Below are 121896 nucleotides of genomic sequence, written 5' to 3'. Positions count from 1 at the left end.
ATGCAAATGTATTTCTTTTGGTGTAGGATATATCATTACCTTGCAGAAGATTTTGCAGAAATTCAAGCACATCATGGGGCAAGGTTAATGAGCTCATTCACCTAGAGTTATTGATTCATTCATCCATGTGGAAGACAGTATGGTGTCATGAGCAAGCAGGGAATGATGTCATGACAAAATCCTCTGAAATCGGTACTCTGTAGTATATTTCTAATTACCTTGCTGTCTAGGTATATCCCCAAAGTGAACCCTGTCCCAGACTCTCACAGACCGTATGATCTTTAAGGTGTTTTGTAGTATGGCACTTCGCAAATATTTTAATTTTATTGTATCTTTGCAACATTTTTTGGAAACAGCGTCCTCTCTTGTAGAAACTCGAATAAGACATTAAAGTAAAATCCTGTTATTCTTTCCCACAAATTGGATACATTTTTTCTTACAAATCGACGGTCCCTTGCTGTTTCTAAACAGAGCATTTGCCGACACTCCCTAATATTTTGCTGGGAGTCATCAATTATGCAGGGTAACCGCACGCACTGAGAAGGAAGATAGCAGCAACAATATGGCGACAACCGCAGTTTCTCCCGAATCCGTTCGACATCTGCAGTCCAGCGACGCCTTTCTGGATTTCTGATAACGCGGAAAAAGTAAGTAGTTCTTCTCTTTTCTGCAGCGGTTTAGAATTTTTCTTAAATAGAACCCGTTTTTATGCTGCCAACAACGTATACAAAAATGTCGCAGAGTGGTTTTCTGCCCAGCATCTTTTTTTTTGCGTGTATTTGTGAATCGGCGGATTGCCAGAGCTATCATGCATGTATATGCCCTTCAATATCAAAAATCAAAAACTTATTAGAGAGTCTTACTGTCGTCATTCTGATGGATTTTTTTCTGGATACAAGTTTAAAGAAAATAACAATGGGTGTTGGCCTTACGTTGGACGGTATTGAAATTGAATTTAAATGTGATATAAAATATGTCATATGGATGATCAAACTTTTGTAATTAAAAAAACAAACGAACAAACAAACAAAAAAAAAGAAAATCGGAGGGGGTTATTTTTTCTCGCAGAGAATGGATACCTGTTATACTTGTTAGACCTGATACAAGGAAGCAGCATAAAACCAATAACGTGATAATTCTGCCCCAGCCCCCCCGCTCCCCCTCCCAAAATTCTCCCATCTCCATACTAATTATGGCTGTATTGAATGAAATCAGTATATTGTAGGCTAAAATGAAACGGCTACCCCTCTCAACTTACCTTCATTTCACAACAAAAATTGATTTTTACTGGTGGTGTGCTCTTATCACGGGCTTTTGCTTTCATACATATTGATGTTGGAGGCGACGTAGGCTTCACGGGTGTGGTACATTTCCTTCACGTATTTTGGCCAGGAAGAAAAAAACATTAGCGGAAAAACACCCGGTTAAATGACGTGGCGGATGTACACGATGTAGTTTTTATTCGAAAGTTGGTATTTATTTTGTTGCAGTCACATTCGGTCGATACTCACGTTCTGACAGAATACCGTAACATTCAGAAACCACCCACTGCAGTGTTTGCAGTATTTCTTGGAGGCTGTGGCCCGCACGCTGGAGTAGACGTGTGTATGTGAATGCAATGTATACGCATACTCTTTAATGTGCAGGTCCATGCTTGCTGTTTCTACATGAATAGTGTTGTTGACAATCAGTTTCAGATGATCCTTTGGAAGAAAGTAATATTCGGGGATATGCTCAGGTGGTAATTAATGGAATGGCTTTGAGAAAGAATTTTCTCTGTGGAAAGGGGGTGAAATGAAAAGGGGCTGCTGGTGGTGGTGTATGGGGGGGGGGGGGGGGGGGGTGTTTAATGGAATAAGGGCGTTGTGTCAAGTGTGGAAAAGTAGTAAACAACACCCCCCCCCCCCACACACACTGCAAATACAGATTGAAACCAATAATTGTATGATAACGTACGTTGAAAAGAAGCTAAATTTCCATTGCTTATTTAGGCATGTAGATGTAGCTCACTAATGATCCCAGGACAAAAAAATGTATATAGCCATCTGTTCCATAAACTATAGCAAATGGTTAAATTAATTAATGAAAATATTGCAGACAATTAATTCCTGATATATGGATTGGTCATAACCGGTTGCTGTGGTGGGGTTGTGTCGTGTAGGTGAATGAGAGCTCGCCGCGTGTTCTTGTATGTGGCTGTTATATAACCAATTCCCGGTGTACTGAAGAGAGGCTGAGATTCGGGTGTATGCGAAAACGTAACGCATGGTTTTCAAAATGATTAAAAGCCCGAATCTATTATTTTGTACTAATTCTACTTGAGGCAGCATCGATCTGAATGGACTTGTCGTGCAACAACCAGGCGTCCTTAAATATGTTTTTTACCTGTGGCAAAATAACGGGGAATGAATTGCTGAATTCAGGAATGGGATGTTTTGTGTTGCTCATGTGCGTTTTGGTTAATCCTGCAATCTAGACTAATTACCGTGCGATCTACAAATTAACATATGCCCAAAATTATTTGCAATTGGGAAAGCAATGCTCACGGCCTATGTGATGTAGCTGTCCATTTGTATGGGTCGTCTGTATATGTATTTGATACGCTTCTACATTGTCTGTGCGCCTTCTCTCCAGACTAATGCCTGAAGTTAAACAGTGCTGTTCTCATCCTAAGATTTTTCTGTGTTGTTTGGTGTATAGGGCTAACTCAGTCTCAACAGATATTGTATTCTGCACTTATAATGACGACAGGTTTGCTCTTTCTTAAACGGATGTCTGTGATGTTCGCATCTTTCCCTTTGCGGTTCTGCACTACTTTGTGGTGCTGAAACGGACAGCGCCAGTGCACTGAAGGATTCCATCACACCGCCAAGCTTTAGTTTTTCGCAGTCAAATCCAGTGCCACTACCCTATGGTCCGATGTTGCCTGCATAATTTGCAGCGCGATGAGGTGTGTGTTTGCAAGTATTTGGAGAGGATTTAAATATTAACATGGATTATTACGAGTCCTCCAGAAAATATTTCTAATTGCAAAATGCTCAAGCGGAACATGATCTACAATTGACGGCGTTTAACGTGAGTATGTTGTTTTTTTTTCAATGGATTTATTCTTGGCAAGCTCGCTTACGTTTTTTCGGGACGGTGTCAAATTAAGGCTCTGGCAAAACATTTACTATGACCTGTCAGTTTGTTGTGCTGTTGGGGTGGTGTTTTTTCCAGTGGTATTTCTTGCATTGTCATTGCGTCGTAAACGTAAAAAGCGTGTCTTTTACACGCAATAAAATTAAATAAAGCTACTTTATGTGCTTAGTGCTTTCATCACATGTGTTGGTAATGGCGATGTTTTTCCTTTCACGATCACGTTTTTATCTTTGATGCATTCTGAGCGGTTGTGTTATTTGGCCTTCGATTATAACAATTCACCTTGAACAGTCTCACCACCAAGAACATCTCATTCATGAACACGTCATCATCGGGAAACCGAGTTTAATTATATTTTCGGTTTGTTGTAGATATTTTCTCATGTAAGTATTTTGCAGATTTATCCAGATTTTCAGTAAAACGCCATACAGTGTTTTAATGGAAGCTGTTATTTCATGGGCCCTGACTGTAGCCGACATTTCTGATTTAGCGATCAAAACAAGGTAAATAAGAGCAATATCGATGTTTTATGAATTGGCTAATTGTTTTATACCGTGTAAACAGAAATGCGTGTGAGACTTTTTTTATTAAAACGATTTGGAAACGTGTTTAAAGTTTTTTGGATACACGAATTATGAAAGCGTTGTGTCCGACGTTGCTTATCTGGACACGGATTTTTCTAGGGGCCGCAAGCCGTAAAACAACCCGTCCGTTTCGTAGAGATTCTACAGTTTACATCTTATCTTATTGTCCATTGCTAATGATGCGTATAGCATATGTATATCTATTTAAATAAAGCTGGAATATCCATATGTTTATACCCATTTGCAAAGATTTTTCAATTTAGTCAGGCATGTCAGACATGTCAGATGTTTGTTAATAATTTATTATTTAATGCTACAATGGGTAAACGCAGTACACGCTTGCATTTGCATTACGGTGTAGACTGAAGCAGTTTTGTTTCGAAAAGTTAGATCCTTTCCACCTATTTGAATAGAAGCATCTAATGCCCTGACATAACTTGAATACATAAGCCTCATAACTTTTTGGCCACATTTTAGTCTTTTCCCATGGATGGAAAAGGTTGTGGTATCTGAAAGTTTACAATGTGATAATGGTTGTGTAATTTACATGGAAGGGGTTGGAGAAGTTGAGCTGTAACATTAGGCCATACAGTATCCAGAACATTGGTGGGTTAAGGCAAGGAGTATTATTTTTTCACTGTGATGTTTAGAGAAGTATATTTGAAAATAGACTGTTGGAGGTTTGAGTCATGAGTGGGTAGTGCGATTTTAAAATGCGAAGTACCTTTGTTAGTTGCCTAGTACAGGGGTTCCTGCTAATTAAATAAATGCTGTCATGAAACAGTGCAGTGTCCTGATAGAAAAAAGAAAAGACAAAGGATTGAATTTTTAAAATAGGTTAAAAAGGCACCCACAGTAACAGCCATCATTTCTGGCTCTAAAAGTAACTTTTTTAAAAGACCATGGAGTGAGATAGAAATGTGTAGCAGGGAAAAAACCTGATCCTAACTCTCTTTGCTATGGGAGAGAGGTTTCATGAATCACATAATGGGTTCGGCAATGACTTGTATGAAAAGACTGTACTCTCCCTGGCAAAAGTCAGCAAGTCACTGAGAACATATGATGGCCTCACCTAGTTTGATATTCATGAAGCCTCACTTACTCATCACCCACTCTGCTGTCATTGTGTAAACAGGCTTTGGGCACAGGCTCAACTTCTGTCACACCAAAATGACTGGGGTGGCTGGCAGGCTGGTTGTGGAGTGGTGGAGAATTCTAAAGGTTTGGACATTCTGGCATAATTGAAGGGACCTATGGTACACACTAGGATGGGAATCACAGAGTAACTCATGATATGATACTATCACGATACGTTGCCCACGATAACGATGGTATCACGATACAGCAATTCTGCGATACTTGATACATTGCAAGACAATCATCTACGATACATCACAATATTTGTGTAACCCAAGAAGAAAAAATACCCCTAAAAAGGCAAAAAGAAGGAATTATGTATTTATTCACTGCACTGTGGTGTCAGTTTCACAGAATTTGACAATTAATTATCTAAACTTCGCAAATGAAACTCAGGAAGGTGTCAGAAAATGCAACCATTGTGTTACATATTTTGTGGCAATTAAAGTCATTCAATTCAAGTCATGAGTTCATTCTATATTTTACATTAGATGTTTTCTGTATGGCTTCCATGTGTATTGAAATACAGTGGTTAGGCTAGGTGACAAGTTAGATCATGTATTTCCCATTGTCAGCTGACTCTGTTATTTCTTGTAGGGACACGTTGATGACAAGCTCCTGTGTGTCATGAATTACCTGGATTGGCTTGTAATGGTTACATCGTTTGGTCTAGTTTCCATATTAGAGCGCTACACAACCCCACACCATCAGTATGAAACTGTTTTTACTGAATACACCCCTTCTCCGGTCTACGCTGATGTGGTGATGGTGTGTGTGGACGATCGTGAGTGTGAAGAGGTGTTTCCAAGGCCAAACCAGTTCAAATTAGTTTTGAGGAGCTGGGAGGTTGGCTAACCGTAAGGGAAGAAACACAAACCACGGAAAGCTCTAAGCATTGCTGCTCATCCTTATATAGTGAAAAGTTAACAGCAAAATTCATCGTGGCAATCACCATATACAACAACCAATGTGTGTGGATACATTCTCAACTTCATTCTGGGAAATAGTACCAAGACATTGGATAGCTGGCTAGCTAATTGATCCCACAGTTGTTACATCTTTATGGCGGTCAGTTGTCTGATAATAACATAACTAAGTAAGTCATCAAATTAACCATAAAACAAGTTATTAAAATGAACGTCTGCAAGTTTAAGGATTATGCAACATAATGGTGTAAATTCGCAAGCTAGCCATTAGCTAGCTAGTACCACCGGGGTGTAGGTCTGGAGCTACGTTCATGGTGGTCAGTGAAAAGACTTGGTAACTTAAGTTAAATAATTGCTAATGGGAACCAATGACAAATTCGAGCTGAGACTGTGATGGTTTAAACGATTTCTGCTTTTTGGATAATGTTAGGTAGATAAGCTTTTGTTTAAATGCCTAATCATGCAGAATACTAGCGATATAATTGTAAAGTACCTTCCAATTTAGACAATTTTGTAAGTAGGAGCTACCTAGCTAAGTTGGCTAACTACTCAACTGAAGCTAGCTACTTATATAAAACAACAGTCTCTGCCATCCAAACCATTTAGTCAGTGTTACTTACTGAAATTGAGCTGGACAGGTCTCATTTCCAGGGAGGACTGAGAAATTGTGCACATTTCTTCACCGCAAGTTTACCCTCATTCATTTGATAAGCGCCACCACGAGGAGTCATGAAGTAGTGACTCTGGTAAGTCAGATTGGAGGGGGAATCCGTTTAGATCGCCTGCATGTTTTAATAAAAATATTGTTATTTGGCGCCAGTGTATTGATAACGTATCGCAAGAGGAAGTAATACAATATATTCCTGTATCGATATTTTATCCCACCCCTAGTGCATACGGGTGGGGTATGCACTCTGTCACTGTCTCACGTTGCCATGCAGCGCTGTTTTGCCTTATTTGTGAAGTTTGTGTTTTGACCACACTCATAAATGTACAACACTCAACAGACTTTGCTGAGCAAGCCTTGCTGGAGGCATACAGACTGTTCAGGTGGTGTAGCCGGGTATAGGACAGCACTGCTGGATGAACGGTGGAGGGCTGAAGGAATAACATGTGCCTGTGTGAGGGCAGATGTCAGAGCCTGTGTATGTCAGCAGCATCAGGCAGCCCTGTGTGTGTGTGTGTACGTGTGTGTGTGTCAGCAAGTCCAGTTTCAGACTGGGAGCATCTTCACAATCATATGGTCAGCAGACCTGCACTAGAATGCACCTTAAAATGACCATTTGTTTAATGTTTTCCTCCAGATTTGTGATACATTATGACATATATAGGTGGAGAACCTTTGCTCAGGGGCATTACACCTGTGTCCTGTCCAGGCTTCACCACAACACACTGCTACTATTGTATTCCACAGTATAATGATTAGATTTTTCTGAAGATAATAATTAAAAACAAGAAAGACAAGAAAAGACAAGAAAGTCAGACCAGCTTTATACGAGCAAGTAATAGCACCATTCTGAATGGATTCAAAAGCAATTGCTTCATTAAGGAGCTTTATAGGAGACTTCCAACAGTGCAAACGTGGAGTTTAAGGAAAGTAATGTGTAGCCATAGCAGTCAAGATTATCTCAGGGAGAGTTTGACCTCCTGTGTAGCTCAGCCCTTGGGTGTGCTGCTCTTTTCCCTGTGTCTGTCAGTGTTTAAAATGGATGATATCTGTTGCTCAGAACTCCGTGAGCCCTTCACTGACATCCAAGAGTCCCCACATCCACCAGCTTTCTTTGGATCCTGTTCTGACCAGAGCTTTTTCTTTTTTAATTTGATTTTGGAGGTTAAAATGCTTTGTTTTAGAGTGTGTCAGGGTGAAAATTTTCTCTTCAAATTTTCAGTCAGTGTAGCTGGTTCACATCCTGTTTCATGCTTTCTGGGGTGAGATGGGAAAGCACACTACATAAAACTGTGTAGAATTCGAGGTCTGCATGTGTGTATGTGTGTGTGTGTGTGTGTGTGTGTGTGTGTGTGCGTGCGTGCGAGTGCATGCATGAGAATGAGTGCTGCACTCTAGCATGTCTGAACACCATGGCAGCAGGATCTCGGACAGCTGACTTGTGGTCAGTTCCAAACAGAAGGAGATGATTTCCCTCGAGACAGATCATGTCTCTTATTTCCATAAATACCATATTTTACATCAGGAGTGAAAATTGCCAATAGTAAATTGACATCCCTGGAACATTGTGTAAGCGAAACATAGTAGGACTGACCCTCCTCCAGCATTGCCTGGTGGAGGTCTACCTGACTTGAAGTTACATATGTTTTTAATTTTTGCCTTTTAAATTACTTTATTATTTTATTACTTTTTGTGTTTGCACTAATATAGTCAGCAAAAGTGCAGGTTACTGGTTTGGTCCATGGCTGATCCATTGCATTCAGATAAATGCCCAATGTGGTCCGATTTGTCTTTTTGGAACAATATTGACTAATGACTACACTGTTTCCTGCTCTGGATCCAAGACTATTTAGAGCAATTATGGAATAAATGATTCAGTCTCAGCTGTGGGTGAGGCTTTTTTTTTGTTGTTGAGTAAATGCCAGGTTTATGAGTCTCTGCTTGCAGTCAGACCAAAGAATTAATCGTGTTTGGAAGGCTTTGGGATCAGAGATAGAACCTTTAAAAAGGAAGTTTGATACCTGTTCTTTATTCAGTATGGTAGTGATGACGGTTTTGATTGCATGTTACTCTAGATAATTTTGTAATTCATACAGTCTGATAGTTACTTTTTGGTGGACAAAGTTAACCCTTTTATTAAGCCTTTATATTGGAATGGACACCACATGTGTCCTGGGTCTAAGAAATAGATAAATCAGAAAAGAATCTCATGAATGTTGTGAAGTTGTTTTTACTGACACCTGTGTAGTGTTCTGAGGAAAATGTTTTAATTCTGGTCTCCATGAAAGAAATAAAAGATCTTTTCTGCTGATGAAAAACACATCCTTCTTTAGGAGAATATATAAATAACCAGAGCCTATGTATATTACATATAAAGCAGCACTTTAGAGATACCAATTTTCTATGCATTTTTCTGTGTCCATTATTTTACATGAAACTTGAAAGATCTGAAATGAATCAAACTGCTGTTCTTTTGCTGTGTAGTTTTTTTGTGCTTGCAGCATTCTGGGCTAATTAACTGTACTGTAATATAGCAAGTGATGGATTATTAAGATTATTCCATCAAAGCTTTGATCAGTGATTAATGATTAAAATTAGTTTTTAAAAATTAAGCTTCACATTATATTCTTAGTCACATGCTGTACATATCATTGATATAAAATTAATATATTTGAATGGGTGGTGAGAGGGCAAACACAGTGCACATCCAGCAAAAATGTACTGAATATGACATAGCATTGAAAATAACATAATTTGAGGCAGTGTACTACTATACAATACTGCTAACACAATAACTGTTCTCCATAGCATTATAAAAGTCATGGACTTCATAGACTGTGTAACAATCCTTCTGCAGCTGCTGTATTGGATTAATAATGTTTGTGAGTGCATGAGAGGATCTAGATATTGGAATTGTTTTTTTCCCCAAGATGGTGCTTCAGTGGATCATATGCTTGTTAATTTATGAATTATTAAGCATGGTGTAGCGCACAGCTGGACTGTAACAAATCAAATTACAGGTATTTTGAAGAACAGTGCTGTGACTAACCTAAGGCCATCAGCACATGTGTCTCAGGCAGTCACACTGTCTGTCCATGGCAGCCAGTGTGAAAAGAGCTGTTGATTCTGATTAAGAAAGTACTCAAGTACTCACTACGTGTGCAGCTATCACTTTGTGTGCAGCTATTGCAAGCGGATTAGTACTTTTAATGGACAATGTAAGCCAGTCCCTGCTTAAAATAACAGTCTGAGTAGGCATAAGTTATTTCATTCATTAATAGCTATGCATGGAATCTGTTTTAGTGGAATTATTAAATATGTGTAGTCAATATGTAGCCCAAGAAAAGTAAAGAGTTGGCAGAAAGTTATGGGTTATTTTCTATAGTAAAATATTGGACTTAATTTTTCATTAAATAATTACTATGGTTAGTATTTCTATATGCCAGTTATCTTTTTAAACCTAAATGCCCAGCTTAGAATCTTTTTGAATCAGGCTTGTGGTGAAGGACAGTTGACAATATAGATGTATGTAGAACCATAAACGAATTTCAGTGCTTATGTAAAACAGTAGTTTTGGTGGAAATGTTTTTGTGGAAATGACAAACAAAAAAATTTAATACTTGGATAAGTTTTGTTTGCCTGAAGTTAAGGACAAATCTGAAAGCAGTAAAGTTGAGCAGCCTCCATTATAGTGAGTGAGTGAACAGTCAGCCATGTTGTCCCATCTAATGACTGTTTTTTCTCTCTCCCCTCTGATGTTTTGCCCCCTCTTAGAGCTGGCTGGCCTGGATGGTAACTAACTAAAGAAGAACTTGCTGCAGGATGAAAACATGGCTGCACCCCTTCTTGCACCACCAGGACCTGACAGCTTCAAGAGGTTTACCCCAGAGTCTCTGGCCAACATCGAGAGGCGAATCGCCGAGGAGAAGGCCAAGAAGCCTCCCAAGCCCGACAGCAGTCATCGCGACGATGACGATGAGAACAAACCCAAACCCAACAGTGACCTGGAGGCGGGCCGCAGTCTGCCGTTCATCTACGGTGACATCCCTCCAGGCATGGTAGCAGTGCCCCTGGAGGATATAGACCCTTTCTATATGAATGAGAAAGTGAGTGCCCTGACCCTGATCCAAACTGCGCGGCCCCATAGGCCAGCTGCCATGCATACAAGCCTTGTCCACCCCAACTGACAGAAATTTCCCTCACTAACAGCAATGGCAGCAATAACAACAAAAATGAAGATGAATGGGGGGTGTAGAGAGGGGTGAATGGAGGTGGAGGATGATGAGAGGAGATGATAAGGTACGAGGGGTAAGAGTAGGGAGGGAGGTCTGATAGTGGTGATGGAGAAACCAGGATAGAGTTTCCTACTACAACCATGTAGTAAAAAAAGGGGGAGGGGTATTATTCCATTAACACATATCCTATTTCCAAAATCAGGATGATATATTTCATGAATAGCATTTTTTAGAGCGCATCAGCTTCACAGTGATTCTTTTGATTTCCTCTTCATCTTCCTCTTCCTCTGCTGACAAAGAGCAATGGCAGTGGCTCTTCAGCCTGCTCCTTGAGATAAATGCCATTCAGTGGCTTGTTGGTTTACCTGGAGGGTGTCAGTGGTGGGCGACAAATTACGCTTGTTGGCAGTGAATTGATTGTGATCAGTTGTTGGGGCTGGGTATCTGGTCATTGGAGCTGAAATCCTACAGGCTGGAACTGCTACCTCTCCTCATCTGAATCTGATTACATCTCTATGTCATTCTTCTGATAAAAACCTTACTGCCACTGACTAGAATTCCAGTGAGAAATACAGAATTAAACATGAGAAATAGGGTCATCTGTCTTTCAAAGTGCAGCAAATCCAGGGAAAATGTAGCATGTTCATAAAAGAGATCAGAAATTTCATTCTTTAGACTGAAATGTGGGCTGGATGCGTACTTTAAGGGGCTGAGGTAAGTTGAATCAAACTGGTAAGCTGTTTGTGTACATTTAAAGCATTTAAAGCATATGACAATCTTTGAGGATTTTTAGATGTGTTGTTTTGTTTTTTTAAGACCTTTTCATGAGTTTAAATGTCAGATATTTTTAAAAATTGCTTTTGTTATTCAAGCCTGAATTTACATCTATGTTTGTAGGATATGCATAGTGATGACAACATTGTGGCCAACATTTAGCAGTCAGAGGGACGGAAATGTCTTCTGTTTGTTCACACCACCCACTTTGTTTGTCCCTGCACTGAGTCCAGCGATAGCCCCACCCTGGCGGACTGTGAATTATTTGTTGAGAAAAACTGCCTGTGATAGACTTAGATTTACTTTTTTCGAATGGTTGTCTTTTCCATGCTGTAGTGAGACATGAACTGTGGCCACTAATGTAACATAATTGTGATTGGCCCCGGTGCAAATATTTTTCTTGCCCCCCCCCCCCCCCCAAAACACAAGCGCACGCTCGTGCGCACACACACACAGTTTCTTCCTGTATTGTTTTCCCTTTAGTCATACTTGATGCGGGAGCACACCTCCAGTATTCCGAGGCCATGTGGAATGCGGAAAAAAACGCCGCTCATATCTATTTAATGTTGATATCACAGCAACAGCACTATGCTGCTTCCATGCGGTACATAGAAATGTAATGTACATAGAAATGTAATGTACATAAAGATTGAAAACATATGCTATGTGTTTTTCAAAGTTAATAAGTAAGTTAACCAACATGTAGATACATGCATTCCACTTAACTTTGGAGGTGTACTCCCGCATCAGGTATAACTAAAGGGAAAAAATAAAGGAAGAAACCTAATGCTACATACCGGGGATAGCTGTTATTGCCCTAAAAATAGCTATTCGATATATCGCCTGCCCTGGACTCAAACCGTCACAGCCTAATTTCTCCAATTATCAAACATCCGAAATAGCTTTAGCCAGCCTACACTAACAAATCAACACAAAGGTAGCTTACACAGTATGTTGCTAATCATAGAACAAATAGCCATCAAGAAAAGCACAGCAACTCATTATAGACTTACACAATATGAATGAATGGATGACGGCACCTGATCACACAATCACTTGCATTTATAGAATTCATCATTCAGCTATGATACAGATACAGCTTCACTTGTGGAACTAGATAGCAATGGTGAGCTGACGTTAGCCTCTGGCTGCACGTCAACATTGCTAACGTTAGCATTCGATGAAGCAGCATGGATAAAAAACCTGTCTAATTTCACCAGTTTAGCAGTACACTCATCCTGCTCTCTTTTGTCTTTCCTCTTTTGAGTGCCGCTTTTTTTGTGTGGGCTTGCTAAACATTATTTATTCTTTTAACTTATCACCCATTTTCTGAAGAACACTTGCTTCATACTAAATCTAATTTTTTTTTTTTTGCTTTTTGCTAAAAGGTTGAACTGTTGTGGAAAAAGTTGACGTCACGCGTTATCACAAATGACAGGGAGCAAGGTCATTGGACAAACAAATTAGCATTTCCCAGCAAGCCTTCTTCCGTCGTAACTTTTCAGAAGAAAGCAACCAAAGTAAATAAGTGGTGGGTAGAAATAATATTTATTTTTAATAAAACATGTAGTTTTGGAACATTTCAATAAGGACAAATAAAAATACATATTAAAAAGTCTATAAATCAAAACCATAAATGTGATACACAAGGTGGGAAGGTGCTATATATAGCAATCACAAACAATCTCGGTGATATTGTTAAATGGTTACTTTGAAGACTGCGTTAAACGGTCAATGCGCGAGAGGGCCCACCTACAAATAGTTAAGTACATGGGCCCCTAACAGCCTCTGGGCCCTGGTGTGCTGCACTGGCTGCACTGTCAATAGTTAGACCTGTGACTGTGGCCTGTCTCAGAGCTCAATGTTGAGAATGCCATTTACAGGAGAGATATTCCTCTGACTACCTACCATGGAAAGGAATTGGGAGCAATGAAAAAGTTAGAGTTAAAACTGAACCACAGGTCTGACAAACTTAAAAAAAAAAAAAACCCTGCAGTCACAGCAAGGTTCCGTCTAGGGCTGGACCCAAATATTCGACTATTCAGATTTTGTTCGTTGGGTTGGTATTTGATTTTCAATTTTGGGATTCGGATATTCGTTTTTTTTTTTTTTTAAATGTAGGCTATCAATAAAGGCGAACTGCAAAATACATTTTGTCAGCACATTCTTGTACTATATTTATACTTTTTAATTGCACTGTTAAAATGTGGAAATATATACCACCTCAGCTTGGGTGCCTGACATCCTTCTCACTCACAGCAGTGAATGTTACGGTGATGGGAAAGTAGCCGGCGATCGCTGAGCTCATGCTTTGGGAGTCGAACGGAGGGTCTAATTGTTTCGACCGACCCCTAGCTAAGTTTCTCACCCTGGTAGGATGCTAGCTGCAGCGATGCCATGCTTCTCTCTGCCTCCAGTGGGGCGTGACACCATGTTTAAATACTGCGGCTCCGTCATCAGAGACGGCAATGGGAAATAAAAAGTAGCCGGCAATCAACTAGTTCCTACTTTGGGACTTGAACAGAGGGCGTAATGATTTCGACCGACCCCTAGCTAAGTTTGTCACCCTGGGAGGATGCTAGCTGCAGCGAAGCCATGCTTCTCTCTGCCTCCAGTGGGGTGTGACACCATGTTTAAATACTGCGGCTCTGTAAGCAGTGATGGCGATGAGTGTATAGGATGGGTTAAATACAGAGGACAAATTTCATTTCAATGTATGCGAGTACTGAGAAATGACAATAAAGAAATTGTAAATAAATATAAATCTTATAAATATAATCAGAATCAGAATTTTTTTATTCACCATGTGCTAGGAATTTCTGTTGGTGCAGGTGTCGAAGCGAACAAAACGAACAAAGCCGAGAACGGAGAAATGTCTGGCTGAGCCCATCCTGAGTCATGCTCAGCACCCACCCCCCACCCGGCCGAAGCTTTGATTTGCTGTTGATTACTACCGAAGCTCCGGAGCCCAAAAAACAAAAAAATTGTATTCGGGACAGCCCTAGTTCAGTCATTAGTTACATTACATCATGTTTACAAACGCTTGAAATAAAAAGCAAGGACACTGACATTCAAACATACTCCTGGAGCAGCTGGCTTTGATTGTCTTCTTTTGTTTGGCAGACATGCTTAAGTCTGAGCTAAATTTGTCCAACTTTCAGATTTTTAGAAGTCAGGAAATGTGTTTGTCCTGTGGATTTGTCTGGGTAGGAAATGGAAGAAAAATTTCCTGGAAATCAACATCTTCTCAAAAATAGGTGGATTGAGTTTGGAGCTCCACAGGAGTAAGATCAGAGCATAAGTCAACACTCTGGAATCTTATGAATTCACTATTGAAAATTATGTATTCAATACACTGTATTATTTAAATTGTCATGCATTGTTCTGTTGATGTTCTATTTACTGTTTTCTGTGAACAGTGATTTTTAACATGCTTGAAGGCAGAGCACTCTCATATTTTGGAGAGTCTGTCTGTGAAGCCACACATTACTCTGAGAGTTAAGGTTCACGGGCACAAACCGCTAAAACATTATTGTTCAGACAAGGAACACCTCAAATTCATAGGCAATTAATTATGCAGTAAGCACAGAGGAGTCAGAAAAAATTAAACAAATTAATGCATTACTTACAGAAATATGTAACACATTTCACACAAACTAAGGTTTGATGACATTCACCTTTTAGTTATGTAACACTCATAACACCTTTGTAAATAGTACATAATGTATCATTACTGTTGTCATAATTATACATAAATATTATAGCCAGTTGGTTTTCGTAGCATGTTGTTAGTATATAATGACAATGTTTAACATTACATGCTTCATATTTGTGTAGCCGGGGAGCATGAATTTCAGGGTATGCAAAATGAGAGTGAAGAAAAAGCCTTAAAATTTGACTTTCTGCTATAGTAGAGGATCAGTTGATCAGTAGTAGTCCAAAGCTGGCTTTTGCTATTAAACAGTTTGATCACACTTTCAGTGAAAAGGAAAAAAATATTTTGACACCAGTTTCCACAAAATGAGAGAGTTTAAAAAAGGCAACATACAGAAGCTTTCTTTCTTCATGTGATGTCCCCTGTATATCTTTTATACAGGGGACATCACATGTCAGACCTAACCTTTGTGGCTTATAGAAGACTATATTTAAATATTTTCAGTGTAATATTATACAGTGTTTTCAGAATTCTTTGTGCCATAGTTTGTCATATTTTAAGCAAAAATAATAATAGCAAGAAAGTAGCTATACCTTTTGTGAGGACTAGTGTAGGAGAGGTTTTGTGCTGTTGCTCATTATCCTAATGCTTGATATCAGATAAGTGTGGAGGGAAGGTAGCTTCATGATTTGAGGACACTGTGAATAGAGGATGTATTTGAGACAAGAATGTCTTTGGTGCTGCAGAGCTGAGATCAGTGGTAGACAGAGCTTTGGGACATGCTGTTGAGAGAGAGATTAGGTCAGGACAAAATGAAAGTGTCAGTACCCTATCCTTGCTATGAGAGCATTATTGATTCTGGGTATGTCAATCAAGGCTCTGATGAAACCTGTGCAAAGGGAGTGTGAACAGATCCAACCAATCAGTCACATCATCACCTGGCACCACAGTAAGGATGCCACCCAATCAACACTGCCAAGTTAACTTAAATAAAAAATAAATAACCCATCTCAGATTGATTTGGCACTGTATTACAGTGGAGTGATTTATTTAGAGACAAAATGCACAAATGTACATCAGTGAGGCTTTTTTAATGAAAAGGCCTTATTACAAAGCCTTCTCTGGATTAGGTTAATCTGTGTTAACCTTTGAACCTGTTATGAATTTGTTGATATTTTTTCATGGAGTCCTGAGGGCAACCCCTACTGTACCGCTCCACTCCGACAGGAAATTGTGTTTGTCTGGGATGGCCACCCCGCTATGTCACTCCCAAGCCCCAGGCCCTCCTGCCCTTTGTGTGTGTTATTGTGCATGCATGAGCATGGATGTGTGCACATGTCCTGGTGAGTTCATGCATGTATTGTACATGCAAGGGTTTGCATGCTAAATATGCACTCCTTTGTCATCCGTTAAGACGGAAAGGTCGTCTCCCTCCTGTAGTGCATGCTGTCAGTTATGTAACTAGCCAGTTCTGTTCAGTTATAAAATGGGCGCTCTCAATGAAGCAGGATGGTTTTAGAAATGTGAAATAGGGCAAAGAAAAAGGGTGAGATGATGTATACACTTATGTTCTCATTGTTGTTCCTTTCCAAACCCCTGCCACCTGACCTGGGATTGTGGGGGGGTCTGCAGCATTACAATTCCGCAGGAGAATGGAATGAGTTTGACAGTACATCAGTGTGTCTGTTTCTAGAACATTTAGTCTGAAATCCTGTTCAAATTTTTGTGGAAACCTGATCAGCTTTCCCCTGTCCTTTCTATTGTGGAACATTATACTGGACATTTTTAATCCTGCATGCTCAGGAAATGGGCTGTTGTGAAATTACACCTGTAGTAGTGGCATGTGTCTGAGGCAGGAGTGGACAAGAAATTATTCTGTGCCTACATAAATCTACATAATCTGCTGATTGTACATGATTGTACATTCTATAGGGCTGCAATCAAACATGATATGAAAACCATGAAGCATTGTCAGATCTCAGAGAGGTAAGGATGCAGTGCTTTTGCTACAGGATGAGAGGATGGGGTCTGGTCACAGCAGAGGGTTTGGGTGATTGTAAAATACCACCCACGGTTTGTGTACCCCTGTGTATGTGTGACGCCTGTAGACGTGCAGAATAAATGTTATGCACTGAGTCCCGGTGCTTGAGCTGTGCTCATATAATAGATAAAAAACCAATGGCACACTCTAATCTGCAGGATGCTCTGAGGCTGGTCCCCTGATGACACAGCATTCTGGTGCTCTGTTGGAGGGTGGGGGTGGGGCTCTGCGTGTCCTGGAGAAGATGGAGCTCTTGGGGCAGGGTGGGGCTGGGCTGCCTGGGACGAGGCAGAAGCAGGGGAAAAATCAATAGGATCAGGCTCGCGTGAACATTACCACCTCTCTGATGCACCCGATCTCACAGCTCTGAGACGCTGCACTCTCATCCAGACTCCCAGTTTTTCCCTGGTGGCTGCAAGATTGTTTTTTCATCCATGCAATGCTTCCCCTTTGTTGAGTCTCATTCTGGAACAGGGTGGGGAGGTGGTGGGGGGGGGTGTATTTCGCGTGTCTGTGTCAGAGATAAACCCTATAGCCATACTGCTGGCTCATTTGTGTGTGTGCTCACTCGTCCCTGCATCCAGGCTCTTAAAGTGATGTGAAAAAGCACAGGCTGTCTTCTCAGTGGTTTTCCAATCCATGCTTCGTGAGAATTAAAAAAAAAATGATTAAGTGTCGGAACAAATCCAAGATGGACAGAAAGGAAAAAAAGATGTCAGAATGCATTACTAGAAGGCTATTCTTGAGGAGCTGACTGTTAGAGTGGAGTTCAACGGTCATTGGTTTTCAACACTACATTGCGACAAGCTCTCCATTGATTGTGCTGCTCTTTCTGTCCTCCTCTCTGTCTTGCCCCTCCCTCACCCCCCTCTTTTCTCTCTGGTTTGATACTGCTGCAGTTCCTCCTAGCCTCTCTGCCTCACTGGCACTCTACTGTGGATTATGAAATTTTCAGTAGCTGTGCAGCAATTCGCTCATGCTTTTGGGGAAAAAAAATCTATATGCATTTGTCCGTGTGTGTGCATGAGTGCATACGTACATGTACGTGCAATGTATGCATGTGTATACGTGCGTGTTTCTGTGTGTGCATCTCCCCCTTACAGACACACACAATACTGTTGTACTGTTGTACTGGCAGGATTTCAGGATCTAAAGAGGATATTGGATTCTTATCTGGATACTGATACTGATACCTTTTGAAACTGCAAATGTGTTTGTGCCCTAGCAGATCACAGCTTCAGTAAGCTAAGCCTGCTCCCAACATTAACAGTGGTCTGGGTGTACTCTATAGGAGTATGAGGAGCCTCTAGCTTACATGTCTCATCTGTCAGAGAGTAACATGCAGAGCTACATGACTCCATGAACCATGTCCTCTGAGATTTCACTATTTTCTGCCATGACTGTACATGTGAATTTGCTTCTATGTGTTTACATCAAGAGAATCATCCCAGTTCTTTTTAACTTTGGCCCTGCAGTCTAGACCTAATCTGAACATAGAAACATTTTTTTTTTTTTTACCCAATGCCATGTTTTGCTGAAAATGTTTTAAATTCTTTGTTGGCATATTTTCTAAGGCTCTGCTCTGAGAATTAATAATTAAGAAGGAATGACTGAATTCCTTTCCGAAATTAGGGAGAATAAAAAGATATTGGATGGCATAAGCAAAAAGTGAGAATTGTAAATTGAAGAAAACCCCAATTTTAAAAAACACATTTAGTGTGCAGTAGTAGTAGATGAATTGTTCCCCCTGCTGGACCCTGTCTGTTCTTCAGAGCCTGCTCACCACCCTCTCCTGGCAGTGCCACTCCTGATCTTAAGTGCAGTGCGGTGCATCTCTCTCCACTGGGCTTAATGCAGGAATGCCTTCTAAAAGCAAGTGGGTAATGATTGGCTATGCCAACGCACAGGGAGCCTCATTAATCTTTTATGATAATTGCTATGTTTTATTTAAACAGTTATGGGGTTATCTACTCATGCTCTGCTAACCCTATCACTCTCCTTTGCTGATGTGGAGACAAATCCAAGATCATTCTGCTGACAGAAAAAGTCCCAAACATGGTCCTTTTGTGATGGTTCCATGATGGGTCCTGGAGGTCTCGGGCTGGATTATGACTGAAATCGTTCAGGAAGTGGAAGAGATCAGAGAGAAATGCCACCTGATCTACCTGCAGTGAACGTGTGCATCAAGCCCGCCTGTACTGTCCATAGCTGTCACATGTTAGTTAATCTACTATTTCAATCAGTTTTCCTTTCAGGTCATTTTACACATAAGAAAAAAGTGATTCTCAGACCTCATGATACCCTCCCTTGGTAGCAGTTAGCAGTTAGGTGACTCAGCTGTGGGCTGGTGGAGGTTAATGGAGGCATTAAAGCATATGTTGCTTCAGGGCATTTAAAGAATACCCACAGATAGTTGAGCAAATTAAACATAGATTCTTTCTTGGGAGAAGGACCACTCTCCACTGTGCTGATCTTTGATGTATTTTTGAGATATCAAAAAATGTTTGCAGCACAGTTACCATACCCCAACTGTTGTTGTCTGGTCATGTCACAGTACTGTGTGCCAGGAGCCTTCGCAGTGAATGTAGTGGAGTTTGTATGGAGCTGAAGGGCTCCTTAATGGCGCACCTTTAAAAATGTGAGTGGCCTCATTGTTTCCTATAAAATAGTCAAGAGTCAAGAGAGATTTTATTGTCAGCCCATCTACATACAAGTATACAGTAGGGTTGAAATAACATTTCCCTGGGATCCATGGTGCTACATTCAGTCACGAATAAATACACAAGATAATAAATAGACAAATAACAACACAAAAATAGACAAAATAACCAGACAATAAATAGACAAAATAATAAGACATTAAATGGTAAAGTGGCAGGCAGAAGAGTGCAAGTAAATTTGTAAACAGAATTACACCTTTCAAAGTGGCTGTGTGCATTTTAAATTTGGGGTGCTCAGTCCAGGGGAGTGGGCAGGGGTATGCTGTGGGTCTGTTCTTGTGCAGGCGCAGGAGGGGAGGAGGGGGCAGCGAGGAGTTGAGGAGCCTGATTTTCTGACGGAAAAAGCTGTTGCAGTGTCTGGCAGTGATGGTATGGATGCTCCGGTACCTTCTGCCAGATGGCAGGGCAAATAGGCATCCTTACCCTCATGTCACTGATTGACCAAGCTATAGCAGCACTGAATGATGTGTTGATGCCAACTGGAAATGCAGGGGTCTTCAGTGCCGTCCATCATGTCAGGCAATTCATTTTAAGGTTGGAGTCCTTATCTCCTATTGACCTAGCGAGCTTTCATTCTACAGTTAGTCAAACTAGTGCCTATAACTACAGTATAATGTAACACCACAGGCCTTTTTCTGAACATTATATAACATTGATAATCATGATAACAATAAAAATAAGAATCAATACTTATTGTTTCTGTCATTATTGTTATGACAATGCCATTGGCTGTGAATGGCTGTAATAGCATAAGACAGAATAAGAAATAAGAATAAGAAATATACACTGATGGTATCATTGCCAAATTTGCATAATTTCAGTGCTTTCAGTGTAAATAGTGTTTGGTTTGAATGTACATCATTTTGTGTTTTATTTATATTTAAGGACTGCGTTTTGTATAGCACACAGAAATAATGGAATATTATAACATTGTATGGAAAACGGTTGTATCTTTGTCTTATTCCAAGTGTATTGTGGGTGTTTGTTCAATTCCCTTTGCAAGAGAAAGGCCTCAGAAGGTTTACTTTCATCTCTTACCCCCTATTGTATAGTAAATAAGCAATGTGATATAAAGGACCTGTCATACACAGTTCTCATTTTAATCTCTCTCTCTCTCTCTCTCTCTCTCCACAGACATTTATAGTGCTAAATAAAGGGAAAACAATCTTCCGCTTCAGTGCCACACCTGCCTTGTACTTCATAAGTCCTTTTAATATTGTTAGGCAAATAGCTATTAAAATTTTGATACATTCATATCCTTTTCAAATGGAACAGAACACTGAGAAGAAGTATTTTAGGAAAATGTTCAATGTTGCCTGTGTTTGTTACTGATAATGTTGATATCGCTTCTAATTATGGTGATGATGATGATGATGATGATGAATATAATTACGAATGTTTTCACTGAGTTGCTCTTCCTTGGGTGCATCATTAGTGATACTTTTATGTGAAGCAAAAATTGATCGCCTTCCTTCTTCTTAAACTTTGACTTCAGACAAAGTCATAGAAAATCCATTTGGCACAGGCCATGTGCCCTCAGTACTTTTTGCCCATCAGCAAGTAGGCTGCATCTATGAGTACATAATTAATTCAAGTTGATGGTGAATCTGATCTGTTAGTGCCATATATGGTTTCCATATCCTCCTGCTTTGTCACTGAAAGTGTACTGACCTCTGTACAACACATTTGAGAATAATAACCATTAAAATGGTCTTACTGGACAAGAAAAAGTGCATTAACATGATAAGACCAATTTTAAAATGCAAGTGGCGGATGTTACCTAACACATCAAGTTCAGTTGCTGTTAGAAATTACGTATCTGATTGTATTGTCATTCTGTTGTAGAATTCTTAGAATTTAAATCTTAAATAATCATTTCTTACAGGTCTTAAATCTTCCAGTAGCTTGCTCACACTGAGGGTGAGTTATTGTGGGTGTCCCAGAAATGCAAGTGATTTAGCGTTGCCATATATTTACCTCATTCTATCATTTTGAAATAAATTTTGAATCAAATTCAGGGTTGGGAGGGGGGAGGGGGGTTCCCACTAATACTTTCCTTGACTCCTTCTCACAGTATTCAGCATGATCATTATGTGTACTATTTTGACCAACTGTGTGTTCATGACTTTTAGCAATCCCCCAGAATGGTCCAAACAAGTAGAGTGAGTACCTCTTTACTCTGAAGCATGCCTTGAATTGTGTTTCCTGCTAATTAAGTATCACAGAAATAGCTTTGACTATCAAGAGTACATTCAACAAGGTTCAAATGGAAACAAGTGTACAAGGAAAACGGAAGTGTGTGCGGCAGGCTTAATGACAGTAATATGTACAATTCACTACTTCCAAATTTGTGTGATGTTTGAAATAAGCTATATCTTCATTTATCAGTCAAGAATTTTGAATTTTTAAAGTAAAACAAATGACTTTTCATCAGTTCAGCCAATTGTCATGAGATCAAATGTTTGAATTTTGTACATTTTTAAATGTAGGTCCTGAAGCACATCACAACCTGGCTGAATTACTGAAAGGCGTGGCAAACGCAGATGTGCTGAACGGCAAATTTCGTTTTAACCCTTTCGCATGTAACTTATTTGTTATGATATGTACCGCGTGTGTTACCTTATATGGTTCGTTATGTTTTCATTTGCATTATTAAGTTTCTTATAGATTTCAGTTAGCATTTGCTATATATTTTAGAGTTAAATCGCTGTTTCCTCAAAGCTAAAATCAGCTAGAAATTCTCCAATCTAGTGTTATAATCGCAACAGTTTTAGCATTTGCGCTAAACGGCTAATCACACCGATGTGACCGTACGCGCGAAAGGGTTAAAACGAAAATTGCCGTTCAGCACATCTGTGTTTGCCACGCCTTTCAGTAATTCAGCCAGTTAAATATCCGCGCTGGAATTACGGAAGGAAGTTGCGGTCAAACTTGATAATATGATTAATTTGTTAAAGTTTCGTGATTAATCGCGAACGATTAATGCGATGCTAATTAATATGTTTCTCTTCTCTACTTTTTGTATATAAAATGATGCTGTCTTGCCCATTCCATTTCGATTATTTTTACAACAGCCATCAAAATAAGTTTTGGGAAAAACTGTATAATTTTAGTTTTCTTCAGATATTTCATATGGTCTGTTTTGATGATAATTTTGCTCAAGGTGTTGTGATCTGTGAAGTTCATTAGAGTGACTTTAAATGTAATGAAACATTTTGATATCGAATGCATGTCCTGCAAGCACAATATTATGGTATTTTATCAAGGTACCAAACATAGAACATCTCTGTGCAATTAATGCCCACAGCTCTCCTCTACAGAGTTTGAGAAAGACACGCCTCTTTATGTTCTGTGTGGGGTTGTTGACTTCCTCTTAAGACAATAAGCTAACTCATTTTCAGTAGTTCACAAGGCTTTATGGTGGGTCTGATTTTTCTGCATGTATGGGTTTGAATGTAAACTTTACTTTTGAGACTGATAATATATTATTATTATTATTGAATGTGTTTTAATGAGTGCAGCGTGGCTGTTAGAGATATATGTATGGTGGCACATTTGGTGAGATGAGGACCCAGGTTCTGCGGTGCTCTGTGACAGAATGGCAGGCTGCATAGTGAGCTGCCATTCAGAATGACTTCTAAATCTGACTGCTCCTTTTGTGTAGGTACACCTTCACTGGAATTTATACATTCGAATCAACTGTAAAAATCATTGCTCGTGGGTTCTGTATAGACGGGTTCACCTTCCTACGGGATCCATGGAATTGGCTGGATTTCATGGTGATCTCCATGGCGTAAGTAGACTCCTGAGTACCTATAGAGCCTTTCCTTATCTGAAGCTGCCATGGTTAACCTGTGTTAACATTTCTCACACTAAAGACTTTGAAAGAAAGGATTTACACATAACAAACCTAATCTCTATTCACACAGAACAGACCTAATTTGTCATTGAATATCTTTTTTGTGGCTAATGCCTCTTTTTTCACATTTTTTTATTCCTGTGGTAGTGTTGCCCAAACTATTTAGCTGGAACTGATTAGTTCATTAATGCAAAGAAAAGATGATGAATGGGTTCTGAAAGAGTTAGGTCAGAATGTTCACAGACAAACAGACAAAAATCAATATACTATTCAGATCTTTTGAGTGTATATTGGTATTTTGACTGTGCAAATTTTAATCAGGAGGGTGGTGCTCATTTTCTTTTAGGTTGTGTAAGATACAGTGGGATGTCTAAAGGACCCATCCCCCCCACTTCAGGTCCCTCCTATTCTCTCTGTTTCCCTTTGTTCTCAGTGCATTTATTTCCCTCCCTTGATAATCCAGAATCACTCTTTACATTTCCTTTGCTCAGCATATAAAAATTACCCCATGAAAAATGGAGGTCCTAACAAGCTGTTACATGGCATTGGAGAGAAATTACTCTTGCCTCCCACAGCCGTCTCCTCCCTGGTTACATATCTGGGCCAGCACATCCCATATCCCCTCTCTCTACCTAACAGCACAGTTTTTGACAGAAGCTCTAGCTACAAACTCCAAACATTTCCGTCCATTCACAAAAAAACTGGAATAACACAATGTTATGAGTAGTTATATTCAGGCTGTGATATTTCTGGCAAGTAAGGGAAAGTAACTGACATACCCTCCAAGGAATCGCACCACAACGATTAAAACATGTCAGCTTTATTCCCCAAACTGCCTTTCCTCCATTGTAACTGGAACCAGGCAGCACTGACATACAGGCTATGGGAGTTTTTCCATTGTCTTTTGTGCTTGGAATTAGGGCCGTGAACCAGGTTGTGAGAGGATTTAACCTGGGTTTAACCTGAAAGGCATAAGCACAGAAACAGCCCAAACACTGGCAGTGAAGTGGGCAGGCTCGGTGCCAGGTGAAAATACAGGGGGGTGCAATTGCAATCCATGCCGAGGGGGGTCACAAAACATAAATGCTGCGCAGACATTGAGATTTAAGGACACTCCCATAATGCAGGGCCTGAGAGTGGGGTCTTTTATTGATACAAAGGAATGGCCATAGGAAGCAGTCTAGCTGCTTCAGGAATCTGTCAAACTATGAACACATGTTTTGTCAGGATCGGAGATCGGGACACAAACGCGGACCACCGGGTAAACGGAACCAAGCGTTTAATTTCAATCAGCAGGCTGTTCGTAGTACAGGGACAGGCAGGGTTCAAAAACACGGGGAAGCAGTCCGGGGGCAGATCCAGGATCGGAAGTCGGGACGGGCAGAGTCGGGAACCAGGTAGGCGAATGGCGTAGAATGGGTCCAAGTCGGCAGGCAGAAACGAAGTCGGGAATCAGGCAGGCGACGGCAACAGCGAAAGACTCAAGGGAACTAAATGCGGGGACGAGACAGGAGGAACTCACTGAAACGAACTAGCAACAAGACAGAGACACGCAGGGAAGATATAGGGCAGAGGTAACGAGGCAATGGGATGCAGGTGAGCAGGCAGGCAGGTGCCGGTAATGAGGGGATCAGGTGGGCGTGGACCAGGCAGGGAGCGGGGCGGGGCTGGAACACAAGGGAAACAAAAACACAGGTACAGGGAAAACAAAAACACAGCGGCTTAAGGGGGCGGAGCCCTGACATGTTTGACATGACTGTTCTCAGCATGTATATACCTATTGCCATTTTACATTGTCCACCATCTTGTTAAAGAAATTGGTGACTTTCAATCTCTCCTAATTGGCTGGGCTTGGCAGTGCTTCAGGAGCAACACTGTGAAGGAAAAATGGAATGGAAGAAGGAACCTAACCCTGCCAGATTTTTAGTTCCTGGTTCCTGGTTCCTGGTTTTGATAGTAGAAAAAGTTCTCCACAGGTCCCAGAGGCCCCCATCATTGAAAATCAAGATGATATGGATATTAGGATCAGGGTCAGGTAATGGGATGTGGTATGGAGTGAAGATTATGTGATTGGGTTCCATTCTGAAATGTGTCTGTTGTTAATAATTATAATAATAATAGTAAATTGTAATTATTTTCCATTATTAAAAAACTCTTTCAACATAGCATTTATTATTCACAATTTACAGAGATTATTTGATTAGATTTGAGGAAACAAAGAGTGACATCTGTAATGTATGCATTAATAAAGATTACCTGTAACTCTGGTTTGATTCTGCAGGTATATAACAGAGTTTGTAAACCTAGGCAATGTGTCAGCTCTTCGCACGTTCAGGGTGTTGAGGGCTTTGAAAACTATTTCTGTAATTCCAGGTAAGAGAGCACAGGGGGGAGGGGGAGAGGGGTTGGTGTTACTGTACGTAGGTGTGTTTTTTTTTTCGTTTTCTGTTTCCTTTCCTCCATGGACAGGCTCTGTGAGTGACGTTCCCCTCCTGGTGGGTGTCGTAGTGCTGTTGTGTGTGTTTTTGTCATTGGTGTTTGTGTGTGATCCTCCCTTATTTCAGATATATCACAGAGTTTGTGGACCTGGGCAATGTGTCTGCGTTGAGAACGTTCAGAGTTCTCCGGGCATTGAAAACTATCTCTGTCATTCCAGGTGAGACCCAGTTTAAACACTAAGGCTGAGCTGTTTATTTATTTTTCCAACTATAATTATTTTCAAATGTTTTTTCCTGGAATAATCATTTATATTATTTTTTCTCCAAATTATCAAAAATGGTACTAATACATTTTTGATAGGCTTTGCAGTCTACTGTCAATCTCATTGCCTTATAATGTGTCCGAACTCCCTACCACCCCAAAGTAGACATTCATTATAAATGTACATTGTGTCCAAACTGAATTGCTCCTGAAGTTTTGACAGAATGCTGTAAAATGCTTATAGCAAAGATAGAGAAGCCCCATCACTCAAAAAACTGTGTGTTCATTTTGCATCAGTAAAGCTGTGCTGGTAGCTAGTCATACCTGAAAAATGTGAAGAGGAAACAGTTAACAGCAATCAAAAATTCAAAGTTAACTGTTTTAAACACTATGGTAGGGAGAAGAACTCTCTGTAGAACACATCCCCTTTTTCAGAAAGAGATCGGATCTTAATTCTGCTCTGACGTTATTTCCAGATCTGACTCAGTCCTTTCCTTTGATGTTGAAAATTTCTTTTAGATTTTCACCTGCATTTTTAGTCAGAATGGGTGTGGCTCCACCATGACAGAAATATGGATGACTGACTTTGGTGACAAGAATGTGGGGGCAGTGTGTCATGTAGGAAGAGAGGTGTATCACAGTATGTTTGCCTCTCATTTTTGGCATAGCCTAATTTAAACCCCATGTATTGCAAAAGAAAAAAATGAAAATTAGTTTTACCTCTTCATCTTTTATAGAGAAAGATAAAGGTATGAGAAGTAGGCATTAGCAAAGTGAGAACTATAGCCCTGGGAGGGTTTGGCTTTTGCGTGTTGCTCTCCAGTTGCAAAATGGCACACCATTTAGTAAGATCCCTGGGAATGTGCCTATTATTTATTTATAAAGACTGCCAAGCCTAGTGTGTGAACTTTATGCTGCATGATGCCTCTCAAGTCACTTGCTATTAGCTTACTAAGAGCTTGGCTGACAGATTTCTTTGAATTTTTATTTTGATTTTATTTTTATTATTCAGTTTTCTTGAAATTGATTTGTTTTACATTTTTTTTATTTGGTTTGTAATCATTTTCAAGAAGGTCATAAAAAGCATCCTGCCTGGAAATAAAACAAACAGAGAAAATGAAAAAATAAAATATTTGCACATACAGTAAGGTCCGTAATGAAGGTTTGGTTTCTAAAAATGCAAATTTTGGGATTGAAGGGGGAGCGGCCTCCTGAGACTCAGCCAGTTGTCAACTCAAGCAGCCATGTTTTTTTTTCTTCCATTTCATATTTTACAAAACTGGATGGATGAACAAAGGATGATTTGCTGTAGAGGTTTCACAGTAAAAAGAAATCACAGTAAAAGTTATTGAAACAATGTTTAGATGCACCAGCTGTAGCCTTTTATTTAACTTGACCTCTAATGTTAAAATCTATTATAAACTATGTCCCCTTGATGACAGACAAGTAGGCAGGCAGACAGAGTGGGACAGGGATATCCTATAGTCATTTTTGCAAAATGCAGTTTCCTTGGAGCACAAATAAACAATTTCAGAATTGTTATATTATTGTCTTATGTACTGACCTCTAGGACCACAATATTTAGATTTTGTATGTGACAGATTTACCATTTTATGGGATGCTGGGCCCTGATGTGCAAGCACATTTTGGGATGTGTAAAAGTGAAATGTGGATTATGCTGATTTTTGAAGATGTCTGGATCCCATTACAGACACTGTGTTTAATTGTACAGAGCATTGAAGGCTGTGTGTGGCCTGCTTCACCTAGACCTTTTACCACATTTAAATTTTGTGGGCAGCATCAAGCTTCAATAAAGATTAAAATTTGGAAAAGCCTGGTATACTAATGGTGCATACATACCAACAGATCTGAGTGGGGGTCATCATGCCTACTTTCAGACCTTTTAGCATGGAGTGTAGGTGTTCCCTTAGCCTTTTTTCTGTAATCAACATGTCAGTAAGGATTGGGGTATGGGGGAGCTTGTAATTACAGTACATCACAAAAAAGGAAAAAGCCTGATTGGCACTGATAATGAATATTTCTCTTCAGCCTTGGCGTTTAAATGACTTGCATGCGACTTCCATCCCCTGCCTGCCCTCCTGCCCCTTGGTCCTTTAGTTTTGCTCGTTGTCGTGCTGCGTGCTGAGTTCATTTACTGATGGATGTCTGGTTTTACCTGTTTCTGGGAGTCCCCTCACATTGTCACACAGTTTTGACACTGACTGCAGTGTGCAGATCTGAGACTTCCAGCTTCAGCTGACTGCTTCAAGTCCAGAAAGTAAACCTGGAAGTATTTTTTCTTTGTGGGTTTCAGAGTTTAACGTTCACCCTTTGCACGCCATCCAGCCACAGGAGGCTACATCTGCAAAGCTGTTCTCCGGCACTTTGTGATAAATGTGGTTTTAATTGCATGTAATAAATGCATTTCCCATTGTCGAAAGACTGGGTTTATAGGAGGTTCTCACACAACTGCAGTGCAGATTTATATTCCTCATAAATGATTTATATTAATTAGTTTTGCAACATATTAGTACAGAATTGAACAAATGATTCATATTAATTTATTGTGAGAGCTGACTCAACTAAATGAAGAAAAGTCCTCGTCTTTTTTACTAGCTTCAACATGTGTCTATAAACATTTCATCACATAGGACTTGTAGCAGGTTATGGTAACTGTCAGTACCTTGGTTATACCTATATGGCTGTACAAGGTATACAGTGCCTGTAATTCAGTCTATGCCAGAAGCAGTCAGTGTCCAACTGCTCTGAAACATAAGTGGGGTGATTCTTAAATTCTGTTTGTTCTCTCTGTATTAGAAAGACTTTAATTTACAATTATATGCTGTCTGAGATTCTTTGAAATGTATTGACTTGCTACATACAATGATACTCTCGGATGCCCTGTACCTTGACTTTGTACTCATGAATCGGAATCAGTCAACAATCCTATTTTGAAACTAATCTTACCAAGGGATTTACAGGTTTTGTTGCTAAATCTTTATTGGTATTGTAACAATAGTTGTATGCGTTTGTGTGTGAGAGTGTGATGGGTCTTCTCTTCGACTTAGTCAAAACTCACATCTTATGCCACACTGTAGTGTGCATTGAGCCTGAGACACTGATAAAAGAAGGACACAGCCGTAGTCTGTAAGGCTGGGCTGCAGACATATACAATATCCTCTTTGCTGGTATCCGTAAAAGCAAATTCCAGTTGAAAATACCCAGAGACTTCTACAGGTCTTCTCCTTGGAGTGCTGGCACTCTGACGACTGTCTACGGCTCCCTGTATGTGTGTGTGTATCACTGCCCCACAGGCCTAAAGACCATTGTGGGCGCCTTGATCCAGTCTGTGAAGAAGCTGTCAGACGTGATGATCCTCACCGTCTTCTGCCTCAGTGTCTTCGCTCTGATTGGCCTGCAGCTCTTTATGGGCAACCTGCGGCAGAAATGCGTCATATGGCCCATCAACGCCACGGACAACTACCTGAGCAATGGCAGCAGAGGATTCAATTGGGATGACTACATCATGAATGAGAGTGAGTTTGCATTCTCAGTGCAATGCTGGCCATACTCAAAACAAAAGCCTCAGCTCTTTTCCAGTGCTTTCCAGGAGTATGTCTTGACCACCCTGTCCTTGAGTGAGGAAGCCATTTTATGGCTTTTCCATGGTTGATTCTGTGTTGATTCTGTACTTTTCATATTCCTTCTTCAAATAATTACACTGTTGAGCTCGTTGCGAGAATGCAGTTTAGAAAATGTAGCATGTATACCAAAAATATGTGGATTGAGTTGATTGATTGACTGATAAAATGCTAGTAGTAGCTATTGAAAATAGCAGGCCTAGTGACTCAAGCTTTTTAACTGAACACACCAAAGGGTTTCTGAAGAGCTTTGTTTGTTTTGTTTTTAGCCAATTTCTACTTTATCCCTGGACAACTGGATGCTCTCTTGTGCGGAAACAGCTCTGACTCTGGGTGAGTTTTCCATGCCACTACACTGCTACCACAGCATTTCTTTTTCCCACTGCGTACCTTTAGAGGAACAGCAAAACTGGTTTTGTCAATGTATGTAAACCCTGCGAAAGTGTATCAAATGCAGCAAAGAATAAAATGTTAGCCATCCTCAACCAGCAAATGCAAATGATGGTCAGCCAAAGAAGAGCACTGAAAGTGTGAAGGAAGAGGCACATGTTAGCATATTAAATAAGTACAATGTCTGGTGGGTATTTGTTACCCATTTAAATCTGCTAAACTCCCCCATTGATATTAGATTTTGTGGGATAAAAAGCCTTTAAAACAAAGTTCCACTTGAAATAATGCTCTCAGTCCAATGGAATAATAAGTAATCCTGGGATGTGTGTGTGCGCCCCCCCCCCCCCCCCCCCCCCCCACACACAGTCGCTGCCCAGAGGGGTACACCTGTATGAAGGCTGGCAGGAATCCCAACTACGGCTACACCAGCTTCGACAGCTTTGGCTGGGCCTTCCTAGCTCTCTTCCGCCTCATGACCCAGGACTTCTGGGAGAACCTGTATCAGCTGGTAAGAGCCTTTGCTAGGCCCACAAGTCTGTGTCTTGGCACCCCACCAGGCTTTTCCAGATATGTTTTTGGAAGAGAATAGAAATGCACCAGATATCATCCACAGGAAATAGGGAGATAGTAGGAATAATGATAAAAATGTGATAGGAGTGCTGTTGAAAATTAAAATGAAAATGAAATTAAATATTTTTTGTTTCCATTATATGAAGCTATATTAAATTGGGCATGAATTAAATTGCAACACTGATGATACAAACATGCTTTGGCTTAGTTGTTATGTAACATTACAGAATTTCTGTTGTTTCTGTTTTTTTTTAATCACTATTGACCCCACTGCTCATTCCCAAAAAAGAAAGCACTGATGGTTACCTGGTGGACAGTACAATAAACTCCAATCATGCACTGATGGTTAAAGCTCTTTCTTCTGGCACAAGAAAGATATATTTTAAAATTGTGAACAGGATTATTTCATATTGTTGATGGTTTCATTAAAAAAAGGGTTCATTTTATGACATATTTTGCTGTTCATCTCAGGACACACCATTTGGCTTCACATTCTGCTTTGCCCTATTAAACATGCTAGAAAAGATGACTTTGTTGTATCTGTAGCAGATTGGAAGAAGGGATTAAATATTTGCCTGTGTATTATAGTATGGGCAGTCTGGGAGAAGTGAAAGGACTCTGGCTGGGGAGTAGTTTTCAGGAGGTGTCGTATTAAGGACGATGTCTTAAAAAGTGTTTTGAAGCATCAGCTTAGCCTGATATTGCGATAGGAAATTTTATCTGCTTCCTCCAACTTAAAAATGTTTTTTTTTTTTTTTACTCTTTAGTGTTTTGTATTTTCACAACAGACCACTGATGGAGGTGGTGTATTCAGAATGTGGTTTTTTTGAAACAAGTTTGGAAGAAACAGTGGAATGTCATATGTGTTAGGGGTGGAACAATCCTGAACTTTTCACAGAAAACCTTCAAAATATTATTTAGGTGCATGTACATTTACAGAGAGAGAATGTGTGTTTGTGTGTGTGTCTGTGTGTGTGAATATCAATGTTTGGGTGTATGGTAGCTGTGTTTTGTGTGTGAGATGTGGGTGAAGGTGTGGGTGTTCCATGGCTGCTTATGTTTTTTCTTTGCTCTTGGTGTGTCATAGTGCATTGTATCCAGAATTCCTCCTGAGCACTGCATGTAAACCATATCCATAATTGATGTGTGTGTCCAAGTGAATTGCCTAGAAGTCCCAGTGAAGCCAGCCCACGCTGCTCTGTGCATACCCCCCAATTCTTAATGGGAGACCAGGGGAGGGAACAGAAAAATATTCTGTGGGAACCTGCTCTAGCAGAGGTCAGATGGTTGACTCTGGCAGGGTGAATCTGAGTTGCTTTGCTGTGATGGTGGAACAGCTTAATGTGGTGCAACCCCAATCAATTAGAAGTGAAGTATGGATTTTAACCTTGAAAAGGGGGAATAAAGCTCTAGGACCATATATTCTAGAAGGTCTCACTAAAGCAAACCTTTAAATGATGTTCTTTTTAGCAGACATTGACTTAAGCAATTGAAAAGCCAAATGCATTTTTGGAACATTAGTGGCTTATTTGTAAATATTGAAATGAATCTTCCTATATATATATTATAATATATATTGTGACCAGGGATTCAGGCACATTAGTCCTATACAAATGAGACATCACAAATGTGAAATTTTAAAAAACCCACTTTTACATAAATTTTGTTGTTTTCTGACATCATTGGTTGATTTTATTGATAAATGCACGTCTAGTCCTTGGCCCCAAATTCCCCTGATGGGAAAACATGTGACTGAAGCATAGCCAGTATAGTGGAGTTGCACATAGTCGAGTAAATAGTACCTTCTAATAGGCATGATTATCTATTTTAAACATAGCTAGAGAAACAAAACAAGTCACTAACTATATAAACTTAGCTACCTTAATAGCTGTAGAATTTGGATTTAATTATGCTGTTTTGTAACATGCAGAGCTCTCCGTATCCAAATGTTAAAAATGTTATACTTTAATTTTAATAGCATTACACAGAGCAAAGTTCACGTGTAAGGGATTTTATTTCTGAAAAGTCACATTTGTTTACGCTTTTTTTAGTCAGTCCACCTTTGACTGATCCACCACCAGATTCACAACTGACAAGACACACCCTGTAGTGCTTTATGAGGTGTGTGTGTGTGTGTGTGTGTGTGTGTGTGTGTATGTATGTGTGTGTCTCATACATACCCTGTTCTCTGACACAGTACATAATTAGCCTTTAAAATATACATTAGACACATTTGCGTAAGCTACTGAAAGAACCATTATTTTTAATTTTTATAGAAAATATTTGAATATTCAATAAATTGTGTTGGAACCTGTTTTCTTTTGGCACAAACAAGCTGTGAATACTGGTGCCATTCAGTGGCTAAATGTATGTGCTATGCATGTGAAAGTAGGTCATGAGGGAGAAATTGTAGGCTAAATGTATTGAATTTCACATGCTAGAAACATTCACATGTGCTTTTAATATAGCTGACACGTTGATTGTTTGTAAACTGCTCAACCCTAGTCTCTTACCTCAAATACACGTTCCCTCTTATTGGAAATATTTATTGGGTGATATTTATAGGTCTGCATGACATGTGGGTATATGCTGAACTACAGTATTCTAATCGCATTCACCACATCAAGATATTATTTTACTTTAGTGGGGTTGTTCAGTGTGCTTTCTTTCCACTGCAAGAGTAGAGCCCACCAATAGCAGGACTAGATTGTGCCCTTCTGTCAGAATACCATTTCAGGAGTGTTTTGGGCCAATTTTGGGGAACATTAAGCATGATTAACAAAATAAAACCAAAAAGTTTAGTGATATTTTGTTCCACACTCCTTGTGCTGTAGACGCTGAGGGCAGCAGGGAAGACCTACATGATCTTCTTTGTGTTGGTGATCTTCGTGGGCTCCTTCTACCTGGTGAACCTGATCCTGGCTGTGGTGGCCATGGCTTACGAGGAGCAGAACCAGGCCACCATGGAGGAGGCTGAGCAGAAAGAGGCAGAGTTCAAAGCCATGCTGGAGCAGCTGAAGAAACAGCAGGAAGAAGCCCAGGTCTGCCTGTCTACATTGCTCCTTTCCTTGCCTGGTCTTCCATTATGCACTCATTTTTGTCATCTGACATCATCAGAGTGCATATTTGGTATGTGCATCTGTGCTTTCCTGAATGTCACATGCCTCCTTCCTTGTAATTTTGCTCCTGAAGCTGGAGATGTCAGCAGGTCTGGGAGTTTCTGTTTGTTGATCCTCTCTTTCTGTGCTACTCACATTCCCATAACTTCCTTGTGATTCCAGGCAGCTGCCATGGCGACCTCAGCGGGCACCGTATCGGAGGACCCGGTGGAGGACGATGGCGGGGGCCACATGTCCTGCAGCTCTTCTGAAATGTCCAAGCTGAGCTCTAAGAGTGCCAAGGAGCGACGGAACCGTAAGAAGAAATGGCGGCAGAAGGAGCAGTCTCGGGGCGAGGAGAAGGGAGACAGTGAGAAGTTTGTCAAGTCTGAGTCTGACGACGGCAGTAAGAGGAGCAGGTTCCGCTTCCCTGACAACCGCCTGGGCAGGAAACCCTCCCTTATGAACCAGGTGGGAATCTGCTCAATTCAGAAAGGCTGCTGTCCTGAACTGGTTGAGAGTCCATTCAGACAGGTAGTTCTCCATCAGGAACCAGATGATAGTCCAGTATAGCATGGAGAACTTAAAGCGTAAACCAGGTGCAACTAGAGGAGTGGAGACATATATGTAGAGAACAGGGGCTTCAGTCAGTAATCATTCATCCTCATGTTGATCAAAAGTTGATTGTTTTTCTCCTGTTTACCTCTGGTGTCATTTGTTTTCATTTCACTGTTTTCCATAAGTTTCTATCAGACTCCCTTTTTGAAGTCAGGGCACCATTTCAGAGTCTTTTCCAGTTGATGTTTTCTCATTTTTCAGTTTGTTTTGGAAAACTTATTTTGTCCAGTATTTTGTGACAATGCAAGTGGAAGTCTGTGCTAAAATGTATGCATTTGGATTTATCAATTGATGTTATGGACATGAAGTCTCTTCATGTAATTCTTGTTACTCTTATGGTCTAACATACAACCTATATGTACTGCATGAGTGTTTACACCCATCTGATGGAGAATGGAGATGGAGTCCACAACGAAAACAGACAGCTACTTCCTGTCCTTTATATAGGAGGGGAGGCATGCTTTCAGTGCTCAATGTAAATAATTGATGCTGCTTCCATTAATCTTTCACAGCATTCTGAATGCAGTAACATGCCTTTTATTTTCCAGTTTTATTGTCACTCACATCGTATTTCAACAAAATTCTAAATGACAAGATCTTATGTCTTATATTAAGTTTGTTAAACAAGATGTGAAAGCATTACAAGGACTATTTTCTTAGGAATGTCTTCCTGTTTTTTTTAATTTACTGAGACATCTCAGACTTGCAAACCTCCCATAATTTAGATGTTAAATAAACAAAGAATTTATGCATACTGTACATTTCAAAGTTTCATGTCTTTGGGCTGAATAAGGTAGAAAACACATAATTAAGGTCCCTGGTGGCCTAATTACTAAGTTTTCTGAGAAAGTCACATTACTGCTTTAGGGTATAGACATGCCATTGTTTTCAATGTGGCATAAACTGAAACCTGTATTTGCCATACTCTGAGACTGCAGTTGAGGGGAGTAGGCGGTTTGATGTCCTGTGTACAGGTACATTGGTAACTACAGAGGCTTGCATCATGGTGCCCTGGTCACACAGCACAGAATCATTCAGCTCATTTGCTTCCATTGGGTAGGCCCTTGTTTTTTATGCTCTCTGCTCTCAGTAACTGTCCAGCTGCTGCTGCCAAATGTATTATACCGTCTCTGCTCCTGTTCTGTTCCCCTGCAGTGTATTTCTACACACCCATATGCCAGTTCTCTCCTCCTGTCCTGTATAAACATCCATTCTCTTCCCTCCATGTTCTTCTCCCTTACCCTCTGGCCGTCACACACTCTTGCCCTCTCATTCTCACACTTCTCCATTCACTATCCTTCTTTTTCTTTCTGTTTTACTCCCGCTCTCTTCTCTCTCACCCCTTCTCTCTCCTCCTCTGTCATTCCTACATTCTCTCCTTCCCCCCTCTCTTCACCTTTTACTTTTGTTCCCTCTGTTTCCCTAAATCCCTCCCTCCCTCTCTTGTTCTCTTACCTCTTCTATTTCTCTCTCCCTCTCTCTTCCTCCTCTGGTTCCTCCCTCCTAGTCTCTGCTCAGCATCCCGGGTTCACCTTTCCTCTCGCGGCACAACAGCAAGAGCAGCATCTTCAGCTTCAAGGGCCGCTCCAAGGATGTAGGCTCGGAAAACGAGTTTGCTGATGATGAACACAGCACAGTGGAGGAGAGTGAGGAGCGGCGGGGCTCCCTGTTCAGCCCCTACCGCCGCAGCAGCTACAGCGGCTACCACGGCAAGAGGAACAGCACAGTGGACTGCAACGGCGTGGTGTCGCTCATCGGACCAGGGCCCGGTGGACGCCTACTGCCTGAGGTGAAAATAGATAAGGCAGCTACTGACGACAGTGTAAGGAAGTCTATGAGTAGACCATAGGCATGGCAGTCTTTGTCTTCTTCTTTTACTGCTTTTTTCTTCCTTTCTGTTACTCCGTCTTCCTCCTCCTCCTTCTTTTGCAAGTCCCAAGCCACTTCATCTTCTATTCCTCTCTCTCTCTCTCTCTCTCTCTCTCTCTCTCTCTAATGGTCTGTATCAGGCTCAGCACCAGGAGAAAACAAACAAGTACACCAAACGTCATATTCTAATAAATAATATGTGGACATCGAGATATAATGAGACAATTGGGGGTGCACTGGGGTCCATCTGGGGGAGCACCCCTAAGCACCTCCATAGCACTGGCCCTGGTCTGTATGCTGCCTTCCTTCATTATACCAAACAAAGAATGAAAAGAAAGAAAAACAATGATCTTCAGTAAATATTCTGGAATATTTCATGTGTTAATTGATGGAGTTTTACAGTTTTCATTTCTCATTTCTGTTGTTTTTTATTTTTTATTATTTTGGATAGTGTATATATTTTCAGAATTTGTCTGTGAATTGTTTTATAGTCCCTTATTTAAAGTTGATCCTGCCCAGTGTATAATTCCTCATCATGTAATGGGTCCTCTTTGAACCATACTGGAGTAAAAAAACCTATCTAGGGCCCAGTTGCCAAAAAGATGTGTGCTGTAGCCACTGACACAGCTTGTTCTTGTATGTTTCCCTTCTTTCTGAAAAGGAGTAGGAAGTAGTCGGCCATTTTCCTCAGCTCATTCCATGTGTCTTATGGAAGAGGAAGCCCTTCAAACTTTCGCTCATTAGACATAAAATATTCATTCTTGAATGGTCTGTGGCAGAGTACGCTGTTTCCTGATGCTGCAATCCTGAGCCTGACTGAGACTGATAGATTGACCAGACTGATAATAATACTGTCTTTACACTAAAGGCAGTAGAAACAGGTTCAGATGTACTGCAGTGAAAATCACCACTGCCAGTCATAGAAAAAGGTTTTGAGAAGAAACATGCTATAAGTGTAACTAAATGTGTAGAACCTGAACCACGTATACTAAATGGAGTTGAGTTTTCCCATTGAGGCCGTGGTCTAGGAATTTACAAGATAAAGTGGTTTGCACCTCCAGAATTCCCTGCTGGTCCATGCTGCACATAGACCAAGACTGCAAAATATTCACTGATCTTGACAGCCTAATACTGACTAAGTGTGACAGCAAATGACTACTGTGAGTGTAGGGGAGGTGTACAGATTGCTGTCAGAAACATTCCACTAAGACTGACTTAGACTGGAGGGACTGACCAGAACTGAGCAAAACTGACTCTTGTCACTGCATAAGACATCATAGTGTCTCTAGGTCATTTAATTTGTCAGTTTGTTTCACTTCACAAATTCTAAGCCATCAGTTCAGTATATTCCTTATGTAGACTTGCAACAAACAGAACTCTCCTTTTCCTTCTTTCATTTTCTCTTTTCTCTCTCTGTCTTTCACTCTCTCTCTTTTCCCAGATGTTCTGGCTATACACAGACTAACTTTTCTAGTAGCTCTTCTCTCCATCCTAGTTAGCATGGTAGTTTGACATCCTTATACTTCTCTCAATCTGAGTTTTCTGTATTGTATATTTCTAACTCAGCATGGGAAACAGCACTGGTATATGGTATCTTTAATTTTTCTATTTTACTAATTTAATCTGTGCATGTCCATGCATGTAGATTTCAGCGAGCACCCTACCCAGCTGCCTCCTCTTTTGAGTCCCACAGGGTGCATGCAGTTGAGGTTGAGGGTATGGGGCTTTTGGGTCTGATGTGGCCAGGAGTGGAGGATAAGGGAGAGAGTATATACAATGGGTGCAATGGTGGAAATCTGTTGAATTCATAGGTAGCTGTAGCCACACATAATATATTACAAATGAATAATAAACAGTGAACTGTCATCTATATTGCAGATAGAAGAATATTTGCAATTATTGCCACTTTAACATATGCAGTGCTGTGCATTGTAAAGAATATTGCACAATGTAAGAATAAAAATGTATAAATGTGACAAGGCAATCATTTCATTCAGTAACTGAGTAACACCTTGTCTCAGTCCAAGTACTCCATTTAATAAAAAATTAAATGAAAATATTAATTAAATTAAATTAAAGTATTATACCATGATTCACTTAGAAACACTGAAACACACAAAGTCTTAGGCATGCTGTGGTGAAATCAGATCAGTTAGAGCATTTCTCCAACTGGAGCATTTCTGTCTTATGTCTTTGAATCATTGTGTACTGTCACCTGTTCTGTAAAAGGAAGTGGGTTAAAATTTGGGGCTTATGATTGTGACGTGTAATGTGCTGTCATGTTCCAAACCATGTGGAAACCTAGAACTCAGTCCTCCTGCTTCAGCTGGTGATGCAAGCATTACTGCCAGCCACAGCTCTTCATTAGAATGACTGGAAACATGCAAAATTCTGTCAAAAAGCTGCCTTTTCCAGGGAGCTGCTTTATCACTTACAGACAGCAAGAATCATGTGAGGGACGTATTGCAAGGGTATCATTGTGCAAGTTGTGTGTAGTGATGATTTCATTGTTTGTGAAAAGCTATACAGCTAAAACAATAGTGAAACTAGACATAGTACTCACAGATTCTTTCAATACAGGATGACTTGCTGAAAGAGCAAACTGCAGAGCAAACAGGTTTCATATTTCGCTGTTTGCACTAATGAAAAGCTGTTGTTATTGGTGTGGCTAACTTTCATCATGAACCAGAAGAGAAGGGTGCAGATGCAAGCCACAGGATGCAGTTTACAATGCCTATGCATGTGAGAAGGTACTCAATACACATGCAAAATTATTACATTATTACATTCATTTTTTTTCTCCTTTAAAATGTAAGGTATGTCAGAAAAATGCTTCCATTCTACTGTAAACCACATCAAACTACTCAGTGTTTTATTCTGGCTTTCAGCTGATAACTTTTTTCACTGCCATTCATATGAAATATGATAAACAGGAGATTAAAATTGGCAATTGGCTAATTGAAATTATTACCATGCTGTTTACCTTCTTCAGATACCTGTGGGGGTGCTCTTGAGTAGCTTAGTGGTTAAGGGGCTCGAGTGCAAGCCCAGATTCAGTCTCAGCCTCAACTGACGATGACTGGGAGCTTACAGTGGTGGAACAAATTGGCTTCATATCTGCTGGGGATAGGAGTGGGTTTTTCGGTAAAGGTTGCCTGTCCTGCTGCTCTGTGACTCATCAGGCACCCACAGCCTGCTCAGAAGATGTCAGTGTAGCAGCACCAAAAAGCATTTTAAAAGGCATTGTTGACACATACTATAATCTAAAAACCTCCACCTGTTCCCTACTCCTCCTTCATCTGAACCCAGTCTGCATGTTACTGGAAGACAAGACCTGGACAAAATCATGGAAAGTAACACCTTCTGTCTCATTACATTCGTTTAGCAGATGCTCATATCCAGAGCAACTTCTGCTCAAAAACAACCAGCTCTAAAGAACAGAAGTGTATCCATTGAAGCTGACTGAGCAATGATGTCAGAGTGTGAACATAACACTATTCAGGCCCTACCACAAGTTAACTTGTGCAACCTGACTAGACAGCCTAGAAAGTACATACACTACCATAAATCAGTCACTAGGACACATCACAATACTATATTTGAAATAAAGTATTAGAAGTAGCAAGTGTTAGGAGGTGGGGATTGAAGTGGAAGCAAGATGCAGTCTGAAGAAGTGGGTCTTCAGTCTGTTTCAAAAGATTGCCAGTGTTTCCAATGTCCTGACCCCCGCTGGAAGTACATTCCACCATCGAGGGACCAGTATAGGCCGGGATTGTGTCTGAAAGGATGGGAACGTCAGTTGCCGCATAATTGTGGAACGTAATGATATTGGTGGAACAGATGGATTGAAGACTGATTGTAGGTATGAGGGCTGTCTCATTTACTGTACTGTATGCAAAAACACCAAGGTTTTGAACTTGATGTGAGTGATAACAGGAAGCCAATGAATTGAAGTGAAGAGGGGTGTAACTTGACTATGTTTGGGGAGATTGTGGACAAGTTGTGCAGCTGCATTCTGGATTAGTTGAAGGGGTTTGATGGCACAGGCAGGTAGACAAGCAAAGAAGGAGTTACAATAGTAACTGTGTGAGAGGTGTGAGAGGACGAGGGTCTGAACTAGTAGCTTTGTAGAATACATAGAGACATAGGGGTGGATCCTACGGATGTTGTACAAGAAGAATCTACATGCCTGACTCACTGCTGCAGCCTGAGAGAAGAAGGACAGTTGGTTATCAAATATTACACCAAAGCTTTTGACAGCAAGGAAAAGATGAATGTCTTCAGCATGGAAGTGGTATGAAAATCCATGGGTGGGCATGACAGAGCCAAGAGATTGCATGTAAAGAGAGAAGAGGAGAGGGCCAAGTACAGAGCCATGAGGGACACCTGTAGGCAGGCTGTGGAGTCTAGACAACCCACCATTCCAGAACACCCTGAAAGAGCATGCAGAGACGTCAGATTGAACCCAAAGAAGATCAGTGTCAGCCATCCCCAGCGTGGCCAGGGTAGACAGACATAGAGTGTGGTCCACTGTATCAAAAGCTGTAGAAAGGTGCAGAAGAATTAAGACTGAGGAGTGGAAGGATGTTCTGGCTGATTGTCTCACTTCAGGACCCCTCTCCCTTCAAACCCAAGTCTGGCCTGCCCCTCTAAGGGGAAGAAAGATGCTATTGGGGGTAGAAAGTAGATCTGACCACACCCAGTCATGATGGGCTCCATTTTGCAGGTTGATCTAGACAGCAGCAACCACTTAACCTCTAAAAAAACGTCACTAACTTTACCAAACAAATTATTTTAATGAAAAAACACGCACCCAGTCAGGTCACCTCCCAACATCTCACTTTGGGCATGGCCAGGTCTGTAACCCCTCCTATTGTACCATCTGCCCCAAAGCCCACTCTGGGTGCATTCAGCTTTGAGGGCTTTTTTTCTTTATTTATCAGTCTCACTCTCCTGGCTTTCCTCCCAACAGCCCACCACTGAGGTGGAGGTGAAGAAGAAGAACTCTGGCTCTCTTATGGTGTCTGTGGACCAGCTCAACACATCCTTCGGTCGCAAAGAACGGGCCAACAGCGTCATGAGTGTCATCACCAACACTCTGGTGGAGGGTACTGCTCCCCTTTAATAAAAATTCAAACATTAATTCACAGTGCTCCAGTGGGAGACTATGAAGAGCAGCATTCTAAAGATATTTATTATTTGTATCACATTATTTCTGCAAAAAGGTGGAATTTCAGTGTCGACTACTAATCGACTACTGTCGAATACTGTTTGCTGACTGATGCAAATCAAGTCAATGCATTATCCAAATGATTAAATTGGGTGAAACTCAGTAAGGTGGTGGGCTACCTAGGTGTGGTGATCTCTCTGTAACACGTGGCCCTTTCATCCTGCCTGCAGAACTGGAGGAGTCACAGCGGAAGTGCCCGCCATGCTGGTACAAGTTCGCCAACACATTCCTAATCTGGGAGTGCTGCCCACTTTGGCTGAAAATCAAGGAGATTGTCAACCTGATCGTGATGGACCCCTTCGTTGACCTGGCCATCACCATCTGTATTGTTCTCAACACCGTATTCATGGCTATGGAGCACTACCCCATGACACCCCATTTTGAACATGTGCTGAGTGTGGGAAACCTGGTGAGACTCACTTGTGCTTGTGTTTTTTATTATTAATGTTGTTTTTGTTGATTGTATCAAAATGACAGCTTAGGGGAGTTTGAAACTCCCTAAAGTGCAGGAGCTGAAACACTCAACCCTCTGAAGGGGGGCAGAGAGGGATCTCTCTAATTCTTTTGTTCATGTTTGCAATTTGTTGTTTGTTATTTGGTTGTTTCTGCTGTGTATGTCCTGTGGGCTCATATGGTCTAGGACAGGCTTCAGATACACATGTTGGTTTGTACTCAGGTTTTGTGTGGCATTGCCTTGGAGTGTGTGTGCTCCTTACTGTTGCACACCCTGATAAATACACTTGACGCATTCAGACTCTGCAGGGGTGCAGGCAGGTGGGTGGGGAGTAATGTTGGGGGAATGCTGAATGATGGTTTTCTGTTGACTAGGTAGGTCAGCTGTCTAATGAGATAGTTAGCTTCACTAACAGGAAGGGAGAGGGTTAGAAAAGCAATAATTTCATATAGTACTGGGAGTGGAATGGGAGAGTTGTTTATTTGCATTTTGTGTTTGGTTGGACTGAAGAACACAGGATGTCTCTACATCACATAGCACATAAATCAAACAGTGTTTCTTACAGATCTGAGCTTAGTTACAGTGTTTGTAGTCCAGTCTTTTTGTATGGTTATTGTAAATGAAGAGCTTTCATGTCTTCTCTCGTCTTTTCTTGTGATGGGCAGGTGTTTACTGGGATCTTCACAGCAGAGATGTTTGCTAAACTAGTTGCAATGGACCCTTACTACTATTTCCAGGAGGGCTGGAACATCTTTGACGGCTTCATTGTGACTCTGAGTTTAGTAGAGCTGGGCCTGGCTGATGTGGAAGGGCTGTCAGTGCTGAGATCTTTCAGATTGGTAAATGTCTATTGCATGTATATTGTTACAATGGAAGGAACTGTGCTGTTGTCATGTTTTGAAATTTTCTATTTGCAGTTCTCTCATTTGTCTGATTCTCAGTGACTGACAGCCTTAATTTCTCTTACCCCTTCTCTCCTACTGTCTGGTTCTCACTCCCACTTCAACCCTACTCTCTGCCCCTTCCACTTCTGAAACTCTCCTGTCTCCCCTCTACACTCCTCACTCCTCAACCTATCCCATTCCTTCCCCTTTCTGCCCCTCATATTTCCCCAACTCCTCCCACCTATGCCTCTCCCACTTCCCAACTCTTCCCCCTTAAATCCCCTTAGCTGAGAGTGTTCAAACTGGCTAAGTCATGGCCAACCCTAAACATGCTGATCAAGATCATCGGGAACTCTGTGGGTGCTTTGGGTAACCTGACCCTGGTGCTGGCCATCATTGTGTTCATCTTTGCTGTGGTGGGGATGCAGCTGTTTGGCAAGAGCTACAAGGACTGTGTCTGCAAGATTGCCCAGGACTGTGAGCTGCCGCGCTGGCACATGAACGATTTCTTCCACTCATTTCTCATTGTATTCCGGGTGCTGTGTGGTGAGTGGATCGAAACCATGTGGGACTGCATGGAGGTGGCGGGCCAGACCATGTGCCTCATTGTCTTCATGATGGTCATGGTCATTGGAAATTTGGTGGTAAGGAAAAACAAAATACTTTGCTCATAAGTCCTTTGTGGTAGACCCATTGTGCTATGGTTTGATGCATGCAGTTTGAGGGACAATGGCAATAAAAATAATTGGTAATGGTAATGGTAACATGGTAAACCACCGGTTAAAATGTAAATAGGTACATCTGGAGCTTGACATCTGGGTGTCTCCAGGTACTGAACCTGTTCCTGGCCTTGCTGCTGAGCTCCTTCAGCGCTGACAACCTGGCAGCTACAGATGATGATGGCGAGATGAACAACCTGCAGATCTCCGTCATCCGCATCAAGAAGGGCATTGCCTGGGTGAAAGCCAAGGTGCGGATGCTGGTTGCTACTATTCTGAAGAAGAAGGTTACAGATGAGGTGAAACCACTGGATGACATGTACGACACAAAGCCCAACTGCATTGCCAACCACATGGGTGTGGACATCAACCGGGAGATGGACTACCAGAAGAATGGAAATGGCACTACGAGCGGCATTGGTAGCAGCGTGGGCAAGTACATGATTGACGAGGATCGCATGTCCTTCATCCACAACCCCAACCTCACCGTGCGTGTGCCCATAGCTGTGGGCGAGTCTGACTTTGAGAACCTCAACACTGAGGACTTCAGCAGTGAGTCAGACGTGGAGGGCAGCAAAGAGGTGAGTGCGAGAGGTGTAGCAAACAGACAGAGGCTCAGAGGCCTTAGACAGGCATTGGGAAGAGTTATTTTGGTTTTGGTCATAAACAGAGGGGAAAAAGCTGCTTTATTAAGATAGGGCTTTAAAACTGGGTGGCCAGCCAGTAATATACTGAAAGCAGGTGAGATGAAATGAAAGCAGTGGACACAAAGACTAATGGACACAAACACTTGCAATTACAGTTGTGTCCAAACTATACTGAAGTGATTTGGGCCTCAAAAGACCAAATAACCAAAACAAGCTGTTCTTTTTGGTTCTTTGAAAAGAATAAAATGTAACAAAACAAGATTATGTTTACTTTCTCACAGCTAAAATGTACACATCAACCAAAAATATTATGTGAGGAATGTAGGGTAGTCCATTTGCAAGGGACATTACACTTAAGATTTGGCTGCTTATTAGGCCTTTTTCACGCCGCCATATTGGAAAGAAACAGGGGGTAAAGTTACTTCCAGTCAACAATGGCTATCTGCGGTGAAGATGTGTGTTTCTCTGATGTTCTCCAGATCTTTGTGCAATTCTGCCAAAATTCCGGCTCTCACAGGTTGCTGAAACGGTGGACATATATTGCAAAACAAAACAATCCAAACTGGAGCGTGGATATAAACTGTTCCATGAACAGTATATCTTTAATTATGAAGGTAATATTGGTTAGCTACGGAGAGATGGCATTAGATCAAGCCACCTAGCGGCTTGTAAATGCACTTCAATAAAGCTGTGTAATGAAATTGTGCAATTGTTCATTGTCATAAAATATGTCATGATAGTTTAATATTCATTCATATTTGTTACATGCATGTTCTTTTTGGTACAGTGTCCAACGTTGTAGTCGGTAGTGTCGCAAAACGAGCACGGTGCTACGGGTCACTTAAAAAGAATGAGGAGCCACACAAACTGGAGGTGTAGTGAAGATAACACTGAATCTGTTAGGGGGCAAAAGGAACAAGAGCGCTGAATAAATTATTGTTTGCATCGGTCTGTTGAAGGAGATGCTTTGGCTAGCAACTCTAGCAATATCAACGTTTTCTCGACCACAGCAAGGTTTGACTCGACGAACATCAAACCCCAGTCTTTCAGTCGACCTGTCATAAATGGACTTCCTGGCTGGGGTTCTGTCAGAGACCCATGGAAAAATACAAGGCACCACATCTTTTTAAATTCTATTTAGACCACTAGTTGTAAACAGGTCGTTGCTGCGAAAGTGCATGCTACAAACAACTGTGTCATCACAGACGTTAAACAGCAGGCCTTCCTCTCTCTTGATGGCTTGAATCCATACTCTCTTGCCAGTGGTGTACTGGCCATCGGGCATACCAGAACAAATCCCGGTGGACCATCAAAAAATCCATAAAGTTTTTACCGGCCCTGTCTGTCTCTTTACTGGCCCTGTTTGTGTGCCTATCATCTGATGAAATGGTTCAGTTGGGAGGACTGAGAAATAAACGTTTACTTCAATAACAGGATACCATAATTTCACGAATGCTTTCACTGTTAAGGCATGTTGCACAGCAGTTTTCCATGACACATGTTCGTATGTAAACCTTTACTTTGACGCTGACATAGTCACGTCACGATTAGTTCAAACAGAGCTTAGTTGCGTAAGCTTACCAACAATGTGCTCATCTGACCTAAGTAAATTATTGCATTGTCACCACAGGTCTTTTAATTAAAGCTAAATAAAACAAGACAAGTTTTCAATGTTAGCTGTTTGCTGTTATGAAGGTAAGCAATCTAGCTAGCTAGCTACCTAGCGGGTTAAAGGTACCATTAAACGCGATGATATTGCGTTTGTAAGCGTTTGTAAGGTCCATGCTCATTAACTAATTAAGAGGTAGTCTCAGTTGTAGACAGGACTTGAGAATCGCAGCCAAATATAATTTAATTCCCTAGCACCCCCGCCCTGGGATGGTCCTAGCAGGTAAGTCCAGGGCTGAATTTCTTTCTCAGTACACCCCTGTATCTTGCGGTCATCATCATGGGGGAATGCGTGAAAGCTTAAATAGGGCTGTTTTTGTTTGGTGTTTGTACACAAAGGTACACAACACCACCTCTTGCTTCTCGACTGTGCCATTGTCGATTCGCTAGTAATAGGGAAGATGGCTAACCGGAAGTAAAGATACCCCCTGTTGGTTCAGACCGGAAGGTCGCCATCTCTACGTGAAAAAGGCCCTTTACAACATAATGATAACAGGTTAAAAGTTATTACTTATAGATAAATGTAAATAATACATGAGGTATGACTACAGTCAATTGAGGCAGGGCAGTGGGTATTTCAGTGAGTTGATTGATTTCAACATTGTGGTACATTACTGAAAATGGACTTATCTTTGCTGTCTCAGCATTCTGAGATTTTCCACTTCTTAAATGGAACTATCAGTCTTCATGTTGGAGATAGCATAAAACTGTAAAATGACTCAGTGAAGTGGATCTTCTATAATGATAATTAATTCCCTCAAAGCCTTGTGTACAATGAATCTCAAAGTTTTGCAGCCACTGGTGGGCTTCTATGGGCCCCTGTGACCCTGATAAATGTGAGATGGGGATTCTTGAGTATCTATGTTGGAGTCAGAAGGGACAGTTATCAAATTTTTATCTCTGTTTGCATGGCCACATGGTTGTTCTGTGTAATTTGGAATAGCGTAACCCTGTTCCTGGATGTGACCAGGCTGTTCTTGCTGTGTTAGAGAGAGCTCCTTATCTGAGAACAGATTGGCTTTGGTGATCAATCATTTGTCAAGATCGGCTACAATCAGGTTAATGATACTCTGTTGACTAAGTAATTAACTCAGTGAGTGTCCTTTTCTACATGGCTGAAGAAAAGGGATTTTTGATAGATAAGAAGCTCAGAGGATCTGCTGAGGCTGTGTGTTGGCCTTTGCGCATGAATTCTGTTGGCTACAATTAGTGTTTTTTGGTTGTGTGAATGCATAAAAACATTTGAAAGTTCTCTTCACAGCAGCCGTAGTCAGTCAGTCCTGTACAGTATTATTCTTCTTCTGAAGGATACAGCAGTGTTATGAAAATGGACAGGAATGCTGGAGATATAGGATGCTAACACAATGGAGGATAATCCCAGAGTTGGCGCAGGCCCTGCTGTCTATGAAAGCTTTAAACTTTAAAACTGGGGCATTATTTTCTAGGGAAAGGGAGCAGGAAGTGAACAACTCCCTTTCTCTTTCTCTTTCTGAGTAGCTGGATGACACCAGCTCCTCAGAGGGCAGCACCATCGACATCAAGCCAGAGGTGGAGGATGTGGTTGTGGTGGAGCAGGTGGAGGAATACCTGGATCCTGAAGCCTGCTGGACAGAAGGTAAGGTTACCCCCCATGAGGGACTCACTGTGGACCAGTCCAGATCCCCAACCCTTCTCTCCCTCAAGAACACTCAATGGACCAGGCCAGATGTCCTCACATTTTTTGTTCTGGTTCACAGAAAATACATGTCAGATTGTGTTTATATTCTGTACCAGCAGGAGTCCTTGTCTGCTGTTGAACAAATCTCGATACAGCCCTGTTCACCTGGCCCGGTGCCATAATGAGGGCTGAGTGGTCCCACCTACACTATTTCTTGGTGTCACCAAGCATTTCATCCCACAGGATCCCTTTCTGACCAATCACACCAATTAATTGCAGTATGGTCCTCTCAGTATTCCAGGTGTCCTTCCTAATTAAAGAACCTGGAGTTTTCCCTGCCCTCACATGCATAGATGTGTAAACTTCCTGTGAGTGGTGTCAAATAGAGAGGCATATATGTACTGATAAGGTTCTGTGGGAGATGGACAATGACATAGTGAGATATGTCTGACTGACTTGGGCTGTGCTCATCCACAGGGTGTGTTGCACGGTACAAGTGCTGTGATGTGTCCATCACAGAGGGCTGGGGGAAGTACTGGTGGTACCTGAGGAAGACCTGCTACCTGATTGTGGAGCATAACTGGTTTGAGACCCTCATCATCTTCATGATCCTGCTTAGCAGCGGGGCTCTGGTGAGACACACATATACACGTGCAAATCCACATACATACAACTCTCTCTCACACACACACACACACACACACACACACACACACACACAAAATAAACAAACAGATCTACTGAGAGTTTCAGAAAACTGATTAAAATTATTTTACCTAGTCTTATTGAATATATCCTTGAAAAGATCCAGGTTTTAGATATGTAGTGCCCTGCCGTTACATATACATTTTGACACATATATACAATATGGCACCTCCATGCTAGGAGAACAAAACAAATGTTTTGAAAAAAAAAAAAACTGCTGAAAGGGACAGAATTAGAAACTGGTTTGAATGCTCTGCTTCCAACCAGAGCCCTAAGGGAACTTCCTGCATTGTTTCAGAGCAGCAGTATGGGCTATGCAGTAATCATGATGCATGACATAGATTGAACTTAATGGATTGTGGCACTTCGCATTTAACCCAGCAATCTGGTAAGGATTACAGCAACTAGAACTTCTTTGGTCAGTTCCCTAGGGGGTTTCCTCATTTAAAAAGATAAGGGAATATCCGCAGAAACCATAGAAAGTCCTTGATGTCCAGTTAGCTTTTATGCGCTAAAGCAAGATGGCAATGCATGTGGTTGATTAGGTCTGTGAATGCCTTGCTTTATGGAAGGCTTTTCCTGTCAAATGCAGCTACTGCTGGAAAAAAATGGTAATTAACAGATTTGTGCTGGCATTGGTGTATGGTGAGGGTAAGCAATTACAATAATGGTAATAGTAATCAAAATTGGGACAATCCAACACTCATCGTCTCCTCCCACAAATAATTTTCTCAGAGTTATAATTTTCATTGATTTACAGCTTATTCAAATTCAGTGTGCTCCACTTCTAAGAATCACATCTGTCTGTCCATAATGATATGGAATGCATGATATATTGGTGACCGATATATTGGTGGCCGATAAGTGAGAAAATTAAATTATTATTATTGTTCCGATAATGGAATTTCATCCGATAATTTGGATCCTTAACCCTTTTGCACGTATGGTCACACCAGTGTGATTTGCTGTTTAGCGTGCTGTTTAAAAATAACTTACGCGTGGTGTAGGCCTATGCAACTAACTGTTGCCTGGACTACTTGCAACCTTGGTGCCTCTGTCGTCAGAGAAGTAAACATGTCGGCGGTGTGGATGTTTTTCACTGTTTCAAGAGAGGACAATAGACTTGCAATTTGCTATAAATTTTCGGCTGAAGTTCCACGAGGAGGAAAGAACGTGAAGAGTTACAATACCACTAATCTGATCAGCCATCTTAAAACACGTCTTGGCAATGATGTCTTCAAAGAATATGAAGCCGCTAGCGGTACCAAGAAAACCAAACCTGCAGGAAGTGCAGCCATTTCCATAACGGAGGTATTTGATAAGGGCAGAAAATCTGACAAAGACAGCCTAAAGGCTAAAGCAAACAGTGACAAAATAATGGAGTTCCTGGCGCTTGATGATCAGCCCTTCTCAATGGTTGAGGATCAAGGATTCCGCCGGCTTGTGGAACATTTGGAACCCCGTTATACTCTCCCAAGTCGTCATTACCTCTCAGATGTTTTTCTCAGGGCTCTGTATGATGTCGTTTCCACATACACAACACATACACAACATGGTCACAATGACCACGAGAAACATCAGTTTTACAACTGACATATGGACGAGTGATGTTAGCCCGACAAGTATGCTAAGCTTGACTGCACAGTGGCTGAATGAACAGTTTGTATTGAAACGGGCTATTCTACACACAAAGGAGTTCCCCGTGTCTCACACTGCAGCAGCGATCTCATTCGCTTTTGAAAAAATGCTTGGACAGTGGCACTTGCCTGAGGAGAATGGAGCATGTTGTGATCAGGGATAATGCACGTAATGTAGCAAAGCTTGGGTTGCATGGCACATACTTTACAGCTTATTGTGAACGAGGGTGTGTTTAGCCAAAGAAGCGTCTCTGACTCCGTGGCCATCGGAAGAAAGATAGTTGGGCACTTTAAACACTCTCATGTTGCCACCAGTCGTTTTAAGGAAGTGCAAACTCAATTGAGAATGAAAATAAATGTGCTCCAACAAGACGTGGCTACACGCTGGAACAGCATGTTTTATATGTTGAAGAGTCTATTAGAACAGAAACGGGCACCAGTTGATCATGAGTTGCCCGCATCTCTGACCCTAAATCAGTGGACACTAATAGAAAACATGGTGACACTGCTCGAGCCATTTGAACAATTGACCAGAGACATATGCTCAGCTACAGCCACAACAGCCGTTGTGATCCCATCAGTAGAAGCATTGAAATGTCTGTTGAAAAAGCAAGCTCCATCAGACCACGGAGTCAAAACATCGAAGGACACACTACTAGAGGCCATAAACCAGCAATTCTGTCACATTAATACAGTGCCCCTTTATTGCTTTGCCACTATCCTTGACCCAATATACAAGGACCGCTACCTTGACCCAGGCACCAAAGTGCAAGCAGTGGAAATGTTGTGGCAACAGATGGAAAAGACAGCCCATCCTGGTGATGACTCCGCAGGTAACAGAAAAGACCATCCACCAGAAGGCCCCGGAGAGATGGGAATAGTTTGTTGCTAGACATGTACGATGAGATTCTGAGTGAGAATGACAATGTGACACAGGAGCAGCAGAACAGTCCGGTAAAGCAGAGGTTGGCCTAATAGAAGTTTTTGTTTGTTTGTTTTACTTGAGATAAGCCTATAGTTATCATAGTTAGTTAGCATACTGTAGATTTGAATAGGTTGTTGACATAGTCAACAGAACATTTTTTCTGTATTATTTGTTGTATAGCTGCAAGGATACCTTGCAGAGTTACCCATTCCCCCATTCCTAGAGACGAGAGCCCGTTGGAATATTGGAAATGAAATAAGAGCCGCTTCCCGATACTGGCCCAAGCTGCGCGCAAATACCCGTTGGCACAGGATTGCATACGATTAAGCAGAGATGCTTCTCTTTATTTAGAAAAATCTCCCACTCATTCCCTAGCCTATGATCTTGATTTCCTGGCAGTAGGCCTACTTGAAGGTAGAAAATATAATTTAATATATTTGATATAGCCTAAAATTTAATTGAAATGACCTTTCTTGTGTTGACTTGTTTACAAAACTATTAACAGTGGGAAAATAAACCAGTCAATCTAAAACGTTAACTTTTTTGTCCACTTTACTTTTTACAAATTCAAGAGTAATGTTATCAGTTATTGTATCATTATCGGCCACAACAAACAGATAATTATCGGTTATTGTTATTGGCCCTAAAATTCCGTACTGGTGTATCTCTACTTTAAACAACATTTTTCTTTCAATAGATTGAGAAATGCCATAGCTATACTCTTCATACATGGAACAAAACATTACAAGAGTAGTGTAATGCAGTACTGCTCTCAGTCTCCTTAACCATATGTGGAACATTACTAACTATATATGAAACATAAGATATTATTTTAACTCATGTTAATTTTTGTAGCATCTTCATGATGATTAGTGGTGGTATTGGCTTGCTGGTTTGCATGTGTTTTCTTGATATGAATCTTCTTTAGCTCTTTACCAACTTAGAATAGGCTATTGAATGGCCAAGAAAAAGAAAGCAGTGTTTGTCATCTGTTGAAAGCATCTTACTTATTCTTGTCATGTTGAATAGCTTCCAGGCACTTAGCTAAACTGCACAAATACATTATATTCTCAAACTACTCTATGAACAAGGTGCATGTTATTAGCACAAGATAAGAAATACGCTGTATTCATATGCTAATGGATTTTTTTCAGTAATCATGGACCTTTGGACTCAATTTTGTACTTGAGGCTAAATTGATTATTATAAGCAAATTGCTAGATTGTTAATTTTTTAAAACAACACTAATAGAAATCATTCTGTCATAGTTCTGTCATTTTGATCATTATATGCAATTGATTCTTATATCAGTATTTCTTAAGAGTGGAACTCACTGAATAATTGCATTACATCTAAGCTTTCTTTCCCCATCAACCCTCCCACCTACCTTATCTTCACTGTATTTTATTATCTGTATTTTTAACAAAATATTACTAAAATGTGAAACTATGTATTTAAAAGGTTTTACAACCTGACATACTTTTCTGGTTTTGCCCACAAATTTTCCATTTTTATCTCAGTTGTGACTGGTCTCATTATGTTTTGCTATTAAATGGCTACTCAGTATATTAAATGTGTGGATTCTTGACAATACTCTGAGAAATTCTGTCATATGATAGTAGTGGAGGACTCTAGCCCACAATGCTGTACATGTGTGCTCTCCACCCCCCTTTTAAAGCTGCATCCCAAACCCAGCAGCCCCCGCTGTGAAGTGTTTATATCAAGCACTGCTTACAGAGGAAGGTGTACGGGCAAGAGAGCTAATGATGAAAGTGTTTTGGGACTTACGCATGGTATTGGGTGAGGTTTGGCTTGTCTCAACCTATATGAAAGCAGTGCCCCCTTTCCACATGGAATACAAAGCATACTGGGATAGCTTCTTGCTGTGTTGCTGAAACTATGGTGGAGTGACACATGCCTGTGGTAAATGGAGGACAGAAGGCTAGGGAGCTGTATGGGACAGGCACAAAGACGCTCTTGCTCCTCCTCTTCTCAGGCCTTTGAAGATGTTTACATTGAGCAGAGGAAGACCATTCGCATCATCCTAGAGTATGCGGACAGAGTGTTCACCTACATTTTCATCCTGGAGATGCTGCTGAAGTGGGTTGCATATGGCTTTGTAAAGTATTTCACCAATGCCTGGTGCTGGCTGGACTTCTTCATTGTGGATGTAAGTATTTTCACACTTGCTCTCTCGTCACATACGTGTTGGAAGAGCAAATCTTCATGACACCTGCCTCTCCCCCAGCCCCCAAACAGGCACTGAAAATGGAGAAAGAGTTTCTTTTTCATGTCTAAATCATTCTTTTCTCACCTAACAGGACTATTAATCAAAGCCTACCTGCTCAGTGTTTATTTGAAGTGTGTTAATATCGTCAAACAGTATTTGATAGAAAGAATTGTGCCCCTCCATTTAGTCTCTGTTAGGGATTTTAGGTGTCACTATATTTTACTTGTCAAATCTTGGTCACTCACTTCTTTCACCCCTAGAGTACATAAGAGCATTAATTAATTTTAATTAATTAATTAATTAATTGCCATATGTAACCAATGAACAGAACTGGTTTTGAGGTGAGCTGAGGTAATTGATGAATATAATAATCATGAATAATGAGGTGAATAAGGTTGTAGGGAGAGCTGATTTAAATGGTGAATAGAATAATACCTAAAGCCCATTATACCATTTCTAATGTTGAATCCCTCTCTCAAAAGTGTGTTAGATGATGTCTAGGACATTGGACATGAAATCAGAACTGTATTGAGATAACAGAAATTCTAAAACCATTCGCTGCTTGCTACACAATGTGTGCTCTGCAAATAAACTGGTCATATTCTATTTTTAAGATATGTTAAGTTGATACTTTAGGTTCAAGTAACTGCTGTTGTAAGTGAGTCAAAGATAGCCTATTACATTCACTCTATGTGCAAATGCCGTTTGGAAACCCCACAGTCATTTTAAAAATCTAATGTGGCAATGACACGTATTGATATTGTATAGTAATATACATATAGTAAAATCAAGGAAGTTGAAAGGAAAGATGTTAAACTCCAGTGGGAAGTTGTGTGAAGGGTTAAAGGTCAAGACAGAGGCTTTTGTATTTGGTCCTGTTGGTGTGAAGAGATGACCAGATTGACATCGTAGGCAAGGTGGCACCCAACAGCTTGGCCTCAGCCTGAGATTCCACTCTGACACCTAGTCACAATCAGGATCACAATCTCAGGCATGGCTCAAGACACTAACTGCCTGTCTAAAATACCACCTCTAACTTGACATATTTATCCATAGTATTGTGGCTAAGTAATTCCACTATACATATGTTATACAGCAGTGCCACACACAACCAGCTCAGTTCAGGCAACTCTGGTTTAGTGTTTTAGAGTAACATTCAGATATCCTGGTTTGCTGGTTTTATAAATCTTAATGACAAAAACTATGTTTATATTTTTGTTTTTTTTCATTATTCACAAAAATGGATTAGTAATGGATTAGCTGTTCATGTGCCTTGACAAAGTCCTACTAAAGAACAATCAACTATAACAATACATATTTATAGCACAAAACACACGTCATGTTAATGTATTTTGGGATATAATCTCTAAAAAATGGAGTGTTATCTGGCACAAGTTCTTGGTTGCATAGTTTGCCACAAATATATTGAGACATTGTTACAAGTGTTTCTAAGCCTTGTAAGTTTTTCTTATGTAGTCTTTGCACATACAGACATGTGCATACTGTATATGCGGACACATCTACACAAATAAGGGGTGCTCTTGCTGAATTTGAATGACCACTGTGGCATATCTATTCACTATGACAGCCTCATTCTTGCTATGGTGCTGTCACTTGACAGGAGTTGGCCAGGTGGGGGTGATGAGGAAGAATCGCCAATTATGTTGGGGGGTGGGGTAATCCAGAATGAGCAACAGCATCATGGAATGCAAGGGTGGAACCACCTTCATATTTGCTTATCCCATTCAGCCACACTATACAGAACAGTAGCATTACACCCAATAAAAACCTAACTAATAACTTATGGAATAACATATGCAAGTATGTAAGGATTGTCTAAGTGCACCTTGTTAAACAGTACGTACTTTATGGAGTGCTTGTGTAATTACGTGCATATACATACATGTAATACTCATGATGTAGATGGCATGAGTACTATATAGATACATATGTGTAATTACATTCAGAGTGGAGGTTTTATTATAAAGTAAATACTGTATAACAAGGTCTACACACATAAAACTTACATAGCACTAACATGTATTACAACACACGTACAAGGCCGCTGTAATCTAAAGTCTTACCTCCCGTTCTTTGTACTATGGCTCTGGAGCATTGAGCTAGTAGGGATTGATTAATGATTTGAAACACGTGCTACATTTCCCAGATAAGGAGTGGAAAACCCCTAAACAACCTCCAAACCCAAAGAATGTCTGCTTTATGGGTGGACTTTGAACCAGATGTTTCCTACCCCCTGGCATGCTTGTGAATCTGTCTCTCTCTCTGAATTATCCCATGTTTCATGTCATGCTGAGTGGCTCCAATGCTAATGGGCAGCTCCCAGCTCCCCATCTCTCTACTCATTCTACAAGAAGTAAAGAGGTGGTGGAGAATTGTCCATCTTGTCTCAAATGATATTAAATCAGATTACAAGTTAAATGATAGGACCCATTAAAATCTGTTGACACAAGAACAGTAAAGATGGAAAGTTAAAAACTAATAAAAAAAGAAGTTTGCATTATTTCATCATTAGGTAAGGCTCTGCCCAAATCAGTTGTATGTCACTCAAATTCCAGGTACTGTTGATGAGTATTGGAGCATACCTCAGATCAATAGGAATTGTGTCAGTCACAACCTTCAGCTCTGTCTCTAACCTGTGTGATCAGAGGTCAATGATATAGATCACTGTGTGTTCAAAGAGATCTGGTGTCATTTGCTGTGTCTGGATGTTTTTATGTTGTGTCCTTCTTGTAAAACAACTTCTGAATTCTTGAACTTAAGAAAAGGGACTTTTGAAGGACAGAGTTGGTAGCATTCTCTGTACTATTGTTCTCCCCATACTCCCATGTGAAAAGAGCCCTGTATCCTGCAGGGTATGAATTGGAAAATATGGCCATGTGTGACATGCTATTATAATTATTTATTTTCAGAGAGTCTCCATTCCCCCAACACACATATGTTAAGGATTGGGTTTCATGAACAGTTCAAAAACAAGGAAGTTGAAACACAGGAAGTGACCTCAGAGCACTGCCATGCTGTGCAGATGGTTAACCCCTGTGTGGCTTTTTATAGTATTGTGTGGAAGACTGTGATGTCTTCAGCCATATTACCGGAAACCGAAGATGCCTCTCTACGTTCTAACCTTGACCCTTTCACTAACCCCTCTCAACAGAACCCAACACATATGCAGGTCAAGACAAAAATGTTGGGGCTTGATGTGATAGCTTGCGGGGTTAGGTGGTGGTGTGGGGGTAGTGCTGCTGTGAAATTTGCCAGCCAATTACAGAAGTGTGTTCACGTACACTAGTAGTGTTTACTGTATGTATTTTTGTTGATCTCTTCATTGTAAAGACAAAAAAAGAACTGTATCATATTAGTGTGATTTGTTGTAAAATTGATTATTCTTGACTCTAAAATGGTTATTTAATCAACAACTCAAGCAAGCCTGACTAATGAAGAACTCAGCTGGAATAAAAACCAGCCTACAGAGTGTCCCTCAAGGACCAGGGTTTGCTAACATTGCACTAGTAGTGACTGGTTCCCCCAGCTGAATGTGGAGCTCCATGTCACATCATTCCATGGTTCCACTCACTCTCAACTGCTGATTTAAGCATGGGACATATTGTTACAGTTATGTACTTATTTGTCAATCTGTGCTTATACATATACAAATAGTTACTACTGATAATGGTTAATACTGTTAATACCTAAACACTAATTTTGAATTTTACGGTGGCAGCTTTTGAAGTTGTTCTGCTTAAAATTAATCATAATTGCCATCATTTCACAACAGCAACCACACTACCTCGTAGACCCTCTCAAACTGGTGTTTTGACCTTAAAAATCCAGTCCCAAAGAGGACAGACAGCTGCTCATCCCCTCCCTCTTCCCTTTATTCCCTCCTTCTGTGCTTCAGCTGCAATTGCGGCCTGGAGGGAATTGTAGACTTTTGGTGTTTTTGTTTATTTGCTATAGTTGGGGACTGGAACTACATTTCTAAAAGCTGCAATTGTGTGTTGGCATTTGGACAGCTGAATTAAAAATGTGACCATTCCCCTACCTTGTAAAAAAGCCTTTACCTTCTCTCAGATCCCCAGTATTGATTAATATTGTTTAGAGATGTTGGGGAAATGCAACTGATGGTAAGTCCAATCCCAACAAATGACTCATTCCTTAACACTGTGATTAATGGATGTGTGTTTGACCCATCATGTGTGCTACTGTGGTGATGTGCTGTGACTGTAGCGGCACAATGGCTCTAACATAAGTGGGGCGGAGGAGGTTCTTAAAGAAGGTGCTGTGGTTTGGCCTGCATGTGTCACCAAGTACTTGTGTGTGTGTGTGTGTGTGTGTGTGTGTGTGTGTGTGTGTGTGTGTGTGTGTGTGTGTGTGTGTGCCTGCACCCATGTGTGTGCTCCAGTGTTTCATTCTCCACTTGTATTTTCTTTGATTGACTAAGCTTTAAGATCCAACTCTGTTGCCACAGTGATATCTGGGTTATAGTGCTGCAAAGTTAACATCTGCTTTGGGTGCCATTTGTAATGCAGGTTTAATTAATCATTATCATAGCCAGGTGTTAGCCTCAAGGGTCCTATCATACTGTTTTTAGAACCAGTCGTTTTAGAACCAATTAAGGAGCCCCTTTTAAAAAAGTGAGTTTTGCCGTGGCACCTCTCAATGGAAAATCAAGTGACTGGTGGAGAGCTTGCACTTTGCACTTGATTGTTCTTAACATTTCATGTTTTACATTAATCTCTCCCAAAGCCAAAAAGAAGTGAATCAAAATGTGTAAAAGTCTAATATTTGTTTGGCTCTAAATATGCAGTAAAATGCAGGATGTGCTGCATCCAAGCCAAGAACGTCACAATCTACCCCTTCAAACTGTGAGAATTTAAATCATTCCGTCTGTTTTGTAGCATACACATTCAGAATATTTTAGACTGATCAGAGTGCTGTTTTTACTGCTCCCATGGCATGTGCCTTATTTGTGTGTGGTATGTATACTCAAATGTAGCACTGAGAAGCACCCTGGTCAGAGACTGCACAGATCTGCACCATGCCCTTGAAATGTACGTGCATTGTCTCACTAACACACTCCACAACAGAGTGGGAGTGCCAGGGAAGAACTCACTTTGGGCACACAACCAGATCCTCTGAACCTTTCTGCCAAAACTTGTTCTGAATGCACCAGACCAGAGCCCAGCATGACATCCTTGGCAGGGGTTCAAATGGTTTCACAGGAAAAGTGATAAAGACCTGAAATCTGAAAGGGAATGCATGGTAAAGGATACTGTTGTGCTGATCTGATAAAGGCATAATTTGTGTGTTTGGGTTGGGGACGGGGGATTGGGCTGTTCTATGTTCACATTTCATGGTGGTTTGCATTGCTGTTAGTGAGTGTATGCTGCTGAGTGTTGGTTTATGTTCATGAGGTGAATCTGGCGTTGGGGTGGGGTTGTGCATGCATGATGATGTGGGTTTAGCCAGAGCTAAGATGGAGTAGTGCAACAACAGAATAAAATAGGCAAGGGAAAAAAGACACTTATTTAGCAAACATGTATTTACCCCTTAACCTAAGGTTTCTTAATCCATTTTTCATTTTATTTAATGAATACTGAAAAACCTGAAACAAACATTTCAATAATATTGAAGGAAAATTTAAATTGTTATTTTATGGAGTTTTGAAAGTAGTAATCATGAAAACAGTTGTTATAAGAGTATCAGTAAGAACACACGTTTTACCACAGTCTGTTGTATCCAGGTCAGATGTGGCACACAAATAAAGAAAACTGTGGCTGTTAGGGAAGAGTGGGGGAGGGAGAGTCATGGATGTGAGAGAGGGGAGCATGAGGGAGAGGTGTGGGTGTCAGAGAGGAGAGTTTGGGGGAGACATTTGAAAGAGGTGGAGCAGACCAGTGAACATCATGGTTGGGGGGGAAGGTTGTGTTTTGTTTGTTTTGCTCTGTTCACCTGACCATAGCCACAGATGTCACTGACCTTGCCTTGCAGAGTGCTGGGAGAGGAAGGAAGCGCTGAGGGCACCTACAGAGCTGGCTCAGGGGGGGCCAGGCCCCCCCAAAAAAGGGGCGCTCCATTGGGGCAGGCTGAGGCAGAAGGTGAAAAATACCCCTCCACAGACTGTGCTGTAGATGAAGGCGGAATCTTTATTCTCTGATTCAAACTGAGAAGAGAAAAGCACTTTGGGGCTCCCCAGTTATTCTCAAAAGCATGTTATTATGTGAGACCAGCATAAAAAAATCAAGTGCTCTAGAACTGAAGCATTGGCAGGAATGTGCCAGAACTGCAGCATGAATCATGCTCAATCCCACATTAACCCTCAAGTCTTCCAGGCCCAGTACATCTCTACATGAAAAATTGGTTCTTGTATCAATTAAAAAGACATGAGAGTTTTATTTTTACATTTTATATTATTTGACAATTATTGTTAAATATAACAATTTTTTATATCTTGAACAGCTTTGGTTTCAGTGTTAGTAGTAAATGTATTTTTCTATGTGATTTTACAGTAATATAATTCACATTTGAAGTGTTCCAGCTCATAGCATGTGCATTTTGTACAGAAAAAAGCCCACTCCTGATTCTTGCTGTTTCTTTTGAAGTTTTAATGCAGGCTGTCTGGGTTTTCAGCTTCATTTTGGGCCTACTGCTGCCTGAGCAGAAATATTTCAGACATTGGGATAGAGCCAGACAAAGTGCTGGATACATTTGGCAAAGCAAGCCCATCTGGTCTCCCTGGGAGAGAACCGCAATAAAGCTTTCGCCTTTGTTAGAACTCTCCCCTCTGTGACTTTGGTCAGCTTTTGGATGTTGTGTCCTCTTGCGGTGTACTTAGCAAGTAATGTTGGTGGCTGGTTGGAGGTGTCCTCGGATCTGTTCGGTATCCCCTGTAAAGGAACTGCGCCCATTTTGCCAGTCTCACGCATCTGCTGTCAGCTCGTGTCAGTCCCCACTGATTTCAGTGCCCGTGTGGGTGAAATATCAGCCCATCCGTACTCTCCTCCCCTACAGCATCTGCCATTTGAATAACTGGATTCAGAACAAACAGAAAAGTCAATATCAGAAAGAATTAACCCATTTAACCAAACCCATTTCTGTTCCTGCATCCCATGCCTTCTGATAACTTTACAACTGTCTATAGTGTTATTGTCCTGTGTTCTAGCCTGTTTCCTCAGATGGATATAATGAGGTACAGAGTGTGATGTGGATTGTTTTAGATTAGTAGATTAGTCCCATGGCAGCCCCAGCGGGGCACTAGTTGAAGACACCGGTTTCTGTGGTGCTGTTTTCTTGAAAATACAGCTGCGGCACTGTCTCATTCAACCCTCTTTAAAGCTGTGGCCTTTGAATCCGTGCAGTCTGCCATATACTAATATTCCTGCATGATCTTGTTGGAATACCAGTTGGACTATTGGTTTTTTTTTCAGAAGGTGGGTGGGGCGGAGCGTAAGGGTGACCTTGATGCTGTAGGCAGTGCGGGGAGACTGGGGTGGGCTCAGGTTTCTCTGAGGTATTCTGTGATATCAGTGCGGTCTAGTACTGTACCTCACTGACCCCCCCCCCCTTACTTCCCCTCCCTGTACTCTCCCCTCTAATGTGATTGTGTGACTATGGCTCTCCCCCTTTCAGTTATCAGAGCTGTGTGAATTTAATGTGACTGACTCTATGACATACATGTACATATTTACCTGTATTCTTTCTCATAGGTACCTTTAATTTGTCTGTCTTAAATTATGTGGGAATTTATGCTTCAGCCGAGAGGGACTTGGCGACAGTGTTAGAAGGGCCAGGGTAAGGTTCTTGTAGTCTGTTGGGACTTTTCTTTCTGCAGGGACCCCTCTTTCCTAACCCCTCCTCCTTCCCCCCTCCCACCGAACCCTCCTCAACCCCGGTTGCCCCCTTGCCCTTTTTTTCATACTAAATCAGTCTCGTGTGTGCGCTTCTCTGCCTCTTCCCCCTCTGTTTGAGTCTTACGCCTCTCTCTCTTTCTCTCTCTTTCTCTCTCTCAACCACCAGTTTCTTTCCAGGTACTGAGAAGTTTTTCAAGCATCGCCGCCTGCCAAAAAAATAACCGGGGGAAAAAAAAACAATAAAACTTGGGGCCCACTACTTCTAAAATTCTGCACAACTATACTAAACATGACTCTCTTTCTCTCTCTCTATTTATATACATATATAAATGCTATTTTATATATGTATATATTTATATATGTGTGTAACTCAACTTACCGCCAATGCTAGGGCCGTTTCTTAGAAAAAAAAAATCACCTCTAACAGTGTGGACCCTCTCTTGCTTCTCTGTTTTTGTGTAGGTGTCTATAGTCAGCCTTATAGCTAATGCCCTGGGCTACTCCGATCTAGGGCCAATTAAATCTCTCAGGACACTAAGGGCATTGAGACCCCTCAGAGCCTTGTCACGATTTGAAGGGATGAGGGTAAGATCCAAAGCTAAGCAGCTTGATCCTTCTGCATGCCTATTGAACAGTTTAAGCATGCTAGAACTGATCAAAAGGAAAGAACACAAATAAAAACATAATGGGGGAAGTAAAAAAAAACAAACCAGGAAAACAGGACCTTCCATGCACACATACTCTATACTTTATATCCAAAAGAGAAAAGTCATGATGCAGCTGGGAATAGTTTTTAAATTAAAAATCAAATTATTGTTGTAGCAGTAATGGTCTGATTTAATTTGCATTTCATTGTGTTGACTTAACGAGCAGTTGATAGTATACTTACAATCACTAAGTAATAAAACAAGAATTTTGGAGACAAATTTTTGAAACAGAGGGATTTGATGCAAAGCTGCCTCATCACAATGAAAAAGAATGTTTATGAATATTATGCTGATCATAATTGATTTGGCCCCTGAAATATCAATGAAAGCAAACACAAAAAAACAGTGCCAAAAATGTCACTGAAGTCCCATGCCATTTCATAGAACATTTGATATGCAATTGGCTGTTCATTTGGCCTGATTTTCAACTTCTACTGCTTTTAACTGAGCCGCCAACCCCATCCTGCCCCCCCCCCCCCCCCCAAGCCCCCCACCCTCTCACTCCTGCTCCCTTAGCCAACCTCACCCCATTTCCTGATGCATCTCGTACAGAGAACCACCAGCAGCAAAGGTACGCCATCACTAAAAATGAACACATTCCCCGAGCGACCATAGAGTATTTCAGTATTTTAGCTGTGTGCAGTCAATTGAAGGAATACAGAATGGTGACTGAGAAAGAAGAAAAGTCTGGTAAAACTAATGTATACATCTTCATGTTGTGTTTTGAATTGAATTAAGAGTAAGAATACTTACATGCTGTATCTTTTGGTGCAAGGTAAAAAGTTATCTATAGTAGCAGTAGGATATATTCATTGGCCCCTGGGTGCTTTTTCTTGATGGTTGTAACCACTTGCGCCTGGTTGTTGTCACTCCAGTCTCTTGCCCCCCTGAAGACTGGTGAACTCGTTTCTAGTTGGGAGCTTCTCTTCTCCACCCCTTAGTCCCCTCCTCTCCCCACCTCCCCTACCCCACATTTTCAGCACTGTGCAATGCCCCCCTCTCCCATCCTGTCACTATCCACTTCAGCACATTGGGCCCTGCGCTGCCCCTACATCGCTGGAGGGCCAACTCGTGCTGGTGGCTCACCCCACTCCCTCTCTTGCTTGTCCAGGATCTTGATATTAGACTGAAATAATAAAAACCCACACACCTAATTGTGGGTGTGGGAGGAAGAAATTTGCTAAGCTTCTGCCAGTGTCATCATTCTATTGCTTACCATGTCTTCTGGCTAATTTATCTTTGGCTCGTTTGTAAGAGGCTGCTTAAATACTGTAGAACAAAATTTATTTTTACAAAAGTCCAAATGTGTTGTTATTCCTCAGTGTAAAGCAGAAGCTTAGGAAATGTGCAAAGTTGCCTGCTCACAAAGGACATTGTTGTTTTGACTTCATTGTAAAGCACAGCTAATGGGTAGGAGCTGGAGGTAGCTTCCCACTCCCACAAGAAGTAGGTAGTGAAATGGGGGTGGGGGGTTGTGTGTGTGGAGGGGGGAGGGGGGGGGATGTCAATGTCTTACATAATTGAACATGGCTGACATCAGCTTCTTTGCACTCGGACTCACCCAGTCACGTGGGACACACACTGACCCAAAGAGTGGTCCTGTCTCCCCTTTGACAAGGCTGCGTATTCCCAAAAATGACAAACTAGATTCAACAGCTAAAAGCAGAGAGGGGGGGGGGGGGTATTAGCCCTCTCTGACAGTCATACAAACCATCTCGGGTTTCATCACAGAATTGTATATGAAAAACACCATGCACATTCAAGCACCTACCAGTTAGGTGTGTTTTCTGTACAAGGAAATGTACTCAAGTAACAAAATTCCAGAGACCCACAGTGTAGAATTACACATACTGTATGAGCGTGTCTCCTGTTGTTATGGAAAAGGCTTTCGCACTTTTCAGGCCGTTCTTTCTGGACTTATTTCCCTTAGGGTACTCAGCCACATTACACTGAGGTGGTTTGTATTTTTGATGAAATGAGAACCCATTTTGTGAAAAGTTATTATTACGCAATTTACCTACAGTACTGTAATGTACATTGGAAATGTCTTGTTTTATTTTAATAGTGTATAGTAAGGGAGGTTGACTGGTTGAAATAGTATTGTCATTTTTGGGTTGAATATAATGGTGGGTAGATAAAGAAGTGTAATTGACAAATAGAATTACCCCTAATGAACACCTAAATTCAGAGGTTATATAGAATACGAGGCAAAATTATCTAAAAGACGCAAAAAGGAATTTTCACTCAAATTCTGAATTCGCCTCACCCATAAAACTGTGTATATTTGTTCCTCAGATGATTCACCATTTAGTTTGAATAAAAAGCATAAAAGTTCAAAGTAAATAAATAAATTCATGTCTGAAAGGATCACACACAATGTTTCTATTGGACAGAAAGTGCCTGTGTTTGTGGGGCACTGGAAACTATGGAGACCTAGAAGACAACCAGCTGGGCCCAGCAAAACAATGCTTCAGCAGAGTACTTGCACTTCTTATAACCAATAACAGGAAACTGTCTTGACCAAGTGCAAGCTATTTAACACTCTCTTGTTGGCATAATACAAATTAGGATTTATCTGATTCATGGTTTATGTGATGGAATTTGATATTTGTGTACCAGCAGTATTATGTTGCAGCTGCAGAGGCTGAGCACCTGGATAATAGATTGCTTTCAGTGTTTTGTTGAAGACCATTATTTTCATGAATTATTTTTCTGTTTTAACTATGTTATTTAGAGGTATCTTGCACAAATTAAAATGGAATCACCAGATGAAGGCCTGAATGGAAGGTCATTCCATTTGCAGTATGGTCTTAGATGGGCCCACTTGCTTTGCTGTCAGACAGAAGTGTCCAGTTTCAAAGAGACCATTACAGTGTCAGTTTATGTACTTCATCAATACCAAAGTTTCTGTATTTCATGAATAAGGTGCCACAGCACTTTATTACCTGGAACTCAAATCTCCATTTGTTTCCAGTGCCATATGAACCTCACAGTATCAGGGAGCCCCTCTGCCTCGCCACACAGACGGCTGACTGTCCTGCACCCAGTCTTTACATGGCTGTCCTGACAGTCTGGCACGGCAGTGTCTGGCAGTCCACTCAAGCAATCCATGTGGCCCTGTCTTTTTTAAGATGCAACAGATTTACAGGGGTGTTGTATTTGCTATTATCTATCTATTCATCTATCTGTTTATCTGTTTATTTATTTATTTAATTGTCCTCAAGATTGCACAACAATGCCATGTAACATGCATGCACTCTTTAATTGCCAATGCACATTCTGCACTTTCAGAGCCATTTTCCCTCTTTCTGATCACGCATCTGACAAAGCATTAAGAATATGTGTGTGCTCTGTGTTATTTCAATGCTGTTTTTTTAATTATTCATACAAATACCTTGATCAGATCTAGTCTACCAAATTGTTCTTAGTACAAGCGATGTGTGATTCTCTTGGTGGTGGCAGACATACCCTGAAGGGGAAAACATAATCTCATCTTTACTGTTAATTGTATGTTTGGAGAGAAGAGTCCTCCCACTTTCTATTTCTCTCATTTTTCCCAAAAAACAGCAATGTGATCACTGCACATTTCCTGATTGATGGAAATATCACATGGTTTAATCAAACAGACGCAAGAAACCTTTTTCCACCATTTTATGTTCAATGGGTCATTTATAAGATATTGCTGCTCCAGATTGTGAATTTGGGTTTTATCCCGGAACATTGTGGGTTTGGTATCAGCTTCAAAAGTCCTGCATCCCAGAACCATTCACTTTTACAGCTGTCTGCCCATCTTAAGGTTGTCTCCTTCTCTTCAATGTATGTTTATACTTTGAGTGCCATGATGGAGAAAGAAGCAATGTACATTGTATTTAATTTGAGCAGCTGTGTCACCCCTAACTTTTAGGAAAGCAATAGAATCATTACAATGCCCTGTTTTACCATGCTATAGTGATGGGTGTGAGGCCTCATGAACTTCAGAGTGGGTGGAGCTACCATGGTCTCTCAGTAACTGGCTGATATTAACTTAAGAGAAGCCTGCTGGCCACAGCAAAACATTATTAGTGGTACAGAGCAGTGAATCATTGATAGAATGTGGTAGCTCTCCACCTATTTTTATGTTCACTCTCCAATCAACACCACACTGTTGTAAAGAACTCAAAAACATAACAAGGCTGCATAGTACTTCCTAGTTCTGGGTAGTGTGCACTGCCAGTGCTAAGAGAATGCTGTCACGGAGCTTGTGTGTCCTGTCTGTGTGTCTGAGAGGGAATATGGATGCCAAAGTGAGTCTGCAAAAGGTGTGCATGCTCTGCTGCCTGCCTGAGAGGTGCCGGTCAGCCTGCATTATACTAATACTGATCAGCCTATTGTGTGCTGAGCTCATTGCTAATTTCTGTAAGATTGGAAATGTCTGGGGGCAGAGTTATTCAGATATAAGGGGATAAAGGGATTGGAGCAGGGGTTTGGCTTGGGTCAGAAAAAAAATTGCTCAAGCTTTCCATTTCAGTGTTTTGAAGGGTTGGGAGTAGGTGGATGCACTGTTGGTGTTGGGGTTGGTAGGATGATGTACAGAAAGCTGCATACAGGTATTATAGATGTTTGAGTATTTGTACCTCCCTTCACCAGAACTGATGAGGTGAGATTCCTCCGCCTGAACTTTAACTAACTGAGATATCTGTACTGATTACTTGAAGGAGGGTGGAATTGAGGATGTGTAAACATCCTGCCCTGAGGGGGGCAGTAATGTGCTCACTGGGAAAAGAATTAGTGGACTGCATTGCACATAACCATTTATGTTCTCAATGCTTTAAAGGCGAGCTTGGTTTCCACTGACCTGCCTTAGCTTTATTTATTTTAGTTATTTAGTTATTTTATTTAGTTTGCCTACAGCTCTGGTAGACTCCAGACTATCTGCAGAGTCTCAAATCAATTCATAAATAAATAATTGTTTGCTAGTCTTATGCATTTATAGGCTAGCTTATGATGTTGTAAGAAATCTTTGTGCTTGTGCTTTTGTTCCTGTGTCTTTGTTATCTAGAATGATCCTCGTAATGTGAACTAGCTATGCTGCCTAGTTAGGGGTAAGCATTAAATTACTTTTAGGCTATGGAGTTTTACACAGGCTAAACACACCTACCTTTGCTTAATTCACCAGAACCAACCTACTGTTGCTGTACCCTTGGGCAAGGTTCTTAACCCACAGTTGCCTCAGTAAATATCCAGCTGTATAAATGGATAACATTGTAAAGAACTGTAACCTATGTAAGTCGCTTTGGATAAAAGCACCTGCCAAATGAATAAATGTAAATGTAAATGTACTGTCATATCTGGGGCTGACCAGCATACTGTCAGTTCAGGTCAGTTGCCATAGAAATGTCTCCAGCTCCACCATGAGTTGTAGCTGACCCACAGATTACATATCTTACAATGTATAGTCTTGTTATTCTCTCTGGATAAAACTGTCTGTTGTGTAATAAAGAAAATAATTACAGTTAAGGTGATTCAGTGGAAACTCAGCTTTGGGGACCACGGGATACATTTAAATGGTACTGAGGACTGTTCTGTGAAAACACATGGGTATTTTAACCCACAGCTATCATTTTAACTTGTTTATCTGATTGGAGTTTGAAATCAGTTATATTGCTTTTAGAATGAGTCTGTAAGTAAAAAGTGAAAATTAATTGTGGGAAGTATTTGTAACTTGTATTGCAACTGCACATAGCAAATCAATGGGGGAATGCTTGGAATGTCCAACCAGACACTTTTTGTGGTGTTTGCTCATAGAGTCACCCTCAGTGTTTTTATTTATGTTCAGTTAATTAGCATAGCTGTGTTCAGTGCAAGAGTTGAGTGCAAATGCTTTCTGCTCAGAAGCATTATTAGAAATTAAATCTGATAACAATCATACTGTAGTTACTTACTTGAATTAAACCCCCTGAAATCATTATTCTTAAGTGTTTTTACATTGTCAGTTGAAAGAGTTTGATTTGGCAACAGTACAGTAGTCCCATACCAGTATGCAGCTCCTCTGTGGGTGTATGTTCATGAGCATGCTGGGGTTGTCTCACACTGTGCTACCTTGTCTCTCCTGCTCTGGCCTAGGTGGTAGTCAACGCCTTGGTGGGAGCCATCCCCTCCATTATGAATGTGTTGCTGGTTTGCCTCATCTTTTGGCTGATTTTCAGTATCATGGGGGTGAACTTGTTTGCGGGCAAGTACTACTACTGTTTCAATGAGACAGCTGAGGAACGCTTCGAAATAGATGAAGTGAACAACAAAAGCGAATGCTACATTCTCATCAATAACAACAATTCTGAGGTCCGGTGGAAGAATGTCAAGATCAACTTTGACAATGTGGGCGCCGGCTACCTGGCTCTTCTCCAAGTGGTGAGATAGGCTCTCTGTCTTTGTTCCACTCTTTCACTGTCTGCCTCCTCCTCTGTTCACCCTCTTAATTTCCAAAATAGTCCTGACTGCTGACATTCACCTTTTCCATTGATTTGCCTTGAAACATACTCTAGCTCAGTATTATTTGTTTTTTTTATGGAAAAAATACACCATTCGTGCAGTGCAAATATTTTAACTGTTGGGTTAGACAGAAGGCCTAACATAGGGGCTCCTGGGTGACTCACTGGGGAGAGTGGTTGTCCTGAATGCAGGCTGAGCCCTACAGGTTCAAAGTCAGCAGTGTTGTTTGCTGAAAATGGCTGGCAGACAACAGCAGTGGAACAAATTGACTTCATTCCTGAGGGGATGGAGGTGGGTAGGCTGGCCAGGGTTTCCTTATCGCATTGTTCTCAGGCACCATGCAAGTTGCTTGGATGATGTCACTTTTATATGGAAAGCTCTGTCAGAGCATTAATGTTAACTTGCAGTATCCAGTAATTTGCTAACTAGATACATACCAAGTAAGATCATAACTGGGTTAATTTGTCCGTTTCCAAACTGGAAAAACGCAACCGCTTGACCTGTATTTTGTTGAACCATTCCAAACCAGTAGCAACTACCTGCTACTGGAAAATACCACACATCATACATGTTCATCAAATTTGGCTTTGTTTCTACTGAAGGTGAATGTCTACCCAAACTGCTCTGTGTAATCTGTCAACTCAGTGTAAGTAATGATGGTTTGAAACCACCAAAAATGCCTTGGTATCCTAATCAATAATGCACTACTGAAGGAAAAACTGAAGGATGAGGTTATTCCACACATGAGTGAGCTTCCTATTTAAATTAAACACAAGGAATGCATTGAGATTTTGAGAGAGCACTATTTTATTATTTTTTTCTTATTTTCAAGTGAGTTAGTAGTCAATTAAATATAAATACTTGTGTGTTTTTCTAGACATGAGAAAATGCAAAAATGCTTTTAAATTTAGAATTTGTTGTCTGCAGAGAGACACACACAGAGCCAGGGACACAGACACAGTGATTTTTGAGTCTCCTTCTGTGTATAATCCCATTGCTTTTACTTTTTACATTTACTTGTGTTTGGTTGGGTGCAACCTGTCGTTTTTTTTTGGTGATTTCATCCTCCCTCTTCATGCTCTCCTCCAAGGCTACATTCAAAGGCTGGATGGATATCATGTATGCAGCAGTGGACTCCAGAAAGGTAAGGCTATCTTTTCAGGTAGGTGTGATTTGAAACAAAACAATCATCAATGGCTGGATACCTTTGTAAATGACAAAATCACTGTTTTCAGTGAGATGTCGATCTTCTGGCCTGACCAGTCTTCATATGCATGATTAAGGTTTTAAATAAAGTATTACCCAGAAAATGCAGTCGTGGACTAGATAGTGTGATCAGTTCACAATAAGATGTAACTGGAGATAACATCCATCTAAGCATCCACAGGATATTCTGTTCCTTATAGTTTAATGGATGCTCGTATTGATATCAACCATGTTCACTTACAAACATTAGGCTGCATCTACAACTTAGCTAGGTTTGCCTACAAGTATGTTAAATAACAATTTTTAAAGAAAATAAAGTATTGCTGGGATTGAGGGGATCAGGATACACAGAGGATAGGGGGTGTTGGGTTATGGGTATGGTGCGGTTCTCTACAATATGTGTATGAGAACAGCTCCTTAACTCCCCAGTGTGCTGCACTTCTCTGTAAATACATTCTCAGGCCCTATTCTTGCTGAGGTTGGGCCAAGAAAAAATATTTCTTCAAAGAAAAAGTATCAGCAAAAGTTTAGAAGTGTAACACTGGATTCTGGGCTTTGTCTGATGGAGAGTGGGGTATGAATCCATGAGAGAGCTCATGCTTTTAGTTACTAAAAGAAATAAAGAACTTTTCAATATGGAAACATACTACAGTGGCATTAAGGAGCAACATATTCTATGTTAGACTTTGGTGAAGTTACCCTCTCAATGAAAAATGGTGTCACTGTGTTGGGTTGCATGTGTAACAGACTTGATGGTCTTTGTTTCGCATGACAGGTGGAGGATCAGCCTCTGTATGAGGACAACATCTACATGTACATCTACTTTGTCATCTTCATCATCTTCGGCTCCTTCTTCACTCTAAACCTGTTCATTGGTGTCATCATCGACAACTTCAACCAACAGAAGAAAAAGATAAGGCCTCCTTCTATCTTTCTTTTTCCCTCTTCTCATGGCTACATGCCAAACCATCACACAGTACCATGGTGGGCAGCTGGTTAAGCCAGCAGAATTTCTGCCTGCTTCAGTGTACATATGTATTTGATTCTTATATGTAGTATAGAGAAAGGTAATGATGGCATGATCAGAACTGATTAGTTCTTATGAAAGGAATGTCTGTGAGTGTGGTGTAGATACAGTGATATGCTTATGGAGTTCAGATTTTTCTGTTGTAATTTTCATGGTTTTAACCCAATTCCCATTTATCCCTATACTTTGGGGGTCAGGATATCTTCATGACAGAGGAGCAGAAGAAATACTACAATGCCATGAAGAAGCTGGGATCTAAAAAACCACAAAAACCCATCCCTCGACCAGTGGTATGTTTTGTCACTGCCACCAAATACTATTGATAGAAACAAGGTTTTCCCCTAGGAGAACCCATGTTTGATCCAGTGTTTGCAGAGAAAACCCCACACAGAACCATTCGACTTTTACTGTCCTGATTTGTTTAATTGAAGTATTGCTATGGGTTTGAGACTGGTTAAGTTTCTGTGAGAAAAGATGAAAACATACCAAGATGTGAATTATTTTTCTTTTGTATTATTCTTTAAGCTTTTGAACTGACCCACTGAAATCACACACTTGTGTTATGTATCCCATCATTGATGTTGTAGTAGAATGGGGGGGGGGGGGGGGCAGAATCTAAGGACATAAAAATATTATAGCATGTCTTGTTTTTGACACTTTCTGATCCCCTCCTCTCCCTTCCCAGAACAAGATCCAGGGAATGGTCTTCGACTTTGTGACGCAGCAGGTCTTCGACATATCAATCATGATCCTGATCTGCCTCAATATGGTCACAATGATGGTAGAAACAGATGACCAGACACAAGAAATGGAGACCATTCTCTACTGGGTCAACTTCATCTTTATTGTCGCCTTCACCACAGAGTTTGTGCTCAAGCTCTTTGCTCTGCGCCATTACTACTTCACTATCGGATGGAATATCTTTGATGTGGTTGTAGTGATCCTCTCCATTGTCGGTGAGTGATGTGTGGGGCTCTATCCACTTATGAGTTGGGGGAGCGGGGGGTATCAGACTGAGATGGGGTGTGCTGTCTGCCTGTTTATTCAGCTCAGAAATGACCTTCTACACTCCGCTAATTTATATACAGAATGACAAAGCAACAACATGCTTCCATGTCAGTTATTTATTGGCTGTGAAGAGCCACCCTGAGCACTTCATATATAAATTGTCAATAAATAAACATGAATAAGTGTGACATCAGATGACTTTTTTCTTTTTTCAAGAGTGCAGATGCTGGATTTTTCTAATGGTTTATTTTTTAATACAATAAATGATAGTTTCTGTAGATGGATTCATAAATAGACATCTAGTAACTAGCTGGTGACAGCCCACCTCCCTCTGGGACATCAAAAAGCTCTTGTCTCTTCAACTGTTTAGACTTTGAAAACTGTCTGTGACTTTGAAAACACTTTAAAGGACAGTTAAAAGAATGTGCAACTGAAATGAATGTTGGATGGTGTGTAAATTACAGTTTAATGCTTTTCTCTCCCTCCTCGGTTTCTTTCCAAAACCTCAGGTATGTTCTTGGCGGACCTGATCGAGAAGTACTTTGTGTCCCCAACCCTCTTCAGGGTGATCCGTCTGGCCCGAATTGGCCGCATCCTGCGTCTGATCAAGGGTGCCAAAGGGATCCGGACTCTGCTGTTTGCCCTGATGATGTCACTGCCAGCCCTGTTCAACATTGGGCTCCTGCTTTTCCTGGTCATGTTCATCTTCTCCATCTTTGGCATGTCGAATTTCGCCTATGTCAAGAGGGAGGCCGGGATTGATGACATGTACAACTTCGAGACCTTTGGGAACAGCATGATCTGCCTCTTCATGATCACAACTTCTGCAGGCTGGGATGGCTTGCTCCTGCCAATACTCAACTACCCTCCAGACTGCAGCCCAGAGAAGGAGAACCCTGGGACCACCATCAAGGGGGACTGTGGCAATCCCTCTGTGGGCATCTTCTTCTTTGTCATGTACATCATCATCTCCTTCCTCATTGTGGTCAACATGTATATTGCCATCATCTTGGAGAATTTCAGTGTGGCCACAGAGGAGAGCGCTGACCCACTGAGTGAGGATGACTTTGAAACATTCTATGAGATCTGGGAGAAGTTTGACCCCGATGCTTCGCAGTTTATCACCTTTGCCAAGCTGTCGGACTTTGCCGACACACTGGAGCACCCACTCCGGGTGCCCAAGCCCAACACCATTGAGCTGATCGCCATGGACATGCCCATGGTGAGTGGTGACCGGATCCACTGCCTGGACATCCTGTTCGCCTTCACCAAGCGAGTGCTGGGTGACAGCGGCGAGCTGGACATGCTGCGGCAGCAGATGGAGGAGCGTTTTGTGGCTGCCAACCCTTCCAAGGTGTCCTATGAACCCATCACCACCACGCTGCGCCGCAAGCAGGAAGAAGTATCTGCCATCGTCATCCAGCGTGCCTACCGTGCCCACCTGGTGCGGCGGGGCTTCATTTGCAAGCGAAGACCCGGGACCAACAAGCTGGAGAACGGTGGGACCAATCAGGAGAAAAAAGAGGGCACGCCCTCCACTGCCTCCCTCCCCTCCTATGACAGCGTAACTAAGCCAGACAAGGAGAAACAGGAGGATAACGAGGAGCGGGGGCGAAAAGACAAGGGTCGAAACCAAAAAGATGTCAGGGAATCTAAATGTTAGGATATAAGGACAATAACAACACACACACACTGCAGAAAAATGAGATCAGACTCTAAATCAAAACTCGACACCTTGTAAAAATGATTTCATTTGCAAGTAAAAAAAACTAAAGCAGAACAGAAAAATTACAAAAAAATTGTTTACAGATTTCACAGTATCAGTGCAGAAGAAGCAGCTTGGTTTCTAATGGCTTGGAAGACAATAAAACCAAACGTAATCAGCTTTCTGTGTGACGTTGCATAAAGACCAAGATTTTAAAAATATGATAAAAATGAAATAAAAATATTTACAAAAAACTGACCATCCTGTGCAGGCTGGTGGCAGACTTTGCCACAGGACAGAGAGTGGGATAAAATATTGGGACAGGACCTTCAAGACTGCCACTTGGACTTCCACTGGAAAATCACCGCCATTATGGATTTTCCCAAAGGAAACAGGAGACCTGGAGCCTATAACTGTCCAAAGCAGTCTGAAAGATGTTCTGTATCAGTGTCTATAATAATCAAGAAAAAACAATAACCAACAAGACTGAACAAAAGCAAACTCAAATAGGAAGAAAAAAGAAAGAAAAAAACCCTTGAACAATATAAAACAGGGTTTTTTGTTTGTTTGTGCTGAATATACCTGCATCTTTACATTATTTGAGCGGCAAAAAAAAAAAGTTAACATTTAGCCCATGTCACTCGTCTTTTCATCTGATCTTTGTTATACCCGCATAAAAAAGACGTTTTCTACATGGGCTTTCACACTGATTGGGAAGGGGGGATTAATAAGGGTTTTGACTTGGGCTGAAAGGGACTTGCTCAGACCGATTTCCAAATAAATAAATAATTGTGCTCGTTCAATGCATAGAAATGACTTGCATGATGGCATGTTTTGATCAGGAATCATGCATGAATAATCATAGTCCACAAGACACAAATACTCAGACCACAACAGTGGCTTGACCATAGTTTTGAGGCTGCCCGCTGATAAAAAAAATAAAAAGAATATTGATTTAGAAATAATAACAATAATAATAATAATAATAATAATAATGGTTATTATTGTTATTATCATACACAGTATTTGGGGAAATGATCTAATATAAAATTCTGCCCTTCTCAAATATTATCGTTCAACTGACAGGTCTTTTAATAAGGGCCTCATTAGAAATTTTAAGTGTAAGGAGGTTGTAAACATTGAATAGCTCATGTTCTGATGTTTGAGTATACCAACATTGTGGCACATTAAAAAAAGACAGACAAAAATATGTTTACTGCTCTGAATTCTGTGAATGGGGAGGGTCATGGGAGGTGGTTTGTATGTGGAGGATATATGCAGAAAGGCAAATATGGTTGGGACAAATGCACATTTCAATCACTGTTAAACCAAATCTGGGTCTTATGAACTGTGTGTCCTTTTGTGTCCTGCAATATTGTTTTCCTGACCTTTAGCCTCTGACCCTTCTTCTTTTGTGGAGAGAGAGGAGAGTGGAGATGTTAAGTTGGGGCTTATGGGTGGGGCAAATGAGTGTGTGGGTGTATATGGATGTGGCAAGTTGATTCATATTGTTGTCTAATAGGGCTTTGACTGTAGGCTGGGAAGGATGTCTGTGGAAGATGACAGATCTGATAAGTACATGCTTTTGAAACAACTAGCAATTAGCAAATAGCTGTTTATTACTTCAGTTGTTTATTTATTTTTTGCTCTTTTTTACATGTCTTCGTGTCTCTCGCTTATCATCCCATTCCCCTGTCTTCACTGTTCTCTGAGGCTGTAGACTGGTCAGGAGCTTTACTGATGCATTGGCAGTGGCATCATATCTTTTTCAAAAATGACATAACCTCCTTTTCATTTTGTTCTTAGATTGTTTATTCTAGATGTCTTTCATGTCTGTCCATGGAGAAGGAATGTTGAGCCGAGAGAGAGAGAGAGAGAGAGAGAGAGAGAGAGAGAGAGAAAGAGAATGCATTGTGGATTGTTTGAATTTCTGATGTTGGGAGGAGAAGCCATGAAGGCCTGCCTTATCACTCAAGGCAATGGAGTGGGCTGGACTTCTGTCAGTTAGTGGGATGTGGGGACTGTGAGGGCTATATCAGTATTTAAGTGCATGGAGAAAAGGCAGCACACTTAGAATTGCATACTGCAACTGAAGGCTCTATCAATTGATCTTATGATCTAGCAACAAGAATTCAACCAAGGAACTTAGCAGAGGAAGTGTTTTTATTTGTCCCTGGTTACATGTAATGTGACATTGCTCCATCATGCAGGTTGGCTAAATGATGTACACTAACCCATGCAAGGTTTCCAGGAGGTAGCATATTAAATGTGGAGGTAGAAGCATCTATATGAGAGGCATGCATTCTGGGTAATTTTCAAAGCAGCATGGTTTGGGGGGGGGGGGGGGGGGGGTATGATTCTGTCAAAGTGAAATTATTTGTGGAATTTATTATGTCAAAAGGAACATTGTGATAATGCCTCTACCCCTTTGCACTGCCCTGCTTTGTAAAGTCTGGAGGAAACACTAAGTGACCATTGCTGCAAGGATGGTACACACAGTTCTCTACCTGAGGCAGGTGGTTGAGGTATCTTTTCAAAATAAATGTTGTAATCCTTATTTCACTCTGAGAAAAAAAACAGCAGACCATATCCTGCAAAATGCTGAGTGCTGAGTGCTCCTGCTGCTTGATGAAACACACCACTCTAGAGCTTTTGGACGTTGGCACCTCCTGTTTCTGACCCCTATCCCCCGTCCTGTCTCCCAACCCACCCCCGCCGTCTGCTTCATCCAGGCGTCCTTTGGTCTAATCGTTGCATGAGGTCGCCTAATCAGTGTGGTGCTGTGGACTTAAACCAAATAAATTCCCAGTGGAAATCATACAAGAAGATAATCCCATCTAGTTTTTGCCCGTTTCCATCTTGGATATAATGTATAAATGGAAAAGGACATTCATACACAAATAAAAATAAATCTTAAAAAAAAAATAACATGTACAGTGCAGGCTGTGATGTAAATGGCACAACATGCTGAAAAGTGAAGGATGAACTTTTTGAGAGAAACTATAAATAATGTAAAATATTATTTTATTTTATCAGCATGCATTGTTGTTGTTTATTTTTTTTGTAAATAGACAATTTAAAAAAATTACTACTATTAACCTAATGGTAATAATAATTATAAAAGATACTAATAATAACGATATAGAATGGCTTCCAGCTGATGCCCTTTCTCACATTTGTTATTTTTTTTTGAAACACTTTTCACATTACTGAGGGAAAGTGAATGACTGTCTCTCTCTCTTTCTCTCTCTCTCTCTCTCTCTCTCTCTATATATATATATATATATATATATATATACACATATATGTATATATGTATATATATATATACACATATATGTATATGTATATATATGCGTGCATACACTCACACACACAATGACTTTATATAAGAAAACTGTCTCTGACACACACATTCCCCTTCTAATCCCCATTTCAAGGAAGAAACAATATTACCAAAAGTGAGTGCCTCGCATTTCATTTTTGTGCAACAGGTTCGGTGAATGACCAGACCTCTGGTTGGCTCAGGACCATGGCATTTTCCGAGACTGTCTCATGCACGATATTGTAGAAGCTGCTCACTGAGGATTTAATAGCCTGCATTAAGGACAAGATTGCGCTACCAGCACCCGTGTGTACATTCGTGAAGTTGTTGTACCCATTTCCCCAAACCCCCACAAACACATGAGGACACGTGCGCACACACACACTTTTAACTCTCCCAAAATATTCTCTCACCCTCCAAACAGCTGACAGATTCATTGTAGTGACGTCAGCGGGCCAGGCTAAATTGATGAGTCCCGACATCTGTCATTTGGCGTGGCTTCCAATGGCTCCGAATTTCCCACTAAACCACCCTCACACGCATTGATGCCGTTAGTGATAAGTAAGGTTTTTAGTTTAATGTTAAATTTTCATTGTTATGTTTATTTATATTTGTAATTTCTGTTCGTTCATTTGTTGATTTTCTGTGCAGTATTTTAAAATGGCACGTGCCTTTCTCTGCCTTTGTAAGAATTCAAAAATAACGCAAGACACTAAAAACATGTTGGAGCTAGTCAAATTGGAGCACAATGCAAATCAGGGACACAAACATGCCCGTAAATACTGCCTGAGAAATCATAAAGCAAAAATTTATTCAAAAAATAAACAAAGTTATAACACGATAGGTAATTTAAGTGTTCCATCGTTTTGCAGTGTGTGTACTGTGAAAAAGCAGCCTGCCTCCAAGCCTTCTGTTTTATAGTCATGTTCATTTCTGATGTTTATTTTTGTATCAATATTTAGTTATGAAACTGTTTCATTTATTTTTGTAGCATGACTGAGATGTCATTTTCTTTTTTGCTGAAAAAAGTTTGAAAAGTGCTTTTTAAATTGTCATCATGTGCCACTATGATATAGGACAAAATAAGATTGTGTGTTGCACAACCACTTGGACTCTTAGTAAGAATATATGAAGATTGTCTTCATTTGAGCACGAACCTTTTTATTAACAATAAAGCAGCCTTCCAGTTATATGCTGTGTTGGGGTCTTTTTGGGGTTAGGGGTTAAACAGAATGTGGGTGGTAAGTGTGAGGAAAACTGGTGGTGAAATGGTCTTGAAACACCAGTCACCACCAGCTAGACCACTGACGTCTACTGCCACAGTTGTACTCTGTAGGTGTCTGTAGGTGTTTCTGTAGGTGTCTTTTGCCATCCATTTTTCTCCAACAAGTATTCAAGCCAGTTCACTATTTAACTCACCAGTTTTAAGAATCCAATCCACTGGGAGGCTGTGCTCTGCCCAGTAATTAATATTTCAGATGATTTTAAAGGAGCTGTGAAAACTTTAAAGAAATTGCATGTTCTTTATCCAAAATCAGGAAAGTTTCTGATGTCCAGTCCTTCAGGGTAGATATGTTTTGGATTATTTTGCAATTTACTCATTGGAGAAGACTTAAATAGGAGATGCATGTTGGAGAGTGCATCTCCCACACAAATCCTACCCCTGACAATTTGAGAACTGTGATTGTCACATCCACATCCACATAAAAAATGTTACGCTCTGGCCGTGTTATGATGGGTCCATGGTTTGGCTTGACATGGCTGTGAGATTGTGAAACCATGTCAGCCATGGCTTGACATGGCTGTGAGTCCCTTTGCCTTAATGCAGGCAAAGGGACTTTGTCCCTTTGCCTGCATTAAGGTTGATTAGGGAAAATGAGAACAATGCCAGTCTCTTTTACCTGACCCACTGACCTCACAAATACAGTAATTAAATACAGTAATTATACCAGAATACTGAATCTATCTGAATGAATATGGTTCATTTTTAAGCATTCCTGTTTGTTTCAAGAAATCTTTGTTATAGAGATGACAGTAAATACACTATTTATTTGATTTAGACAAATCTATCCACAGCAACTTCCCTTGGATTATGGATTATGCATTTATGTCACTGGAACCTTAAGGTTATCAAAACAACTCCAGTAATAGTCTTACCCCCATCAAGACTCTTACCCTGAACATTCTGGTTATGCTCCTGGCTCTGTTATCATAAAACATCATAGATGGTCGACAAGTTGTTCAAAATCATTGCTAACTAGCTGTCAATTTAGCTACACCCTTAGGAACACATACTAAATTCTCTTAAGCCAAGCTTTTATTTACCTCAGTTTCTTCTAGTTTTTCCATCAACACAACTGAGATGAAATATAGCAAACTTTCTGATGTCTCTCTCAAATTTAATTACAGAGTATGTGACAAAAAACATTTGACACGACAGACTGGAAGGTATAGTCCAATTTTCAGTTTTCAACTTCAATTTGGTCATTTATTTTTGTGACCTTATTCATTTCAAGCCTTCTCTGTTCAACATTGCTGCTAAATACTAACTGTTGGCTCCGTGCATAACATTTAAATATGAAAACATTTTCATAGACTGTACACCTTCAGCTTCAACTTCAGATCTTCCCTATGATATACAAGTCAAAACATTGAAATTATATGCTCTGTGAATGCTGCATTGGGTTATCAAAATGTAAAAATATTATAGCTGTGAGTCATGATAAAATTATACAGTTAAAACTGAGTATGCTTTACAGACGTGTGATATTGTTGGTTCATCATGGAAAATTACATCTCATCTGAATGAAGAAAAATGTCGTGTCAACAGCTGACCCAGATCACAGGGAGGCTCCCAGTCCAGCAGCTGGTAGGGCAAATGCTGTCAAACCAATACTATTGGCTTACCTTTTGCTGGCCAGCATTTGCAAGCTATAGTGGCTCTTCCACTGGCATGCCAATGTTCTGGGATCCCACTAGCAGTTGGACACCATTGATGCTAGACCACCAAAGGAGGCTATAATTGATGGCATTCATCAGTCTGTTGTCAGGTTAAAAAGAGCTTGTCAGGGAAAAGCAGCTTTGGTGTGCATGCCCCCCCCCCCCCCCCCCCCCGCCAGGACATGACCCGATGTCCATGTGGTATTGACTGGTATGTTATTTTTACTATTGCTGTAAGCAGGTAGGAGGAAGGTGATAGCTGACGTAAGCTCTTTCCCTTTGTCTTCCACAACCCCCCATCCTCCATCCCTTCTCTCCCTCTTTGTGCCTGACAGCTTTCAGATTTGATGGTCAATGACGCCTGCTCGGGATTGATTTAGAAATAAAACATGGCTGTAAAAAATAGTGTCTCACTGTATTGCTTCCTCTCTTCCTCATCCTCTTTCATTCTGTCTTCCTTTCTCTCTCCCACTTTCCTTCTCGCTCCCTCACTCCCACTCTCTTGTTCTCTCCCTGTCTCTCTCTCCTCCGTTTCAGAACAGCCCCCACTTCCTGAGGGTGACACACATGGGCCTCTGTCTCTCCTGGATTTTTTCCTCTCTTATTTCTGTTTGTCCTTACTGATGATTTTTTCCCCCTTCTTTATTAAAAATGTGCAGCCTGTTATTATGTCATGATCTCTCTCTCACCCACTCAGCCAGGCCATAACGCACGTGACATCTTGTCCCACCTGCACCCCATTGTATTTTTTTGCCTTACGTTTCTCTCTGCTTATGGCTCAGAATAGCAGTGGAGAGTGCAGTGAGGTGGAGAGAGAGAGGCAGGGGGAGGGGAGGAGGAGGAGGAAGGAGGGAGGGAGTGAGCAAGAGAGCGACAGAGCACTGCAGTGCAGATAAATGAATGCAGCAGCCAGGGCTGAGTCAGCAGGTGCTCCCAGTCCAGCCCACTGCCTGCATCCACCTGCAGGGAGGAGAGAAGCGGAGGCTGGAGAGATTTAGACCGGGGATTCCGGCCACCACTTCAGTCCTGAATAACATTTTAAAAACCTTTATGCCAAGCCACCCCTCCACGCTTACACACTCCCCCACCCGCCTTGCTCTCATCCTATCCTCTCCTCGTCCCTGGTTACAGCTAGAACATTTTGCTTTAAGTCTTTTTTGAGGCTTTTTAAATGGTATTGTGTTCTCAGGTTTGCACACATGTGGTAGCCATGACACACCTGCGGGACAGAGACTTCCTTGGAAAGACAGAGCAATGTATCTGAGGTAACTAGCTAATGGCCTGCCTGTCTATGTAGGACCTGCCCGGTCTCTGAAGGCTCGGTGGAGGGGAGTGTGTGTGTGTGTGTGTGTGTGTGGTATGGGGGGCATGAGTGGAACATAGGAGAGCCACTCTAAAAAAGGTACCATCCTCTTCAAGCTTGTTTTTTAATGTATTGATGTAAACATCATATGTATTTAAAGTTATTTGTGAAGTTACATGCAGTGTATATTCTGCCTGGTTGAAGCTGCCGCTTTGCAAAACCTGAAATGGATTCGACAATGTTGTGCCTGGAGTTGCAGAATCTGTTGTTCTCCTCAGTGCTGTTAGAATCAGTGGGTAACAGAGAGCTGCATCTAAAGCTGGTGATCACAGTGACTGACGACAATGATTTCAGTGGAGCTCTGTAGCATTACAATGAAGAACATTTCAACAATTTGTTCAATTGGCCTGAAGGTTGTTTTGCACCTTTAGGTTTGTACAGCTGGTCTGGGTGAAGACATTTGCTCAGGAGTTGCCGAGAGTCGCTCACTTGATAGCTTCTTAAAGGATATTTTTCATGTTGTAAAGTGTTGTGAAGTTACAGAAATCAAAACAAGGGCGAGAAGCAGGACATAGTCAAAACGAAAGGGAACAGAATGGAAAGATATGTCACTGAACAAAATGGAATGGTATAGTACGGAATACAGGCGGGTTTCCCAAAGTGTGGTGCGCGGACTGCCTCTAGGGGGTGCGCAAGACAAAAAAATTTTAATGGCGGAAATTAAAAATAATAATTTTTAAAAATCTAAAATAAACTGTTTGAAGTGTTTTTTTTTTGTTTTGTTTTGTTTTGTTTGCATGCATTTAAAAATATCATAAAATTTCAATGTATTGTAGTCTACAGTATATTGAAATTGCATGATATTTTAGACTTTAATGATTACATAGCGGCTATGTAATCATTAGTGTCTAAAATGTCATAGCCTGTTAACCTGCCGACTTTCGGATGGCGTTATCCAGCTTTCTAGCCATTGCCTGTCATTGCCGGTAGTTAGCTTAACTAAGTATTAGCGTAGCCTATGTGCAAACATGTACAACTTTAGAATCGGGAAAACTGCAGTGCAAAAACGTTGTTCAGCTTTTGGAATCGGATATCAGTAATGAGGGAGGAGATGGAAAGATCGAGTGTCAGAGAGGATTGGAGACCAGAGAAACGGAGGGAATGGGACAGGGAGAAATGGAGCGGGGACAGGAAGAGAGTGAGGAGAGAGACTGAAATTAGGATCGGGGAGGAGAGCACAGCAGAGGCCCATGATCAAGGCAAGCAGGCAAAAGAGACAGGGAGCAAACCAAAGGCGAAAGGGCGAAAATATGATGACAACTATTTGAGTTTAGGGTTCACTTGGACTGGTGACGCCGATTATCGAAAGCCACAGTGTGTAGTGTGTGGTGAAGTGCTTGCTAACTTTTCTCTCAAGCCCGTTTATTTACGTTGCCACTTGCACACTAAACATGCCTATCTTAAAGACCAGCCCGTGACCTTTTTTAAAACGAAACTGGAAGATCTAAAGAAGACATATCTGTTTCTGTATGGCCCAAGTTTCCTCGCCGCCCTCAAATTCTCTTTGTTCCACGGCTCATGCGGCATGACTTTGTTGAAACATTGTTGCAGTGCTAAATGTCAAGCGCATTTTGTTTCGTTCTGTCTTAATCGAATTTGTTAGCCTTCGAATGTTCTAATGATTATAAATAAAGATAACTTATTGTTATGTATTATTAAACTCGATGCAAATATTTAATGTCGCTGTAAATCTGTCGCTGTGTAGGGCCTAACCCTCTTCTCGCCTTCTAACCCTCTTTCAAAATTCTTTGTTCAGCGGATTGTGCGGTGCATTATTATTATTATTATTTTATTAGTAGTAGTATTACATTATTATTATTATTTTTGTTATATTTTTAAACATAGTTGATCGGTTTCATATGAACGTCGAGCGGGTTTTGTTGCGATCTCTTTCAATCGAAATTGTTAGCCTACGAGTGTTCTAATGATGATAAATAGTGATAAATTATTTTTATGTATGATTAAAATCGATGCAAATGTTTTAATGTCGCTGTAAATATTAACATATTTCCCCCTTTTGATAATATGTCTCAGACCCTGTGCGTGTTCCTCACCCTCACGCACTCTTTAAATGCTCCGGCTGGTGTGTAATTTTGTTGCAGTCTGTAAATACATTTGAATGTTGATCTATTATATTATATTGTTGATCTCAACACTGTTATGGTTGTTCCAATTATTATCCATTCTTTTGCGTATGATTAAACTTGATGCCTTCATGCAGCTGTAATGTTGCGTCCTCCACCGGCATCCCAGGTAAAATTGAAATAGATTAAAATAAACAAACAGTCATTTTCTCTCAGTGTCTTACTGCTCAGAACGAAATGTGTGAAAGTGTGAAAGTGGCACTGTCAGGACTCAGGCACGGACTCAGACACGGACCACAAGTGCTCCAATTCCAGGCATTTATTAGCAGAATCGTCAAACAAGCCGGCAGTCCAAAAACAGGCAGGGTCAAAATACCAGGTAGGCAGTCCAAGGGGAAAACAAGGATCAAAAACAGAAACAGGCAGGGTCAAACCTTGAAGGCAGGCAGATCAGGCAATTAGGACAGGAGGGCAGGCAAAACCGATGTCGAAGAACAGGCGAGGCAAAAACCAGCAAAAATCCAAACAGGGAAAACAGCCAGGAAACGAGACAGGCAGAAAACACTGAAACGATCTGGCAAACAACACAGAGACAAGCAGGGTAGATATAGGGCTGGGCTGATTAGGTGATGGGAGGCAGGTGTGCAGGCAGGCAGGTGGAGACAATCAGGTGGGCGGAGACAAGGCGGAGAGCAGGGCAGGGCTAGGACACAAGGAAAACAAAAGCACATGGACAGGAAAAAAAACAAAAACACAACAGCTAGGGTGCGGGAGCCCTGACAGGCACACTGAATAACAGATTTTTAATTGTGACCAAGTGTCACGCCCTCCCTGAGCAGGGATGTTGCAAGCCTGTCAGCCTTGGCGGTCTACCTTCCTACAGATACGCCAGGCAATGTCGTTGTCTTAAGGGGTTATCACGCTATCCCCGAAACCTCTCAGGGCGGCGTGCAGCTAGTACACATTCGGCTTGCTTAAATACAACAGAAAGAAATATAAGATTGACGTTACCTACAGTTTCGGACACGGACGCCAAAGCTTCGCCCTTTCCGTGGCCAGCCCGCACCAGTCGCCCCGCGACGGACAGCCCGGCCTTGGTGTAGCGAAGAGAGAGTAGCGTTCGCTGGCTTTCTTGCATTTGCGTTGTTCAGTTTTAATATCTAAAAGGTCCCAGTTCACCTCTGTTGCGCTATGCTTGTTAGCGTTCTTCGGTTGGTCGCCTTCCCAGGACTTAACACACAGAAAAGGAAATCGCGCAAAAACGTTGCGGTAGAGTGGTCGGTCATAAATTGCAGTAGAGTATTCAGTTTTCCCGCGGGAGGCCAGCTTCAGCAGTCCACATTGGTCCACAGTGGCAGCCACCCCGGTGCATGCGCAACCCCACCGGAAATAGCCTCATTCCACGTATCGCCCCGGGTGATAGGGTCAAACCACTCATTAATTAAGCAACGCCAACCCTCTTTTCATATTGTACCAAGCAAGCCGAAGTGTTTTAGGGACCCACTAATACTAACAAGGAAATTTACTCAAATAAATCTGACAAACAGGTATCAATAGTAATAACAGGCTCATCTGGGGACTAATAAGATCTCCTGGCACTCTCAAGGGTCATTTCAGATCTCACAGGAAATGGCCTGTCCGTAACAGTACCCCCCCCCCCATAAGCCAAAAATTATCAAAAAAAAAAAAAAAACTATAAATTTTTTTTCTTTTTTTTTTCATTTTTGGTAAAATGTAGGACGGACATTTCCATCTACCACCACTTTGAGGAACACACACAGCACATCTAAGTAATAAAACTACATCTAAACAGTCATTGAAAATCAAGAAAAGTTTGCAGACACCAAATCTGCACATAGGCCCATAGCAGCAAAACCCCAGGCCAACACTGCACCTATTGAGCACCTAGCGGTGACTCACATCAACCAGAGCGGCTAGAAAACCCTAGAGAGGCTGCCATCTCAACTCATATTCCACTCCTGGAGAGAGCGTCCGCAATAACATTATCTCTACCAGCAATGTGTTTCACCTTCAGACCATATGGCTGTAAGATCAAACTCCATCTAAAGACTCACGCATTCGAGCTCTGAAACTTGGCAAGGAATGTGAGTGGATTATGATCGGAATAGACCACCACATCACCCACTACACTGGACACATACACCTCAAAATGTTGTACCGCCAGTACCAAAGCCAAAGCCTCCTTCTCAATAGTGGAGTAGTTTCGCTGGTGGCGATTCAACTTTTTTGAAAAGTAAGCCACTGGCCTCTCGACACCATCGCTTCCCGCCTGAAGAAGGACACCACCTACTCCTACATCAGAGGCATCCACCGCAAGGCAGAAAGGCTGGGAGAAATCTGGCGCCGCTAGTACTGGTTCACATGAGAGTATGGCCTTCACAGCGTCCAAAGCTGACTGACACTCGGGGGACCACACCCACTTGACCGCCTTCTGCAACAAGTCAGTGAGTGGAGCGGTCACGGTAGCAAAATTAGGAACAAACTTACGGTAAAACCCACACATCCCTAAAATTCTCATTAGTTGTCGGCGATTCTGTGGAGTTGGAAAATGCAAGATAGCCTTAACCTTTGCTGACCGTGGGAGTACCTCACCACGCCCCACCCGGTGGCCTAAGTACGTAACCTGACCCTGCCCAAACTCGCACTTGGGTAGATTTACCACCAAAGAGGCCTCAGCAAGACGGGTAAAGAGCGTTCGAATATGCTCGACATGGCTCTCCCATGAGTCGCTAAACACAACCACATCATCAATATAGGTGACCACGTGGTCCAGGCCCCTGGTTACCTGATTCATTAACCTCTGAAAGGAGGCAGGGGCATTTTTCATGCCAAATGGCAAGACCCGGCATGCATACAAGGCATTGTGGGTAGTGAAAGCAGACACCTCCTTAGCACGTTCAGTAAGGGGCACCTGCCAGTAGCCCTTAAGGAGGTCAAATTTGGACACCCACTGAGCCCTACCAATACGGTCGATACAGTCCTCCATTCGAGGAATGGGATATGCATCTGTACGTGTTACAGCGTTGACCTTTCTGTAGTCAATACACAGACGAGGCGCGCCACCTTCCTTCATTACCAAAACAGCTGGGGAGCTCCATTCACTCACTGTGGGCTCAATAGCACCAATCTCGAGCATCTAGTCTAGCTCCTGCTGCACCAAAACACGTTTGTGGGGGGCCAGGCGATACGCATGCTGTTTTATTGGGGTGGCCATCTCAGTGTCAACGTCGTGAATTGCCAACTTTGTCAACCCCGGTGTGTCTTTGAACAGCTCCGGGTAAGACTCAACCAAACCCACAACATCCTCTGCTTGGGACACGGTCAAATGAGTTAACTGATTCCGGAGGTCTCGCCGAGCCTCAGTGTTCTGAAGGCGAGCACTAATTGGCTCACGAGGAATGAAGCCTGCCTCCATATCACTATCTTCCACACCCTGTACCCTGTTAAAACACACTGGAGCCACAGTCTCCCGTCCCACAAATAGTTTGAGCAAATTCACGTGACACAGTCGCGTCTTCACACGGCGATCAGGAGTGCTGATGACATAACTACAGGGTCCAGCCTGCCTTACAACTGAATAAGGCCCTTCGAATCGTACACCCAGTTTTCCACCCCCTGCTGGCAACAGGACTAACACCCGATCCCCAGCTGCAAAGCTGCGTGGCTGGGCTCGCTTGTCATATTGATGTTTCATTTTGACCTTTGACCCTGCAAGCTTCTGCTGGGCAATCTCGCAAGCAGCCTGGAGCCGGTCAGTAAAATGTGCAACATAAGTAAGGGGATCCTCCGGAACACTTTCACCCACTAATCGTTCCTTCAGTAAGCGCAAGGGCCCACGCACCTCATGACCATAAACTAACTGAAAAGGTGTAAAGCCGATGGATTCGTTTACGCTATCCCTAACCGCAAACATTAGGAAAGGCATTGCAGTATCCCATTCCCCCGGGAATTGATCACTATACGCCCGCACCATCTCTTTCAGGGTCCGATGGAAGCGCTCAATGGCTCCTTGAGACTGTGGGTGATAAGCTGATGATGTAACTTGCTTAATGCCTAGCTGATTCATAACGCCCTGAAAGACAGTAGAAGTAAAGTTCGACCCACGATCGGACTGAATTTCCCGAGGAAGGCCATATCTGGAAAAAAAACTGCATGAGAGTTTCAATTACCATCTGAGCCCGGATATTCCTGAGTGGGACTGCTTCAGGAAATCGGGTAGTAACATCTAGAATCGTTACGAGATACTCATTGCCCTTCTTAGTCTTCGGCAGGGGCCCCACACAGTCAACCATCACTCTTGTGAAGGGGGCAGAGAAAAGGGGGAGTGGCTTAAGAGGCACAGGTGGTGGCATATGCTGAGCCTTACCTGCACGCTGACAGGGTTCACATGACCTGCAATACTCAAGTACACTCTTCCTCATGCCTGGCCACCAAAAATGGCGTCTGATTCGTTCAAATGTTCGATTCACACCAACATGACCAGCCATGGGTCCAGCATGACCCATTTTAAGCACACCCTCTCGATATCCGCAAGGCAACACCACCTGATGCAACACATTCCACTCCTCGGCAGGCTCCCTTGGTGGCCGCCAACACCTCATAAGGACATCGTCCCGCAAATAATAGCCCTCGGACAACACAGCACCGCCATCTGGTTCCTCCACCAGACGGAAACACGGAGCCAAATCAGGGTCCGCTAACTGGGCCTGCACCAGGGCCTCCCGACCCAGGCGGGGATCCTCCTGTGTTTGCTTTAGGTGGGCCATAAAAGTATCAGACAAATCCACCTGATCATCTGGTTCCTCACAAGGAGTGGGACAAGCACGGGCCTTTGCTTGAGCACGCGTCACCACACATGCAGTGAATACTTCAGGGAACTCTCTAGCCAACTTTTCAGTATCCACAACATTGCAGGCTTCGGGGGAAAGAACTGGAGGTTCTGTAACTCTATCACCAGCCAGGTCATTACCTAACAGCAACGACACACCTTGTACAGGGAGAGAGTCAACAACAGCCACCTTCACAGGACCATTGACTAACTCTGACCGCAAGTAGACCTCTCTCAACGGATAGGGCCCAAACTCCCCCCCCAAGCCAGCCAGAAGTACAACTGGACTCCCCGGTGCTGGGGGTGGCAAATCAAGAACCCCAGCAGCCAGCAGGGACTGACTCGCTCCGGTGTCTCTCAAAATCTGTATAGGAATTTCAGAGCTACTACAGGTCAAAGCTACAGAACCTAGGGAAACAAAACAGGTACAACCTACCAAAGGCTCTTTTGTGATGCCACCAGGCACCTGATCGTCAGCTCCAAGCCCCTGTGTCCTAGCTGATACCAGAGCAACAACTTGGTCACGGTTTGCTCTGTCTCTGAGGGCTGGGCAATTACTTCGAATATGCCCTGGCCGCCGACACTTGTGACAAATAATGTCCTGGCGGGAACCAGGTCCCCCACGACCATTCCCAAAAGAACGCTCAGGGAGCCACTGGCCACTGACTCCCTGGTGGGCATTACTTCGGGGGGCCCTACCCCCATCAGAACCTCCGCCCTGGCCAGGCTGGTCACTACCAAGCCGCTTCACCTCAGGCCTAGAACTCCCAAAAAACTTCCGCCTATCCTGACCCCTATCATGGTGTCCCCGCCCAATTCCACCATAATGGATAACCTCCCAAGTGTCTGCAAGCTCAGCCGCCTCCTTCACAGTTTGAACACCACGCTCAGCAATATAAACATCTATATCACGTGACACGCAGCTACTAAATTGCTCCATCAGAATGAGCTCTGTCAGGGCCTCCACTGTATCAGCCTTACAGGCAGTTAGCCAACGCGACATAAGGATCTGCTGCCTACGGTACAAGTCAAGGTGAGACTCACCACCCTTACGCCGGTGGGACCGAAACTTCAGACGGTATTCATCGGGAACACTGCCATAGGCGGTTAGCACAGCCTCCTTCACGGCATCATAATTGAGGGCGAGAGAGCCGTCTAACACAGCAAATGCATGTTGTGCCTTACCAATGAGGGCCCGCTGCACCAGCAGCGGCCATTTTGAACGCGGCCAAGCTAACTCAGTTGCCACTCGCTCGAAGGCTTCAAAGAACACATCAACCTCTTCCTCATTAAACTGAGGCAGGAGCTTCTCAGCAGAACTGAGGTTAAAACTGGGTTCAGTCAGCACACCCTTTTCCCTAGCTACTCTCTCAACCTCCAATCTCATCTTCTCCAACTCAAACTTCTGCTCACTCTCCCTCCTCTCAAGTTCAAACCGGCGCTCACGCTCCTCCTTTGCTAACCTCTCCTGTCGCTCCTTCTCTTCTTTCTGCTCTGCCCACAGATCCTCCAAACTGAACAACTCCTTCACTAGTGCAACCAACTCCTTTTTGGTCATAGTGGACGGCACCTCCATGCCATCCCGCTCAGCCAGTGCGGCTAGTTGCGCCCTAGTATAACTCCTAAACTGAGCAACAGTGGGCAGCTCAAACTCACTAACAGGGGATGTACTCCTCCCACTCATTGTACCACCGCTAGACATGGCACTACTTCTCTATATAACACTGCCCACAACACCAAACTAGTTACAGCAACAGCCGGAACACAAAGCACTAGAAAAATATATCAAGAATACAGTTTATATTAGATAAGCACATGTGCCAATTGCAATCACCACCAGAGGGCATTCACCTCAAAAAGAAAACAGGAACCACGTGTGCATCCTCTAAATCACCAGGTTCACAAACAGGGTGAAGACCCACTCTTCAAGCAGGCTATAAACACCCCAGGGCAGGTTCTGGAGTGCCACCCACAGAACACTGTCACACCGCTCTTACAGAGCGTACCACGTGGCTACAACAACTGGCACAGGCATACAATTATCACCAAAACAGTTTGCAAACTACCACATCATCTCACTAGTTAGAAAAAAAAGAAACGTTTAGCCAAGTTATACCTAGCCTAACATAAGCTACGGCTAGTCTACAATATTACCTTTAACTAAACTAAGCTAAGCTTTACCCAACCTAGCTACCCCACCGGACTCACAATTCTTTGCTGCTCGGAGCGGTACAGCACGACTAATTCGCGCTTGGGTCTACGCACCCATACTAAACTAACTACCTACCCTTGCAATGCGCAGCCCTTTAACAGGCTCAAACAGCCCCGTGTACGTTACCCAGCACAAAGAATTGCTTATCCGAAACTAACTAGGGCACTACAAATCCAACTAGATTTTAATAATGATTTTGCCGACGAACCTTATAAGTACAGCGAACGAACACAAACACGCCAGTTATAATAATAAATCCGAATGTAGCTAGATAACGCTGTACGTAATTCAGCATCCCGAGACGAGCCCCCAATCTGTCACGCCCTCCCTGAGCAGGGATGTTGCAAGCCTGTCAGCCTTGGCGGTCTACCTTCCTACAGATACGCCAGGCAATGTCGTTGTCTTAAGGGGTTATCACGCTATCCCCGAAACCTCTCAGGGCGGCGTGCAGCTAGTACACATTCGGCTTGCTTAAATACAACAGAAAGAAATATAAGATTGACGTTACCTACAGTTTCGGACACGGACGCCAAAGCTTCGCCCTTTCCGTGGCCAGCCCGCACCAGTCGCCCCGCGACGGACAGCCCGGCCTTGGTGTAGCGAAGAGAGAGTAGCGTTCGCTGGCTTTCTTGCGTTTGCGTTGTTCAGTTTTAATATCTAAAAGGTCCCAGTTCACCTCTGTTGCGCTATGCTTGTTAGCGTTCTTCGGTTGGTCGCCTTCCCATGACTTAACACATAGAAAAGGAAATCGCGCAAAAACGTTGCGGTAGAGTGGTCGGTCATAAATTGCAGTAGAGTATTCAGTTTTCCCGCGGGAGGCCAGCTTCAGCAGTCCACATTGGTCCACAGTGGCAGCCACCCCGGTGCATGCGCAACCCCACCGGAAATAGCCTCATTCCACGTATCGCCCCGGGTGATAGGGTCAAACCACTCATTAATTAAGCAACGCCAACCCTCTTTTCATATTGTACCAAGCAAGCCGAAGTGTTTTAGGGACCCACTAATACTAACAAGGAAATTTACTCAAATAAATCTGACAAACAGGTATCAATAGTAATAACAGGCTCATCTGGGGACTAATAAGATCTCCTGGCACTCTCAAGGGTCATTTCAGATCTCACAGGAAATGGCCTGTCCGTAACACCGAGTGACTGACCAAGTTGAAGTGACCAATTGGGTTGAGAGGGCACAAATGTTATAGACGTACTGTATTTAGCCCATACTATCACTTCATGGCAGGCAAAGACATATGGGGCTGTTGACGTATTTGCCTCATCGTGCCATCATTCTCTGAAAATAGTAGATGTAGAAATGCAGAAATCAATTCATGTGCAGAGTGTCTAGGTTATTTGACTAGACATCTAGGTTAGTTTAGTTTCCTCCAGTCAATAATCCCATGTAAGCAGTTTCATTGTTCAGGTCAATTTTTTAACCCCCAGGGTGGTTTTCTCTGGGTAGGGTTAGTTGGTCTTCAGGGCTTCATACTAATAGCAGTGTGGGTCAGTTTTATGAATTCAGAATTTAATTCCCCTTTATTATGTTGAAAGCAAGAGGGGGAAGCAGCCTAACCCAACTCTATAAGCATAGTAAGGGGCGTTTCTGCAAACATGTGGCCATATTTCCTTTGTCTCCTCTCCTTCATTCTCTTTTTCTCTCTCCCTCCCTCTCTCTCTCTCTCTTTCTCTCTCCCTATATCCATCTGTCTTCCTCTATTCCTCTGCATTAATAAAGTGAGGGCCTCAGCCTAGGTCTATAAATCATGTCAGTGGACATGGTTCCAGTCCTGAGAGGAGCAGAAATTCAGGGAACTGTGGGGGAGGGCGAGCTGGTGGCTGGCACTTATGTTTCCTCTCCCTCTTCTCCCCCCTGCATTGACATTCACAGTGTGGTTTATGCCACCAATTCCAGCAGCTTGTCAAGCAGGGGGAGTCTTGTATTTTATTATATGGGTGGATTGGTGCAGAAGGCCCTCCCCCAAGAAAGCGTCAGTATAAGAGGGTGATGGAAGACTGGCAGTTTTCCTGAATGAATGGCCAGCATGGCCACCAAGCCCCAACTGCCCTCCCCGGAAAACACACCTGGGTGTGGGATGATACATCCAAGGATTAAAGAGGATGTCAGGGTGGAGACATACTGTCAAGTGCAGGAGGACATGAGGTAGTGGGGTGAGGGTCGTTTATGTGACATAAACTCCTGCAAATAAGTGATCTGCTATTTTATGACAATGTGAAGGGGAGGGAAGTGATTTTGGGAAGTGATTGGTAGTATTTTGTGCTGATGTAAGAGAGGCAGTTGGTGTAGGGTGTGACAGAAAGCTCCTGTAGGCATGGGTCTCTTCCGAAGTAGGTTGGCCCTTTCAATGACACGGCTTACTGTTACATCTCTATTTGCTACCATATAGGTGCTGTGGGTTTGCATTGTTTTACTCTGAAACGTCGGGTTGAAATATCAGTGATGTCAGGGTGGTTTTAGATCAGAGGCTGGGAGTGGTCTGTCTAGTACAGCGTGTGTATGCAAAGGCTTGACACGTCACTTCCTGTCTGCTGTGTGTGTGTGTATGTGTGTGTGTGTATATATATCTCTGCATTTCCTGTCTTCTTGATATGTGCTTGTGGAGACCAGCTGGGAGGCTATAATGGTTGAGAAGTGGAAGAAAACTTATAATGTGGGTTCCAACTGACCAAAATTAATGTGCTGACATCAGTGCTACACCTACCCTCACTGCTCACTTCACACAGCTTTGAACACACAGCTAGAAACCAGGAATCAGCCTAAGTAAAGTATTAATTAAAAACAATATTCTTAGAACATGTTCCAGGTTAAGGGATATAAATACAAGAGAAAGTTTGAGGATGGGACTGTGGTGAGTGTTGGTGGGGTTTTCTGGTGAATTTTAGTTTCAGAATTTCAGAAGGACAGAAGCTACAAGATGAAAAGACGTTGGTAGTTTTGGTGAGAGAGGGAAGGTGGGTGTGATTACAGAGGATGCAATGTATGCTGCCTTAGAGCAGTCTGAGAGAGAGAGGGAGAGAGAGAGAGAGAGAGAATTCAAATCAGTGCTGATCAGTATGAATCAGCTTTTGTTTATTTCTCTCAAATACAGATTACTCCACTGATCTGCTTAGGGGAGTGGTGTTAGTTCTATGATGCAGAAATGCATGTTATTTTGGCTTCTGCTTTGTATTCCTGTACCAATTTCAAATATTTGCTCCAGCACCTGTTTCTTTTTATATTCCCCACCCCATCACAAACACACACCGCCTGTACCTCTTTGTGTGGACAGTGATTATCCAGCTGCATCTTGACTGGAATAAAAAGGCAGAAGGGTGGGGTGGAAGGAGAGAGATACAGATATTCCAGTAAAACAAGACCCTCTCTCTCTCTTTTTCCCCCTCTCTCTGTTTTGCTGATGCAGCAGCCCCCATATGTCTCAGATGCTTGAAAATGCAAATATCCTCACCCCCTGGTGGACACATGAAAAATTTCAGTTCCCTCTTCTACTTTACCCTGTGCTCACACCGGCAGCGACAACAAGCGACAAAGCGGCCGGAAGTCATTCATTTCCAATGGTCGGTGGGCGACACCGAGCAGCATGGCGCGGCAAAATCGCCATGACTTGGCGACAAGTTAAGCAAAGTTCAACTTTATGCAAATGAGTAGCGACAGAGTCGAGCGGCGGCCAATTACAGAGCAGATGTGTTCCTCTTCCGCGCATGGATAGCGGCGATTGCCAGTGCTACTTTGCGGGTCATGGTGAAACGGTAGTGTTTGAAGCAAGATCACACTATTTATAGGAAAAAAATAAAATTAAATTCCCCCCAAAACATATTTTTCAGCGGGAATGCAACCGATTTGTGGGTTCATGCATATATTAGGCGATATATTACTAGGCCTGCCTTTAAGAAAATACAAACATACAACTCCACGATGAATATAGCAAAGACGATGTAAATATAGGCTAACATATAAATAAATATAAAATATATATTTATAATATTTATTAGTATATACTTTTTTTTTTTTTTTAGAAAATTGATGCATCTCTGGTCAATACATTTGTAGCCCACGTCCTCAAAACTATGTTAGCAATGTCAACTGTTTTCATACTTAGGTCAATACCATTCCCACTTTTTCAAAACTCTTAACACAGTGTGCTTAACAACCATGCATATGAGCACATCAGTTAATCTTTTGTGCAAAATGCATTACAAACACCAAAACACCTCATAATTCACCCAAAAGTGACTCATGCTACCACAACTATAGTAAATGCTCTGTCCCAACAAGACTACTTTGTCACTCAAAATACAATGGACTAGAAAACAGAAACAACTTGAAGCATTGCAAAATGCATATATTATGTGTTGCCATATCCTCTGTTTTTGCATAGATTAGTGCTGCATTGCAAAAAAAGTAAAGTAACGTTTACAGTACATATTGTAATACCAAACAAATAAAGCTGAAATTCTGCAATATGCCTCATGACAGCTCTATGCTACAATTTCTGAGGTGTACTATAGTACAACAAAAAGTCTGCAGATGCTTTTTATTTCTAGTACAGTAAGTGAAACAACACATGTTACTACCACTACCAAGTGTGCTGTAGCCCTAATGCTGGTCTGTGGTGTCCTCTGTATTTTGGGTCAAATTTTTATGAATTTCACATTTACTGCAACATTCTCCCTTGCCTTGAACCTTTAGAAAAAAATCATTTTCCCCCACGCCCCGTAAATATTTGAAGCCAAGCAGCTATCACGACACCAAGAACAAACTTTTTGATGTGTTGTTTTGCCTGTCACAATACTGTAGATACCTCTATTGAGTGTGGTAAATTTACTGTAGTCGCATTCTTGGGTCACTTTCTCTCACTAGCCCATGATTTACATATACAGCAGTAATAGTGGAAAAATCTCTTCAGTGACAACAACATCTATATTTTACCTATATACATGCACATTTCAATGCAAATATGACCACTTTTATATAGATGGTAACAAGGCTGCAAACAAAAAAAACTGAATAAACTTTCTGCTAAAATCAGAATAATCTCTCGTATTTCAAGCGCATAGTTTCATTTGTCTGTGAAAATACAGCATATTTCTATCTACAGTGATCTAAATTTTGTTTGGTTTTGCACTGAAAGTTATCTGTTTTGAACAGAGGATCTAAATATCTGCAAATTTGCAGAATTTTGCTGGCAGTGAAAATTGACTGAGAGAGGTATTCATGAATTTCGCAAGAAGTGGTGATTGAATGTATTTTGTATCAAAGCAATGTAAAAGTATACACAGTTTAGTTCACATAGTCTATTGATATGGTGAATGTGTTAAGTGTTTTGGAAAAGTGGACATGGTATTGAGACGTGTGAAAATGATTGTAAAAAACTGTAAAATAAGCATGTTTTATTAGTTGGTGTTGTCTTCATAAAACTGTGTAGTGACGTTTACGCCACCCCTTGCTTGCTTAATGGGAATGAGAAATTTAGCCATTTTGCACCTCAACACATCTATATTCTTTCTGGTAACATCCCATTGACAAAGAGCAGAGCTACCCTTAGCACTAAACTCTCAGCTGCTCATTCAACACCAATGCAATATCAAGTTCTGAAGAAATAGCATATGCTACCTGCTACCCTAACATACACATATTATTTGGTTGTTTGTTCTTGAAACCAGATGTGCACTACACTTACATTTGTGATGTCAAGCTTTTCAACCATGATGTACTTTTGCTATATGCCTGTAAGCACAACTAAAACTGTTACAAGAGTGTTGTTGTCATTATTTTATTGTTATTGTTAATAAAGTTAGGTGAATTTATGAATTTGTATGCGGCACATGCTCGTATCCAGAGTGAGATAGGAGGCTGTCATGGTAAGATGCATGCAATGCATGCTGCACCTGCGACAGTAACAAGAACATGGGTACAGACAGACCAGTCACCAAGTCTTTGAGTCTCATTGTTTCAGTGTGCACATAGTACTCAAGTGCACATAAAGCCTGATAGAGATATGTGCAACACAGTAAATAATTATTCTCATTGTACTAAAGTGTACATAGAGTCTAAAGATATTTAGGTGCAATGTTCACAACATTAAATAGAGAGGTAATTCTAATCCACTGTATATGAGGACACTTTTGGAAGACACACTTAAGAAAAAAATTTAAATGATGGTGTGGGACCGCAATGACATTTTTAGAGGAAACTCACTGCTTAATGCTTTCTGAACAATGACTTAGTGTAACTACTATTTTGCTATTTTGTCTTTATAAAACATTTGTATTTAGTACTGCATTGTGTCACTTATCTTTATCTTATCTTAGTGTCGGGGGGGGGGGGGGGGGGAGCTGAGCTTTTCATCGTTTTAGAGCAGCCATTACCTCCCTTCAATTAATTATTAATTTTGAGAGTATTTGTCAAAGGCAGTTTTCCATGAAACACTGAGCACCTAGCACCTAGATGGTATCGGATATAACCACTAGGTTATAGTTACTTTACAACCATCTACTGCTAGTAAAATGTGAGACTGCAGAAGGTGGCTCATTAATTGAGAACATTGCTGTTGTATAAATTGTTATCAGATCTCACTCCAAAACTTTGTTTCTGGATTTGATATGATCCAGGTTATGACTTGTGACTTGGCACTGATGCATGCTTTACTAATGATTCTACAACTTTTTATTTCACTTTGTACTCTGGAGAAGAACCTCTGCTTAATGACAATAGTGTAATATAAAGTATATGCAAGAACACTTTAGTTTAATGAGACTTATTTACTTGACAACACAGCTTTAAATTCTGTAAATTCTTAGTATTTGTAATTATTAGTACTTAGCTTTGCACATCCTGACAAGACTGCATTTCAGCTGTTTACCCTTGTAATAGTTTACAGGGGACCTGGGACCGGGACCTTATAGTGTCTTCTTATCGGAATTTGCCAACTTTTTATCCGACCTGGTTGTCAATACAGAAAAGGCTGTGATAGTAGGCGACTTTAATGTGCATATGGATAATGAACATGACCCGTTCAGAACAGCATTTCTGTCTATCATTGAACCTATTGGATTCTATCAAGCTGTGGATAAACCCACACATTACTGTAACCATACTCTAGATCTGGTCCTCACATATGGAGCTGATATTAACCAGGTAGAAATTATGCCACACAATCCTGTGTTATCAGACCACATCTCATCTCTTTCAATTTATCGCTAACGTGCTACACATACTCGGAGCCCAACTTTTCTTCTAGGTGCACGTTTTCTTCTTTTACAGCTAATGCCTTTATCGATGAGCTCCCTAGATCATAGAGCCTGTACAATGAAATCTCCTCTAGGTTATGTTCAAACCCTAGCTTAACTGAAATAAATCTACTTGCAGACAGTATTGACTCTACTTTGCGTAAAACTCTTGACACCGTTGCTCCTCTGAAAAGGAAGAAAATCAGAGACAAAAAGCTAGCACCTTGGTACAATGACCATACACGTACTCTCAAACAAGCTACGTGAAAACATGAAAGAAAATGGCGCTCCACCAAATTACAATTTTTTTCCTGGCATGGAAGGAAAGTCTCCTAACCTATAAGCATGCTGTCATAGCTGCCAGATCCAAATATTTCTCTACCCTTATTGAGAAAAATAAGGACAATCCTAGGTATCTGTTTAGCACTATCGCCAGATTAACTAAGAGTCCTGCATCAATTAACCCTAACATGCCAGCTATTTATAGTAGCAATGACTTCATGAACTTCTTCGATAGTAAAATCATAACGATAAGAGACATTTACATTACATTACATTACATTTACTCATTTAGCAGATGCTTTTATCCAAAGCGACTTACAGTACGAGGAATACATTCAAGCTACAGTATGAAAGGAGGCCTTGTAGTAGGTGCGAAGTGCTAAGGGAGCTGTAAGGGATAAAGCAAGACAATGCAGACAGAAAGGTGAACCGATAAGTGCTATAAGATAAGGTGCAACAGAATAAGGTGCGGGTTAGAAATGTTAGTATGTTAGGCGAGAAGGTGAGTTTGGAAAGAGACACAATACAAAAATTTTCATCGACTTCTGCCTCCTGCCTGGCCAGTCCCGTCCCAGACAACATAGATACGGCTATTAGGCCTGCCTCCTGCTTTGACTCTTTTATACCCATTGAACTTAGCAAGTTTCTTTCTTTTATCAATTCAACTAAAAACTCTACCAGCCAACTAGACCCCATGCCAACCATCTTCCTAAAAAGCTACTACCTGCAATTGCACACTGTTATTAAATCTTATCAACGCCTCTCTTACGTCTGGACACGTACCTCAGTCTTTCAAAGCAGCAGTTCTCAAGCCTATTCTGAAGAAGCCCAGTCTAGATCCCAATGACCTGTCAAACTATAGGCCCATCTTGAATCTTCCATTCCTCTCCAAAATCCAGGAAAAAGCAGTGTCAAAGCAACTCTGTGCATTTTCACACGCTAACATCATTTTGGAAGTCTTTCAGTCCCAGTTAAGACCTCATCGTAGTACAGAAACCGCTCTCCTGAAAGTGCTCAACGATCTTCTACTCTCCTGCGACAATGGCTGTATCTCTCTTCTTGGGCTACTTGACCTGAGTTCTGCCTTTGATACCATCGATCATCGTATCCTCCTCAACTGCCTCAAAAACCTGGTTGGCGTAAGTGGACAGGATCTATCCTGGTTTAGGTCCTATCTATCAGAAAGATATCAGTTTGTCTCCATTAACAATGAATCTTCTGCTCATTTCAGAGTAAGATATGGTATACCACAAGGATCTGTGCTTGGGCCTTCTCATTATACATGTTGCCTCTTGGAAATATCATCCGTAAACGTGACATTAGCTTCCACTGTTATGCGGATGACACTCAGTTATACATATCAGTCAATCCTGATGTCCCTCTGAATATCTCAAACATGGAGGCCTGCCTAACAGATGTAAAGAATTGCATGGCCCATGGCCCTTCTTAACTCAGACAAAACTGAAATGTTGGTCGTTGGCCAAAATTCAATCAGGAGCAAATTTACTCACTTTACACTGGACCTTGATGGTGTCTCCCTCTCCTCGAGTGCAGCTATCAAAGACCTTGGTGTCGTTATTGATCCTGAGCTCACTTTTGAAACTCACATAACTAACACCTCTAACACCTTCCATTTGAGAAATATAGCTAAAATCAGGAAAATTGTATCAATTAATGATGCTGAAAAGTTAATCCACACCTTTGTAATATCCAGATTAGACTACTGTAAGGATGTCAGGATGTCAGGATTGTCAGGATGTGCAAATGTCTCACTAAAACCCTTTCAGCTGGTACAAAATGCAGCTGCTCGAATCTTAACTAGGACTAAACATTTTGAGCACATTACCTCAATTCTAGCTCAATTCTCTCCATTGGTTACCCATTAAATACTGGATTGATTTTAAATTACTCTTACTGACATTTAAGGCTTTAAATGGGCTTGTCCCTCCCTATCTTAAGGACCTTCTTCATCCATACCTTCCACAAAGAGCCCTTCATTCCCTAAATGCCGGGCTTCTCATCTCATCTTCTCATCTCATTCCAAGAGTGGGCAAAACTACTATAGGCGGTAGAGCCTTTTCCTATCAAGCCCCTCTCCTGTGGAACAGCTTACCTACCGAGGTTCGGGGAGCAGACTCTCTCTCCACCTTTACGTCTAAGCTAAAAACATATCTATACAGTAAATCCTTTAGCTGAGGGACATGGCCCGGTGCTGGCGTGGATCATAGAGTCTCTGGTGGACTAAGTGGTCATTGCTGTCATGAACTGGTGTTGACTGCCTTAGGGCTGCTCTCATGACTATGCCGGTTCCTTGCCTCCCGTCCCCTAGTTATGCTGCCATAATGTTAGTCTGCCAGGGTTTTTTTCCTTGTTGCACACTGACACCTTTTTCCCTTCCCCTCCTCTCCTGCCTCTCTGCTGTACATTCATGTCATTCTTACCATCCACTAAGCATTGTTCTCTATTTGTTTCCTGTCCCTGCTCCGGGCTCCTGCCCGGAGCTGTAGTCCAAGCATCACACCCCAATCTCCAGTCCTGCTACTTCGCTGCCCTGCCTATCAAGCCAAGATGCCGAGACAAGAACCGGACATTCTCTAGGATACATTTTATAATTACTCTGTTATTTACTACTGTCTATCAAAACTCACATGTCTTAAAGTACATTGTACAGTTTCAAGTATTCTATGTAATTCTATCTGCCCAGTGCCGGCCAGAAGCAGATGGGCTCCCCCTCTGAGCCGGGTTCTGCTCAAGGTTTCCTGTAAATTAGGGAGTTTTTCCTTGCCACTGTTGCCTTAAGCTTGCTCTCAGGGGGTCTCAGGCTTGGGAACAATGTAAAGCTGCTTTGTGACAACTTGTATTGTAAAAAGCGCTATACAGATAAAATGGAATTGAATTGAATTGAAATTGAATAATTCTGTCTTTCCTAAAAGCAAGGCAAGAGCTTTGGGTAGTTGTGTACCTTTCAGCTACACTGGACTGGGCTACAGCTTTTCTGTTTTCCATATGAAGTCTGTCATTATAAAAGATGCTTGAGCATTTTTTAAATGATCTGCTCCTTAAAATGGAGAATACAGTGCAAAGCACTAGGCTGAGAAACTCTTGAGATAGCCATGTGCAATCTAGCACTACAGTTTCAGAATGTCTTTCTTTGAAGTGAAAGTGGAAATAGGGTGTTTTCAGTTCAGGAAAATGTTCAGAGCTGGCTTTTTTAATGTAGTAGTGATGGTCCGTCTCCCTGCAGTGAGAGTCAACACAAGGCTCCCAGAGTTGTCTGGTCAACACAGATAAGGTGGATGAAGAGGTCATGAAGGACCATGATTTTACCAAAATTCCACCTCCTCTTCCTCTTTCCAAATGGAAGGTCACTGTATGACGTCTACTTATTTTGTTCAAACTACAAACAAATCCATAACAAATGCTAATATAGGTATATACTTGTGGTAAATATTAAATACAATTTGCTTAACATTCATGTGTGGAATTAGAAGTTTAGCAAGTCACCGATCCTGAAATGAATTTACTTGACAATTAATTTCCTTGGTCCACATTTGACTTAAATACCTTTTGGACACAGAAAAGATGTAATTTTATCATCTTTATTGAACATGTAACCATCAATCATATCACATGCAGCTTTAATTCAATTATATTGTCACCTGACAATAAAAATCAGCCTGAAAGTGAAAACCATCTGGAAAAAAATCCACTTTATGTTGTCTCTTGAAATGGAATGTGTTCATAATCCTCATGCGAAACAGTCCTTAGCATATTCAGATATTTCTGCACTTATTTCAAAATCACAGTCTTGTTCCACATCAAATCACACCCTACTCTTTCAATGTACATTAACCTTTAAACTACAGACACAAAAGCAAGCGAAAGGATGTGCTTGATATGAAACAAAGCAGTCTGAATTATTACAATTCTGAAATCAGATTTAATTATTGTTATCAGCAGAGAGTGAGTTTTAAAATTTCGTTTCTAGGGTTTTGAGCTAAAAGCGACTGTTTGATGGTTAAAGGTAAAACTGACTTAATTAGTGTAGAGTTCATTAATGGCTGTTTTCAGATTGAGTAAAAAGACTTTTTATATTCAAAATGCAGTGATGAAACTATGAGGGTGGTCTTCGGTCAGATCCCATGTGTCAGCGAATGTCATTGGCCTTCACTGTAGGACACCTGCTCATACCTGGGGCACAAGCACATCAAACAAAAACTTCAGACAATAAAGCATCTGTGTTTTTAAAAATTGAGAGGCAGGTGTCCTCTCACAACATAAAGATACATGTTTATTTTATCTTTAATGTAGATATATGACTATACAGTCATTTCTACTGTAAAAAAATGCACTATAAAATAAATTTGATCACTGCTTGCTGGTTTAAACTGTGTGATTGGTATCTTTGATGGCCCTGCTCGCTTGTCAGTGCTGGTGTCCTGCACTTTTCTTTATTTCTTTCAGAGGAACCAGTGCACCCCTCACCGTTCCAGAGGGTAGTCCAGCTGTTCGATGGTCTCTCTCACTCGCTGGCGGAGCTGTCGCCTCTGCAGGCTGGGAGATGGGAACAGGGACATCCTAAATTGGCCTTGTCTGACACATGGACCAATTACAAAAAAATAAAGACAGTGGAATTTCTCTAGGGTGTGCACTGACATTATCTCCAAAGTTTGTTTAATGTCCAGAAAACAATATTCTGTAACAAATACAATATTAAGCTCACCTTTCCCGTTTGGTGCTGGCCAACCAGTGCACAAAGTCCTTGGCCTTGATCTTGTCCAGGTAGCGGGTGAAGTCACTGGTAAACGTTCCATCTGAATGCCTCTTAAAGTCGGAGAACATGTTCTGGCCTTGCAGCTCATACTCATCCCATCTGAAAGGAGAGGCAGACAGTGTGCACAGAATGGACAATGTACGGTTTCAGCGGGTTACTCGCTTTAACCTGCCTCAACTCCCACCGCACGGGGTCGTTCGACCGACGAAGACAGCGACCACTCAACAGCGTTCACAAGCACCACACATCTTCTGTCCTTTTCACGTTTATTCTACAATCCACACATGAGCAGGGTTACAGAAGTTAGAAAAGATAGTAGTTAGCAGTAGTAATAGTTGTAGTTTGTTAGCTGTAGTTTGTTAGCTGTAGCTATAGTTGTAGCCTGTTAGGTAGTCAACAGCTCAGCTTCGCCGGTCAAACGCGAGTGAGCAACAACAGAGTTATACAGTACTATAAACCCCCCGGGAACATCGCCGCTAGGGGCGCTATAACACATACACACACTTCACAGAATTATTAACCACTTATGTGCATATGAAAGAAAACTCCACACCTCCCACTTGGGCTACTAGTCTCTGACTAAGTAGGCCACAACAACAACATTCACCTAAATAATGTAAACAGATTAAACATTCAAATCTCAAATACAGAATAAACATGCATAAACACAACTTTCATCTGAGTCCTGTATTCAAGTGTCCACAGTCCCAGGTAGTTAGGGGGGATGAACGACGCCCCCTACTGTTCCTCCACTGGTAACAACACCACCAGCCTCCTCACATCTCGGCATAGTATGGTGGAAGGACACGGTTCCTTGTCCTTCTTGGCTTGGGACAAGCTGATGGGAAGGCTGTGGCAAATCTTCACCTTGACATCACGGACGACACCTTTGACATCTGGACACGCCTCTTCAACACGACCCAGCCTGAATTGACCTCGGAGGGCGTTTTGGTCCGCGACCCACACAAGGTCTCCAACTGAGACATTCCGGGCTGAAGCATGCCACTTTTGCCGGATATACAGGTGAGGCCCCGCCAACTGACTCCAACGACGCCAAAACTTGTCTGCTTCCACCTGGACTGCTCGTAGACGACTGAATGGGTAGGTAGGAAACTCGAACCCTTGGGTGTCACCTCTTGGACCTGCTCGACCCAGCAGCAACGAATTCGGCGTCACGACCTCCACCGTCTCTTCCTGGACCTGAGACCTGGCACCGATCGGCCGCTCGTTGGAGAGGTTGGCAGCTAGGTACAGGAGGGTCTGGAACTCCAGGGTGGTCAAATCGCCCTCTCCACCAACACTGGACAGCGACCTCTTCAACACACGGACCGCTGCCTCCGCAGCCCCGTTTCGATGTGGTGAGTCTGCAGGACTGAACTCCCACACCCAGTCAGTCCCAGCCGCCACTGCTTTCCTTTGGACCTCTTGCTTGTCGATACCTGCCAGGAAGCTGTAGAGCTCCTCCAGCGCTGGTCTGGCCCCGACAAAGTTGGTGCCCTGGTCGGACCAGAGTTTTCTGGGATGACCCCTCAGGGCAGTGAATCGCTGATATGTTTTGAGGAAACCCTCAGTAGATAGATCTTCAACCAAATCCGCATGGATTGCTCTTGAGGCCATGCAACTGAAGACGATGCCCCAGACCTTCTTCTTCGAGCGTCGTCTCACAGAGTCTCGGACCACGTATGGACCGAACAGGTCGAGCGTTGTGTACTCGAACGGAGCTGCTGGCCCGGTGCGTACAGAAGGAAGGTCGCCCATTACTTGAGAGCACAACTTCGCCCTGCACTTTCGACAATGCACACAGGAATCGATGACTTTGCGCGCAAGTCTCGGGCCTTGCATCACCCAGGCCCTCTTCCTCATCCGAAGTAGGGTGCCAGATAAGCCTTCATGGTTGGTACGGTGAGCCTCTTCGGCCAGAAGGGTGCTGATCCGCTCCTTGTAGGGGATCAACGGGACCCCTGGTCTCTCCTTATCGACGGACTGGATCCGACCATGGCACAACAAGAGACCCGAAGAATTGTCTTTGCTCACAACCAGACGATGAAGCGTCGTCGTGGGGAAAGTCACGCCTGCTTGGGCGGCGAGACACAAGTCCTGGAACGCCTCCTCTCGCTCCTGGACCGTGAGTACTGCCTCCCACTGTTCTTGCTTACTGGTTCGATCTTCACCAAGTAACCAGAAGTGCACCGCTCTGCGGACGTATCCAACAGTCCCACAGAGTTTGGTCAACGTCGCAAACCTCGAGAGGTCCAGCTGGCTTACGAGAGCCAGACCCCAAAACCTCCTCTTTTGGTAGGCCTTCGAAGTTGCTGGAGAAGACTGTGTAGCGCCATCTGATGAGGATTCGGCCGAAGGAGGCACCGACGTCGCTTCGATGCCACCCACGGTGTCGACCCCGCTCAAACCATCTGGAGCTGACGACCTCTTGGCCTGGGCCCTCGTGGTGATGGCGGTGAAAGCCTTCCTTTGGAGTTTACTCACAACCTCTCTGGTACTCGAGGCCACCTCGGCTGCAGACTTGATTGGCCACTCCTCAACCGCCTTGGACAGGAACTCAGGACCTCTCTGCCACGGGGAATCACCATCAAGCTGGTCGGTGGAACAACCTCTTGTGACCAGATCAGCTACGTTGTGTTGACCGGGAACCCACCACCAATCGGTCACAGGTCCGGCCTTCTGTATTTCGCCGACGCGATTAGCGAAGAAAGTTTGGAACCCATAACTTTCTCGCTGGATGGCTCCTAGCACGGTCTGGCTATCCACGAAGTGGTACCACCTCGCCACTTCCAGCCGACCATGCTTCTGCACGTACAACTTCAGTCGGGCAGCGAAGACGGCTCCGCAGATCTCCGCTTTAACTGCATCACCCTTCTGATCCAACGGTGTCAGTTTGGCCTTTGACTCCACGAGCCGGGTCACGACGCCCTCTGAAGTCTCCCAACGCAGGTAGAGAACCGCCCCATAAGAGTCGCAGCTCCCATCGGAGAATGTTACCCCCCAGGGTTTACCCAACCAGCCGGCAGGGGTAATGCTCCTGGGGAACGTGATGGTACTCAGCCTGGCGTAGTCTTTGAAGAGCTCAATCGCCTTCCTTCTCAGCTCACGGGATAGCGGCTTGTCCCACGTGTCCTTGGTCAAGGTCCCCGACTCTTGAAAGGCCCTCCTGACAAGGATGACACCTCTCTGTTTCAGGGGGGTCGACAGACCAAGGGGATCATAGAGTCCTGCTACTTGGCTCAGCAACATCCGCCGGGTGAGAGGATCAGGCGTCTTCTCCTCGATGTCCTCCACGGTGAGGTTGATCTCCGTGCGCATCTTTTTCTTCCTGGTGGAGAAATTGATGGCCACCATGAAGAAAAGCTTGTCCTCCCCCACGTGGTAACCCACGCCAAGGGCCTTGTTCTCCTCGTCCCCCAACTGATTGGGCAGGACGATGGTCTCCGGTTTAGCGGGAAGGCCGCCCTGCCTCCCACTTTGGCCAGATCGTAGCCATGGCTTGAGGTGAAACCCTCCGGTGGTGAGGATGGCTTCAACCCCCTTCAGGATCTGGCTCAGTCTATGGGGGTCATTGTGGGACACGAGAATGTCATCCACGTAGGCATTGTCCACAATGACTTGTCTCTCCTCCACTTTGTTAGTAAACTGAGGTAAGTAGGCTGTCTCCCGCATTGCCACCTGAGCGATACATCCAGCCGGCTTATCACCCATGTTCACTCGAACCACGGCGTAGTCTTCAATGTCCTCAGCAGGTGAGTCTCTCCACAGGAAACGATGGACGTGTAGCTCCTGATCCTCCAACCACACTGAGTTATACATTTTGGACACATCGCCGATGGCCGCATACTCTCCCTCCCGGAAACGGAGCAGAACCGCCCGAATGGGGTTCAAGACGTCCGGTCCCTTCAACAGGATGCCGTTGAGACTGACACCCTTGAACTCACGGCTGCTGTCCCAGACTAGTCTCACTGGAGTGGAAACAGAGTGCGGGTTGGGCGCTGTCAGATGGTTCACCCACCACACAGCTCCGTTCCAACTGTCCATCACAGCCTTGGAAAGCTTGATAGCTGCCCCCCTTGCTACCATGTCGTGCACCTGCCTGGCGTAAGCTTCCTTCCATTTCGGATCTTTTTCAAGGTGCTTCTCCGATTTTAGGAACGCCGTCTTGACAGCTTCGCGGTTGTTGGGTAAGGTAGCAGGGCTCTCCTTCCAGGGATAACTGGCATCCCAGTGGGGCTCGTCGCTGTGGTGGTCGCTCAGTCTGAAGGTAAGTCCTCTCCTGATGATCTCTAGTTCTCTCTCATCGGCGAGCGACATCTCCTTTCCTCCAGGGGCACACTTCCCACAACGACATCCGCCACACAGCGGGTCACAAGCGGCGCCAATACTGTCCCACTGCAGCCACTTGACGATCTCAGCGTTGCTTGCAGCTGTGGTTCCCACCTTCATGGCGTGCCTCAGCTCAAGGCGATGGTTGTGGAGAACCTCGACCTTCTTGGACCCCGCCCTCATGGAACATGCGAAGTGGGTAGAAGAGTGGCATGCAGTGACCTCGATGCCCTCAAAGAGGTCAGGATGCACACCACTGACGGTCTTCCCAAGCGGACCGTCCCACAACACCAGGTCGCCGCACCTCATCATCCGCTGGGGGGCGAGACGGCCCTCCCGGGTACTGATGAGCAACTCCACCTTCTCCGGGCGAGTCAGTTCACCTGGCTTGACGGCACCAGGGAAGAATCTCTCCAGGCGCGTCGAGTTCACGATGTTGTCCACCTTGCCGATCTCCTTCAGGCCGTAGCAGAGCAACTCATGGAGCCTCCAAGTCCCCTTCTTGGTGGTTACTTTCAGGTTCACACGGTACCTCTTTGTTTCTTCCTTGATCTCCATACCACCCACACCGTACACCACCAGTGTGATTGGTTCGCCAACCAGTCCAAGTCTCTCAGCTGCTTGATGGGTAATGTAGTTGGTATCGGAAGCTAAATCAATTAGCGCACCGATCCAATCCCCTCTCTTGGTCGTGACCTCCATCAACATCATGAGGACCGGGAGTTCTTTTGGACCACGCTCATCCACCAGTCCTTTACCAGCACACACGGTCGAAGACACTTTGTTCGTGCAGGCGTTCCGGACGGCCTCCAGTTGCTCCGGGGTCAGGCCTATCTTTGCAAACAAAGCCTCCTGCTCTTCAGTTGGACCGCGGGGTTCTCTCCTCTTTTCCCCCTTGATAGTGTCCCTCTTAGCTGGTGATCTCAGGAGACACAGGAAGAAATGGTGATCTGGAGGGGCGTCGCCCCTCTTACATCCAACGTTGCGACAGAGGAAGTTTCCATAACATGGACTGTCTTTCACGTGAATGTCCAGGCATTTGGAGCAGGCCTTGATCTTCTTCACCTGGGCTCTGCGCTCTGATGGGCTGGACTTCTTGAAAACCTTACAGCGGTACAAGCGACCTGCGTGACCCTCTTCACCACACACAACACAAGGCTCACTTGAAAGGTCACCCTTCATCTCGCTTGCCGTAGCCTTGGTGAAGGAACGCCTCTCTGGCTTTCGATCCCACAGTTTCACTTTCACTTTCTCTTTGGAGGTCATGTCACCTGCTCTGGCAGAGTTCGGCTGTTTGGCGATCTGCAGCTGCTCCAGCTGCACCAGAATAGTCTTCTGATCTCTCAGGAACTGCCACAGCTTATCGAACCGGTTGCGTGGGTTGACGTCGTTGGCTGCATCACACCGGTACAACAGCCACCTTTCTTTTAGACCGTCTGGGAGCTTACTCTCCAGCGATCGGATTACCAACTGGTTCTTTATGGCATCTTCACAGCCCAGATCCATGAGGTCCAACAGCGCCCGCTCCACCGCTTGAATCAACTGCAACGCCTCACGTGGTTGGTTGTTCCTCACGGCTGGAAGGCTCTGCAGCTCCAGTATGATGTCATCCGCTATCTGCGACGTATCTCCGTAGCAGTCCTCCAGGACCCAGAAGACCTCGTCTGCAGATCTACAATGAGACAGTCGATGTTCACCTTTGACTGGCCCACTGATGCTGTCCAACAGGTGAAAGAGACGACACTCAGGAGAGCCCGTGGGTTCAGCTAACGCCTGAAGAGTCGACCAGTTCTCTTTCCACCGCCAGTAGCTCCTCCTGTCCCCAGAGAACTTCGGCAGGCTTAGGGGTGCGAGTGCGATCCTGGGCCCGAAGAAGCCTTGCGGGGTGGCAGACGTGCCTCGTCCCCCTCCAACACCGTCGGGTTGCAGCGCGCGCGCTCCTCGCTGCCCCTGCTGCGATGCACTGGTGGTGCTGGGGTCCAACGTTGAGCCCATGGACCACGGTGGGGCTTGCCGCGGCTGTGGCACCCAGGGAAACGCCAATGGGGCGCTCGCCCCATTGGCGCTGACAGCCGCTGTAGTGGTTGGGTCAGCGATCGGGTCTGCGCCTGCACCTTGAGCACCATCAGAGAGGGGTGCGTCGTCACCTCCAGCTCCATCTGAAGGTCCACAGGGTCTGTCGGTGTTGGCCGCTGCTCCTTCACCGGCGTCACCGTCATGTGTGCCTGTGCCTTGGTGCATGTAATTTGCCAGCACCACTGTGGTCACAGCCCTCTTCTCTTTACAGTCTCTGAGGTAAGTACGCAGAATGTTCACCTGCTTTTCTGGAACACAACGCTCCCAGTCCCGCACAAACTCCTCCAGTGCTTCCACTCTGCTCCGCAGTGCAGTGTGCACCATATCATACTGCTCACTGGACATGTGCCCTGACTGGAGTGTGTCGGCCTGATCAAAAGCGTCTTTAAGGCCAGCTGTCAGGCTGTTATACTGGCCTGATGCACAGCTGGACCACAAAGTCTGTTTTGCTTTCGTTTCAGTAACTTGGAATTTTGTGCGACAGTCATTGAGTTTTTTCTTTATTTCAACAATATCTTCTGCGTGTGCACTTTCATCGTCCTCCTCCAAAGCAGCAATAAAGTCAAAGCTGATATTACAGATGTCATCATAGCTGCTTTTAAGAGCTCTCAGTTCTGTTTTTAAATCATGTTCGTTGAACAAGTCAATATTAAAATCAATGGTATTTGCCCTCCTGTTGAATGCTCCTTGCACCTTGGAGCGCTGTTTCTTTAAATGAACCAAGTCCGCCATGTTGACGTCACTACAGCTCCTCCCACTCCGGTGACGTACTTCCGGTCGGCTTCACTGTGACCACAATGGCGGTGAAGTACTTCCGTTAGCTTAGCGGCTAATTAGCATGCTATCGCGGCGTAAGCTAACCTTCGGCGAACGGTTTATCTTGTACCGTCGCTCTACACACAGTCACAAGCACAGTCTCAATTACAGTCACAAGCACGGCCACAGACCACACGAACTCCCTCCCGATGTTTCGAGCCGACTCCAAGGCTCCGCCGATCGGCCGGAAAGCTCCTCCAGGTCCTGTTCTCCGCGCTAGCTCCCTGTAGCTCGCTGTTGCTAGCACCGTCCTGCCGCCGCTTCTCCGTCGCGGGGCTGGCTTCAGTGTTGACTACTGTACGGTTTCAGCGGGTTACTCGCTTTAACCTGCCTCAACTCCCACCGCACGGGGTCGTTCGACCGACGAAGACAGCGACCACTCAACAGCGTTCACAAGCACCACACATCTTCTGTCCTTTTCACGTTTATTCTACAATCCACACATGAGCAGGGTTACAGAAGTTAGAAAAGATAGTAGTTAGCAGTAGTAATAGTTGTAGTTTGTTAGCTGTAGTTTGTTAGCTGTAGCTATAGTTGTAGCCTGTTAGGTAGTCAACAGCTCAGCTTCGCCGGTCAAACGCGAGTGAGCAACAACAGAGTTATACAGTACTATAAACCCCCCGGGAACATCGCCGCTAGGGGCGCTATAACACATACACACACTTCACAGAATTATTAACCACTTATGTGCATATGAAAGAAAACTCCACAGACAAAGTTGGGAAAGCACCCAAAAATGTACTAAAAATGGCCAGGATATGACAATCAAAATCTCCAGAGAGAAATGCTTGTATAAGGGTTGGGGATCTGAACATGTAACCAGGTTGCATTTTCACAGTTGCCATGGGTCTGTTGTTGTGAACTTTCTTGGAAATAGACACCAGTTGTTGCTATATTACAGTGGGGTGATGCGCTCTGTCAGTGCAGGCTATGGACTTGATTTGGACAGTAACGAACACATGTAGTTCTCATTTAAGGATGATCCAGTCACAAATCCTGCATTTACAATATTTATAAAAATGCCACCAATAATTTTTTGTGACACAAATGAGGAAGAGAAAATGTTGGACATAAAAAATCAGGTCCAGCCGTGGAGGGGTCCCAGGAACGTGCAAATGAGCTAAACCTGTTTTTCAACTCAACCCCGCACCCCAGCTGCCACCCCCCTCAGCCCCAATCCACACTTCAGCTGCTGCCCTCCCCTCTTCATGCACCACCCTCTGCTACTGAGGCACCACAGCCCTTCTCCCCTCCTCCCTCCTGCCACCGGAGACGACCTCACGACTGACACTTTACCCCAAAAGAGTCTGTCCTTCACACCAGAAGACATCTTAACGACCTCCCCTCCCCCCACCAACCCATCCATCACATCCAGCCAGGTGAGACGGGAGCTATCCAAGCTCCGAATCAACAAAGCATTGGGTCCAGACAACATCAATCCCAGTGTGCTTAATGCGTGTGCCGGACAACTTGCAGACTGTTACAGCACCTATTCAACCTCTCCTTGAGGCTGGAGAAGGTGCCCCAGCTGTGGAAGAACTCTTGCATTGTTCCGATGCCCAAGAAAGAATGTCCCAGTACTCTCAAAGACTACAGGCCAGTGGTACTGACGTCGCATGTCACGAAGACCTTCGAAAGTTCTGCAGCACCTTAGGCCCCTGGTGAGTGACTCCCTGGACCCTCTGCAGTTTGCGTACCAGGCCCAAATCAGTGTGGACAACACCATCATCTACCTGCTGCACAGGGCTTACTCACACCTAGAGAGGCCAGAAAGCACAGTGAGCGTCATGTTCTTTGACTTCTTCAGTGCGTTCAACACCATCCAGCCCCTCCTGCTTGCAGAGAAGCACTCAGCCATGCAGGTAGACCACGACATGGTGGCCTGGATTACAGACTACTTCACCAACAGGGCACAGTTCATCCGGCTGCAGGGCAGCCTGTCAGATGTGGTGATGGGCATCACCGGTGCACCTAAAGGAACCGTACTTTCACCATTTCTTTTCACCATCTACACCTCTGACTTCAGCTTCAACTCTGGAACATGCCACCTCCAGAAGTTCTCCAATGATTCCACCATTGTGGGCTGCATCAGGACGTGAGGACAAGGAGGAAGAGTACAGAGGGGTGATAGAGAGCTTCACCAGATGGTGCAGGGAGAACCACCTCCAGCTCAACATCGGCAAGACCAAGGAGCTAGTGGTGGACGTCCGACGGAGTGGGAAAATCCCAACCCCTATTACCATCCAGGGGGAGGAAAGGGAGATGGTGGACTCGTATGGGTTCCTGGGAGTGCACATAAACAATAAACTGGACTGGACAGACAACACCGAGGCCCTCTATAGGAAAGAACAGAACAGACTGTTCTTTCTTAGGAGGCTCAGGTCCTTCCAAGTGTGCAGCAGACTACTGCAGATGTTCTACCAGTCTGTGGTAGCCAGCACACCATTCTTTGCTATGGTGTGTTGGGGAGGTGGAATCAAGGCTGGGGAGACCAACAGACTTAAGCTGGTGAGGAAGGCCAGCTCTGTTGTTGGACTAAAACTGGACAGTCTGGAGGCAGTGGTGGAGAGGAGGATGAGGGATAAAATCAGGACCATCCTGGGAAACCCCTCACATCCCCTCTATGATGAGCTGTGGCAGATGGAGAGCACCTTCAGCCACAGGCTCATCATCCCCAAGTGCAAGACAGAGCAATTTAGGCACTCCTTTGTGCCGACAGCCATCAGGCTGTACAACAGCGCCTGAGACCCCCCAGCCAATGCCTTTTCCCTAGTCGTCACCCCACTCCCCCCGCATTACGAGATCCAACAAAGCCATAACTCGTTCAATCAATTCAAATGCAACCCACATTGGGCACGCACGCATAGACATGAGTTGTAGAATTTTTTGTGATTTAGAGAGTATCGACTTCTCCGCTGTTCTCTAAACTTGTGCACTTGGCAGCAACACTATCTCTAGCCATAAACGTTGCCATCACAATGATGCAACGTTTAAGCAGAGAATTTCTAAAGAGGAGACGGGCTCTGGTTTGATATTGTAAAGTTAGGACACATTTGGAATGTAAACAGGATTGTTGTGAATAATAGGTTATTATTCACTACATTGTATGTTCAACATCATTAATAATTTATTGATCAAGAGAAAACCCAGATAGCAAGACAAAATTGAAAAAATATTGATTTTTCATCTGAATCATCATTATGGTTGAGATTGAAATCTCAATGCTAAATAAATGTTGGATCACCAGTACAATACCGATGAAACCCGACAGTATTAATGTTGATGACAGTGACGTTGAAATAACATTGATTTATAGTTGTCATGATTATAATTGATTGAGCATTGATTTGTAGTTTACTGGGTAATGACAATGATGTTGAAAAGTCATAGATTTATAATTGACTGGGAAATGACGTGATATTGAAAGACTGGGAAGTTTGATCGACAAGTCATTGAATTATAGTTGAGGAGACCATCGTGTGGTAGACCAACGTACTGCACCCCACACATCTCATTTGTGAATCCATATCAGGTATGCATGCATTTATTTATCTAATGTTTAAATGTTGAATTGCACCAAATTGAATATTCGTAAACGTTTATAGTTTGTTTACCTTGTCTAACATTATATGCAGTCATACATACATTCGTGCCTGTCACAGTGGTCATTAGGCTATTATAATTTAGACACCTCTAAAATGTCATTGAAATGTTACATCTGTCAGCGTAGACTAAGTTCACTCTACAGCTTCATAAACACCTACACTAAGTTAATTTAGTCAGCTAACCTTAGTTTACTGTAGGGTTTTATTATATTTGTGGTAGCTATAAATTACATTAAATATTTGGGATGTTTTACTGTTAAAATGTCAAGATTGAGAGATGCAGATGCGTTAAGTTAGCTCGCTAACGTAACCGATAACTTTAAAGTTAGCATTAGATGACGGGATAACGTTAACTAGGGTCAGTTGAGAAGAAGAGAGAGGCATGAATATATTTCGTAGACAACCCAAAATCTGAACAAAGAGAAAATACATGCTCTTTTCATGAATTACAGTCCTCAGTGCAGGATTATTTCTTCCGACGATAAAGTTAGCATTTTGATTTTATGGTAGTGAAATTATTGTATTAAGTTACTGATGGAGCTTGGATATTGTGCTATAAAGTCAGTATAAAATGGTATCGAACACTTTCCTATATTATCACTATTGTAGCCTATTATTTTGGTAGGCCTAATTATACACTTTGTACAATAACTTATGTGCTCAGTGCGGCATTGTGCACTATTCCACTTCTAAGTGCAATTTCTGTTGAACCTTTTTAAATCTGAAATTTACAACTTTAGTTTTTTGCTTCTGTGTTTTCTGTTTTAGATGCCCTGACTCAGGAAATGGGGACAGGGGCAGTCTCTGAATTTGCCTTTGCCCAGGCAGTTCAGAAATGGCTCCGCTACGCTCCAGACCGGGTGGGTTGGGCTGGACGCCAGACAACGCCAGTGATTTCGCAAAGAATGAAATTAAACTAAATAAACTTGCTTTAATGAACTAAATAAACTTGTTTTTTAACTGATGTTAAGTTTTCCATTGTCATTTATATAGGCCTATTGATAAAATCTAATGTTAGGGCTATACATATATTTCATAACATTTATCCTGGCTGTAGATAAAGCAGGACATATTTTTTCACAATATTTTGAAGCATTAATAGTAAGTTGCTGTGGTGTAGTACCGGTTGAAATACCAATGAAGTAACATGGTTTATAACATTAACATTGGCTATGCTAGCTAGCTAACTAACTTAACGAGGCAAGTCTTCATTATCCAGAGAGCTAACATGCCACCTCTTCAGATGCTCGAGCATAACTGATGTGCTCCCATGTCAGGCAAGGTCAGTTTTGCAAATGCTGCAGTTCACAACCTTCTTGGCAGAGTTAAATCTTTCGCGAATACTGTCACAGCGATGTGATTAGCCGTTTAGCGTGTATGCTAAAACCGGTGTGATTAGAAAACTAGATTGGAAAAATTCTAGCTAATTTTAGCTTTGAGGAAACAGCGATTTAACATTAAAATATATAGCAAATGCTAACTGAAAATTATGAGAAGCTTAATAACGCTAATGAAAACATAACGAACCATGTAATGTAACAGGCGCACTACTAAAAAATAGGCTAAGTTACATGCGAAAGGGTTAAGAGTGAAATGCTGCTACACTTTTGAGGTCTTTGGTCTTGAATGTGTTGCCATCTCTATTGTTCACTCCAGTAAAGCAACATAGCTTAGACTACATGTCTGAGCATTCTGAGTCAACACGAAAAACACACGCAATGACGTCACCAACTAATCATCAATTAAATTCGTTGGCAACTAAGTTGGTCATCGATTTTAGTCGACTACGTTGATTATTTGTTGCACCCCTATTATTATACATTATAGTTTATTATATTTATTCTATTGTATTTTTATTTATACTTATTTGCCTTATTCTTTCTGCTGCTGTAAACACCCAAATTTCCCCACCTGGGAATCAATGAAGTGTTATCTTATTTTGAAGAAAACATCTTGCAACAGTTTTTTCCCAACATTTTGATTTATTTATTTAGTAGATGCTCTTATCTAGAGCAACTTACAACAAGAGCATTTAATACAGTTAGGCAATCAGCCACATAGGTACTGACTCTTGCCCTTATAGGACTTATTACCACAATAATTGCTGTCATGAGGTGTACATTCATACTGACTTTCATTTTCAGCCACCAGGCTTGCGTTGCCACAAGCTTGTCGCACCACAAAGTTTTGATTGTGGACCTTTATCTAAAGCAAAGGCTTATACTCCCAACTGGCTTTTTCCTCTAAAGCTTATACCTTGCATACAAGCTTTTTATACAGTGTTTGAAGGGGCAAAGGTCAAAGTTTGGGGAGCCATGACGTAGTCTGAATAGGTGGGTTTTCAGTCTGCGCAGGAAAATCAATAGTGACTCCACTGTCCTGGCTACTGTGAGGAGCTCTTTACACAATTTGGGGGTCAGAGTAGAGATGGAAGATTTATTTACTTTAGCTTAGTGTGTCGTATAACTGGATACCTCCTGTATTGGCATTTTACAACAGTTCCTGCACTTTATTTTTTCATTTTCATTTTTTAAATGCAATTGCCAATTGGATATGCTATGCTTGGCTAACCGTGACAACTACTGTGGTCTGGTCTGGGGAATAGCAAATGCAGTCCATACATGCCAACAGCAACTATTTTTCACATTGTAGGTTGCTCAGTGTACTACAGTGAATGAAGTGTGAATTGGAGGATGAGCATGGCTTCACTGATGTCATCTAAGCAACCTGCAGGTGTCTGATAAGTCACAGGGTGCCTTAGAGCAGTGAGAAGAGGGGACCCTGGTTGATCTACCTGCCCCTATCCCCAGTAGAGCGAAGACAATTTGATCTTATGTTGTGGACTCCTCTCATTGTTAGCCAATGACGTGGCTGAGATAGAACCCAGGCCATGGAGCTCAACATGCTCAAGGTGAATGTCTTAACCACAGTGTTACCTGGGAGCTGCCCCACTGTACTTTTTGATTAGTAACTGCATTTTATTTTCAAACAATCACTAAGGTAACTGTATTGTCGTTGGTCAGTTTTGCACTGGGGTGGAGCAGGAGGTGGTGTTACCTGGACTGCTGGGCTTGGTCTTCCAGAACCATCTCCAAACTGTTGGGGAAGTTCAGGAGGAGCAGCACTCCCACAGCGATGCCCCACCACACTCTGCGCATACCCTCCGTCTGACACACACGCACACGTGCTTGCACTTGCACAGGGAATACAGAACTGCAGAAACAGAAGAAAATGCTCTCTGCACTGCTGAGGTCCATGCACACACACACAGAACACAGCACTTCAGAAACAAGAGCTAACTAACAAAAAACAGCAAACACACATGCCACCTTAAACCTGCCACCTTCTTTTTGTGACTTGAACAATTCCTGCAGGTCAACTAACTGGACTGTGTTGTTCCTCATAATTGGGAATATTTAATGAATAATAGTTAATTATTTAATTATATAACATTTTTAGAGGTTTTACTGAAACAAATGAGGTTAAGCATCTTGATCAAAGATCAGAGGGCTTAAGGAGTCAAGTTCGCAAAATGAATTCACTTCCAATGAATGCTGGTTATCATGTGCACAGTGTACTCAATATTTCACGATTCTGAGAGATTTTAAAAAATCTTGTGGCATGTCATGATTATGGAAAACCGCCACAGTCCTACAAAGTACAGCAGTATATTTTGTACATTATTGCAAAATATTGCAGAAACCCAAATTATTCGTTTCAAGTACCAAGAATTGTAAGCAGAAAAAGACGACTATCCACAATCTGCTAATATCTTCCAAAGTCTACAACCATCAATTCTGCACAACCATAATTTCTGCACAACTGCTTTCATGATAATTACTTCTGACAAATGCAGTCGCGAACATACCTTCGAGATGTTCCGATGCTTGGTAGAAGCTTTTTCTTTTTTGTCTTCCAGAGTATTTACCGCGAGTTTATTCCCTCCTGCGTGTAGCTTGAACTGCACAGCTCTGCGGTTTGTTGTAATTCAGTGATCCTACACTGTTCTCTGATAGTTTTAGAGATGGATCCGTTGCTCCCCGTGAGCCCTGCCGTTGAGTGGATTGCGAGGACTTTAAACAGTCCTGTCAGCTTTTAAAGACAACAGCTGGCCCATGCCTGACAGGTAGGTCACTTCCCTCCCAGTCTAGTTCAGGTATTGTTTGTGATTCACTCCCTCATTACGTTCTGAACTGTACTTGCCAGTGGGGCATTTTGGAGCAAATTAAACTCAAACTCCCACCCAGGGCAATGGTTCAGTTCCCCCTGTCACTTAAGCAGTACGTCGCAAGCCGCAGCTGCACTCAGGGAATCGATTGTTATGTCTTTCTTTCGTCTCTGGCGCTGGAGAGTGTGATACTACTTTATTTTTTGGCCAGCAAAGGTCAGGTGTGAATTGGTCAAGCTTTTACTTAGCTAATAAAAACATAATATGCTATGTTTAGCCTACAAAAATAAGACTGGAGACACAACAAGCCTTGTTTCAAGGACGTATCAAAGGTTTTCAAACTTCCAGCAAGCACACTACTTTTGTCATAATACAGCAAAATGTTTTTGAAAAAAAGATCTTTTTAAACTACAAACTAGGCGTTACAGGCTGAATGTATGACATAGTACATCATCTATAGGCCTACATAAAAGTAAGTTTTGTCGTGGCGTTTTGGGAGAAGGGACAGTCAGTGTGGGACCTTTGGTCTGGTGCACCTATGCCCCTTCCTGACAATGGATTCACTCATTAAAACTCCCACGTCCTGCCCCTTGGTGCGGACGCGGAGTCAGAAATCCGTAAGGGGCAAGGCTGCAGCCCCGTCACCTGACACACCTTTCTGTCTCTCCACACTCCTCGGCCTTAATTGGGTGCGAAAACGACACGCACACACGATCCCGCCAGTCTGCAGCGCGGGATGAGGCGGTTGGCTATGGCTGTTATAGCTCAAGAGAAGATTTACCCACTCGGTTGTGTTCCACGCTTCAGACCCCCCGAATTCTTCAGAAGTCAACCCCCAGCACCTGATTTCGGTCTGTCAAGGAGAACACACATTGTTTAGATTAGGTAGACTGCGTAAGAGGAGACGCCTTGACGACAGCAAGTTTTCATATCGATTTGAATAGAGGTAATTAAAAACGCAATTGTAAGTCAAAGAACACGTATAGTAATGGGCTATATAGCTTCACTTGCGCTACGCAGAATCTTAGAAATATTGAAGGGCAGATTTTGTCACTTATGTCACATAATCGCACATTTCATTAGTATTTCTAGTCTAGGTTTGCAACTGAAAGTTAAACTTATATACGTTGAAACTATTTATATAACTATATTGAGTATTGCATGGTATTGGATATGATATCTCTGAAAAATACCTTCCAAGGCGTCAGGAGAGGCTGGGAATACAGACGCGTTTTTGTGATATGCGTATAATTAGCTCTTGCCCTCTAGCTGAGAAGGCATTTGATGGTTTGTCATGTATGGTGTAGGCTACAATCGTCACTGTTGAATAGTGATTGCAGTTATATCCGCGGGTCGCGCGGGCCGAGTCATAAAAATTAACATTCTGATTAATAGCGGATGGGTGAAATAATACATCATTAATGAGGAAAATATTAATTACATTCTCTAAAATGTGAACATATTTTAATCTTTATTTTTCGTCAGGCACGAACTAGCAGACGAGACTCACTGCGCCAATTGCGGCGTCCAATTGTCTTGTCAAAGCAGCAAGAGGCTAAAAAAGGATCCGAGAGAAAATTTAAAAAAGGAGAATTAAAAACAAAAAAGGAAGGGCAGACAAGTTCCGTGTGGGAGCGATTTAGTGAAATACTTAACCACGACGAGTCAACCTTTTTTATTTATTTTGAACTGCTGAGCACTTTATATACCTATATATTATTTATTTATGTTGGACAGCCTTCGAACGTTAGTATTAGTTCTTAATTGTTTGTATTTGGGAAGTTGCAGTGACATTCAGAATTTTATTTTGAAGAGATAATCGATTAGCCTCAATAGGCCTATGCCATCCTGTGTTTGGACTGCTGAATGCGTTATGTGTCATTACTTTTTATTTTGGGGAGCGGCCAGACGTTATTATTAGCTTTTAAGTTGTTTGTGTTCGGGAAGTTGCAGTGACATTCATAATTTTAGTTTGAATGGATTAAAGATGTCAGCCTGTGATCAGGCTATAGTGGAAATACCTGTTGCCCATGGGCGTCAGTTTGTTCTGAAAAGTGCTGGGGACAGATTAAGTTCAACTAACTAAAGGCTTTCAAAAAGTGTTGGGGACGAAATGGGCCACAACAAAAAGTGGTGGGGACATGTCCTCAGCGCAAATGACGCCTATGCTGTTGCCATTTTCATTTTACCCAAATAGAAAAACTTTTCCTTTAAATAAATGTTTATTTATTTAAAACCACCCTACTTCGCTGTAATATGTTACCACATCATCACGCTTACATATATCCCACTGAGAAATAATGGTAACGTGTCATCGGGTGCGGGTCTCTAAATCGGAGAAAATAATTCGTTCGGATGTGTGGAGGGTGGATGATTTATGCGTACGTGCGGATTCGGATGACGTCAGAGCCGATCCGAGCATCACTAGTGTACGACAACTGTCTAGCTCTTGAAGGACATCTTCTCCGGACAACCACCAGATGTCCCCACCGTCCATCACTCGCCAGCAGTCTCCTCCCGTGTGACCTTATTTTCCTGGGAGACAAATAGAAGCCGTGTTACAGCATTCCACAAACAACACAAAAAATAGTGCAGCCTCCAATGTATGTATATGTACACTTGTTTTGAACTGGTTTTAATGAAGTGACCAAAATCAATAGAAGGAATGTTTCACAGTTGTGACAAGATGTGGTATGAGGCCTATTGACTGAGAAAAGAACAAACACCATGTGCAAATACAAGGAACAAATAGACAGGAAAAGTTTCCTCCCTGTCAGCAGCTATATCATTGTACACATTACAATGGCAGAGCTAGCTTTTCATGTCAGTAAACAGCATTGTAAATGTTTATCAGTCCAGACACCCATATTCTAACCTTAAGTGTGCATGCACACACACACACACACACACACACACACACACACACAAAAGTTGAATTATGAGCTCAAGCCTGTCATCCTGTGACCCAAGTATAGTTGTTCATATCTGCCACCCCTGAAAGAATTTGGTGAAATGTCTCATTACAGCTTCAGACAACCTCCTTGCTAGTCAGGGGAATGCATCAGCCCATACCCCCTCTGTATGTCGAGGATGGGTCTTTGGCCTGTAAAGTTTCTCTGTATTAATGCACGGAGATGTCAACTAAGCCTACCCTAACTTAGGCTGCCCGTGAAACTGAGAGATAAAAGATAATAAGACAGAGGTACAGAGGATGGTGGAAGATTTTTGGTTCATTTGGTTCACCATTCTCTGGAGGTGAGCAATGTACATTTTTTGATATTCCAAAATGTATTCTAATGGTGGCTGCCATGTAGTTTTATATTAGGGAAAAGTCAGAATGCCTTTTTCATGGATAATTACAAACCACAATGCATTTACGAGCAGCATGGGTAACTGGATAAATAGTCACTTGGTACTCATCAGAATAGCACAATGTCACATGTTTTCAACCAACAAGTGAAACTGCAAAATACAAAATCACAAAAGTATGAGGATACATATTTTGGGAATACAATACAATTTTTGTAAAAGAGAATTGTAAAACAGAATCCCAGAGGAGAGTTTAAATATCATTATTTCAAACACACTGTGATGACAGTCAACTGACACATCCACATTCCACAATATCACATGATTTCCCTTAACAATTCAAATTAGTAACAAAGTAGCTACAGACTTACAAAAATATAGATTTACAGCAATTATGAATGACAGAAATGAACAAATAAAAATGGTTATTTGTCTGTAACAATGCCTCTATGTCTCTAACTAAACACATAAATTGTGCTGTAGAATTAAATATGAAATCTGCAGTTCTGAATACAACAGTCATAATTGAATAGAAGTAAATTTCGATTTGAATACTGTAGTGTTGTAGCTTGTGACAGTTCCTCTCATGGCTGCCTGTAGGGCTGCCAGCAGGGCTAATGCTGTGCCAGATTGTTTCCTTCTTTGTTGCTTCTGTAAACATTCTTATGCTTTTTACATTCTGTGACCATGGCCTGCCCACATAGAGTCTACTATAGTCTACCACAGTCAACTGTCAACTGTAGTCAACTGTCAACTGTAGTCAGTTTTAAACCCTAAAGCTTATGAGTAGGCAGTTGAAACAATCGGAAACATCAGAAACCATCAGAAACAATTTAGGAAATGTATTGAAGGAGAAAGGGGAGAGTTTAATTTGCTGAACTGCGAGAAACAACAAACAGAAAAATAGAGGGAGAGTGGGAGACAATTCAGTGGCTTCGGTGAAGTAAGTTGATGTTGCAACTTACAGAAATAGGAGGCTGTTTGTTACATAAGAAGTCTGTTGGTATGTGTGTTCTGTTTTAGTTCCCTTATTTGAAATCAGTTATGAGCGGTTAGAATGTAGCATAACACACCTTAAAAGAAAGTTTTTTTTGTATACATACAGTCAAATCTTTCCTATATTTATACTATTTTCCACAATTTAGAAAAATAG

General features: G+C 42.4%; 1 protein-coding gene across 4 annotated transcripts; it reads left to right on the top strand.

The window, feature by feature from the left end:
- Positions 1 to 536: 536 nt before the first annotated feature.
- scn8aa (sodium channel, voltage gated, type VIII, alpha subunit a) lies at positions 537 to 75690 on the top strand. Of its 4 annotated transcripts, none has more exons than XM_036532571.1 (27): positions 537 to 647; positions 10230 to 10561; positions 21015 to 21133; positions 21953 to 22042; positions 23545 to 23673; positions 26304 to 26395; positions 29754 to 29975; positions 30350 to 30413; positions 30837 to 30978; positions 33875 to 34081; positions 34322 to 34609; positions 36264 to 36545; positions 41598 to 41733; positions 42026 to 42264; positions 42975 to 43148; positions 43481 to 43837; positions 44023 to 44493; positions 47725 to 47842; positions 48362 to 48516; positions 53148 to 53321; positions 61712 to 61834; positions 68059 to 68343; positions 69515 to 69568; positions 70406 to 70543; positions 70843 to 70947; positions 71343 to 71613; positions 72175 to 75690. In XM_036532571.1, the coding sequence occupies exons 2-27, from the start codon at positions 10286 to 10288 to the stop codon at positions 73326 to 73328; spliced, it is 5865 nt and encodes a 1954-aa protein (XP_036388464.1). In that variant the 5' UTR covers positions 537 to 647; positions 10230 to 10285; the 3' UTR covers positions 73329 to 75690. The 4 variants fall into 4 exon arrangements, with proteins under 4 accessions (XP_036388464.1, XP_036388465.1, XP_036388466.1 ...); XM_036532572.1 differs by lacking the exon at positions 26304 to 26395 and adding an exon at positions 26021 to 26112; XM_036532573.1 differs by lacking the exon at positions 61712 to 61834.
- The last annotated feature ends 46206 nt before the right edge of the window (positions 75691 to 121896 follow it).

This window comes from Megalops cyprinoides, chromosome 7, assembly GCF_013368585.1.
Source record: "Megalops cyprinoides isolate fMegCyp1 chromosome 7, fMegCyp1.pri, whole genome shotgun sequence".
Classification (NCBI taxonomy): domain Eukaryota; kingdom Metazoa; phylum Chordata; class Actinopteri; order Elopiformes; family Megalopidae; genus Megalops; species Megalops cyprinoides.
This window is presented reverse-complemented; position numbering and strand designations above follow the sequence as displayed.

What these genes read in the sequence shown, in the direction of transcription:
- scn8aa (XM_036532571.1), top strand. Translation starts at nt 10,286, where the DNA reads ATGGCTGCACCCCTTCTTGCACCACCAGGACCTGACAGCTTCAAGAGG. An exon ending in CTTTCTATATGAATGAGAAA is followed by an intron (nt 10,562 to 21,014) that starts GTGAGTGCCCTG and finishes CTCTCTCCACAG; the next exon opens with ACATTTATAGTGCTAAATAA. An exon ending in GTGGACGCCTACTGCCTGAG is followed by an intron (nt 36,546 to 41,597) that starts GTGAAAATAGAT and finishes TCCTCCCAACAG; the next exon opens with CCCACCACTGAGGTGGAGGT.